Below are 144,179 nucleotides of genomic sequence, written 5' to 3'. Positions count from 1 at the left end.
CAGCCCGAACTGCCAAGCCAGGTCCTCCCTGGACTGGAAACAAGCATCCTAGGACCGGTTTCAGGGTTTCACCCTTCTTCAGCCAGGATAGCTTGATTCCAGTGGCATGGAGAGCATGGGACCAATGTCTGGGAATACCCTTCCCACTCGGGGTAACAAATGCAAAAACAACAGTTGATGGACAGAATGCAGATCAATGTCTTACATTCACCCCAGTACAAAGATCAAGGCCTAAATCCATCGTTTTTTTGCTTACCATGCCGTTCCAGTTTGAAACCAGCCATATGCAAATCAGTCTTGACCCTGGGCCTCATGGGTACAGTTCAGCCCAAACTGCCAAGCCAGGTCCTCCCTCGACTGGAAACTAGGGGTAGGTGGAATTTGCGAAATCCACTTTCGCAAATTATCGCGAACATGTTTAAAATTATCGCAAACAAGCGGAAATATCGCGAAGATGCGGAATTTTTTTCCCCGCATGTTCGCGAGATATTCTGCATGGTTGCGGGTCGCCAACTTACCCATGTGGTTGCTCGCGGGCGCGGCCATGTTGTTTTGAGTTGTCTCGCGGTGCATGATCGCGAGAAGAAAGACGTGATCGCGTGACGCATGATGTCACTGCGGGCGCGAACTGTCACGAGACAGCGCAAATGGCTAAAAACAATCCAACATCTCATGGAGAACGCGACCGGCTCAAGAAAACTTGTCGGCGAACGCAGGGATTCAGGTAAGGCGATCGCGCACAAGCGAGAATGTATTATTTTACAGCGTGAGCAAGAAACAAATTATCGCCAAGCTGCGGAAAGTGGAAATTTTGACATTTTCGCGCTCTCCGCGGAACGCGAAAATGTCAACTTATCGCAATTTCTGCAAACGGAACGAAATTTTTGCCCAGGCCTACTGGAAACAAGCATCCTAGGACCGGTTTCAGGGTTTCACCTCTCTTCAGCCAGGATAGCTTGATTCCAGTGGCATGGAGAGCATGGGACCCACGTCTGGGCATACCCTTCCCACTCGGGGTGACAGATGCAAAAACAGCAGTTGATGGACAGAATGCAGAACAATGTCATACATTCACTCCAGTACAGAGATCTGGGCCTAAATCCATCGTTTTTTGCTCACCATGCTGTTCCAGTATGAACCCAGCCATTTGCAAATCAGTATTTACCCTGTGCCTCATGGATACAGTTTAGCCCGAACTGCCAAGCCAGGTCCTCCCTGGACTGGAAACAAGCATCCTAAGACCGGTTTCAGGGTTTCACCCCTCTTCAGCCAGGATAGCTTGATTCCAGTGGCATGGAGAGCATGGGACCCACATCTGGGCATACCCTTCCCACTCGGGGGTGACAAATGCAAAAACAACAGTTGATGGACAGAATGCAGAACAATGTCATACATTCACACCAGTACAGAGATCTGGGCCTAAATACATTGTTTTTTTGCTCACAATGCCGTTCCAGATTGAACCCAGCCATATGCAAATCAGTCTTGACCCTGTGCCTCATGGGTACAGTCCTCCTCGAACTGCCAAGCAAGGTCCTCCCTGGACTGGAAACAAGCATCCTAGGACCGGTTTCAGAAATTCACCATTCTTCAGCCAGCATACCTTGATTCCAGTGGCATGGAGAGCATGGGACCCATGTCTGGGAATACCCTTCCCACTCGGGGTGACAAATGCAAAAACAACAGTTGATGGAGAGAATGCAGAACAATGTCTTACATTCACCCCAGTACAGAGATCAGGGCCTAAATCCATTGTTTTTTGCTCACCATGCCCTTCCAGTATGAACCCAGCCAGATGCAAATCAGTCTTGAGCCTGTGCCTCATGGGTACAGTTTAGCCCGAACTGCCAAGCCCGGTCCTCCCTAGACTGGAAACAAGCATCCTAACACCGGTTTCAGGGTTTCACCCCTCTTCAGCCAGGATAGCTTGATTCCAGTGGAATGGAGAGCATGGGACCCACGTCTGGGATTACCCTTCCCACTCCGGGTGACAAATGCAAACACAACTGTTGATGGACAGAATGCAGAACAATGTCATACATTCACGCCAGTACAGAGATCTGGGCCTCAATCCATTGATTTTTTGCTCACCATGCCGTTCCAGTTTGAACCCAGCCATATGCAAATCAGTCTTTACCCTGTGCCTCAGGGGTACAGACCAGCCGGAACTAGCAAGCCAGGTCCTCCCTGGACTGGAAATAACCATCCTAGGACCAGTTTCAGGGTTTCACCCCTCTTCAGCCAGGATAGCTTGATTCCAGTGAAATGGAGAGCATGGGACCCACGTCTGGGCTTACCCTTCCCACTCAGGGTGACAAATCCAAACACAACAGTTGATGGACAGAATGCAGAACAATGTCATACATTCACCCCAGTACAGAGATCTTTGCCTAAATCCATTAATTTTTTGCTCACCATGCCATTCCAGTTTGAACCCAGCCATATGCAAATCAGTCTTGACCCTGTGCCTCATGGGTACAGTCCAACCGGAACTAGCAAGCCAGGTCCTCCCTCGACTGGAAACAAGCATCCTAGGACCGGTTTCAGGGTTTCACCCCTCTTCAGCCAGGATAGCTTGATTCCAGTGGCATGGAGAGCATGGGACCCACGTCTGGGCTTACCCTTCCCACTCGGGGTGACAAATGCAAAAACAACAGTTGATGGACTAAATGCAGGACAATGTCATACATTCACCCCAGTACAGAGATCTTGGCCTAAATCCATTGTTTTTATGCTCACCATGCAGTTCCAGTTTGAACCCAGCCATATGCAAATCAGTCTTGACCCTGTGCCTCATGGGTACAGTCCAGCCCGAACTACCAAGCCAGGTCCTCTCTGGATTGGAAACAAGCATCCTAGGACTGGTTTCAGGGGTTCACCCCTCTTCAGCCAAAATAGCTTGATTCCAGTGGCGTGGAGAGCATGGGACCCACGTCTGGGCATACCCTTCCCACTCGGGGTGACAAATGCAAAAAAAACAGTTGATGGACAGAATGCAGAACAATGTCATACATTCACCCCAGTACAGAAATCAGGGCCTAAATCCATTGTTTTTTTGCTCACCATGCCGTTCCAGTTTGAAACCAGCCATATGCAAATCAGTCTTGACCCTGTGCCTCATGGGTACAGTCCAGCCCGAACAGCCAAGCAAGGTCCTCCCTGGACTGGAAACAAGCATCCTAGGACCGGTTTCAGGGTTTCAGCCCTTTTCAGCCAGGATAGCTTGATTCCAGTGGCATGGAGAGCATGGGACCCACGTCTGGGCATACCCTTCCCACTCGGGCTGACCAATTCAAAAACAACAGTTGATGGAGAGAATGCAGAACAATGTCTTACATTCACCCCAGTACAGAGATCAGGGCCTAAATCCATTGTTTTTTGCTCACCATGCCCTTCCAGTATGAACCCAGCCAGATGCAAATCAGTCTTGAGCCTGTGCCTCATGGGTACAGTTTAGCCCGAACTGCCAAGCCCGGTCCTCCCTAGACTGGAAACAAGCATCCTAACACCGGTTTCAGGGTTTCACCCCTCTTCAGCCAGGATAGCTTGATTCCAGTGGAATGGAGAGCATGGGATCCACGTCTGGGATTACCCTTCCCACTCGGGGTGACAAATGCAAACACAACAGTTGATGGACAGAATGCAGAACAATGTCATACATTCACGCCAGTACAGAGATCTGGGCCTCAATCCATTGATTTTTTGCTCACCATGCCGTTCCAGTTTGAACCCAGCCATATGCAAATCAGTCCTTACCCTGTGCCTCATGGGTACAGACCAGCCGGAACTAGCAAGCCAGGTCCTCCCTGGACTGGAAATAACCATCCTAGGACCAGTTTCAGGGTTTCACCCCTCTTCAGCCAGGATAGCTTGATTCCAGTGAAATGGAGAGCATGGGACCCACTTCTGGGCTTACCCTTCCCACTCAGGGTGACAAATCCAAACACAACAGTTGATGGACTGAATGCAGAACAATGTCATACATTCACCCCAGTACAGAGATCTGGGCCTAAATCCATTGATTTTTTGATCACCATGCCATTCCAGTTTGAACCCAGCCATATGCAAATCAGTCTTGACCCTGTGCCTCATGGGTACAGTCCAACCGGAACTAGCAAGCCAGGTCCTCCCTCGACTGGAAACAAGCATCCTAGGACCGGTTTCAGGGTTTCACCCCTCTTCAGCCAGGATAGCTTGATTCCAGTGGCATGGAGAGCATGGGACCCACGTCTGGGCTTACCCTTCCAACTCGGGGTGACAAATGCAAAAACAACAGTTGATGGACAGAATGCAGAACAATGTCATACATTCACCCCAGAACAGAGATCTGGGCCTAAATACATTGTTTTTTTGCTCACCATGCCGTTCCAGATTGAAACCAGCCATTTGCAAATCAGTCTTGACCCTTTGCCTCATGGGTACAGTCCAACCCGGACTGCCAAGCCAGGTCCTCCTTGGAATAGCATCCTAGGACCAGTTTGAGGGTTTCACCCCTCTTCAGCCAGGATAGCTTGATTCCAGTGGCATTGGGAGCATGGGATCCACGTGTGGGTATACCCTTCCCACTCGGGGTGACAAATGCAAAAACAACAGTTGATGGACTGAATGCAGGACAATGTCATACATTCACCCCAGTACAGAGATCTGGGCCTAAATCCATCGTTTTTTTGCTCACCATGCCGTTCCAGTTTGAACCCAGCCATATGCAAATCAGTCTTGACCCTGTGCCTCATGGGTACAGTCCAGCCCGAACTACCAAGCCAGGTCCTCCCTGGATTGGAAACTAGCATCCTAGGACTGGTTTCAGGGGTTCACCCCTCTTCAGCCAGAATAGCTTGATTCCAGTGGCGTGGAGAGCATGGGACCTACGTCTGGGCATACCCTTCCCACTCGGGGTGACAAATGCAAAAAACACAGTTGATGGACAGAATGCAGAACAATGTCATACATTCACCCCAGTACAGAAATCTGGGCATAAATCCATCGTTGTTTTGCTCACAATGCCGTTCCAATTTGAACCCAGCCATATGCAAATCAGTCTTGACCCTGTGCCTCATGGGTACAGTCCAGCCCGAACAGCCAAGCAAGGTCCTCCCTGGACTGGAAACAAGCATCCTAGGACCGGTTTCAGGGTTTCAGCCCTTTTCAGCCAGGATAGCTTGATTCCAGTGGCATGGAGAGCATGGGACCCACGTCTGGGCATACCCTTCCCACTCGGGGTGATAAAAGCAAAAACAACAGTTGATGGACAGAATGCAGAACAATGTCTTACATTCACCCCAGTAAAAAGATCAGGGCCTAAATCCATTGTTTTTTTGCTCACCATGCCGTTCCAGTTTGAAACCAGCCATATGCAAATCAGTCTTGACCCTGTGCCTCATGGGTACAGTCCACCGCGAACTGCCAAACAAGGTCCTCCCTGGACTGGAAACAAGCATCCTAGGACCGGTTTCAGGGTTCCACCATTCTTCAGCCAGCATACCTTGATTTCAGTGGCATGGAGATCATGGGATCCACGTCTGGGCTTACCCTTCCCACTCGGGGTGACAAAAGCAAAAACAACAGTTGATGGACAGAATGCAGAACAATGTCTTACATTCACCCCAGTACAGAGATCAGGGCCTAAATCCATCTTTTTTTTGCTCACCATGCCCTTCCAGTTTGAGCCCTTCCAGTTTGAACCCATCCATATGCAAATCAGTCTTGATCCTGTGCCTTATGGGTTCAGTCCAGCCCGAACTGCCAAGCCAGGTTCTGCCTGGACTGGAAACAAGCATCCTAGGACCGGTTTCAGGGTTTTACCCCTCTTCACCAGCATAGCTTGATTCCAGTGGCATGGAGAGCATGGGACCCACGTCTGGGCATACCCTTCCCACTCGGGGTGACAAATGCAAAAACAACAGTTGATGGACAGAATGCAGAACAACAATGTCATACATTCACCCCAGTACAGAGATCTGGGCCTAAATCCATCGCTTTTTGCTCACCATGCTGTTCCAGTTTGAACCCAGCCATATGCAAATCAGTCTTGACCCAGTGCCTCATGGGTACAGTCCAGCCCGAACTGCCAAGCTAGGTCCTCCCTGGACGGGAAACAAGCATCCTAGGGCCGGTTTCAGGCTTTCACCCCTCTTCCGCCAGGATAGCTTGATTCCAGTGGCATGGAGAGCATGGGACCCACGTCTGGGCATTCTCTTCCCACTCGGTATGACAAATGCAAAAACGACAGTTGATGGACAGTATGCAGAACAATGTCATACATTCACCCCAGTACAGAGATCTGGGACTAAATCCATAGTTTTCTTGCTCACCATGCCGTTCCAGTTTGAACCCAGCAATATGCAAATAAGTCTTGACCCTGTGCCTCATGGGTACAGTCCAGCCCGAACTACAAAGCCAGGTCCTCCCTGGATTGGAAACAAGCATCCTAGGACTGGTTTCAGGGGTTCACCCCTCTTCAGCCAGAATAGCTTGATTCCATTGGCGTGAAGAGCATGGGACCCACGTCTGGGCATACTGTTCCCACTCGGGGTGACAAATGCAAAAAAAACAGTTGATGGACAGAATGCAGAACAATGTCATACATTCACCCCAGTACAGAAATCTGGGCCTAAATCCATCGTTTTTTTGCTCACAATGCCGTTCCAATTTGAACCCAGCCATATGCAAATCAGTCTTGACCCTGTGCCTCATGGGTACAGTCCAGCCCGAACAGCCAAGCAAGGTCCTCCCTGGACTGGAAACAAGCATCCTAGGACCGGTTTCAGGGTTTCAGCCCTTTTCAGCCAGGATAGCTTGATTCCAGTGGCATGGAGAGCATGGGACCCACGTCTGGGCATACCCTTCCCACTCGGGGTGATGAAAGCAAAAACAACAGTTGATGGACAGAATGCAGAACAATGTCTTACATTCACCCCAGTAAAAAGATCAGGGCCTAAATCCATTGTTTTTTTGCTCACCATGCCGTTCCAGTTTGAAACCAGCCATATGCAAATCAGTCTTGACCCTGTGCCTCATGGGTACAGTCCAGCCCGAACAGCCAAGCAAGGTCCTCCCTGGACTGGAAACAAGCATCCTACGACCGGTTTCAGGGTTTCAGCCCTTTTCAGCCAGGATAGCTTGATTCCAGTGCCATGGAGAGCATGGGACCCACGTCTGGGCATACCCTTCCCACTCGGGGTGATAAAAGTAAAAACAACAGTTGATGAACTGAATGCAGAACAATGTCATACATTCACCCCAGTACAGAGATCTGGGCCTAAATCCATAGATTTTTTGATCACCATGCCATTCCAGTTTGAACCCAGCCATATGCAAACCAGTCTTGACCCTGTGCCTCATGGGTACAGTCCAACCGGAACTAGCAAGCCAGGTCCTCCTTCGAATGGAAACAAGCTTCCTAGGACCGGTTTCAGGGTTTCACCCCTCTTCAGCCAGGATAGCTTGATTCCAGTGGCATGGAGAGCATGGGACCCACGTCTGGGCTTACCCTTCCCACTCGGGGTGACAAATGCAAAAACAACAGTTGATGGACTAAATGCAGGACAATGTCATACATTCACCCCAGTACAGAGATATTGGCCTAAATCCATTGTTTTTATGCTCACCATGCCGTTCCAGTTTGAAACCAGCCATTTGCAAATCAGTCTTGACCCTTTGCCTCATGGGTACAGTCCAACCCGGACTGCCAAGCCAGGTCCTCCTTGGAATAGCATCCTAGGACCAGTTTGAGGGTTTCACCCCTCTTCAGCCAGGATAGCTTGATTCCAGTGCCATTGGGAGCATGGGATCCACGTGTGGGTATACCCTTCCCACTCGGGGTGACAAATGCAAAAACAACAGTTGATGGACTGAATGCAGGACAATGTCATACATTCACCCCAGTACAGAGATCTGGGCCTAAATCCATCGTTTTTTTGCTCACCATGCCGTTCCAGTTTGAACCCAGCCATATGCAAATCAGTCTTGACCCTGTGCCTCATGGGTACAGTCCAGCCCGAACTACCAAGCCAGGTCCTCCCTGGATTGGAAACAAGCATCCTAGGACTGGTTTCAGGGGTTCACCCCTCTTCAGCCAGAATAGCTTGATTCCAGTGGCGTGGAGAGCATGGGACCCACGTCTGGGCATACCCTTCCCACTCGGGGTGACAAATGCAAAAAAAACAGTTGATGGACAGAATGCAGAACAATGTCATACATTCACCCCAGTACAGAAATCTGGGCATAAATCCATCGTTTTTTTGCTCACAATGCCGTTCCAATTTGAACCCAGCCATATGCAAATCAGTCTTGACCCTGTGCCTCATGGGTACAGTCCAGCCCGAACAGCCAAGCAAGGTCCTCCCTGGACTGGAAACAAGCATCCTAGGACCGGTTTCAGGGTTTCAGCCCTTTTCAGCCAGGAGAGCTTGATTCCAGTGGCATGGAGAGCATGGGACCCACGTCTGGGCATACCCTTCCCACTCGGGGTGATAAAAGCAAAAACAACAGTTGATGGACAGAATGCAGAACAATGTCTTACATTCACCCCAGTAAAAAGATCAGGGACTAAATCCATTGTTTTTTTGCTCACCATGCCGTTCCAGTTTGAAACCAGCCATATGCAAATCAGTCTTGACCCTGTGCCTCATGGGTACAGTCCACCCCGAACTGCCAAACAAGGTCCTCCCTGGACTGGAAACAAGCATCCTAGGACCGGTTTCAGGGTTCCACCATTCTTCAGCCAGCATACCTTGATTTCAGTGGCATGGAGATCATGGGATCCACGTCTGGGCTTACCCTTCCCACTCGGGGTGACAAAAGCAAAAACAACAGTTGATGGACAGAATGCAGAACAATGTCTTACATTCACCCCAGTACAGAGATCAGGGCCTAAATCCATCGTTTTTTTGATCACCATGCCCTTCCAGTTTGAACCTAGCCATATGCAAATCAGTCTTGATCCTGTGCCTTATGGGTTCAGTCCAGCCCGAACTGCCAAGCCAGGTTCTGCCTGGACTGGAAACAAGCATCCTAGGACCGGTTTTAGGGTTTTACCCCTCTTCAGCCAGCATAGCTTGATTCCAGTGGCATGGAGAGCATGGGACCCACGTCTGGGCATACCCTTCCCACTCGGGGTGACAAATGCAAAAACAACAGTTGATGGACAGAATGCAGAACAACAATGTCATACATTCACCCCAGTACAGAGATCTGGGCCTAAATCCATCGCTTTTTGCTCACCATGCAGTTCCAGTTTGAACCCAGCCATATGCAAATCAGTCTTGACCCAGTGCCTCATGGGTACAGTCCAGCCCGAACTGCCAAGCCAGGTCCTCCCTGGACTGGAAACAAGCATCCTAGGGCCGGTTTCAGGCTTTCACCCCTCTTCCGCCAGGATAGCTTGATTCCAGTGGCATGGAGAGCATGGGACCCACGTCTGGGCATTCTCTTCCCACTCGGTATGACAAATGCAAAAACGACAGTTGATGGACAGTATGCAGAACAATGTCATACATTCACCCCAGTACAGAGAACTGGGACTAAATCCATAGTTTTCTTGCTCACCATGCCGTTCCAGTTTGAAGCCAGCAATATGCAAATAAGTCTTGACCCTGTGCCTCATGGGTACAGTCCAGCCCGAACTACCAAGCCAGGTCCTCCCTGGATTGGAAACAAGCATCCTAGGACTGGTTTCAGGGGTTCACCCCTCTTCAGCCAGAATAGCTTGATTCCAGTGGCGTGGAGAGCATGGGACCCACGTCTGGGCATACTGTTCCCACTCGGGGTGACAAATGCAAAAAAAACAGTTGATGGACAGAATGCAGAACAATGTCATACATTCACCCCAGTACAGAAATCTGGGCCTAAATCCATCGTTTTTTTGCTCACAATGCCGTTCCAATTTGAACCCAGCCATATGCAAATCAGTCTTGACCCTGTGCCTCATGGGTACAGTCCAGCCCGAACAGCAAAGCAAGGTCCTCCCTGGACTGGAAACAAGCATCCTAGGACTGGATTCAGGGTTTCAGCCCTCTTCAGCCAGGATAGCTTGATTCCAGTGGCATGGAGAGCATGGGACCCACGTCTGAGAATACCCTTCCCGATCGGGGTGATAAAAGCAAAAACAACAGTTGATGGACAAAATGCAGAACAATGTCTTACATTCACCTCAGTAAAAAGATCAGGGCCTAAATCCATTGTTTTTTTGCTCACCATGCCGTTCCAGTTTGAAACCAGCCATATGGAAATCAGTCTTGACCCTGTGCCTCATGGGTACAGTCCAGCCCGAACAGCCAAGCAAGGTCCTCCCTGGACTGGAAACAAGCATCCTAGGACCGGTTTCAGGGTTTCAGCCCTTTTCAGCCAGGATAGCTTGATTCCAGTGGCATGGAGAGCATGGGACCCACGTCTGGGCATACCCTTCCCACTCGGGGTGATAAAAGCAAAAACAACAGTTGATGGACTGAATGCAGTACAATGTCATACATTCACCCCAGTACAGAGATCTTGGCCTAAATCCATTGTTTTTATGCTCACCATGCCGTTCCAGTTTGAAACCAGCCATTTGCAAATCAGTCTTGACCCTTTGCCTCATGGGTACAGTCCAACCCGGACTGCCAAGCCAGGTCCTCCTTGGAATAGCATCCTAGGACCAGTTTGAGGGTTTCACCCCTCTTCAGCCAGGATAGCTTGATTCCAGTGGCATTGGGAGCATGGGATCCACGTGTGGGTATACCCTTCCCACTCGGGGTGACAAATGCAAAAACAAAAGTTGATGGACTGAATGCAGGACAATGTCATACATTCACCCCAGTACAGAGATCTGGGCCTAAATCCATCGTTTTTTTGCTCACCATGCCGTTCCAGTTTGAACCCAGCCATATGCAAATCAGTCTTGACCCTGTGCCTCATGGGTACAGTCCAGCCCGAACTACCAAGCCAGGTCCTCCCTGGATTGGAAACAAGCATCCTAGGACTGGTTTCAGGGGTTCACCCCTCTTCAGCCAGAATAGCTTGATTCCAGTGGCGTGGAGAGCATGGGACCCACGTCTGGGCATACTGTTCCCACTCGGGGTGACAAATGCAAAAAAAACAGTTGATGGACAGAATGCAGAACAATGTCATACATTCACCCCAGTACAGAAATCTGGGCCTAAATCCATCGTTTTTTTGCTCACAATGCCGTTCCAATTTGAACCCAGCCATATGCAAATCAGTCTTGACCCTGTTCCTCATGGGTACAGTCCAGCCCGAACAGCCAAGCAAGGTCCTCCCTGGACTGGAAACAAGCATCCTAGGACCGGTTTCAGGGTTTCAGCCCTTTTCAGCCAGGTTAGCTTGATTCCAGTGGCATGGAGAGCATGGGACCCACGTCTGGGCATACCCTTCCCACTCGGGGTGATAAAAGCAAAAACAACAGTTGATGGACAGAATGCAGAACAATGTCTTACATTCACCCAAGAAAAAAGATTAGGGCCTAAATCCATTTTTTTTTGCTCACCATGCCGTTCCAGTTTGAAACCAGCCATATGCAAATCAGTCTTGACCCTGTGCCTTATGGGTTCAGTCCAGCCCGAACTGACAAGCCAGGTTCTGCCTGGACTGGAAACAAGCATCCTAGGACCGGTTTCAGGGTTTTACCCCTCTTCAGCCAGGATAGCTTGATTCCAGTGGCATGGAGAGCATGGGACCCACGTCTGGGCATACCCTTCCCACTCGGGGTGACAAATGCAAAAACAGCAGTTGATGGACAGAATGCAGAACAATGTCATACATTCACCCCAGTACAGAAATCTGGGCCTAAATCCATCGTTTTTTTGCTCACAATGCCGTTCCAATTTGAACCCAGCCATATGCAAATCAGTCTTGACCCTGTTCCTCATGGGTACAGTCCAGCCCGAACAGCCAAGCAAGGTCCTCCCTGGACTGGAAACAAGCATCCTAGGACCGGTTTCAGGGTTTCAGCCCTTTTCAGCCAGGTTAGCTTGATTCCAGTGGCATGGAGAGCATGGGACCCACGTCTGGGCATACCCTTCCCACTCGGGGTGATAAAAGCAAAAACAACAGTTGATGGACAGAATGCAGAACAATGTCTTACATTCACCCAAGAAAAAAGATCAGGGCCTAAATCCATTTTTTTTTGCTCACCATGCCGTTCCAGTTTGAAACCAGCCATATGCAAATCAGTCTTGACCCTGTGCCTTATGGGTTCAGTCCAGCCCGAACTGACAAGCCAGGTTCTGCCTGGACTGGAAACAAGCATCCTAGGACCGGTTTCAGGGTTTTACCCCTCTTCAGCCAGGATAGCTTGATTCCAGTGGCATGGAGAGCATGGGACCCACGTCTGGGCATACCCTTCCCACTCGGGGTGACAAATGCAAAAACAGCAGTTGATGGACAGAATGCAGAACAATGTCATACATTCACCCCAGTACAGAGATCTGGGCCTAAATACATTGTTTTTTTGCTCACCATGCCGTTCCAGATTGAACCCAGCCATCTGCAAATCAGTCTTGACCCTGTGCCTCATGGGTACAGTCCACCAAGAACTGCCAAGCAAGGTCCTCCCTAGACTGGAAACAAGCATCCTAGGACCGGTTTCAGGGTTTCACCATTCTTCAGCCAGCATTCCTTGATTTCAGTGGCATGGTGATCATGGGATCCACGTCTGGGCTTACCCTTCCCACTCGGGGAGACAAAAGCAAAAACAACAGTTAATGGACAGAATGCAGAACAATGTCTTACATTCACCCCAGTACAGACATCAGGGCCTAAATCCATCGTTTTTTTGCTCACCATGCCCTTCCAGTTTGAACCCAGCCATATGCAAATCAGTCTTGACCCTGTGCCTTATGGGTTCAGTCCAGCCCGAACTGCCAAGCCAGGTTCTGCCTGGACTGGAAACAAGCATCCTAGGACCGGTTTCAGGGTTTTACCCCTCTTCAGCCAGCATAGCTTGATTCCAGTGGCATGGAGAGCATGGGACCCACGTCTGGGCATACCCTTCCCACTCGGGGTGACAAATGCAAAAACAACAGTTGATGGACAGAATGCAGAACAATGTCATACATTCACCCCAGTACAGAAATCTGGGCCTAAATCCATCGCTTTTTGCTCACCATACCGTTCCAGTTTGAACCCAGCAATATGCAAATAAGTCTTGACCCTGTGCCTCATGGGTACAGTACAGCCCGAATTGCCAAGCCAGGGACTCCCTGGACTGGAAACAAGCATCCTAGGACCGGTTTCAGGGTTTCATCCCAATTCAGCCAGGATAGCTCGATTCCAGTGGCATGGAGAGCATGGGACCCACGTCTGGGCATACCCTTCTCACTCGGCGTGACAAATGCAAAAACAACAGTTGATGGACAGAATGCAGAACAATGTCATACTTTCACCCCAGTACAGAAATCTGGGCCTAAATCCATCGGTTTTTTTTGCACACAATGCCGTTCCAATTTGAACCCAGCCAGATGCAAATCAGTCTTGACCCTGTGCCTCATGGGTACAGTCCAGCCCGAACAGCAAAGCAAGGTCCTCCCTGGACTGGAAACAAGCATCCTAGTACCAGATTCAGGGTTTCAGCCCTCTTCAGCCGGGATAGCTTGATTCCAGTGGCATGGAGAGCATGGGACCCACGTCTGGCATACCCTTCCCACTCGGGGTGATAAAAGCAAAAACAACAGTTGATGGACAGAATGCAGAACAATGTCTTATATTCACCCCAGTAAAAAGATCAGGGCCTAAATCCATTGTTTTTTTGCTCACCATGCCGTTCCAGTTTGAAACCAGCCATATGCAAATCAGTCTTGACCCTGTGCCTCATGGGTAGAGTCCACCCCGAACTGCCAAACAAGGTCCTCCCTGGACTGGAAACAAGCATCCTAGGACCGGTTTCAGGGTTTTACCCCTCTTCATCCAGCATACCTTGATTTGAGTGGCATGGAGATCATGGGATCCACGTGTGGGTATACCCTTCCCACTCGGGGTGACAAATGCAAAAACAACAGTTGATGGACTGAATGCAGGACAATGTCATACATTCACCCCAGTACAGAGATCTGGGCCTAAATCCATCGCTTTTTGCTCACCATGCAGTTCCAGTTTGAACCCAGCAATATGCAAATCAGTCTTGACCCAGTGCCTCATGGGTACAGTCCAGTCCGAACTGCCAAGCCAGGTCCTCCCTGGACTGGAAACAAGCATCCTAGGACCGGTTTCAGGGTTTCACCCCTCTTCAGCCAGGATAGCTTGAGTCCAGTGGCATGGAGAGCATGGGACCCACGTCTGGGCATACCCTTCTCACTCGGCGTGACAAATGCAAAAACAACAGTTGATGGACAGAATGCAGAACAATGTCATACATTCACCCCAGTACAGAGAGCTGGGCCTAAATCCATCGTTTTTTTGCTCAACATGCCGTTCCAGTTTGAAACATGCCATATGCAAATCAGTCTTGACCCTGTGCCTCATGGGTACAGTCCTGCCCGAACTGCTAAGCCAGGGACTCCCTGGACTGGAAACAAGCATCATAGCACCGGTTTCAGGGTTTCATCCCTCTTCAGCCAGGATAGCTTGATTCCAGTGGCATGGAGTGCATGGGACCCATGTCTGGGCATACCCTTCCCACTCGGGGTGACAAATTCAAAAACAACAGTTGATGGACAGAATGCAGAACAATGTCATACATTCACCCCAGTACAGAGATCTGGGCCTAAATACATAGTTTTTTTGCTCACCATGCCGTTCCAGTTTGAACCCAGCCATATGCAAATCAGTCTTGACCCTGTGCCTCTTTGGTACAGTCCACCCCGATCTGCCAAGCAAGGTCCTCCCTGGACTGGAAACAAGCATCCTAGGAACGGTTTCAGGGTTTCATCCCAATTCAGCCAGGATAGCTTGATTCCAGTGGCATGGAGAGCATGGGACCCACGTCTGGGCATACCCTTCTCCCTCGGCGTGACAAATGCAAAAACAACAGTTGATGGACAGAATGCAGAACAATGTCATACATTCACCCCAGTACAGAAATCTGGGCCTAAATCCATCGTTTTTTGGCTCACAATGCCGTTCCAATTTGAACCCAGCCATATGCAAATCAGTCTTGACCCTGTACCTCATGGGTACAGTCCACCCCGAACTGCCAAACAACGTCCTCCCTGGACTGGAAACAAGCATCCTAGGACCGGTTTCAGGGTTTCACTATTCTTCAGCCAGCATAGCTTGATTCCAGTGGCATGGAGAGCATGGGACCCACGTCTGGGCATACCCTTCCCACTCGGGGTGACAAATGCAAAAACAACAGTTGATGGACAGAATGCAGAACAATGTCATACATTCACCCCAGTACAGAAATCTGGGCCTAAATCCATCGCTTTTTGCTCACCATACCGTTCCAGTTTGAACCCAGCAATATGCAAATAAGTCTTGACCCTGTGCCTCATGGGTACAGTACAGCCCGAATTGCCAAGCCAGGGACTCTCTGGACTGGAAACAAGCATCCTAGGACCGGTTTCAGGGTTTCATCCCAATTCAGCCAGGATAGCTCGATTCCAGTGGCATGGAGAGCATGGGACCCACGTCTGGGCATACCCTTCTCACTCGGCGTGACAAATGCAAAAACAACAGTTGATGGACAGAATGCAGAACAATGTCATACTTTCACCCCAGTACAGAAATCTGGGCCTAAATCCATCGGTTTTTTTTGCACACAATGCCGTTCCAATTTGAACCCAGCCAGATGCAAATCAGTCTTGACCCTGTGCCTCATGGGTACAGTCCAGCCCGAACAGCAAAGCAAGGTCCTCCCTGGACTGGAAACAAGCATCCTAGTACCAGATTCAGGGTTTCAGCCCTCTTCAGCCGGGATAGCTTGATTCCAGTGGCATGGAGAGCATGGGACCCACGTCTGGCATACCCTTCCCACTCGGGGTGATAAAAGCAAAAACAACAGTTGATGGACAGAATGCAGAACAATGTCTTATATTCACCCCAGTAAAAAGATCAGGGCCTAAATCCATTGTTTTTTTGCTCACCATGCCGTTCCAGTTTGAAACCAGCCATATGCAAATCAGTCTTGACCCTGTGCCTCATGGGTACAGTCCACCCCGAACTGCCAAACAAGGTCCTCCCTGGACTGGAAACAAGCATCCTAGGACCGGTTTCAGGGTTTTACCCCTCTTCATCCAGCATACCTTGATTTGAGTGGCATGGAGATCATGGGATCCACGTGTGGGTATACCCTTCCCACTCGGGGTGACAAATGCAAAAACAACAGTTGATGGACTGAATGCAGGACAATGTCATACATTCACCCCAGTACAGAGATCTGGGCCTAAATCCATCGCTTTTTGCTCACCATGCAGTTCCAGTTTGAACCCAGCAATATGCAAATCAGTCTTGACCCAGTGCCTCATGGGTACAGTCCAGTCCGAACTGCCAAGCCAGGTCCTCCCTGGACTGGAAACAAGCATCCTAGGACCGGTTTCAGGGTTTCACCCCTCTTCAGCCAGGATAGCTTGAGTCCAGTGGCATGGAGAGCATGGGACCCACGTCTGGGCATACCCTTCTCACTCGGCGTGACAAATGCAAAAACAACAGTTGATGGACAGAATGCAGAACAATGTCATACATTCACCCCAGTACAGAGAGCTGGGCCTAAATCCATCGTTTTTTTGCTCAACATGCCGTTCCAGTTTGAAACATGCCATATGCAAATCAGTCTTGACCCTGTGCCTCATGGGTACAGTCCTGCCCGAACTGCTAAGCCAGGGACTCCCTGGACTGGAAACAAGCATCATAGCACCGGTTTCAGGGTTTCATCCCTCTTCAGCCAGGATAGCTTGATTCCAGTGGCATGGAGTGCATGGGACCCATGTCTGGGCATACCCTTCCCACTCAGGGTGACAAATTCAAAAACAACAGTTGATGGACAGAATGCAGAACAATGTCATACATTCACCCCAGTACAGAGATCTGGGCCTAAATACATAGTTTTTTTGCTCACCATGCCGTTCCAGTTTGAACCCAGCCATATGCAAATCAGTCTTGACCCTGTGCCTCTTTGGTACAGTCCACCCCGATCTGCCAAGCAAGGTCCTCCCTGGACTGGAAACAAGCATCCTAGGAACGGTTTCAGGGTTTCATCCCAATTCAGCCAGGATAGCTTGATTCCAGTGGCATGGAGAGCATGGGACCCACGTCTGGGCATACCCTTCTCCCTCGGCGTGACAAATGCAAAAACAACAGTTGATGGACAGAATGCAGAACAATGTCATACATTCACCCCAGTACAGAAATCTGGGCCTAAATCCATCGTTTTTTGGCTCACAATGCCGTTCCAATTTGAACCCAGCCATATGCAAATCAGTCTTGACCCTGTACCTCATGGGTACAGTCCACCCCGAACTGCCAAACAACGTCCTCCCTGGACTGGAAACAAGCATCCTAGGACCGGTTTCAGGGTTTCACTATTCTTCAGCCAGCATACCTTGATTTCAGTGGCATGGTGATCATGGGATCCACGTCTGGGCTTACCCTTCCCACTCGGGGTGACAAAAGCAAAAACAACAGTTGATGGACAGAATGCAGGACAATGTCTTACATTCACCCCAGTACAGAGATCAGGGCCTAAATCCATCGTTTTTTTGCTCACCATGCCCTTCCAGTTTGAACTCGGCCATATGTAAATCAGTCTTGACCCTGTGCCTTATGGGTTCAGTCCAACCCGAACTGACAAGCCAGGTTCTGCCTGGACTGGAAACAAGCATGCTAGGACCGGTTTCAGAGTTTTACCCCTCTTCAGCCAGGATAGCTTGATTCCAGTGGCATGGAGAGCATGGGACCCACATCTGGGCATACCCTTCCCACTCGGGGTGACAAATGCAAAAACAGCAGTTAATGGACAGAATGCAGAACAATGTCACACATTCACCCCAGAACAGAGATCTGGGCCTAAATACATTGTTTTTTTGCTCACCATGCCGTTCCAGATTGAACCCAGCCATCTGCAAATCAGTCTTGACCCTGTGCCTCAATGGTACAGTCCACCAAGAACTGCCAAGCAAGGTCCTCCCTGGACTGGAAACAAGCATCCTACGACCCTTTTCAGGGTTTCAGCCCTTTTCAGCCAGGATAGCTTGATTCCAGTGCCATGGAGAGCATGGGACCCACGTCTGGGCATACCCTTCCCACTCGGGGTGATAAAAGTAAAAACAACAGTTGATGGACTGAATGCAGAACAATGTCATACATTCACCCCAGTACAGAGATCTGGGCCTAAATCCATTGATTTTTTGATCACCATGCCATTCCAGTTTGAACCCAGCCATATGCAAACCAGTCTTGACCCTGTGCCTCATGGGTACAGTCCAACCGGAACTAGCAAGCCAGGTCCTCCTTCGAATGGAAACAAGCATCCTAGGACCGGTTTCAGGGTTTCACCCCTCTTCAGCCAGGATAGCTTGATTCCAGTGGCATGGAGAGCATGGGACCCACGTCTGGGCTTACCCTTCCCACTCGGGGTGACAAATGCAAAAACAACAGTTGATGGACTAAATGCAGGACAATGTCATACATTCACCCCAGTGCAGAGATATTGGCCTAAATCCATTGTTTTTATGCTCACCATGCCGTTCCAGTTTGAAACCAGCCATTTGCAAATCAGTCTTGACCCTTTGCCTCATGGGTACAGTCCAACCCGGACTGCCAAGCCAGGTCCTCCTTGGAATAGCATCCTAGGACCAGTTTGAGGGTTTCACCCCTCTTCAGCCAGGATAGCTTGATTCCAGTGGCATTGGGAGCATGGGATCCACGTGTGGGTATACCCTTCCCACTCGGGGTGACAAATGCAAAAACAACAGTTGATGGACTGAATGCAGGACAATGTCATACATTCACCCCAGTACAGAGATCTGGGCCTAAATCCATCATTTTTTTGCTCACCATGCCGTTCCAGTTTGAACCCAGCCATATGCAAATCAGTCTTGACCCTGTGCCTCATGGGTACAGTCCAGCCCGAACTACCAAGCCAGGTCCTCCCTGGATTGGAAACAAGCATCCTAGGACTGGTTTCAGGGGTTCACCCCTCTTCAGCCAGAATAGCTTGATTCCAGTGGCGTGGAGAGCATGGGACCCACGTCTGGGCATACCCTTCCCACTCGTGGTGACAAATGCAAAAAAAACAGTTGATGGACAGAATGCAGAACAATGTCATACATTCACCCCAGTACAGAAATCTGGGCATAAATCCATCGTTTTTTTGCTCACAATGCCGTTCCAATTTGAACCCAGCCATATGCAAATCAGTCTTGACCCTGTGCCTCATGGGTACAGTCCAGCCCGAACAGCCAAGCAAGGTCCTCCCTGGACTGGAAACAAGCATCCTAGGACCGGTTTCAGGGTTTCAGCCCTTTTCAGCCAGGAGAGCTTGATTCCAGTGGCATGGAGAGCATGGGACCCACGTCTGGGCATACCCTTCCCACTCGGGGTGATAAAAGCAAAAACAACAGTTGATGGACAGAATGCAGAACAATGTCTTACATTCACCCCAGTAAAAAGATCAGGGACTAAATCCATTGTTTTTTTGCTCACCATGCCGTTCCAGTTTGAAACCAGCCATATGCAAATCAGTCTTGACCCTGTGCCTCATGGGTACAGTCCACCCCGAACTGCCAAACAAGGTCCTCCCTGGACTGGAAACAAGCATCCTAGGACCGGTTTCAGGGTTCCACCATTCTTCAGCCAGCATACCTTGATTTCAGTGGCATGGAGATCATGGGATCCACGTCTGGGCTTACCCTTCCCACTCGGGGTGACAAAAGCAAAAACAACAGTTGATGGACAGAATGCAGAACAATGTCTTACATTCACCCCAGTACAGAGATCAGGGCCTAAATCCATCGTTTTTTTGCTCACCATGCCCTTCCAGTTTGAACCTAGCCATATGCAAATCAGTCTTGATCCTGTGCCTTATGGGTTCAGTCCAGCCCGAACTGCCAAGCCAGGTTCTGCCTGGACTGGAAACAAGCATCCTAGGACCGGTTTTAGGGTTTTACCCCTCTTCAGCCAGCATAGCTTGATTCCAGTGGCATGGAGAGCATGGGACCCACGTCTGGGCATACCCTTCCCACTCGGGGTGACAAATGCAAAAACAACAGTTGATGGACAGAATGCAGAACAACAATGTCATACATTCACCCCAGTACAGAGATCTGGGCCTAAATCCATCGCTTTTTGCTCACCATGCCGTTCCAGTTTGAACCCAGCCATATGCAAATCAGTCTTGACCCAGTGCCTCATGGGTACAGTCCAGCCCGAACTGCCAAGCCAGGTCCTCCCTGGACTGGAAACAAGCATCCTAGGGCCGGTTTCAGGCTTTCACCCCTCTTCCGCCAGGATAGCTTGATTCCAGTGGCATGGAGAGCATGGGACCCACGTCTGGGCATTCTCTTCCCACTCGGTATGACAAATGCAAAAACGACAGTTGATGGACAGTATGCAGAACAATGTCATACATTCACCCCAGTACAGAGAACTGGGACTAAATCCATAGTTTTCTTGCTCACCATGCCGTTCCAGTTTGAAGCCAGCAATATGCAAATAAGTCTTGACCCAGTGCCTCATGGGTACAGTCCAGCCCGAACTACCAAGCCAGGTCCTCCCTGGATTGGAAACAAGCATCCTAGGACTGGTTTCAGGGGTTCACCCCTCTTCAGCCAGAATAGCTTGATTCCAGTGGCGTGGAGAGCATGGGACCCACGTCTGGGCATACTGTTCCCACTCGGGGTGACAAATGCAAAAACAACAGTTGATGGACTGAATGCAGGACAATGTCATACATTCACCCCAGTACAGAGATCTGGGCCTAAATCCATCGCTTTTTGCTCACCATGCAGTTCCAGTTTGAACCCAGCAATATGCAAATCAGTCTTGACCCAGTGCCTCATGGGTACAGTCCAGTCCGAACTGCCAAGCCAGGTCCTCCCTGGACTGGAAACAAGCATCCTAGGACCGGTTTCAGGGTTTCACCCCTCTTCAGCCAGGATAGCTTGATTCCAGTGGCATGGAGAGCATGGGACCCACGTCTGGGCATAACCTTCTCACTCGGCGTGACAAATGCAAAAACAACAGTTGATGGACTGAATGCAGAACAATGTCATACATTCACCCCAGTACAGAGAGCTGGGCCTAAATCCATCGTTTTTTTGCTCAACATGCCGTTCCAGTTTGAAACATGCCATATGCAAATCAGTCTTGACCCTGTGCCTCATGGGTACAGTCCTGCCCGAACTGCTTAGCCAGGGACTCCCTGGACTGGAAACAAGCATCATAGCACCGGTTTCAGGGTTTCATCCCTCTTCAGCCAGGATAGCTTGATTCCAGTGGCATGGAGTGCATGGGACCCATGTCTGGGCATACCCTTCCCACTCGGGGTGACAAATTCAAAAACAACAGTTGATGGACAGAATGCAGAACAATGTCATACATTCACCCCAGTACAGAGATCAGGGCCTAAATCCATCGTTTTTTTGCTCACCATGCCCTTCCAGTTTGAACTCGGCCATATGCAAATCAGTCTTGACCCTGTGCCTTATGGGTACAGTCCAACCCGATCTGACAAGCCAGGTTCTGCCTGGACTGGAAACAAGCATCCTAGGACCGGTTTCAGAGTTTTACCCCTCTTCAGCCAGGATAGCTTGATCCCAGTGGCATGGAGAGCATGGGACCCACATCTGGCATACCCTTCCCACTCGGGGTGACAAATGCAAAAACAGCAGTTGATGGACAGAATGCAGAACAATATCATACATTCACCCCAGTACAGAGATCTGGGCCTAAATACATTGTTTTTTTGCTCTCTATGCCGTTTCAGATTGAACCCAGCCATCTGCAAATCAGTCTTGACCCTGTGCCTCATGGGTACAGTCCACCAAGAACTGCCAAGCAAGGTCCTCCCTAGACTGGAAACAAGCATCCTAGGACCGGTTTCAGGGTTTCACCATTCTTCAGCCAGCATACCTTGATTTCAGTGGCATGGTGATCATGGGATCTACGTCTGGGCTTACCCTTCCCACTCGGGGTGACAAAAGCAAAAACAACAGTTGATGGACAGAATGCAGAACAATGTCTTACATTCACCCCAGTACAGAGATCAGGGCCTAAATCCATAGTTTTTTTGCTCACCATGCCCTTCCTGTTTGAACCCAGCCATATGCAAATCAGTCTTGACCCTGTGCCTTATGGGTTCAGTCCAGCCCGAACTGCCAAGCTGGGTTCTGCCTGGACTGGAAACAAGCATCCTAGGACCGGTTTCAGGGTTTTACCCCTCTTCAGCCAGGATAGCTTGATTCCAGTGGCGTGGAGAGCATGGGACCCACGTCTGGGCCTACCCTTCCCACTTGCGGTGACAAATGCAAAAACAGCAGTTGATAGACAGAATGCAGAACAATGTCATACATTCACCCCAGTACAGAGATCTGGGTCTAAATACTTTGTTTTTTTGCTCACCATGCCGTTCCAGATTGAACCCAGCCATATGCAAATCAGTCTTGACCCTGCGCCTCATGGGTACAGTCCACCCCAAACTGCCAAGCAAGGTCCTCCTTAGACTGGAAACAAGCATCCTAGGACCGGTTTCAGTATTTCACCATTTTTCAGCCAGCATACCTTGATTCCAGTGGCATGGAGAGCATGGGACCCATGTCTGGGAATACCCTTCCCACTCGGGGTGACAAATGCAAAAACAACAGTTGATGGACAGAATGCAGAACAATGTCATACATTCACCCCAGTACAGAGATCTGGGCATAAATACATCGTTTTTTTGCTCACCATGCCGTTCCAGTTTTAACCCAGCCATATGCAAATCAGTTTTGACCCTGTCCCTCATGGGTATAGTCTAGCCCGAACTGCCAAGCAAGGTCCTCCATGGACTGGAAACAAGCATCCTAGGACCGGTTTCAGGGATTCACCCCTCTTCAGCCAGGATACCTTGATTCCATTGGCATGGAGAGCATGGGACACATGTCTGGGCATACCCTTCCCACTCGGGTGACACATGCAAAAACAACAGTTGATGGCCAGAATGCAGAAAAATGTCATACATTCACCCCAGTACAGAGATCTGGGCCTAAATCCATTGTTTTTTTGCTCACAATGCTGTTCCAGTTTGATCCCAGCCATATGCAAATCAGTATTGACCCTGAGCCTCATGGGTACAGTCCAGCCTGAACTGCCAAGCCAGGTCCTCCCTGCACTGGAAACAAGCATCCTAGGACCGGTTTCAGGGTGTCACCCCTCTGCAGCCACGATAACTTGATTCCAGTGGCATGGAGAGCATGGGACCCACATCTGGGAATATCCTTCCCACTCGGGGTGACAAATGCAAAAACAACAGTTGATGGACAGAATGCAGAACAATGTCATACAATCAAACCCGTGCAGAGATCTGGGCTTAAATCCATCGTTTTCTTGCTCACCATGCCGTTCCAGTTTGAACCCAGCCATATGCAAATCAGTCTTAACCCTGTGCCTCATTGGCACAGTCCAGCCCGAACTGCCAAGCAAGGTCCTCCCTGGACTGGAAACAAGCATCCTAGGACCGGGTTCAGGGTTTCACCCCTCTTCAGCCAGGATAACTTGATTCCAGTGGCATGGAGAGCATGGGACCCATATCTGGGCATACCCTTCCCACTCGGGGTGACAAATGCAAAAACAACAGTTGATGGACAGAATGCAGAACAATGTCATACATTCACCCCAGTACAGAGATCTGGGCCTATATACTTTGTTTTTTTGCTCATCATGCCGTTCCACATTGAACCCAGCCATATGCAAATCAGTTTTGACCCTGTGCCTAATGGGTACAGTCCAGCCCGAACTGCCAAGCCAGGTCCTCCCTGGACTGGAAACAAGCATCCGAGGACCGGTTTCAGGGTTTCACCCCTCTTCAGCCAGGATAGCTTGATTCCAGTGGCATGGAGAGCATGGGACCAATGTCTGGGCATACCCTTCCCACTCGGGGTAACAAATGCAAAAACAACAGTTGATGGACAGAATGCAGATCAATGTCTTACATTCACCCCAGTACAAAGATCAAGGCTCTAAATCCATCGTTTTTTTGCTCACCATGCCGTTCCAGTTTGAAACCAGCCATATGCAAATCAGTGTTGACCCTGGGCCTCATGGGTACAGTTCAGCCTAAACTGCCAAGCCAGGTCCTCCCTCGACTGGAAACTAGGGGTAGGCGGAATTTGCGAAATCCACTTTCGCAAATTATCGCGAAAATGTTTAAAATTATCGCAAACAAGCGTAAATTTCGCGAAGATGCGGAATTTTTTTTCCCGCATGTTCGCGAGATTTTCTGCATGGTTGCGGGTCGCCAACTTACCCATGTGGTTGCTCGCGGTCTGGGCATACTGTTCCCACTCGGGGTGACAAATGCAAAAAAAACAGTTGATGGACAGAATGCAGAACAATGTCATACATTCACCCCAGTACAGAAATCTGGGCCTAAATCCATCGTTTTTTGGCTCACAATGCCGTTCCAATTTGAACCCAGCCATATGCAAATCAGTCTTGACCCTGTACCTCATGGGTACAGTCCACCCCGAACTGCCAAACAACGTCCTCCCTGGACTGGAAACAAGCATCCTAGGACCGGTTTCAGGGTTTCACTATTCTTCAGCCAGCATACCTTGATTTCAGTGGCATGGTGATCATGGGATCCACGTCTGGGCTTACCCTTCCCACTCGGGGTGACAAAAGCAAAAACAACAGTTGATGGACAGAATGCAGGACAATGTCTTACATTCACCCCAGTACAGAGATCAGGGCCTAAATCCATCGTTTTTTTGCTCACCATGCCCTTCCAGTTTGAACTCGGCCATATGTAAATCAGTCTTGACCCTGTGCCTTATGGGTACAGTCCAACCCGAACTGACAAGCCAGGTTCTGCCTGGACTGGAAACAAGCATGCTAGGACCGGTTTCAGAGTTTTACCCCTCTTCAGCCAGGATAGCTTGATTCCAGTGGCATGGAGAGCATGGGACCCACATCTGGGCATACCCTTCCCACTCGGGGTGACAAATGCAAAAACAGCAGTTAATGGACAGAATGCAGAACAATGTCATACATTCACCCCAGAACAGAGATCTGGGCCTAAATACATTGTTTTTTTGCTCACCATGCCTTTCCAGATTGAACCCAGCCATCTGCAAATCAGTCTTGACCCTGTGCCTCAATGGTACAGTCCACCAAGAACTGCCAAGCAAGGTCTTCCCTAGACTGGAAACAAGCATCCTAGGACCGGTTTTAGGGTTTCACCATTCTTCAGCCAGCATACCTTGATTTCAGTGGCATGGTGATCATGGGATCCACGTCTGGGCTTACCCTTCCCACTCGGGGTGACAAAAGCAAAAACAACAGTTGATGGACAGAATGCAGAACAATGTCTTACATTCACCCCAGTACAGAGATCAGGGCCTAAATCCATCGTTTTTTTGCTCACCATGCTGTTGCAGTTTGAACCCAGCCATATGCAAATCAGTCTTGACCCTGTGCCTCAGGGGTACAGTACAGCCCGAACTACCAAGCCAGGTCCTCCCTGGACTGGAAACAAGCATCTTAGGACCGGTTTCAAGGTTTCACTCCTCTTCAGCCAGGATAGCTTGATTCCAGTGGCATGGAGAACATGAGACCCACGTCTGGGCGTACCCTTCCCTCTCGGGGTGACAAATGCAAAAACAACAGTTGATGGACTGAATGCAGAACAATGTCATACATTCACCCCAGTACAGAGAGCTGGGCCTAAATCCATAGTTTTTTTGCTCAACATGCCGTTCCAGTTTGAACACAGCCATATGCAAATCAGTCTTGACCCTGTGCCTCATGGGTACAGTCCTGCCCGAACTGCTACGCCAGGGACTCCCTGGACTGGAAACAAGCATCATAGCACCGGTTTCAGGGTTTCATCCCTCTTCAGCCAGGATAGCTTGATTCCAGTGGCATGGAGTGCATGGGACCCATGTCTGGGCATACCCTTCCCACTCGGGGTGACAAATTCAAAAACAACAGTTGATGGACAGAATGCAGAACAATGTCATACATTCACCCCAGTACAGAGATCTGGGCCTAAATACATAGTTTTTTTGCTCACCATGCCGTTCCAGTTTGAACCCAGCCATATGCAAATCAGTCTTGACCCTGTGCCTCATGGGTACAGTCCACCCCGATCTGCCAAGCAAGGTCCTCCCTGGACTGGAAACAAGCATCCTAGGACCGGTTTCAGGGTTTCATCCCAATTCAGCCAGGATAGCTCGATTCCAGTGGCATGGAGAGCATGGGACCCACGTCTGGGCATACCCTTCTCCCTCGGCGTGACAAATGCAAAAACAACAGTTGATGGACAGAATGCAGAACAATGTCATACATTCACCCCAGTCCAGAAATCTGGGCCTAAATCCATCGTTTTTTTGCTCACCATGCCGTTCCAGTTTGAATCCAGCCATATGCAAATCAGTCTTGACCCTGTGCCTCATGGGTACAGTCCAGCCCGAACTACCAAGCCAGGTCCTTCCTGGATTGGAAACAAGCATCCTAGGACTGGTTTCAGGGGTTCACCCCTCTTCAGCCAGAATAGCTTGATTCCAGTGGCGTGGAGAGCATGGGACCCACGTCTGGGCATACTGTTCCCACTCGGGGTGACAAATGCAAAAAAAACAGTTGATGGACAGAATGCAGAACAATGTCATACATTCACCCCAGTACAGAAATCTGGGCCTAAATCCATCGTTTTTTGGCTCACAATGCCGTTCCAATTTGAACCCAGCCATATGCAAATCAGGCTTGACCTCTACCTCATGGGTACAGTCCACCCCGAACTGCCAAACAAGGTCCTCCCTGGACTGGAAACAAGCATCCTAGGACCGGTTTCAGGGTTTCACCATTCTTCAGCCAGCATACCTTGATTTCAGTGGCATGGTGATCATGGGATCCACGTCTGGGCTTACCCTTCCCACTCGGGGTGACAAAAGCAAAAACAACAGTTGATGGACAGAATGCAGGACAATTTCTTACATTCACCCCAGTACAGAGATCAGGGGCTAAATCCATCGTTTTTTTGCTCACCATGCCCTTCCAGTTTCAACTCGGCCATATGCAAATCAGTCTTGACCCTGTGCCTTATGGGTACAGTCCAACCCGATCTGACAAGCCAGGTTCTGCCTGGACTGGAAACAAGCATCCTAGGACCGGTTTCAGGGTTTTACCCCTCTTCAGCCAGGATAGCTTGATTCCAGTGGCGTGGAGAGCATGGGACCCACGTCTGGGCATACCCTTCCCACTTGCGGTGACAAATGCAAAAACAGCAGTTGATAGACAGAATGCAGAACAATGTCATACATTCACCCCAGTACAGAGATCTGGGTCTAAATACTTTGTTTTTTTGCTCACCATGCCGTTCCAGATTGAACCCAGCCATATGCAAATCAGTCTTGACCCTGCGCCTCATGGGTACAGTCCACCCCAAACTGCCAAGCAAGGTCCTCCTTATACTGGAAACAAGCATCCTAGGACCGGTTTCAGTATTTCACCATTTTTCAGCCAGCATACCTTGATTCCAGTGGCATGGAGAGCATGGGACCCATGTCTGGGAATACCCTTCCCACTCGGGTGACACATGCAAAAACAACAGTTGATGGACAGAATGCAGAAAAATGTCATACATTCACCCCAGTACAGAGATCTGGGCCTAAATCCATTGTTTTTTTGCTCACAATGCTGTTCCAGTTTGATCCCAGCCATATGCAAATCAGTATTGACCCTGAGCCTCATGGGTACAGTCCAGCCTGAACTGCCAAGCCAGGTCCTCCCTGCACTGGAAACAAGCATCCTAGGACCGGTTTCAGGGTGTCACCCCTCTGCAGCCACGATAACTTGATTCCAGTGGCATGGAGAGCATGGGACCCACATCTGGGAATATCCTTCCCACTCGGGGTGACAAATGCAAAAACAACAGTTGATGGACAGAATGCAGAACAATGTCATACAATCAAACCCGTGCAGAGATCTGGGCTTAAATCCATCGTTTTCTTGCTCACCATGCCGTTCCAGTTTGAACCCAGCCATATGCAAATCAGTCTTAACCCTGTGCCTCATTGGCACAGTCCAGCCCGAACTGCCAAGCAAGGTCCTCCCTGGACTGTAAACAAGCATCCTAGGACCGGGTTCAGGGTTTCACCCCTCTTCAGCCAGGATAACTTGATTCCAGTGGCATGGAGAGCATGGGACCCATATCTGGGCATACCCTTCCCACTCGGGGTGACAAATGCAAAAACAACAGTTGATGGACAGAATGCAGAACAATGTCATATATTTACCCCAGTACAGAGATCTGCGAATAAATCCATTGTTTTTTTGCTCACCATGCTGTTCCAGTTTGAACCCAGCCATATGCAAATGAGCCTTGACCCTGTGCCTCATGGGTACAGTCCAGCCCGAACTGCCAAGCCAGGTTCTCCCTGGACTGGAAACAAGTATCCTAGGACCGGTTTCAGGGTTTCACCCCTCTTCAGCCAGGATAGCTTGATTCCAGTGGCATGGAGAGCATGGGACCCATATCTGGGCATACCCTTCCCACTCGAGGTGACACATGCAAAAACAACAGTTGATGGACAGAATGCAGAACAATGTCATACATTCACCCCAGTACAGAGATCTGGGCCTATATACTTTGTTTTTTTGCTCATCATGCCGTTCCACATTGAACCCAGCCATATGCAAACCAGTTTTGACCCTGTGCCTAATGGGTACAGTCCAGCCCGAACTGCCAAGCCAGGTCCTCCCTGGACTGGAAACAAGCATCCTAGGACCGGTTTCAGGGTTTCACCCCTCTTCAGCCAGGATAGCTTGATTCCAGTGGCATGGAGAGCATGGGACCAATGTCTGGGCATACCCTTCCCACTCGGGGTAACAAATGCAAAAACAACAGTTGATGGACAGAATGCAGATCAATGTCTTACATTCACCCCAGTACAAAGATCAAGGCTCTAAATCCATCGTTTTTTTGCTCACCATGCCGTTCCAGTTTGAAACCAGCCATATGCAAATCAGTGTTGACCCTGGGCCTCATGGGTACAGTTCAGCCTAAACTGCCAAGCCAGGTCCTCCCTCGACTGGAAACTAGGGGTAGGCGGAATTTGCGAAATCCACTTTCGCAAATTATCGCGAAAATGTTTAAAATTATCGCAAACAAGCGTAAATTTCGCGAAGATGCGGAATTTTTTTTCCCGCATGTTCGCGAGATTTTCTGCATGGTTGCGGGTCGCCAACTTACCCATGTGGTTGCTCGCGGTCTGGGCATACTGATCCCACTCGGGGTGACAAATGCAAAAAAAACAGTTGATGGACAGAATGCAGAACAATGTCATACATTCACCCCAGTACAGAAATCTGGGCCTAAATCCATCGTTTTTTGGCTCACAATGCCGTTCCAATTTGAACCCAGCCATATGCAAATCAGTCTTGACCCTGTACCTCATGGGTACAGTCCACCCCGAACTGCCAAACAACGTCCTCCCTGGACTGGAAACAAGCATCCTAGGACCGGTTTCAGGGTTTCACTATTCTTCAGCCAGCATACCTTTATTTCAGTGGCATGGTGATCATGGGATCCACGTCTGGGCTTACCCTTCCCACTCGAGGTGACAAAAGCAAAAACAACAGTTGATGGACAGAATGCAGGACAATGTCTTACATTCACCCCAGTACAGAGATCAGGGCCTAAATCCATCGTTTTTTTGCTCACCATGCCCTTCCAGTTTGAACTCGGCCATATGTAAATCAGTCTTGACCCTGTGCCTTATGGGTACAGTCCAACCCGAACTGACAAGCCAGGTTCTGCCTGGACTGGAAACAAGCATGCTAGGACCGGTTTCAGAGTTTTACCCCTCTTCAGCCAGGATAGCTTGATTCCAGTGGCATGGAGAGCATGGGACCCACATCTGGGCATACCCTTCCTACTCGGGGTGACAAATGCAAAAACAGCAGTTAATGGACAGAATGCAGAACAATGTCATACATTCACCCCAGAACAGAGATCTGGGCCTAAATACATTGTTTTTTTGCTCACCATGCCGTTCCAGATTGAACCCAGCCATCTGCAAATCAGTCTTGACCCTGTGCCTCAATGGTACAGTCCACCAAGAACTGCCAAGCAAGGTCCTCCCTAGACTGGAAACAAGCATCCTAGGACCGGTTTTAGGGTTTCACCATTCTTCAGCCAGCATACCTTGATTTCAGTGGCATGGTGATCATGGGATCCACGTCTGGGCTTACCCTTCCCACTCGGGGTGACAAAAGCAAAAACAACAGTTGATGGACAGAATGCAGAACAATGTCTTACATTCACCCCAGTACAGAGATCAGGGCCTAAATCCATCGTTTTTTTGCTCACCATGCTGTTGCAGTTTGAACCCAGCCATATGCAAATCAGTCTTGACCCTGTGCCTCAGGGGTACAGTACAGCCCGAACTACCAAGCCAGGTCCTCCCTGGACTGGAAACAAGCATCTTAGGACCGGTTTCAAGGTTTCACTCCTCTTCAGCCAGGATAGCTTGATTCCAGTGGCATGGAGAACATGAGACCCACGTCTGGGCGTACCCTTCCCTCTCGGGGTGACAAATGCAAAAACAACAGTTGATGGACTGAATGCAGAACAATGTCATACATTCACCCCAGTACAGAGAGCTGGGCCTAAATCCATCGTTTTTTTGCTCAACATGCCGTTCCAGTTTGAAACCTGCCATATGCAAATCAGTCTTGACCCTGTGCCTCATGGGTACAGTCCTGCCCGAACTGCTATGCCAGGGACTCCCTGGACTGGAAACAAGCATCATAGCACCGGTTTCAGGGTTTCATCCCTCTTCAGCCAGGATAGCTTGATTCCAGTGGCATGGAGAGCATGGGACCAATGTCTGGGCATACCCTTCCCACTCGGGGTAACAAATGCAAAAACAACAGTTGATGGACAGAATGCAGATCAATGTCTTACATTCACCCCAGTACAAAGATCAAGGCTCTAAATCCATCGTTTTTTTGCTCACCATGCCGTTCCAGTTTGAAACCAGCCATATGCAAATCAGTGTTGACCCTGGGCCTCATGGGTACAGTTCAGCCTAAACTGCCAAGCCAGGTCCTCCCTCGACTGGAAACTAGGGGTAGGCGGAATTTGCGAAATCCACTTTCGCAAATTATCGCGAAAATGTTTAAAATTATCGCAAACAAGCGTAAATTTCGCGAAGATGCGGAATTTTTTTTCCCGCATGTTCGCGAGATTTTCTGCATGGTTGCGGGTCGCCAACTTACCCATGTGGTTGCTCGCGGTCTGGGCATACTGATCCCACTCGGGGTGACAAATGCAAAAAAAACAGTTGATGGACAGAATGCAGAACAATGTCATACATTCACCCCAGTACAGAAATCTGGGCCTAAATCCATCGTTTTTTGGCTCACAATGCCGTTCCAATTTGAACCCAGCCATATGCAAATCAGTCTTGACCCTGTACCTCATGGGTACAGTCCACCCCGAACTGCCAAACAACGTCCTCCCTGGACTGGAAACAAGCATCCTAGGACCGGTTTCAGGGTTTCACTATTCTTCAGCCAGCATACCTTTATTTCAGTGGCATGGTGATCATGGGATCCACGTCTGGGCTTACCCTTCCCACTCGAGGTGACAAAAGCAAAAACAACAGTTGATGGACAGAATGCAGGACAATGTCTTACATTCACCCCAGTACAGAGATCAGGGCCTAAATCCATCGTTTTTTTGCTCACCATGCCCTTCCAGTTTGAACTCGGCCATATGTAAATCAGTCTTGACCCTGTGCCTTATGGGTACAGTCCAACCCGAACTGACAAGCCAGGTTCTGCCTGGACTGGAAACAAGCATGCTAGGACCGGTTTCAGAGTTTTACCCCTCTTCAGCCAGGATAGCTTGATTCCAGTGGCATGGAGAGCATGGGACCCACATCTGGGCATACCCTTCCTACTCGGGGTGACAAATGCAAAAACAGCAGTTAATGGACAGAATGCAGAACAATGTCATACATTCACCCCAGAACAGAGATCTGGGCCTAAATACATTGTTTTTTTGCTCACCATGCCGTTCCAGATTGAACCCAGCCATCTGCAAATCAGTCTTGACCCTGTGCCTCAATGGTACAGTCCACCAAGAACTGCCAAGCAAGGTCCTCCCTAGACTGGAAACAAGCATCCTAGGACCGGTTTTAGGGTTTCACCATTCTTCAGCCAGCATACCTTGATTTCAGTGGCATGGTGATCATGGGATCCACGTCTGGGCTTACCCTTCCCACTCGGGGTGACAAAAGCAAAAACAACAGTTGATGGACAGAATGCAGAACAATGTCTTACATTCACCCCAGTACAGAGATCAGGGCCTAAATCCATCGTTTTTTTGCTCACCATGCTGTTGCAGTTTGAACCCAGCCATATGCAAATCAGTCTTGACCCTGTGCCTCAGGGGTACAGTACAGCCCGAACTACCAAGCCAGGTCCTCCCTGGACTGGAAACAAGCATCTTAGGACCGGTTTCAAGGTTTCACTCCTCTTCAGCCAGGATAGCTTGATTCCAGTGGCATGGAGAACATGAGACCCACGTCTGGGCGTACCCTTCCCTCTCGGGGTGACAAATGCAAAAACAACAGTTGATGGACTGAATGCAGAACAATGTCATACATTCACCCCAGTACAGAGAGCTGGGCCTAAATCCATCGTTTTTTTGCTCAACATGCCGTTCCAGTTTGAAACCTGCCATATGCAAATCAGTCTTGACCCTGTGCCTCATGGGTACAGTCCTGCCCGAACTGCTATGCCAGGGACTCCCTGGACTGGAAACAAGCATCATAGCACCGGTTTCAGGGTTTCATCCCTCTTCAGCCAGGATAGCTTGATTCCAGTGGCATGGAGTGCATGGGACCCATGTCTGGGCATACCCTTCCCACTCGGGGTGACAAATTCAAAAACAACAGTTGATGGACAGAATGCAGAACAATGTCATACATTCACCCCAGTACAGAGATCTGGGCCTAAATACATAGTTTTTTTGCTCACCATGCCGTTCCAGTTTGAACCCAGCCATATGCAAATCAGTCTTGACCCTGTGCCTCATGGGTACAGTCCAGCCCGAACTACCAAGCCAGGTCCTTCCTGGATTGGAAACAAGCATCCTAGGACTGGTTTCAGGGGTTCACCCCTCTTCAGCCAGAATAGCTTGATTCCAGTGGCGTGGAGAGCATGGGACCCACGTCTGGGCATACTGTTCCCACTCGGGGTGACAAATGCAAAAAAAACAGTTGATGGACAGAATGCAGAACAATGTCATACATTCACCCCAGTACAGAAATCTGGGCCTAAATCCATCGTTTTTTGGCTCACAATGCCGTTCCAATTTGAACCCAGCCATATGCAAATCAGGCTTGACCTCTACCTCATGGGTACAGTCCACCCCGAACTGCCAAACAAGGTCCTCCCTGGACTGGAAACAAGCATCCTAGGACCGGTTTCAGGGTTTCACCATTCTTCAGCCAGCATACCTTGATTTCAGTGGCATGGTGATCATGGGATCCACGTCTGGGCTTTCCCTTCCCACTCGGGGTGACAAAAGCAAAAACAACAGTTGATGGACAGAATGCAGGACAATGTCTTACATTCACCCCAGTACAGAGATCAGGGCCTAAATCCATCGTTTTTTTGCTCACCATGCCCTTCCAGTTTGAACTCGGCCATATGCAAATCAGTCTTGACCCTGTGCCTTATGGGTACAGTCCAACCCGATCTGACAAGCCAGGTTCTGCCTGGACTGGAAACAAGCATCCTAGGACCGGTTTCAGAGTTTTACCCCTCTTCAGCCAGGATAGCTTGATCCCAGTGGCATGGAGAGCATGGGACCCACATCTGGCATACCCTTCCCACTCGGGGTGACAAATGCAAAAACAGCAGTTGATGGACAGAATGCAGAACAATATCATACATTCACCCCAGTACAGAGATCTGGGCCTAAATACATTGTTTTTTTGCTCTCTATGCCGTTTCAGATTGAACCCAGCCATCTGCAAACCAGTCTTGACCCTGTGCCTCATGGGTACAGTCCACCAAGAACTGCCAAGCAAGGTCCTCCCTAGACTGGAAACAAGCATCCTAGGACCGGTTTCAGGGTTTCACCATTCTTCAGCCAGCATACCTTGATTTCAGTGGCATGGTGATCATGGGATCCACGTCTGGGCTTACCCTTCCCACTCGGGGTGACAAAAGCAAAAACAACAGTTGATGGACAGAATGCAGAACAATGTCTTACATTCACCCCAGTACAGAGATCAGGGCCTAAATCCATCGTTTTTTTGCTCACCATGCCCTTCCTGTTTGAACCCAGCCATATGCAAATCAGTCTTGACCCTGTGCCTTATGGGTTCAGTCCAGCCCGAACTGCCAAGCCGGGTTCTGCCTGGACTGGAAACAAGCATCCTAGGACCGGTTTCAGGGTTTTACCCCTCTTCAGCCAGGATAGCTTGATTCCAGTGGCGTGGAGAGCATGGGACCCACGTCTGGGCATACCCTTCCCACTTGCGGTGACAAATGCAAAAACAGCAGTTGATAGACAGAATGCAGAACAATGTCATACATTCACCCCAGTACAGAGATCTGGGTCTAAATACTTTGTTTTTTTGCTCACCATGCCGTTCCAGATTGAACCCAGCCATATGCAAATCAGTCTTGACCCTGCGCCTCATGGGTACAGTCCACCCCAAACTGCCAAGCAAGGTCCTCCTTAGACTGGAAACAAGCATCCTAGGACCGGTTTCAGTATTTCACCATTTTTCAGCCAGCATACCTTGATTCCAGTGGCATGGAGAGCATGGGACCCATGTCTGGGAATACCCTTCCCACTCGGGGTGACAAATGCAAAAACAACAGTTGATGGACAGAATGCAGAACAATGTCATACATTCACCCCAGTACAGAGATCTGGGCATAAATACATCGTTTTTTTGCTCACCATGCCGTTCCAGTTTTAACCCAGCCATATGCAAATCAGTTTTGACCCTGTCCCTCATGGGTATAGTCTAGCCCGAACTGCCAAGCAAGGTCCTCCATGGACTGGAAACAAGCATCCTAGGACCGGTTTCAGGGATTCACCCCTCTTCAGCCAGGATACCTTGATTCCATTGGCATGGAGAGCATGGGACACATGTCTGGGCATACCCTTCCCACTCGGGTGACACATGCAAAAACAACAGTTGATGGACAGAATGCAGAAAAATGTCATACATTCACCCCAGTACAGAGATCTGGGCCTAAATCCATTGTTTTTTTGCTCACAATGCTGTTCCAGTTTGATCCCAGCCATATGCAAATCAGTATTGACCCTGAGCCTCATGGGTACAGTCCAGCCTGAACTGCCAAGCCAGGTCCTCCCTGCACTGGAAACAAGCATCCTAGGACCGGTTTCAGGGTGTCACCCCTCTGCAGCCACGATAACTTGATTCCAGTGGCATGGAGAGCATGGGACCCACATCTGGGAATATCCTTCCCACTCGGGGTGACAAATGCAAAAACAACAGTTGATGGACAGAATGCAGAACAATGTCATACAATCAAACCCGTGCAGAGATCTGGGCTTAAATCCATCGTTTTCTTGCTCACCATGCCGTTCCAGTTTGAACCCAGCCATATGCAAATCAGTCTTAACCCTGTGCCTCATTGGCACAGTCCAGCCCGAACTGCCAAGCAAGGTCCTCCCTGGACTGGAAACAAGCATCCTAGGACCGGGTTCAGGGTTTCACCCCTCTTCAGCCAGGATAACTTGATTCCAGTGGCATGGAGAGCATGGGACCCATATCTGGGCATACCCTTCCCACTCGGGGTGACAAATGCAAAAACAACAGTTGATGGACAGAATGCAGAACAATGTCATATATTTACCCCAGTACAGAGATCTGCGAATAAATCCATTGTTTTTTTGCTCACCATGCTGTTCCAGTTTGAACCCAGCCATATGCAAATGAGCCTTGACCCTGTGCCTCATGGGTACAGTCCAGCCCGAACTGCCAAGCCAGGTTCTCCCTGGACTGGAAACAAGTATCCTAGGACCGGTTTCAGGGTTTCACCCCTCTTCAGCCAGGATAGCTTGATTCCAGTGGCATGGAGAGCATGGGACCCATATCTGGGCATACCCTTCCCACTCGAGGTGACACACGCAAAAACAACAGTTGATGGACAGAATGCAGAACAATGTCATACATTCACCCCAGTACAGAGATCTGGGCCTATATACTTTGTTTTTTTGCTCATCATGCAGTTCCACATTGAACCCAGCCATATGCAAATCAGTTTTGACCCTGTGCCTAATGGGTACAGTCCAGCCCGAACTGCCAAGCCAGGTCCTCCCTGGACTGGAAACAAGCATCCTAGGACCGGTTTTAGGGTTTCACCCCTCTTCAGCCAGGATAGCTTGATTCCAGTGGCATGGAGAGCATGGGACCAATGTCTGGGCATACCCTTCCCACTCGGGGTAACAAATGCAAAAACAACAGTTGATGGACAGAATGCAGATCAATGTCTTACATTCACCCCAGTACAAAGATCAAGGCTCTAAATCCATCGTTTTTTTGCTCACCATGCCGTTCCAGTTTGAAACCAGCCATATGCAAATCAGTGTTGACCCTGGGCCTCATGGGTACAGTTCAGCCTAAACTGCCAAGCCAGGTCCTCCCTCGACTGGAAACTAGGGGTAGGCGGAATTTGCGAAATCCACTTTCGCAAATTATCGCGAAAATGTTTAAAATTATCGCAAACAAGCGTAAATTTCGCGAAGATGCGGAATTTTTTTTCCCGCATGTTCGCGAGATTTTCTGCATGGTTGCGGGTCGCCACCTTACCCATGTGGTTGCTCGCGGTCTGGGCATACTGTTCCCACTCGGGGTGACAAATGCAAAAAAAACAGTTGATGGACAGAATGCAGAACAATGTCATACATTCACCCCAGTACAGAAATCTGGGCCTAAATCCATCGTTTTTTGGCTCACAATGCCGTTCCAATTTGAACCCAGCCATATGCAAATCAGTCTTGACCCTGTACCTCATGGGTACAGTCCACCCCGAACTGCCAAACAACGTCCTCCCTGGACTGGAAACAAGCATCCTAGGACCGGTTTCAGGGTTTCACTATTCTTCAGCCAGCATACCTTGATTTCAGTGGCATGGTGATCATGGGATCCACGTCTGGGCTTACCCTTCCCACTCGGGGTGACAAAAGCAAAAACAACAGTTGATGGACAGAATGCAGGACAATGTCTTACATTCACCCCAGTACAGAGATCAGGGCCTAAATCCATCGTTTTTTTGCTCACCATGCCCTTCCAGTTTGAACTCGGCCATATGTAAATCAGTCTTGACCCTGTGCCTTATGGGTACAGTCCAACCCGAACTGACAAGCCAGGTTCTGCCTGGACTGGAAACAAGCATGCTAGGACCGGTTTCAGAGTTTTACCCCTCTTCAGCCAGGATAGCTTGATTCCAGTGGCATGGAGAGCATGGGACCCACATCTGGGCATACACTTCCCACTCGGGGTGACAAATGCAAAAACAGCAGTTAATGGACAGAATGCAGAACAATGTCATACATTCACCCCAGAACAGAGATCTGGGCCTAAATACATTGTTTTTTTGCTCACCATGCCGTTCCAGATTGAACCCAGCCATCTGCAAATCAGTCTTGACCCTGTGCCTCAATGGTACAGTCCACCAAGAACTGCCAAGCAAGGTCCTCCCTAGACTGGAAACAAGCATCCTAGGACCGGTTTTAGGGTTTCACCATTCTTCAGCCAGCATACCTTGATTTCAGTGGCATGGTGATCATGGGATCCACGTCTGGGCTTACCCTTCCCACTCGGGGTGACAAATGCAAAAACAACAGGTGATGGACAGAATGCAGAACAATGTCATACATTCACCCCAGTACAGAGATCTGGGCCTAAATCCATTGTTTTCTTGATCACCATGCCATTCCAGTTTGAACCCAGCCATATGCAAATCAGTCTCAACCCTGTGCCTCATTGGTAGAGACCAGCCCGAACTGTCAAGCCATGTCCTCCCTGGACTGGAAACAAGCATCCTATGACCGGTTTCAGATTTTCACCCCTCTTCAGCCAGGATACCTTGATTCCAGTGACATGGAGAGCATGGGACCCACGTCTGGGCATACCCTTCCCACTCGGGGTGACAAATGCAAAAACAACAGTTGATGGCCAGAATGCAGAACAATGTCATACATTCACCCCAGTACAGAGATCTGGGCCTAAATCCATTGTTTTTTTGCTCACCATGCCATTCCAGTTTGAACCCAGCCATAAGCAAACCAGTCTTGACCCTGTGCCTCATGGGTATAGTCCAGCCCGAACTACCACGCCAGGTCCTCCCTGGACTGGAAACAAGCATTCTAGGACCGGTTTCAGGGTTTCATCCCTCTTCAGCCAGGATAGCTTGATTCTAGTGGCATGGAGAACATAGGACCCACGTCTGGGCATACCCTTCCCACTCGGGGTGACAAATGCAAAAAAACAGTTGATGGACACAATACAGAACAATGTCATACATTCACCCCAATACAGAGATCTGGGCCCAAATCCATTGTTTCTTTGCTCACCATGCCGTTCCAGTTTGAACCCAGCCATATGCAAATCAGTCTTGACCCTGTGCCTCATGGGTACAGTCTAGCCCTGACTGCCAAGCCAGGTCCTCCCTGGAATGGCATCCTAGGACCGGTTTGAGTGTTTCACCCCTCTTCAACCAGGATAGCTTCATTCCAGTGGCATGGAGAACATGGGACCCAAGTCTGGGCATACCCTTCCCACTCGGGGAGACAAATGCAAAAACAACAGTTGATGGACAGAATGCAGAACAATGTTATACATTCACCCCAGTACTGAGATCTGAGCCTAAATCCATTGTTTTTTTTGCTCAGCATGCCGTTCCAGTTTGAACCCAGCCATATGCAAATCAGTCTTGACCCTGTGCCTCATGGGTACAGTCCAGCCCGAACTGCCGAGCCAAGTCGTCCCTGGACTAGAAACAAGCATCCTAAGACCGGTTTCAGGGTTTCACCCCTCTTCAGCCAGGATAGCTTGATTCCAGTGACATGGAGAGCATGGGACCCACGTCTGCGCATACCCTTCCAACTCGGGGTGACAAATGCAAAAAAAACAGTTGATGGACAGAATGCAGAACAATGTCATACATTCACCCCAGTACAGAGATCTGGGCCGAAATCCATCGTTTTTTTCTCACCATGCCGTTCCAGTTTGAACCCAGCCATATGCAAATCAGTCTTGACCCTGTGCCTCATGGGTACAGTCCAGCCCGAACTGCAGAGCCAAGTCGTCCCTGGACTGGAAACAAGCATCCTAGGACCGGTTTCAGGGTTTCACCCCTCTTCAGCCAGGATAGATTGATTCCAGTGGCATGGAGAGCATGGGACCCACGTCTGCGCATACCCTTCCCACTCGGGGTGACAAATGCAAAAAAAAACAGTTGATGGACAAAATGCAGAACAATGTCATACATTCACCCCAGTACAGAGATCTGGGCCTAAATACATTGTTTTTTTTGCTCACCATGCCGTTCCAGTTTTAACCCAGCCATATGCAAATCAGTCTTGACTCTGTGCCTCATGGGTACAGTCCAGCCCGAACTGCCGAGCCAAGTCGTCCCTGGACTAGAAACAAGCATCCTAAGACTGGTTTCAGGGTTTCACCCCTCTTCAGCCAGGATAGCTTGATTCCAGTGACATGGAGAGCATGGGACCCACGTCTGCGCATACCCTTCCAACTCGGGGTGACAAATGCAAAAAAAACAGTTGATGGACAGAATGCAGAACAATGTCATACATTCACCCCAGTACAGAGATCTGCGAATAAATCCATTGTTTTTTTGCTCACCATGCTGTTCCAGTTTGAACCCAGCCATATGCAAATGAGCCTTGACCCTGTGCCTCATGGGTACAGTCCAGCCCGAACTGCCAAGCCAGGTTCTCCCTGGACTGGAAACAAGTATCCTAGGACCGGTTTCAGGGTTTCACCCCTCTTCAGCCAGGATAGCTTGATTCCAGTGGCATGGAGAGCATGGGACCCACGTCTGCGCATACCCTTCCCACTCGGGGTGACAAATGCAAAAAAAACAGTTGATGGACAAAATGCAGAACAATGTCATACATTCACCCCAGTACAGAGATCTGGGCCTAAATACATTGTTTTTTTTGCTCACCATGCCGTTCCAGTTTTAACCCAGCCATATGCAAATCAGTCTTGACCCTGTGCCTCATGGATACAGTCCAGCCCGCACTGCCAAGCCAGGTCCTCCCAGGACTGGAAACAAGCATCCTAGGACCGGTTTCAGGGTTTCACCCCTCTTCAGCCAGGATAGCTTGATTCCAGTGGAATGGAGAGCATGGGACCCACGTCTGCGCATACCCTTCCCACTCGGGGTGACAAATGCAAAAAAAACAGTTGATGGACAGAATGCAGAACAATGTCATACATTCACCCCACTACAGAGATCTGGGCCTAAATACATTGTTTTTTTTGCTCACCATGCCGTTCCAGTTTTAACCCAGCCATATGCAAATCAGCATTGACCCTGTGCCTCATGGGTACAGACCAGCCCGAACTGCCAAGCCAGGTCCTCCCTGGACTGGAAACAAGCATCCTAGGACCGGTTTCATGGTTTCACCCCTCTTCAGCCAGGATAGCTTGTTTCCAGTGGCATGGAGAGCATGGGACCCATGTCTGGGCATACACTTCCCACTCGGGGTGACAAATGCAAAAACAACAGTTGATGGACAGTATGCAGAACAATGTCATACATTCACCCCAGTACAGAGATCTGGGCCTAAATCCATCGTTTTTTTGCCCACCATGCCGTTCCAATTTTAACCCAGTCATATGCTAATCAGTCTTGACCCCATGCCTCATGCGTACAGTCCAGCCCGAACTGCCAAGCGAGGTCCTCCCTGGACTGGAAACAAGCATACTAGGACCGGTTTCAGAGTTTCCCCCTCTTCAGCCAGGATAGCTTGATTCCAGTGACATGGAGAGCTTAGGACCCACATCTGGGTATAACCTTCCACTCGGGGTGACAAATGCAAAAACAACCGTTGATGGACAGAATGCAAAACAATGTCATACATTCACCCCAGTACAGAGATCTTGACCTAAATCCATCGTTTTTTTGCTCACCATCCCCTTCCAGTTTGAACCCAGCCATATGCAAATCAGTCTTGACCCTGTGCCTCATGGGTACAGTCCAGCCCAAACTGCCAAGCCAGGTCCTCCCTGGACTGCAAACAAGCATCCTAGGACCGGTTTCAGGGTTTCACCCCTCTTCAGCCAGGATAGCTGGATTCCAGTGGCATGGAGAGCATGGGACCCACGTCTGCGCATACCCTTCCCACTCGGGGTGACAAATGCAAAAAAAACAGTTGATGGACAGAATGCAGAACAATGTCATACATTCACCCCAGTACAGAGATCTTGGCCTAAATCCATTGTTTTCTTGTTCACCATGCCGTTCCAGTTTGAACCCAGCCATATGCAAATCAGCCTTGAGCCCGTGCCTCATGGGTACAGTCCAGCCTGAACTGCCAAGCCAGGTCCTCCCTGGACTGGAAACAAGCATCCTAGGACCGGTTTCAGGGTTTCACCCCTCTTCAGCCAGGATAGCTTGTTTCCAGTGGCATGGAGAGCATGGGACCCATGTCTGGGCATACACTTCCCACTCGGGGTGACAAATGCAAAAACAACAGTTGATGGACACAATACAGAACAATGTCATACATTCACCCCAATACAGAGATCTGGGCCCAAATCCATTGTTTCTTTGCTCACCATGCCATTCCAGTTTGAACCCAGCCATATGCAAATCAGTCTTGACCCTGTGCCTCATGGGTACAGTCTAGCCCGGACTGCCAAGCCAGGTCCTCCCTGGAATAGCATCCTAGGACCGGTTTGAGTGTTTCACCCCTCTTCAACCAGGATAGCTTCATTCCACAGTGGCATGGAGAACATGGGACCCAAGTCTGGGCATACCCTTCCCACTCGGGGAGACAAATGCAAAAACAACAGTTGATGGACAGAATGCAGAACAATGTTATACATTCACCCCAGTACTGAGATCTGAGCCTAAATCCATCGTTTTTTTTGCTCACCATGCCGTTCCAGTTTGAACCCAGCCATATGCAAATCAGTCTTGACCCTGGGCCTCATGGGTACAGTCCAGCCCGAACTGCTGAGCCAAGTCGTCCCTGGACTGGAAACAAGCATCCTTAGACCGGTTTCAGGGTTTCACCCCTCTTCAGCCAGGATAGCTTGATTCCAGTGACATGGAGAGCATGGGACCCACGTCTGCGCATACCCTTCCAACTCGGGGTGACAAATGCAAAAAAAACAGTTGATGGACAGAATGCAGAACAATGTCATACATTCACCCCAGTACAGAGATCTGGGCCTAAATCCATCGTTTTTTTCTCACCATGCCGTTCCAGTTTAAACCCAGCCATATGCAAATCAGTCTTGACCCTGTGCCTCATGGGTACAGTCCAGCCCGAACTGCAGAGCCAAGTCGTCCCTGGACTGGAAACAAGCATCCTAGGACCGGTTTCAGCGTTTCACCCCTCTTCAGCCAGGATAGCTTGATTCCAGTGGCATGGAGAGCATGGGACCCACGTCTGCGCATACCCTTCCCACTCGGGGTGACAAATGCAAAAACAACAGTTGATGGACAGTATGCAGAACAATGTCATACATTCACCCCAGTACAGAGGTCTGGGCCTAAATCCATCGTTTTTTTGCTCACCATGCCATTCCAGTGTGAACCCAGCCATATGCAAATCAGTCTTGACCCTGTGCCTCATTGGTACAGTCCAGCCCGAACTGCCAAGCCAGGTCCTCCCTGGACTGGAAATAAGCATCCTAGGACAGGTTTCATCCCTCTTCAGCCAGGATAGCTTGATTCCAGTGGCATGGAGAGCATGGGACTCACGTCTGGGCATACCCTTGCCACTCGGGGTGACAAATGCAAAAACAACAGTTGATGGACAGTATGCAGAACAATGTCATACATTCACACCAGTACAGAGATCTGTGTCAAAATCCATTGTTTTTATGCTCACCATGCCGTTCCAGTTTGAACCCAGCCATATGCAAATCAGTCTTGACCCTGTTCCTCATGGGTACAGTCCAGCCAGGACTGCCAATCCAGGTCCTCCCTGGAATAGCATCCTAGTTCCGGTTTGAGGGATTCACCCCTCTTCAGCCAGGATAGCTTGATTCCAGTGGCATTGGGAGCATGGGATCCACGTCTGGGCATACCCTTCCCACTCGTGGTGACAAATGCAAAATCAACATTTGATGGACTGAATTCAGAACAATGTTATACATTCACCCCAGTACAGAGATCTGGGCCTAAATCCATTGTTTTTTTGCTCACCATGCCGTTCCAGTTTGAAGCCAGCCATAAGCAAACCAGTCTTGACCCTGTGCCTCATGGGTACAGTCCAGCCCGAACTGCCAAGCCAGGTCCTGCCTGGATTGGAAACAAGCATCCTAGGACCGGTTTCAGGGTTTCACCCCTCTTCAGCCAGGATAGCTTGATTCCAGTGACATGGAGAGCATGGGACCCACGTCTGCGCATACCCTTCCAACTCGGGGTGACAAATGCAAAAAAAACAGTTGATGGACAGAATGCAGAACAATGTCATACTTTCACCCCAGTACAGAGATCTGGGCCTAAATCCATCGTTTTTTTCTCACCATGCCATTCCACAGCCATATGCAAATCAGTCTTGACCCTGTGCCTCATGCGTACAGTCCAGCCCGAACTGCCAAGGCAGGTCCTCCCTGAACTGGAGACAATATCCTAGGACCAGTTTCAGGGTTTCACCCCTCTTCAGCCAGGATAGCTTGATTCCAGTGGCATGGAGAACATAGGACCCACATCTGGGCATACCATTCCCACTCAGGGTGACAAATGCAAAAAAAACAGTTGATGGACAGAATGCAGAACAATGTCATACATTCACCCCAGTACAGAGATCTGGGCCTAAATCCATTGTTTCTTTGCTCACCATGCCGTTCCAGTTTGAACCCAGCCATATGCAAATCAGTTATGACCCTGTGCCTCATGAGTACAGTCTAGCCCGGACTGCCAAGCCAGGTCCTCCCTGGAATAGCATCCTAGGACCGGTTTGAGTGTTTCACCCCTCTTCAGCCAGGATAGCTTCATTCCAGTGGCATGGAGAACATGGGACCCACGTCTGGGCATTCCCTTCCCACTCAGGGTGACAAATGCAAAAACAACAGTTGATGGACAGAATGCAGAACAATGGTATACATTCACCCCAGTACTGAGATCTGTGCCTAAATCCATCGTTGTTTTGCTCACCATGCCGTTCCAGTTTGAACCCAGACATATGCAAATCAGTCTTGACCCTGTGCCTCATGGGTACAGTCCAGCCCGAACTGCCAAGCCAGGTCCTCCCTGGACTGGAAACAAGCATCCTAGGACCAGTTTTAGGGTTTCACCCCTCTTCAGCCAGGATAGCTTGATTCCAGTGGCATGGAGAGCATGGGACCCACGTCTGCGCATACCCTTCCCACTCAGGGTGATAAGTGCAAAAAAACAGTTGATGGATAGAATGCAGAACAATGTCCTACACTCACCCCAGTACAGAGATCTGGGCCTAAATCCATCGTTTTTTTCTCACCATGCCGTTCCAGTTTGAACCCAGCCATATGCAAATCAGTCTTGACCCTGTGCCTCATGGGTACAGTCTAGCCCGGACTGCCAAGCCAGGTCCTCCCTGGAATAGCATCCTAGGACCGGTTTGAGTGTTTCACCCCTCTTCAGCCAGGATAGCTTTATTCCAGTGGCATGGAGAACATAGGACCCACGTCTGGGCATCCCCTTCCCACTCAGGGTGATAAATGCAAAAAAACAGTTGATGGACAGAATGCAGAACAATGTCCTACATTCACCCCAGTACAGAGATCTGGGCCTAAATCCATCGTTTTTTTCTCACCATGCCGTTCCAGTTTGAACCCAGCCATATGCAAATCAGTCTTGACCCTGTGCCTCATGCGTACAGTCCACCCCGAACTGCCAAGCCAGGTCCTCCCTGGAATAGCATCCTAGGACCGGTTTCAGGGTTTCACCCCTCTTCAGCCAGGACAGCTTGATTCCAGTGGCATGGAGAGCATGGAACCCACGTCTGTTCTTACCCTTCCCACTCGGGGTGACAAATGCAAATACAACAGTTGAGGGACTGAATGCAGAACAATGTCATACAGTCACCCCAATACAGAGATCTGGGCCTAAATCCATCGTTTTTTTCTCACCATGCCGTTCCAGTTTGAAACCAGCCATATGCAAATCAGTCTTGACCCTGTGCCTCATGGGTACAGTCCAGCCCGAACTAACAAGCCAGGTCCTCCCTGGACTGGAAACAAGCATCCTAGGACCGGTTTCAGGGTTTCACCCCTCTTCAGCCAGGATAGCTTGATTCCATTGGCATGGAGAGCATGGGACCCACGTCTGGGCGTACCCTTCCCACTCGGGGTGACAAATGCAAAAACAACAGTTGATGGACAGAATGCAGAACAATGTCATACATTCAACCCAGTACAGAGATCTGGGCCTAAATACATTGTTTTTTTGCTCACCATGCCGTTCCAGTTTGAACCCAGCCATATGCAAATCAGTCATGACAATGTGCCTCATGGGTACAGTTCTGCCCGAACTGCCAAGCAAGGTCCTCCCTGGACTGAAAACAAGCATCCTAGGACCGGTTTCAGGGTTTCACCCCTCTTCAGCCAGAATAGCTTGATTCAAGTGGCGTGGAGAGCATGGGACCCATGTCTGGGCAAACCCTTTCCACTCGTCGTGACAAATGCAAAAACAACAGTTGATGGACAGAATGCAGAACAATGTCATACATTCACCCCAGTACCGAGATCTGCGCCTAAATCCATCGTTTTTTTGCTCACAATGCCGTTCCAGTTTGAACCCAGCCATATGCAAATCAGTCTTGACCCTGTTCCTCATGGGTACAGTCCAGCCCGAACTACCAAGCCAGGTCCTCCCTGGACTGGAAACAAGCTTCCTAGGAAAGGTTTCAGGGTTTCACCCCTCTTCAGCCAGGATAGCTTGATTCCAGTGGCATGGAGAGCATGTGACCCACGTCTGGGCATATGCTTCCTACTCGGGGTCACAAATGCAAAAACAACAGTTGATGGACAGAATGCAGAGCAATGTCATACATTCACCCCAGTACAGAGATCTGGGCCTAAATCCATCGTTTTTTTGCTCACCATGCCATTCCAGTTTGAACCCAGCCATATGCAAATCAGTCTTGACCCTGTGCCTCATGCGTACAGTCCAGCCCGAACTGCCAAGCCAGGTCCTCCCTGGACTGGAAACAAGCATCCTATGACGGGTTTCAGGGTTTCACCCCTCTTCAGCCAGGATTGCTTGATTCCAGTGGCATGGAGAGCATGGGACCCATGTCTGGGCATACCCTTCCCACTCGGGGTGACAAATGCAAAAACAACAGTTGATGGACAGAATGCAGAACCATGTCATACATTCACCCCAGTAGAGAGATCTGGGCCTAGATCCATCGTTTTTTTGCTCACAATGCCGTTTCAGTTTGGACCCAGCCATATGCAAATCAGTCTTGACCCTGTGCCTCATGCGTACAGTCCAGCCCGAACTGCCAAGCCAGGTCCTCCCTGGACTGGAAACAAGCATCCTATGACGGGTTTCAGGGTTTCACCCCTCTTCAGCCAGGATAGCATGATTCCAGTGGCATGGAGAGCATGGGACCCACGTCTGGGCATACCCTTCCCACTCGGGGTGACAAATGCAAAAACAACAGTTGATGGACAGAACACAGAACAATGTCATACATTCACCCCAGTACAGAGATCTATGCCTAAATCCATTGTTTTTATGCTCACCATGCTGTTCCAGTTTGAACCCAGCCATATGCAAATCAGTCTTCACCCTGTGCCTCATGAGTATAGTCCAGCCTGAACTACCAAGCCAGGTCCTCCCTGGACTGGAAACTATCATCCTAGGACTGGTTTCAGGGTTTCACCCCTCTTCAGCCAGAATAGCTTGATTCCAGTGGCGTGGAGAGCATGGGACCCACGTCTGGGCATACCCTTCTCACACGAGGTGACACATGCAAAAACAACAGTTGATGGACAGAATGCAGAACAATGTCATACATTCACCCCAGTACAGAGATCTGGGCCTAAAACCAACGTTTTTTTTCTCACCATTCCATTCCAGTTTGAACCCAGCCATATGCAAATCAGTCTTGACCCTGTGCCTCATGGGTACACTCCAGCCCGAACTGCCAAGCCAGGTCCTCCCTGGAATAGCATCCTAGGACGTGTTTGAGGCATTCACCCCTCTTCAGCCAGGATAGCTTGATTCCAGTTGCATGGAGAGCATGGGACCCACGTCTGGGCTTACCCTTCCCACTCGGGGTGACAAATGCAAATACAACAGTTGAGGGACTGAATGCAGAACAATGTCATACAGTCACCCCAATACAGAGATCTGGGCCTAAATCCTTCGTGTTTTTTGCTCACCATGCCATTCCAGTTTGAAACCAGCCATATGCAAATCAGTCTTCACCCTGTACCTCATGGGTACAGTCCAGCCAGGACTGCCAAGCCAGGTCCTCCCTGGAATAGCATCCTAGGACGTGTTTGAGGCTTTCACCCCTCTTCAGCCAGGATAGCTTGATTCCAGTTGCATGGAGAGCATGGGACCCACGTCTGGGCTTACCCTTCCCACTCGGAGTGACAAATGCAAAAACAACAGTTGATGGACAGAACACAGAACAATGTCATACATTCACCCCAGTACAGAGATCTATGCCTAAATCCTTCGTGTTTTTTGCTCACCATGCCGTTCCAGTTTGAAACCAGCCATTTGCAAATCAGTCTTGACCCTGTGCCTCATGAGTATAGTCCAGCCTGAACTACCAAGCCAGGTCCTCCCTGGACTGGAAACAAGCATCCTATGACGGGTTTCAGGGTTTCACCCCTCTTCAGCCAGGATAGCTTGATTCCAGTGGCATGGAGAGCATGGGACCCACGTCTGGGCATGCCCTTCCCACTCGGGGTGACAAATGCAAAAACAACAGTTGATGGACAGAACACAGAACAATGTCATACATTCACCTCAGTACAGAGATCTATGCCTAAATCCATTGTTTTTATGCTCACCATGCTGTTCCAGTTTGAACCCAGCCATATGCAAATCAGTCTTCACCCTGTGCCTCATGGGTACAGTCCAGCCCGGACTGCCAAGCCAGGTCCTCCCTGGAATAGCATCCTAGGACGTGTTTGAGGCTTTCACCCCTCTTCAGCCAGGATAGCTTGATTCCAGTTGCATGGAGAGCATGGGACCCACGTCTGGGCTTACCCTTCCCACTCGGGGTGACAAATGCAAATACAACAGTTGAGGGACTGAATGCAGAACAATGTCATACAGTCACCCCAATACATAGATCTGGGCCTAAATCCTTCGTGTTTTTTGCTCACCATGCCGTTCCAGTTTGAAACCAGCCATATGCAAATCAGTCTTGACCCTGTGCCTCATGGGTACAGTCCAGCCTGAACTAACAAGCCAGGTCCTCCCTACACTGGAAACAAGCATCCTAGGACCGGTTTCAGGGTTTTACCCCTCTTCAGCCAGGATAGCTTGATTCCAGTGGCATGGAGAGCATGGGACCCACGTCTGGGCGTACCCTTCCCACTCGGGGTGACAAATGCAAAAACAACAGTTGATGGACAGAATGCAGAACAATGTCATACATTCAACCCAGTACAGAGATCTGGGCCTAAATACATTGTTTTTTTGCTCACCATGCCGTTCCAGTTTGAACCCAGCCATACGCAAATCAGTCATGACAATGTGCCTCATGGGTACAGTTCTGCCCGAACTGCCAAGCAAGGTCCTCTCTGGACTGGAAACAAGCATCCTAGGACCGTTTTCAGGGTTTCACCCCTCTTCAGCCAGAATATCTTGATTCAAGTGGCGTGGAGAGCATGGGACCCATGTCTGGGCAAACCCTTCCCACTCGGGGTGACAAATGCAAAAACAACAGTTGATGGACAGAATGCAGAACAATGTCATACATTCAACCCAGTACAGAGATCTGGGCCTAAATACATTGTTTTTTTGCTCACCATGCCGTTCCAGTTTGAACCCAGCCATACGCAAATCAGTCATGACAATGTGCCTCATGGGTTCAGTTCTGCCCGAACTGCCAAGCAAGGTCCTCCCTGGACTGGAAACAAGCATCCTAGGGCCGTTTTCAGGGTTTCACCCCTCTTCAGCCAGAATAGCTTGATTCAAGTGGCGTGGAGAGCATGGGACCCATGTCTGGGCAAACCCTTCCCACTCGGAGTGACAAATGCAAAAACAACAGTTGATGGACAGAATGCAGAACAATGTCATACATTCACCCCAGTACAGAGATCTGCGCCTAAATCCATCGTTTTTTTGCTCACCATGCCGTTCCAGTTTGAACCGAGCCATATGCAAATCAGTCTTAACCCTGTGCCTCATGGGTACAGTCCAGCCCGAACTGCCAAGCCAGGTCCTCCCTGGACTGGAAACAAGCATCCTAGGACAGGTTTCAGGGTTTCACCCCTCTTCAGCCAGGATACCTTGATTCTAGTGGCATGGAGAGCATGGGACCCATGTCTGAGCATATGCTTCCCACTCGGGGTGACAAATGCAAAAACATCAGTTGATGGACAGAATGCAGAACAATGTCATACATTCACCCCAGTACAGAGATCTGGGCCTAAATCCATCGTTTTTTTGCTCACAATGCCGTTCCAGTTTGAACCCAGCCATATGCAAATCAGTCTTGACCATGTGCCTCATGGGTACAGTCCAGCCCGAACTGCCAAGCCAGGTCCTCCCTGCACTGGAAACAAGCATCCTAGGACCGGTTTCAGGGTTTCACCCCTCTGTAGCCAGGATAGCTTGTTTCCAGTGGCATGGAGAGCATAGGACCCATGTCTGGGAATACCCTTCCCACTCGGGGTGACAAATGCAAAAACAACAGTTGATGGACAGAATGCAGAACAATGTCATACATTCACCCCAGTACAGAGATCTGGGCCTAAATCCATTGTTTTCTTGATCACCATGCCATTCCAGTTTGAACCCAGCCATATGCAAATCAGTCTTAACCCTGTGCCTCATTGGTACAGTCCAGCCTGAACTACCAAGCCAGGTCCTCCCTGGACTGGAAACAAGCATCCTAGAACAAGTTTCAGGGTTTCTCCCCTCTTCAGCCAGGATAACTTGATTCCAGTGGCATGGAGAGCATGGGACACATGTCGGGGCTTGCCCTTCCCACTCGGGGTGACAAATGCAAAAACAACAGTTGATGGACTGAATGCAGAACAATGTCATACATTCACCCCAGTACAGAGATCTGGGTCAAAATCCATTGTTTTTATGCTCACCATGCCGTTCCAGTTTGAACCCAGCCATATGCAAATCAGTCTTGACCCTGTGCCTCATGGGTACAGTCCAGCCCTCACTTTCAAGCCAGGTCCTCCCTGGACTGGAAACAAGCCTCCTAGGACCGGTTTCAGGGTTTCACCCCTCTTCAGCCAGGATAGCTTGATTCCAGTGGCATGGAGAGCATGGGACGCACGTCTAGGCTTACCCTTCCCACTCGGGGTTACAAATGCAAAAACAACAGTTGATGAACAGAATGCAGAACAATGTTATACATTCACCCCAATACAGATATCTGAACCTAAATCTATCGATTTCTTGCTCAACATGCCGTTCCAGTTTGAACCCAGCCATATGGAAATCAGTCTTGACCCTGTGCCTCATGTGTACAGTCCAGACCAAACTACCAAGCCACGTCCTCCCTGGACTGGAAACAAGCATCCTAGGACCGGTTTCAGGGTATTCACCCCTCTTCAGCCAGGATAACTTGATTCCAGTGGCATGGAGAGCATGGGACCCATGTCTGGGCATACCCTTCCCACTCCGGATGACAATTGCAAAAACAACACTTGATGGACTGAATGCAGAACAATGTCATACATTCACCCCAGTACAGAGATCTGGGCCTAAATCCATCGTTTTTTTGCTCGCAATGCCGTTCCAGTTTGAACCTAGCCATATGCAAATCAGTCTTGACCCTGTGCCTCATGGGCACAGTCCAGTCCAAACTGCCAAGCCAGTCCTCCCTGCACTGAAAACAAGCATCCTAGGACCGGTTTCAGGGTTTCACCCCTCTGCAGCCAGGATAGCTTGATTCCAGTGGCATGGAGAGCAAAGGGACCCCCGTCTGGGAATGCCCTTCCCACTCGGGGTGACAAATGCAAAAACAACAGTTGATGGACAGAATGCAGAACAATGTTATACATTCACCCCAGTACAGATATCTGAACCTAAATCTATCGATTTCTTGCTCAACATGCCGTTCCAGTTTGAACCCAGCCATAAGCAAATCAGTCCTGACCCTGTGCCTCATGGGTACAGTCTAGCCCGAACTGCCAAGCAAGATCCACCCTGGACTGGAAACAAGCATCCTAGGACCGGTTTCAGTGTTTCACCCCTCTTCAGCCAGGATAGCTTGATTCCAGTGGCATGGAGAGCATGGGACGCACTTCTAGGCTTACCCTTCCCACTCAGGGTTACAAATGCAAAAACAACAGTTGATGAACAGAATGCAGAACAATGTTATACATTCACCCCAGTACAGATATCTGAACCTAAATCTATCGATTTCTTGTTCAACATGCCGTTCCAGTTTGAACCCAGCCATATGCAAATCAGTCTTGACCCTGTGCCTCATGTGTACAGTCCAGACCAAACTACCAAGCCACGTCCTCCCTGGACTGGAAACAAGCATCCTAGGACCGGTTTCAGGGTATTCACCCCTCTTCAGCCAGGATAACTTGATTCCAGTGGCATGGAGAGCATGGGACCCATGTCTGGGCATACCCTTCCCACTCGGGATGACAATTGCAAAAACAACACTTGATGGACTGAATGCAGAACAATGTCATACATTCACCCCAGTACAGAGATCTGGCCTAAATCCATCGTTTTTTTGCTCGCAATGCCGTTCCAGTTTGAACCTAGCCATATGCAAATCAGTCTTGACCCTGTGCCTCATGGGCACAGTCCAGTCCAAACTGCCAAGCCAGGTCCTCCCTGCACTGAAAACAAGCATCCTAGGACCGGTTTCAGGGTTTCACCCCTCTGCAGCCAGGATAGCTTGATTCCAGTGGCATGGAGAGCAAAGGGACCCCCATCTGGGAATGCCCTTCCCACTCGGGGTGACAAAAGCAAAAACAACAGTTGATGGACAGAATGCAGAACAATGTCATACCTTCACCCCAGTACAGAGATCTGGGCCTTAATACATTGTTTTTTTGCTCACCATGCCGTTACAGTTTGAAACCAGCCATATTCAAATCAGTCTTGACCCTGTGCCTCATGCGTACAGTCCAGCCCGAACTGCCAAGCCAGGTCCTCCCTGGACTGGAAACAAGCATCCTAGGACGGGTTTCAGGGCTTCACCCCTCTTCAGCCAGGATAGCTTGATTCCAGTGGCATGGAGAGCATGGGACCCACGTCTGGGCATACCCTTCCCACTCGGGGTGACAAATGCAAAAACAACAGTTGATGGACAGAACACAGAACAATGTCATACATTCACCCCAGTACAGAGATCTGGGCCTAAATCCATTGTTTTTATGCTCACCATGCTGTTCCAGTTTGAACCCAGCCATATGCAAATCAGTCTTCACCCTGTGCCTCATGGGTACAGTCCAGCCCGGACTGCCAAGCCAGGTCCTCCCTGGAATAGCATCCTAGGACCGGTTTGATGGTTTCACCCCTCTTCAGCCAGGATAGCTTGATTCCAGTGGCATGGAGAGCATGGGACCCACGTCTGGGCATACCCTTCCCACTCGGGGTGACAAATGCAAAAACAACAGTTGGTGGACAGAATGCAGAACAATGTCATACATTCACCCCAGTACAGAGATCTGGGCCTAAATAAATTGTTTTTTTGCTCACCGTGCCGTTCCAGTTTGAATCCAGCCATATGCAAATCAGTCTTGACCCTGTGCCTCATGGGTACAGTCCAGCCTGAACTACCAAGCCAGGTCCTCCCTGGACTGGAAACAAGCATCCTAGAACCAGTTTCAGGGTTTCTCCCCTCTTCAGCCAGGATAACTTGATTCCAGTGGCATGGAGAGCATGGGACCCATGTCTGGGCTTGCCCTTCCCACTCGGGGTGACAAATGCAAAAACAACAGTTGATGGACTGAATGCAGAACAATGTCATACATTCACCCCAGTTCAGAGATCTGGGCTTAAATCCATCGTTTTTTTTTGCTCACCATGCCGTTCCAGTATGAACCCAGCCAGATGCAAACCAGTCTTGACCCTGTGCCTCATGGGTACAGTCCAGCCCTCACTTTCAAGCCAGGTCCTCCCTGGACTGGAAACAAGCATCCTTGGACCAGTTTCAGGGTTTCACCCCTCTTCAGCCAGGATAGCTTGATTCGAGTGGCATGGAGAGCATGGGACCCATGTCTGGGCATACCCTTCCCACTCGGGGTGACAAATGCAAAAACAACAGTTGATGGACAGAATGCAGAACAATGTCATACATTCACCCCAGTACAGAGATCTGGGCCTACATCCATCATTTTTTGCTCACCATGCTGTTCCAATTTGAACCCAGCCATATGCAAATCAGTCCTGACCCTGTGCCTCATGGGTACAGTCTAGCCCGAACTGCCAAGCAAGATCCACCCTGGACTGGAAACAAGCATCCTAGGACCGGTTTCAGTGTTTCACCCCTCTTCAGCCAGGATAGCTTGATTCTAGTGGCATGGAGAGCCTGGGACCCACGTCTAGGCTTACCCTTCCCACTCGGGGTGACAAATGCAAAAACAACAGTTGATGAACAGAATGCAGAACAATGTTATACATTCACCCCAGTACAGAGATCTGCGCCTAAATCCATCGTTTTTTTGCTCACCATGCCGTTCCAGTTTGAGCACAGCCATATGCAAATCAGTCTTGACCCTGTGCCTCATGGGTACTGTCCAGCCCGAACTGCCAAGCAAGGTCCTCCCTGGACTGGAAACAAGCATCCTATGACTTTTTTCAGGGTTTCACCCCTCTTCAGCCAGGATAGCTTGATTCCAGTGGCATGGAGAACATGGGACCCACGTCTGGGCTTGCCCTTCCCACTCGGGGTGACAAATGCAAAAACAACAGTTGATGGACTGAATGCAAAACAATGTCATACATTTACCCCAGTACAGATATCTGAACCTAAATCTATCGATTTCTTGCTCACCATGCCGTTCCAGTTTGAACCCAGCCATATGCAAATCAGTCTTGACCATGTGCCTCATGGGTACAGTCCAGCCCGAACTGCCAAGCCAGGTCCTCCCTGCACTGGAAACAAGCATCCTAGGACCGGTTTCAGGGTTTCACCCCTCTGTAGCCAGGATAGCTTGATTCCAGTGGCATAGAGAGCATGGGACCCACGTCTGGGCGTACCCTTCCCCTCGGGGTGACAAATGCAAAAACAACAGTTGATGGACAGAATGCAGAACAATGTCATACATTCAACCCAGTACAGAGATCTGGGCCTTAATACATTGTTTTTTTGCTCACCATGCCGTTCCAGTTTGAACCCAGCCATGCGCAAATCAGTCATGACAATGTGCCTCATGGGTACAGTTCTGCCCGAACTGCCAAGCAAGGTCCTCCCTGGACGGGAAACAAGCATCCTAGGACCGGTTTCAGGGTTTCATCCCTCTTCAGCCAGAATAGCTTGATTCAAGTGGCGTGGAGAGCATGGAACGCACGTCTGGGCATACCCTTCCCACTCGGGGTAACAAATGCAAAAACAACAGTTGATGGACAGAATGCAGAACAATGTCATACATTCACAATAGTACAGAGATCTGGGCCTAAATACATAATTTTTTTGCTCACCATGCCGTTCCAGTTTGAACCCAGCCTTATGCAAATCAGTCTTGACCCTGTGCCTCATGGGTACAGTCCAGCCCGAACTACCAAGCCAGGTCTTCCATGCACTGGAAACAAGCATCCTAGGACCGGTTTCAGGGTTGCACCCCTCTGCAGCCAGGATAGATTGATTCCAGTGGCATGGAGAGCATGGGACCCACGTCTGGGCATACCCTTCCCACTCGGGGTGACAAATGCAAAAACAATAGTTGATGGACTGAAGGCAGAACAATGTCATACATTCACCCCACTACAGAGATCTGGGCTTAAATCCTTCATTTTTTTGCTCACCATGCCGATCCAGTATGAACCCAGCCATATGCAAATCAGTCTTGACCCTGTGCCTCATGGGTACAGTTCAACCCGAACTGCCAAGCCAGGTCCTCCCTGGACTGGAAACAAGCATCCTAGAACCATTTTCAGGGTCTCACCCCTCTTCAGCCAGGATAGCTTGATTCCAGTGGCATAGAGAGCATGGGATCCACGTCTGGGCATACCCTTCCCACTCGGGGTGACAAATGCAAAAACAACAGTTGATGGACAGAATGCAGAACAATGTCATACATTCACAATAGTACAGAGATCTGGGTCTAAATACATAATTTTTTTGCTCACCATGCCGTTCTAGTTTGAACACAGCCATATGCAAATCAGTCTTGACCCTGTGCCTCATGGGTACAGTAAAGCCCGAACTGCCAAGCAAGGTCCTCCCTGTACTGGAAACAAGCATCCTAGGACCGGTTTCAGGGTTTCACCCCTCTTCAGCCAGGATACCTTGATTCCAGTGGCATGGAGAGCATGGGACCCATGTCTGGCATACACTTCCCACTCGGGGTGACAAATGCAAAAACAGCAGTTGATGGACAGAATGCAGAACAATTACATACATTCACCCCAGTACAGAGATCTGCACCTAAATCCATCTTTTTTTGCTCACCATGCCGTTCCAGTTTGAACCCAGCCTATGCAAATCAGCCTTGACCCTGTGCCTCATGGGTACAGTCCAGCCCGAACTGCCAAGCCAGGTCCTCCCTGGACTGGAAACAAGCATTCTAGGACCGGTTTCAGGGTTTCACCCCTCTTCAGCCAGGATAGCTTGATTCTAGTGGTATGGAGAGCATGGGACCCACATCTGGGCTTACCCTTCCCACTCGGGTTGACAAATGCAAAAACAACAGTTGATGGACAAAATGCAGAGCAATGTCATACATTCACCCCAGTACAGAGATCTGGGCCTAAATCCATCGATTTTTTGCTCACCATGCCGTTCCAGTTTGAACCCAGCCATATGCAAATCAGTCTTGACCCCGTGCCTCATGGTACAGTCCAGCCCGAACTACCAAGCCAGGTCCTCCCTGGACTGGAAACAAACATCCTACGACCGGTTTCAGGGTTTCACCCCTCTTCAGCCAGGATAGCTTGATTCTAGTGGTATGGAGAGCATGGGACCCACGTGTGGACATACCCTTCCCACTCGGGGTGACAAAAGCAAAAACAACAGTTGATGGACAGAATACAGAACAATGTCTTACATTCACCCCAGTATAGAGATCAGGGCCTAAATCCATCGTTTTTTTGCTCACCATGCCCTTCCAGTTTGAACCCAGCCTTATGCAAATCAGTCTTGACCCTGTGCCTCATGGGTACAGTCCAGCCCGAACTGCCAAGCCAGGTCCTCCCTGGACTGGAAACAAGCATCCTAGGACCGGTTTCAGGGTTTCACCCCTCTTCAGCCAGGATAGCTTGATTCTAGTGGCATGGAGAGCATGGAACCCACGTGTGGACATACCCTTCCCACTCGGGGTGACAAAAGCAAAAACAACAGTTGATGGACAGAATGCAGAACAATGTCTTACATTCACCCCAGTACAGAGATCAGGGCCTCAATCCATCGTTTTTTTGCTCACCATGCCCTTCCAGTTTGAACCCAGCCTTATGGAAATCAGTCTTGACACTGTGCCTCATGGGTACAGTCCAGCCCGAACTGCCAAGCCAGGTCCTCCCTGGACTGGAAACAAGCATCCTAGGACCGTTTTCAGGGTTTCACCCCTCTTCAGCCAAGATAGCTTGATTCCAGTGGCATGGAGAGCTTGGGACCCACATCTGGGCTTAACCTTCCCACTCGGGCTGACAAATGCAAAAATAATAGTTGATGGACAAAATGCAGAACAATGTCATACATTCACCCCAGTACAGAGATCTGGGCCTAAATCCATCGACTTTTTGCTCACCATGCCGTTCCAGTTTGAACCCAGCCATATGCAAATCAGTCTTGACCCTGTGCATCATGGGTACAGTCCAGCCCGAACTACCAAGCCAGGTCCTCCCTGGACTGGAAACAAACATCCTAGGACCGGTTTCAGGGTTTCACCCCTCTTCAGCCAGGATAGCTTGATTCCAGTGGCATGGAGTGCATGGGACCCATGTCTGTGCTTACCCTTCCCACTCGGGGTGACAAATGCAAAAACAACAGTTGATGGACTGAATGCAGAACAATGTCATACATTCACCCCAGTACAGAGATCTGGGCCTAAATCCATCGATTTTTTGCTCACCATGCCGTTCCAGTTTGAACCCAGCCATATGCAAATCAGTCTTAACCCTGTGCCTCATTGGTACAGTCCAGCCCGAACTGCCAAGCTAGGTCCTCCCTTGACTGGAAACAAGCATCCTAGGACCGGTTTCAGGGTTTCAACCCTCTGCAGCCAGGATAGCTTGATTCCAGTAGCATGGAGAGCATGGGACCCACGTCTGGGAATACCCTTCCCACTTGGGGTGACAAATGCAAACAAAAGAGTTGATGGACAGAATGCAGAACAATGTCATACACTCACCCAAGTACAGAGATCTGGGCCTAAATCCATTGTTTTCTTGCTCACCATGCCATTCCAGTTTGAACCCAGCCATATGCAAATCAGCCTTGACCCTGTGCCTCATGGGTACAGTTCAGCCCGAACTGCCAAGCCAGGTCCTCCCTGGACTGGAAACAAGCATTCTAGGACCGGATTCAGGGTTTCACCCCTTTTTAGCCAGGATAGCTTGATTCTAGTGGCATGGAGAGCATGGGACCCACGTGTGGACATACCCTTCCCACTCGGGGTGACAAAAGCAAAAACAACAGTTGATGGACAGAATGCAGAACAATGTCTTACATTCACCCCAGTGCACAGATCAGGGCCTAAATCCATCGTTTTTTTGCTCACCATGCCCTTCCAGTTTGAACCCAGCCATATGCAAATCAGTCTTGACCCTGTGCCTCATGGGTACTGTCCAGCCCGAACTGCCAAGCCAGGTCCTCCCTGGACTGGAAACAAGCATCTTAGGATCGGTTTCAGGGTTTCACCCCTCTTCAGCCAGGATAGCTTGATTCCAGTGATATGGAGAGCATGGGACCCACATCTGGGCTTACCCTTCCCACTTGGGTTGACAAATGCAAAAACAACAGTTGATGGACAAAATGCAGAACAATGTCATACATTCACCCCAGTACAGAGATCTGGGCCTCAATCCATCGATTTTTTGCTCACCATGCCGTTCCAGTTTGAACCCAGCCATATGCAATTCAGTCTTGACCCTGTGCCTCATGGGATCAGTCCAGCCCGAACTACCAAGCCAGGTCCTCCCTGGACTGGAAACAAGCTTCCTAGGACTGGTTTCAGGGTTTTACCCCTCTTCAGCCAGAATAGCTTGGTTCCAGTGGCGTGGAGAACATGGAACCCATGTCTGGGCATACCCTTCCCACTCGGGGTAACAAATGCAAAAACAATAGTTGATGGACTGAAGGCAGAACAATGTCATACATTCACCCCACTACAGAGATTTGGGCTTAAATCCTTCGTTTTTTTGCTCACCATGCCGATCCAGTATGAACCCAGCCATATGCAAATCATTCTTGACCCTGTTCATCATGGGTACAGTTCAGCCCGAACTGCCAAGCCAGGTCCTCCCTGGACTGGAAACAAGCATCCTAGAACCGGTTTCAGGGTCTCACCCCTCTTCAGCCAGGATAGCTTGATTCCAGTGGCATGGAGAGCATGGGATCCACGTCTGGGCATACCCTTCCCACTCGGGGTGACAAATGCAAAAACAACAGTTGATTGACAGAATGCAGAACAATGTCATACATTCACAATAGTACAGAGATCTGGGCCTAAATACATCATTTTTTTGCTCACCATGCCGTTCTAGTTTGAACACAGCCATATGCAAATCAGTCTTGACCCTGTGCCTCATGGGTAGAGTAAAGCCCGAACTGCCAAGCAAGGTCCTCCCTGTACTGGAAACAAGCCTCCTAGGACCGGTTTCAGGGTTTCACCCCTCTTCAGCCAGGATACCTTGATTCCAGTGGCATGGAGAGCATGGGACCCATGTCTGGCATACCCTTCCCACTCGGGGTGACAAATGCAAAAACAACAGTTGATGGACAGAATGCAGAACAATGTCATACATTCACCCCAGTACAGAGATCTGGGCCTAAGTCCATCGTTTTATTGCTCACAATGCCGTTCCAGTTTGAACCCAGCCATATGCAAATCAGTCTTGACTGTGTGCCTCATGGGTACAGTCCAGCCCGAACTGTCAAGCCAGGTCCTCCCTGGACTGGTAACAAGCATCCTAGGACCGGTTTCAGGGTTTCACCCCTCTTCAGCCAGGATAGCTTGATTCTAGTGGCGTGGAGAGCATGTAACGCACGTCTGGGCATACCCTTCCCACTCGGGGTGACAAATGCAAAAACAATAGTTGATGGACTGAAGGCAGAACAATGTCATACATTCACCCCACTACAGAGATCTGGGCTTAAATACATCGTTTTTTTTGCTCACCATGTCGTTCCAGTATGAACCCAGCCATATGCAAATCAGTCTTGACCCTGTGCCTCATCGGTACAGTTCAGCCCAAACTGCCAAGCCAGGTCCTCCCTGGACTGGAAACAAGCATCCTAGGACTGGTTTCAGGGTTTCACCCCTCTGCAGCCAGGATAGCTTGATTCCAGTGGCATGGAGAGCATGGGACCCACGTCTGGGCATACCCTTCCCACTCGGGGTAACAAATGCAAAAACAACAGTTGATGGACAGAATGCAGAACAATGTCATACATTCACAATAGTACAGAGATCTGGGCCTAAATACATAATTTTTTTGCTCACCATGCCGTTCTAGTTTGAACCCAGCCTTATGCAAATCAGTCTTGACCCTGTGCCTCATGGGTACAGTAAAGCCCGAACTGCCAAGCAAGGTCCTCCCTGTACTGGAAACAAGCATCCTAGGACCGGTTTCAGGGTTTCACCCCTCTTCAGCCAGGATACATTGATTCCAGTGGCATGGAGAGCATGGGATCCATGTCTGGGCATACCCTTCCCACTCGGGGTGACAAATGCAAAAACAACAGTTGATGGACAGAATGCAGAACAATGTCATACATTCACCCCAGTACAGAGATCTGGGCCTACATCCATTGTTTTTTTGCTCACAATGCCGTTCCAGTTTGAACCCAGCCATATGCAAATCAGTCTTGACCCTGTGCCTCATGGGTACAGTCCAGCCCGAACTGCCAAGCCAGGTCTTCCATGCACTGGAAACAAGCATCCTAGGACCGGTTTCAGGGTTTCACACCTCTGCAGCCAGGATAGATTGATTCCAGTGGCATGGAGAGCATGGGACCCACGTCTGGGCATACCCTTCCCACTCGGGGTGACAAATGCAAAAACAATAGTTGATGGACTGAAGGCAGAACAATGTCATACATTCACCCCACTACAGAGATCTGGGCTTAAATCCTTCGTTTTTTTGCTCACCATGCCGATCCAGTATGAACCCAGCCATATGCAAATCAGTCTTGACCCTGTGCCTCATGGGTACAGTTCAGCCCGAACTGCCAAGCCAGGTCCTCCCTGGACTGGAAACAAGCATCCTAGAACCAGTTTCAGGGTCTCACCCCTCTTCAGCCAGGATAGCTTGATTCCAGTGGCATGGAGAGCATGGGATCCACGTCTGGGCATACCCTTCCCACTCGGGGTGACAAATGCAAAAACAACAGTTAATGGACATAATGCAGAACAATGTCATACATTCACAATAGTACAGAGATCTTGGCCTAAATACATCATTTTTTTGCTCACCATGCCGTTCTAGTTTGAACACAGCCATATGCAAATCAGTCTTGACCCTGTGCCTCATGAGTACAGTAAAGCCCGAACTGCCAAGCAAGGTCCTCCCTGTACTGGAAACAAGCATCCTAGGACCGTTTTCAGGGTTTCACCCCTCTTCAGCCAGGATATTTTGATTCCAGTGGCATGGAGAGCATGGGACCCATGTCTGGCATACCCTTCCCACTCGGGGTGACAAAAGCAAAAACAACAGTTGATGGACAGAATGCAGAACAATGTCATACATTCACCCAAGTACAGAGATCTGGGCCTAAATCCATTGATTTTTTGCTCACCATGCCGTTCCAGTTTGAACCCAGCCATATGCAAATCAGTCTTGACCACGTGCCTCATGGGTACAGTCCAGCCCGAACTACCAAGCCAGGTCCTCCCTGGACTGGAAACAAACATCCTACGACCGGTTTCAGGGTTTCACCCCTCTTCAGCCAGGATAGCTTGATTCTAGTGGCATGGAGAGCATGGGACCAACGTGTGGACATACCCTTCCCACTCGGGGTGACAAAAGCAAAAACAACAGTTGATGGACAGAATGCAGAACAATGTCATACATTCACCCCAGTACAGAGATCTGGGCCTAAATCCATCGATTTTTTGCTCACCATGCCGTTCCAGTTTGAACCCAGCCATATGCAAATCAGTCTTGACCACGTGCCTCATGGGTACAGTCCAGCCCGAACTACCAAGCCAGGTCCTCCCTGGACTGGAAACAAACATCCTACGACCGGTTTCAGGGTTTCATCCCTCTTCAGCCAGGATAGCTTGAGTCTAGTGGCATGGAGAGCATGGGACCCACGTGTGGACATACCCTTCCCACTCGGGGTGACAAAAGCAAAAACAACAGTTGATGGACACAATGCAGAACAATGTCTTACATTCACCCCAGTACAGAGATCAGGGCCTAAATCCATAGTTTTTTTGCTCACCATGCCCTTCCAGTATGAACCCAGCCATATGCAAATCAGTCTTGACTGTGTACCTCATGGGTACAGTCCAGCCTGAACTACCAAGCCAGGTCCTCCCTGGACTGGAAACAAGCATCCTAGGACTGGTTTCAGGGTTTCACCCCTCTTCAGCCAGAATAGCTTGATTCAAGTGACGTGGAGAGCATGTAACGCACGTCTGGGCATACCCTTCCCACTCGGGGTGACAAATGCAAAAACAATAGTTGATGGACTGAAGGCAGAACAATGTCATACATTCACCCCACTACAGAGATCTGGGCTTAAATACATCGTTTTTTTTGCTCACCATGTCGTTCCAGTATGAACCCAGCCATATGCAAATCAGTCTTGACCCTGTGCCTCATCGGTACAGTTCAGCCCAAACTGCCAAGCCAGGTCCTCCCTGGACTGGAAACAAGCATCCTAGGACTGGTTTCAGGGTTTCACCCCTCTGCAGCCAGGATAGCTTGATTCCAGTGGCATGGAGAGCATGGGACCCACGTCTGGGCATACCCTTCCCACTCGGGGTAACAAATGCAAAAACAACAGTTGATGGACAGAATGCAGAACAATGTCATACATTAACAATAGTACAGAGATCTGGGCCTAAATACATAATTTTTTTGCTCACCATGCCGTTCTAGTTTGAACCCAGCCTTATGCAAATCAGTCTTGACCCTGTGCCTCATGGGTACAGTAAAGCCCGAACTGCCAAGCAAGGTCCTCCCTGTACTGGAAACAAGCATCCTAGGACCGGTTTCAGGGTTTCACCCCTCTTCAGCCAGGATACATTGATTCCAGTGGCATGGAGAGCATGGGATCCATGTCTGGGCATACCCTTCCCACTCGGGGTGACAAATGCAAAAACAACAGTTGATGGACAGAATGCAGAACAATGTCATACATTCACCCCAGTACAGAGATCTGGGCCTACATCCATTGTTTTTTTGCTCATAATGCCTTTCCAGTTTGAACCCAGCCATATGCAAATCAGTCTTGACCCTGTGCCTCATGGGTACAGTCCAGCCCGAACTGCCAAGCCAGGTCTTCCATGCACTGGAAACAAGCATCCTAGGACCGGTTTCAGGGTTTCACCCCTCTGCAGCCAGGATAGATTGATTCCAGTGGCATGGAGAGCATGGGACCCACGTCTGGGCATACCCTTCCCACTCGGGGTGACAAATGCAAAAACAACAGTTGATGGACATAATGCAGAACAATGTCATACATTCACAATAGTACAGAGATCTTGGCCTAAATACATCATTTTTTTGCTCACCATGCCGTTCTAGTTTGAACACAGCCATATGCAAATCAGTCTTGACCCTGTGCCTCATGAGTACAGTAAAGCCCGAACTGCCAAGCAAGGTCCTCCCTGTACTGGAAACAAGCATCCTAGGACCGTTTTCAGGGTTTCACCCCTCTTCAGCCAGGATACTTTGATCCCAGTGGCATGGAGAGCATGGGACCCATGTCTGGCATACCCTTCCCACTCGGGGTGACAAAAGCAAAAACAACAGTTGATGGACAGAATGCAGAACAATGTCATACATTCACCCCAGTACAGAGATCTGGGCCTAAATCCATTGATTTTTTGCTCACCATGCCGTTCCAGTTTGAACCCAGCCATATGCAAATCAGTCTTGACCACGTGCCTCATGGGTACAGTCCAGCCCGAAATACCAAGCCAGGTCCTCCCTGGACTGGTAACAAACATCCTACGACCGGTTTCGGGGTTTCATCCCTCTTCAGCCAGGATAGCTTGAGTCTAGTGGCATGGAGAGCATGGGACCCACGTGTGGACATACCCTTCCCACTCGGGGTGACAAAAGCAAAAACAACAGTTGATGGACACAATGCAGAACAATGTCTTACATTCACCCCAGTACAGAGATCAGGGCCTAAATCCATAGTTTTTTTGCTCACCATGCCCTTCCAGTATGAACCCAGCCATATGCAAATCAGTCTTGACTGTGTGCCTCATGGGTACAGTCCAGCCTGAACTACCAAGCCAGGTCCTCCCTGGACTGGAAACAAGCATCCTAGGACTGGTTTCAGGGTTTCACCCCTCTTCAGCCAGAATAGCTTGATTCAAGTGGCGTGGAGAGCATGTAACGCACGTCTGGGCATACCCTTCCCACTCGGGGTGACAAATGCAAAAACAATAGTTGATGGACTGAAGGCAGAACAATGTCATACATTCACCCCACTACAGAGATCTGGGCTTAAATACATCGTTGTTTTTGCTCACCATGTCGTTCCAGTATGAACCCAGCCATATGCAAATCAGTCTTGACCCTGTGCCTCATGGGTACAGTCCAGCCCGAACTGCCAAGCCAGGTCTTCCATGCACTGGAAACAAGCATCCTAGGACCGGTTTCAGGGTTTCACACCTCTGCAGCCAGGATAGATTGATTCCAGTGGCATGGAGAGCATGGGACCCCCGTCTGGGCATACCCTTCCCACTCGGGGTGACAAATGCAAAAACAATAGTTGATGGACTGAAGGCAGAACAATGTCATACATTCACCCCACTACAGAGATCTGGGCTTAAATCCTTCGTTTTTTTGCTCACCATGCCGATCCAGTATGAACCCAGCCATATGCAAATCAGTCTTGACCCTGTGCCTCATGGGTACAGTTCAGCCCGAACTGCCAAGCCAGGTCCTCCCTGGACTGGAAACAAGCATCCTAGAACCAGTTTCAGGGTCTCACCCCTCTTCAGCCAGGATAGCTTGATTCCAGTGGCATGGAGAGCATGGGATCCACGTCTGGGCATACCCTTCCCACTCGGGGTGACAAATGCAAAAACAACAGTTGATGGACATAATGCAGAACAATGTCATACATTCACAATAGTACAGAGATCTTGGCCTAAATACATCATTTTTTTGCTCACCATGCCGTTCTAGTTTGAACACAGCCATATGCAAATCAGTCTTGACCCTGTGCCTCATGGGTACAGTAAAGCCCGAACTGCCAAGCAAGGTCCTCCCTGGACTGGAAACAAACATCCTACGACCGGTTTCAGGGTTTCACCCCTCTTCAGCCAGGATAGCTTGATTCTAGTGGCATGGAGAGCATGGGACCCACGTGTGGACATACCCTTCCCACTCGGGGTGACAAAAGCAAAAACAACAGTTGATGGACAGAATGCAGAACAATGTCATACATTCACCCCAGTACAGAGATCTGGGCCTAAATCCATCGATTTTTTGCTCACCATGCTGTTCCAGTTTGAACCCAGCCATATGCAAATCAGTCTTGACCACGTGCCTCATGGATACAGTCCAGCCCGAACTACCAAGCCAGGTCCTCCCTGGACTGGAAACAAACATCGTACGACCGGTTTCAGGGTTTCATCCCTCTTCAGCCAGGATAGCTTGATTCTAGTGGCATGGAGAGCATGGGACCCACGTGTGGACATACCCTTCCCACTCGGGGTGACAAAAGCAAAAACAACAGTTGATGGACAGAATACAGAACAATGTCTTACATTCACCCCAGTACAGAGATCAGGGCCTAAATCCATCGTTTTTTTGCTCACCATGCCCTTGCAGTTTGAACCCAGCCATATGCAAATCAGTCTTGACCCTGTGCCTCATGGGTACAGTCCAGCCCGAACTGCCAAGCCAGGTCCTCCCTGGACTGGAAACAAGCATCCTAGGACCGGTTTCAGGGTTTCACCCCTCTTCAACCAGGATAGCTTGATTCTAGTGGCATGGAGAGCATGGAACCCACGTGTGGACATACCCTTCCCACTCGAGGTGACAAAAGCAAAAACAACAGTTGATGGACAGAATGCAGAACAATGTCTTACATTCACCCCAGTACAGAGATCAGGGCCTAAATCCATCGTTTTTTTGCTCACCATGCCGTTCCAGTTTGAACCCAGCCATATGCAAATCAGTCTTGACCCTGTGCCTCATGGGTATAGTCCAGCCCGAACTTCCAAGCCAGGTCCTCCCTGGACTGGAAACAAACATCCTAGGACCGGTTTCAGGGTTTCACCCCTCTTCAGCCAGGATAGCTTGATTCCAGTGGCATGGAGTGCATGGGACCCATGTCTGTGCTTACCCTTCCCACGCGGGGTGACAAATGCAAAAACAACAGTTGATGGACTGAATGCAGAACAATATCATACATTCACCCCAGTACAGAGATCTGGGCCTAAATCCATCGATTTTTTGCTCACCATGAGTTCCAGTTTGAACCCAGCCATATGCAAATCAGTCTTAACCCTGTGCCTCATTGGTACAGTCCAGCCCGAACTGCCAAGCTAGGTCCTCCCTTGACTGGAAACAAGCATCCTAGGACCGGTTTCAGGGTTTCACCCCTCTGCAGCCAGGATAGCTTGATTCCAGTAGCATGGAGAGCATGGGACCCACGTCTGGGAATACCCTTCCCACTTGGGGTGACAAATGCAAACAAAAGAGTTGATGGACAGAATGCAGAACAATGTCATGCATTCACCCCAGTACAGAGATCTGGGCCTAAATCCATTGTTTTCTTGCTCACCATGCCATTCCAGTTTGAACCCAGCCATATGCAAATCAGCCTTGACCCTGTGCCTCATGGGTACAGTTCAGCCCGAACTGCCAAGCCAGGTCCTCCCTGGACTGGAAACAAGCATTCTAGGACCGGATTCAGGGTTTCACCCCTTTTCAGCCAGGATAGCTTGATTCTAGTGGCATGGAGAGCATGGGACCCACGTGTGGACATACCCTTCCCACTCGGGGTGACAAAAGCAAAAACAACAGTTGATGGACAGAATGCAGAACAATGTCTTACATTCACCCCAGTACACAGATCAGGGCCTAAATCCATCGTTTTTTTGCTCACCATGCCCTTCCAGTTTGAACCCAGCCATATGCAAATCAGTCTTGACCCTGTGCCTCATGGGTACTGTCTAGCCCGAACTGCCAAGCCAGGTCCTCCCTGGACTGGAAACAAGCATCTTAGGACCGGTTTCAGGGTTTCACCCCTCTTCAGCCAGGATAGCTTGATTCCAGTGATATGGAGAGCATGGGACCCACATCTGGGCTTACCCTTCCCACTCGGGTTGACAAATGCAAAAACAACAGTTGATGGACAAAATGCAGAACAATGTCATACATTCACCCCAGTACAGAGCTCTGGGCCTAAATCCATTGATTTTTTCCTCACCATGCCGCTCCAGTTTGAACGCAGCCATATGCAAATCAGCCTTGACCCTGTGCCTCATGGGTACAGTTCAGCCCGAACTGCCAAGCCAGGTCCTCCCTGGACTGGAGACAAGCATTCTAGGACCGGATTCAGGGTTTCACCCCTTTTCAGCCAGGATAGCTTGATTCTAGTGGCATGGAGAGAATGGACCCACGTGTGGACATACCCTTCCCACTCGGGGTGACAAAAGCAAAAAAAACAGTTGATGGACAGAATGCAGAACAATGTCTTACATTCACCCCAGTACACAGATCAGGGCCTAAATCCATCGTTTTTTTGCTCACCATGCCCTTCCAGTTTGAACCCAGCCATATGCAAATCAGTCTTGACCCTGTGCCTGATGGGTACTGTCCAGCCCGAACTGCCAAGCTAGGTCCTCCCTGGACTGGAAACAAGCATCTTAGGACCGGTTTCAGGGTTTCACCCCTCTTCAGCCAGGATAGCTTGATTCCAGTGATATGGAGAGCATGGGACCCACATCTGGGCTTACCCTTCCCACTCGGGGTGACAAATGCAAAAACAACAGTTGGTGGACTGAATGCAGAACAATGTAATACATTCACCCCAGTACAGAGATCTGGACCTAAATCCATTGTTTTTTTGCTCACCATGCCGTTCCAGTTTGAAACCAGCCATTTGCAAATCAGTCTTGACCCTGTGCCTCATGAGTATAGTCCAGCCTGAACTACCAAGCCAGGTCCTCCCTGGACTGGAAACTATCATCCTAGGACTGGTTTCAGGGTTTCACCCCTCTTCAGCCAGAATAGCTTGATTCCAGTGGCGTGGAGAGCATGGGACCCACGTCTGGGCATACCCTTCTCACACGAGGTGACACATGCAAAAACAACAGTTGATGGACAGAATGCAGAACAATGTCATACATTCACCCCAGTACAGAGATCTGGGCCTAAAATCAACGTTTTTTTTCTCACCATTCCATTCCAGTTTGAACCCAGCCATATGCAAATCAGTCTTGACCCTGTGCCTCATGGGTACACTCCAGCCCGAACTGCCAAGCCAGGTCTTCCCTGGACTGGAAACAAGCATCCTAGGACCGGTTTCAGGGTTTCACCCCTCTTCAGCCAGGATAGCTTGATTCCAGTGGCATGGAGAGCTTGGGACCCACATCTGGGCTTACCCTTCCCACTCGGGTTGACAAATGCAAAAACAACAGTTGATGGACAAAATGCAGAACAATGTCTTACATTCACCCCAGTACACAGATCAGGGCCTAAATCCATCGTTTTTTTGCTCACCATGCCCTTCCAGTTTGAACCCAGCCATATGCAAATCAGTCTTGACCCTGTGCCTCATGGGTACTGTCTAGCCCGAACTGCCAAGCCAGGTCCTCCCTGGACTGGAAACAAGCATCTTAGGACCGGTTTCAGGGTTTCACCCCTCTTCAGCCAGGATAGCTTGATTCCAGTGATATGGAGAGCATGGGACCCACATCTGGGCTTACCCTTCCCACTCGGGTTGACAAATGCAAAAACAACAGTTGATGGACAAAATGCAGAACAATGTCATACATTCACCCCAGTACAGAGCTCTGGGCCTAAATCCATTGATTTTTTCCTCACCATGCCGCTCCAGTTTGAACCCAGCCATATGCAAATCAGCCTTGACCCTGTGCCTCATGGGTACAGTTCAGCCCGAACTGCCAAGCCAGGTCCTCCCTGGTTTGGAAACAAGCATTCTAGGACCGGATTCAGGGTTTCACCCCTTTTCAGCCAGGATAGCTTGATTCTAGTGGCATGGAGAAAATGGGACCCACGTGTGGACATACCCTTCCCACTCGGGGTGACAAAAGCAAAAAAAACAGTTGATGGACAGAATGCAGAACAATGTCTTACATTCACCCCAGTACACAGATCAGGGCCTAAATCCATCGTTTTTTTGCTCACCATGCCCTTCCAGTTTGAACCCAGCCATATGCAAATCAGTCTTGACCCTGTGCCTGATGGGTACTGTCCAGCCCGAACTGCCAAGCTAGGTCCTCCCTGGACTGGAAACAAGCATCTTAGGACCGGTTTCAGCGTTTCACCCCTCTTCAGCCAGGATAGCTTAATTCCAGTGATATGGAGAGCATGGGACCCACATCTGGGCTTACCCTTCCCACTCGGGGTGACAAATGCAAAAACAACAGTTGGTGGACTGAATGCAGAACAATGTAATACATTCACCCCAGTACAGAGATCTGGACCTAAATCCATTGTTTTTTTGCTCACCATGCCGTTCCAGTTTGAAACCAGCCATTTGCAAATCAGTCTTGACCCTGTGCCTCATGAGTATAGTCCAGCCTGAACTACCAAGCCAGGTCCTCCCTGGACTGGAAACTATCATCCTAGGACTGGTTTCAGGGTTTCACCCCTCTTCAGCCAGGATAGTTTGATTCCAGTGGCATGGAGAGCTTGGGACCCACATCTGGGCTTACCCTTCCCACTCGGGTTGACAAATGCAAAAACAACAGTTGATGGACAAAATGCAGAACAATGTCATGCATTCACCCCAGTACAGAGATCTGGGCCTCAATCCATCGATTTTTTGCTCACCATGCCCTTCCAGTTTGAACCCAGCCATATGCAAATCAGTCTTGACCCTGTGCCTCATGGGTACAGTCCAGCCCGAACTACCTAGCCAGGTCCTCCCTGGACTGGAAACAAACATCCTAGGACCGGTTTAAGGGTTTCACCCCTCTTCAGCCAGGATAGCTTGATTCCAGTGGCATGGAGTGCATGGGACCCATGTCTGGGCTTACCCTTCCCACTCGGGGTGACAAATGCAAAAACAACAGTTGATGGACTGAATGCAGAACAATGTCATACATTCGACCCAGTACAGAGATCTGGGCCTAAATCCATCGATTTTTTGCTCACCATGCCGTTCCAGTTTGAACCCAGCCATATGCAAATCAGTCTTGACCCTGTGCCTCATGGGTACAGTCCAGCCCGAACTACCAAGCCAGGTCCTCCCTGGACTGGAAACAAACATCCTAGGACCGGTTTCAGGGTTTCACCCCTCTTCAGCCAGGATAGCTTGATTCCAGTGGCATGGAGTGCATGGGACCCATGTCTGTGCTTACCCTTCCCCCTTGGGGTGACAAATGCAAAAACAACAGTTGATGGACTGAATGCAGAACAATGTCATACATTCACCCCAGTACAGAGATCTGGGCCTAAATCCATCGATTTTTTGCTCACCATGCCGTTCCAGTTTGAACCCAGCCATATGCAAATCAGTCTGAACCCTGTGCCTCATTGGTACAGTCCAGCCCGAACTGCCAAGCGAGGTCCTTCCTTGACTAGAAACAAGCATCCTAGGACCGGTTTCAGGGTTTCACCCCTCTGCAGCCAGGATAGCTTGATTCCAGTAGCATGGAGAGCATGGGACCCACGTCTGGGAATACCCTTCCCACTTGGGGTGACAAATGCAAACAAAAGAGTTGATGGACAGAATGCAGAACAATGTCATACATTCACCCCAGTACAGAGATCTGGGCCTAAATCCATTGTTTTCTTGCTCACCATGCCATTCCAGTTTGAACCCAGCCATATGCAAATCAGCCTTGACACTGTGCCTCATGGGTACAGTCCAGCCCGAACTGCCAAGCCAGGTCCTCCCTGGACTGGAAACAAGCATCCTAGGACCGTTTTTAGGGGTTCACCCCTCTTCAGCCAAGATAGCTTGATTCCAGTGGCATGGAGAGCTTGGGACCCACATCTGGGCTTACCCTTCCCACTCGGGCTGACAAATGCAAAAACAACAGTTGATGGACAAAATGCAGAACAATGTCATACATTCACCCCAGTACAGAGATCTGGGCCTAAATCCATCGATTTTTTGCTCACCATGCCGTTCCAGTTTGAACCCAGCCATATGCAAATCAGTCTTGACCCTGTGCCTCATGGGTACAGTCCAGCCCGAACTACCAAGCCAGGTCCTCCCTGGACTGGAAACAAACATCCTAGGACCGGTTTCAGGGTTTCACCCCTCTTCAGCCAGGATAGCTTGATTCCAGTGGCATGGAGTGCATGGGACCCATGTCTGTGCTTACCCTTCCCACGCGGGGTGACAAATGCAAAAACAACAGTTGATGGACTGAATGCAGAACAATATCATACATTCACCCCAGTACAGAGATCTAGGCCTAAATCCATCGATTTTTTGCTCACCATGCCGTTCCAGTTTGAACCCAGCCATATGCAAATCAGTCTTAACCCTGTGCCTCATTGGTACAGTCCAGCCCGAACTGCCAAGCTAGGTCCTCCCTTGACTGGAAACAAGCATCCTAGGACCGGTTTCAGGGTTTCACCCCTCTGCAGCCAGGATAGCTTGATTCCAGTAGCATGGAGAGCATGGGACCCACGTCTGGGAATACCCTTCCCACTTGGGGTGACAAATGCAAACAAAAGAGTTGATGGACAGAATGCAGAACAATGTCATACATTCACCCCAGTACAGAGATCTGGGCCTAAATCCATTGTTTTCTTGCTCACCATGCCATTCCAGTTTGAACCCAGCCATATGCAAATCAGCCTTGACCCTGTGCCTCATGGGTACAGTTCAGCCCGAACTGCCAAGCCAGGTCCTCCCTGGACTGGAAACAAGCATTCTAGGACCGGATTCAGGGTTTCACCCCTTTTCAGCCAGGATAGCTTGATTCCAGTGATATGGAGAGCATGGGACCCACATCTGGGCTTACCCTTCCCACTCGGGTTGACAAATGCAAAAACAACAGTTGATGGACAAAATGCAGAACAATGTCATACGTTCACCCCAGTACAGAGCTCTGGGCCTAAATCCATTGATTTTTTCCTCACCATGCCGCTCCAGTTTGAACCCAGCCATATGCAAATCAGCCTTGACCCTGTGCCTCATGGGTACAGTTCAGCCCGAACTGCCAAGCCAGGTCCTCCCTGGACTGGAAACAAGCATTCTAGGACCGGATTCAGGGTTTCACCACTTTTCAGCCAGGATAGCTTGATTCTAGTGGCATGGAGAGAATGGGACCCACGTGTGGACATACCCTTCCCACTCGGGGTGACAAAAGCAAAAAAAACAGTTGATGGACAGAATGCAGAACAATGTCTTACATTCACCCCAGTACACAGATCAGGGCTTAAATCCATCGTTTTTTTGCTCACCATGCCCTTCCAGTTTGAACCCAGCCATATGCAAATCAGTCTTGACCCTGTGCCTGATGGGTACTGTCCAGCCCGAACTGCCAAGCTAGGTCCTCCCTGGACTGGAAACAAGCATCTTAGGACCGGTTTCAGGGTTTCACCCCTCTTCAGCCAGGATAGCTTGATTCCAGTGATATGGAGAGCATGGGACCCACATCTGGGCTTACCCTTCCCACTCGGGGTGACAAATGCAAAAACAACAGTTGGTGGACTGAATGCAGAACAATGTAATATATTCACCCCAGTACAGAGATCTGGACCTAAATCCATTGTTTTTTTGCTCACCATGCCGTTCCAGTTTGAAACCAGCCATTTGCAAATCAGTCTTGACCCTGTGCCTCATGAGTATAGTCCAGCCTGAACTACCAAGCCAGGTCCTCCCTGGACTGGAAACTATCATCCTAGGACTGGTTTCAGGGTTTCACCCCTCTTCAGCCAGAATAGCTTGATTCCAGTGGCGTGGAGAGCATGGGACCCACGTCTGGGCATACCCTTCTCACACGAGGTGACACATGCAAAAACAACAGTTGATGGACAGAATGCAGAACAATGTCATACATTCACCCCAGTACAGAGATCTGGGCCTAAAACCAACGTTTTTTTTCTCACCATTCCATTCCAGTTTGAACCCAGCCATATGCAAATCAGTCTTGACCCTGTGCCTCATGGGTACACTCCAGCCCGAACTGCCAAGCCAGGTCCTCCCTGGACTGGAAACAAGCATCCTAGGACCGGTTTCAGGGTTTCACCCCTCTTCAGCCAGGATAGCTTGATTCCAGTGGCATGGAGAGCTTGGGACCCACATCTGGGCTTACCCTTCCCACTCGGGTTGACAAATGCAAAAACAACAGTTGATGGACAAAATGCAGAACAATGTCATACATTCACCCTAGTACAGAGATCTGGGCCTCAATCCATCGATTTTTTGCTCACCATGCCGTTCCAGTTTGAACCCAGCCATATGCAAATCAGTCTTGACCCTGTGCCTCATGGGTACAGTCCAGCCCGAACTACCAAGCCAGGTCCTCCCTGGACTGGAAACAAACATCCTAGGACCGGTTTAAGGGTTTCACCCCTCTTCAGCCAGGATAGCTTGATTCCAGTGGCATGGAGTGCATGGGACCCATGTCTGGGCTTACCCTTCCCACTCGGGATGACAAATGCAAAAACAACAGTTGATGGACTGAATGCAGAACAATGTCATACATTCACCCCAGTACAGAGATCTGGGCCTAAATCCATCGATTTTTTGCTCACCATGCCGTTCCAGTTTGAACCCAGCCATATGCAAATCAGTCTTGACCCTGTGCCTCATGGGTACAGTCCAGCCCGAACTACCAAGCCAGGTCCTCCCTGGACTGGAAACAAACATTCTAGGACCGGTTTCAGGGTTTCACCCCTCTTCAGCCAGGATAGCTTGATTCCAGTGGCATGGAGTGCATGGGAACCATGTCTGTGCTTACCCTTCCCACTTGGGGTGACAAATGCAAACAAAAGAGTTGATGGACAGAATGCAGCACAATGTCATACATTCACCCCAGTACAGAGATCTGGGCCTAAATCCATTGTTTTCTTGCTCACCATGCCATTCCAGTTTGAACCCAGCCATATGCAAATCAGCCTTGACCCTGTGCCTCATGGGTACAGTTCAGCCCGAACTGCCTAGCCAGGTCCTCCCTGGACTGGAAACGAGCATTCTAGGACCGGATTCAGGGTTTCACCCCTTTTCAGCCAGGATAGCTTGATTCTAGTGGCATGGAGAGCATGGGACCCACGTGTGGACATACCCTTCCCACTCGGGGTGACAAAAGCAAAAACAACAGTTGATGGACAGAATGCATAACAATGTCTTACATTCACCCCAGTACACAGATCAGGGCCTAAATCCATCGTTTTTTTGCTCACCATGCCCTTCCAGTTTGAACCCAGCCATATGCAAATCAGTCTTGACCCTGTGCCTCACGGGTACTGTCCAGCCCGAACTGCCAAGCCAGGTCCTCCCTGGACTGGAAACAAGCATCTTAGGACCGGTTTCAGGGTTTCAACCCTCTTCAGCCAGGATAACTTGATTCCAGTGATATGGAGAGCATGGGACCCACATCTGGGCTTACCCTTCCCACTCGGGTTGAGAAATGCAAAAACAACAGTTGATGGACAAAATGCAGAAAAATGTCATACATTCACCCCAGTACAGAGATCTGGGCCTCAATCCATCGATTTTTTGCTCACCATGCCGTTCCAGTTTGAACCCAGCCATATGCAAATCAGTCTTGACCCTGTGCCTCATAGGAACAGTCCAGCCCGAACTACCAAGCCAGGTCCTCCCTGGACTGGAAACAAGCTTCCTAGGACTGGTTTCAGGGTTTTACCCCTCTTCAGCCAGAATAGCTTGGTTCCAGTGGCGTGGAGAGCATGGGACCCACGTCTGGGCATACCCTTCCCACTCGGGGTAACAAATGCAAAAACAATAGTTGATGGACTGAAGGCAGAACAATGTCATACATTCACCCCACTACAGAGATCTGGGCTTAAATGCTTCGTTTTTTTGCTCACCATGCCGATCCAGTATGAACCCAGCCATATGCAAATCATTCTTGACCCTGTTCATCATGGGTACAGTTCAGCCCGAACTGCCAAGCCAGGTCCTCCCTGGACTGGAAACAAGCATCCTAGAACCGGTTTCAGGGTCTCACCCCTCTTCAGCCTGGATAGCTTGATTCCAGTGGCATGGAGAGCATGGGATCCACGTCTGGGCATACCCTTCCCACTCGGGGTGACAAATGCAAAAACAACAGTTGATGGACAGAATGCAGAACAATGTCATACATTCACAATAGTACAGAGATCTGGGCCTAAATACATCATTTTTTTGCTCACCATGCCGTTCTAGTTTGAACACAGCCATATGCAAATCAGTCTTGACCCTGTGCCTCATGGGTACAGTAAAGCCCGAACTGCCAAGCAAGGTCCTCCCTGTACTGGAAACAAGCCTCCTAGGACCGGTTTCAGGGTTTCACCCCTCTTCAGCCAGGATACCTTGATTCCAGTGGCATGGAGAACATGGGACCCATGTCTGGCATACCCTTCCCACTCGGGGTGACAAATGCAAAAACAACAGTTGATGGACAGAATGCAGAACAATGACATACATTCACCCCAGTACAGAGATCTGCGCCTAAATCCATCTTTTTTTTCTCACCATGCCGTTCCAGTTTGAACCCAGCCTATGCAAATCAGCCTTGACCCTGTGCCTCATGGGTACAGTCCAGCCCGAACTGCCAAGCCAGGTCCTAACTGGACTGGAAACAAGCATTCTAGGACCGGTTTCAGGGTTTCACCCCTCTTCAGCCAGGATAGCTTGATTCTAGTGGCATGGAGAGCATGGGACCCACGTGTGGACATACCCTTCCCACTCGGGGTGACAAAAGCAAAAACAACAGTTGATGGACAGAATGCAGAACAATGTCTTACATTCACCCCAGTACAGAGATCAGGGCCTAAATCCATAGTTTTTTGCTCACCATGCCCTTCCAGTATGAACCCAGCCATATGCAAATCAGTCTTGACTGTGTGCCTCATGGGTACAGTCCAGCCCGAACTACCAAGCCAGGTCCTCCCTGGACTGGAAACAAGCATCCTAGGACTGGTTTCAGGGTTTCACCCCTCTTCAGCCAGAATAGCTTGATTCAAGTGGCGTGGAGAGCATGTAACGCACGTCTGGGCATACCCTTCCCACTCGGGGTGACAAATGCAAAAACAATAGTTGATGGACTGAAGGCAGAACAATGTCATACATTCACCCCACTACAGAGATCTGGGCTTAAATACATCGTTTTTTTTGCTCACCATGTCGTTCCAGTATGAACCCAGCCATATGCAAATCAGTCTTGACCCTGTGCCTCATCGGTACAGTTCAGCCCAAACTGCCAAGCCAGGTCCTCCCTGGACTGGAAACAAACATCCTAGGACCGGTTTCAGGGTTTCACCCCTCTTCAGCCAGGATAGCTTGATTCCAGTGGCATGGAGTGCATGGGACCCATGTCTGTGCTTACCCTTCCCCCTTGGGGTGACAAATGCAAAAACAACAGTTGATGGACTGAATGCAGAACAATGTCATACATTCACCCCAGTACAGAGATCTGGGCCTAAATCCATCGATTTTTTGCTCACCATGCCGTTCCAGTTTGAACCCAGCCATATGCAAATCAGTCTGAACCCTGTGCCTCATTGGTACAGTCCAGCCCGAACTGCCAAGCTAGGTCCTTCCTTGACTAGAAACAAGCATCCTAGGACCGGTTTCAGGGTTTCACCCCTCTGCAGCCAGGATAGCTTGATTCAAGTGGCGTGGAGAGCATGTAACGCACGTCTGGGCATACCCTTCCCACTCGGGGTGACAAATGCAAAAACAATAGTTGATGGACTGAAGGCAGAACAATGTCATACATTCACCCCACTACAGAGATCTGGGCTTAAATCCTTCGTTTTTTTGCTCACCATGCCGATCCAGTATGAACCCAGCCATATGCAAATCAGTCTTGACCCTGTGCCTCATGGGTACAGTTCAGCCCGAACTGCCAAGCCAGGTCCTCCCTGGACTGGAAACAAGCATCCTAGAACCAGTTTCAGGGTCTCACCCCTCTTCAGCCAGGATAGCTTGATTCCAGTGGCATGGAGAGCATGGGATCCACGTCTGGGCATACCCTTCCCACTCGGGGTGACAAATGCAAAAACAACAGTTGATGGACAGAATGCAGAACAATGTCATACATTCACAATAGTACAGAGATCTTGGCCTAAATACATCATTTCTTTGCTCACCATGCCTTTCTAGTTTGAACACAGCCATATGCAAATCAGTCTTGACCCTGTGCCTCATGGGTACAGTAAAGCCCGAACTGCCAAGCAATGTCCTCCCTGTACTGGAAACAAGCATCCTAGGACCGGTTTCAGGGTTTCACCCCTCTTCAGCCAGGATAACTTGATTCCAGTGGCATGGAGAGCATGGGACCCATGTCTGGCATACCCTTCCCACTCGGGGTGACAAATACAAAAACAACAGTTGATGGACAGAATGCAGAACAATGACTTACATTCACCCCAGTACAGAGATCAGGGCCTAAATCCATCGTTTTTTTGCTCACCATGCCCTTCCAGTATGAACCCAGCCATATGCAAATCAGTCTTGACCCTGTGCCTCATGGGTACAGTCCAGCCCGAACTGCCGAGCCAGGTCCTCCCTGGACTGGAAACAAGCATCCTAGGACCGGTTTCAGGGTTTCACCCCTCTTCAGCCAGGATAGCTTGATTCCAGTGGCATGGAGAGCTTGGGACCCACATCTGGGCTTACCCTTCCCACTCGGGTTGACAAATGCAAAAACAACAGTTGATGGACAAAATGCAGAACAATGTCATACATTCACACCAGTACAGAGATCTGGGCCTCAGTCCATCGATTTTTTGCTCACCATGCCGTTCCAGTTTGAACCCAGCCATATGCAAATCAGTCTTGACCCTGTGCCTCATGGGTACAGTCCAGCCCGAACTACCAAGCCAGGTTCTCCCTGGACTGGAAACAAACATCCTAGGACCGGTTTCAGGGTTTCACCCCACTTCAGCCAGGATAGCTTGATTCCAGTGGCATGGAGTGCATGGGACCCATGTCTGGGCTCACCCTTCCCACTCGGGGTGACAAATGCAAAAACAACAGTTGATGGACTGAATGCAGAACAATGTCATACATTCACCCCAGTACAGAGATCTGGGCCTAAATCCATCGTTTTTTTGCTCACCATGTCTTTCCAGTTTGAAACCAGCCATATGCAAATCAGTCTTGACCCTGTGCCTCATGGGTGCAGTCCAGCCCGAACTACCAAGCCAGGTCCTCCCTGGACTGGAAACAAGCTTCCTAGGACTGGTTTCAGGGTTTTACCCCTCTTCAGCCAGAATAGCTTGGTTCCAGTGGCGTGGAGAGCATGGGACCCACGTCTGGGCATACCCTTCCCACTCGGGTGACAAATGCAAAAACAATAGTTGATGGACAGAATGCAGAACAATGTCTTACATTCACCCCAGTACAGAGATCAGGGCCTAAATCCTTTCTTTTTTTGCTCATCATGCCCTTCCAGTTTGAACCCAGCCATGTGCAAATCAGTCTTGACCCTGTGCCTCATGGGTACAGTCCAGCCCGAACTGCCAAGCCAGGTCTTCCCTGGACTTGAAACAAGCATTCTAGGACCGGTTTCAGGGTTTCACACCTCTTCAGCCAGGATAGCTTGATTCCAGTGGCATGGAGAGCATGGGACCCACGTCTGGGCTTACCCTTCCCACTCGGGGTGACAAATGCAAAAACAACAGTTGATGGACAGAATGCAGAACAATGTCATACATTAACCCCAGTACAGAGATCTGGGCATAAATCCATCGATTTTTTGCTCACCATTCCGTTCCAATTTGAACCCAGCCATATGCAAATCAGTCTTGACCCTGTGCCTCATGGGCACAGTCCAGCCCGAACTACCAAGCCAGGTCCTCCCTGTACTGGAAACAAACATCCTAGGACCGGTTTCAGGGTTTCACCCATCTTCAGCCAGGATAGCTTGATTCCAGTGGCATAGAGTGCATAGGACCCATGTCTGGGCTTACCCTTCCCACTCGGGTTGACAAATGAAAAAACAACAGTTGATGGACTGAATGCAGAACAATGTCATAAATTCACCCCAGTACAGAGATCTGTGCCTTAATCCATCATTTTTTACTCACCATGCCGATCCAGTTTGAAACCAGCGATATGCAAATCAGTCTTGACCCTGTGCCTCATGGGTACACTCCAGCCCGAACTGCCAAGCCAGGTCCTCCCTGGACTGGAAACAAGCATCCTAGGACCGGTTTCAGGGTTTCACCCCTCTTCAGCCAGGATAGCTTGATTCCAGTGGCACGGAGAGCTTGGGACCCACATCTGGGCTTACCCTTCCCACTCGGGTTGACAAATGCAAAAACAACAGTTGATGGACAAAATGCAGAACAATGTCATACATTCACCCCAGTACAGAGATCTGGGCCTCAATCCATCGATTTTTTGCTCACCATGCCGTTCCAGTTTGAACCCAGCCATATGCAAATCAGTCTTGACCCTGTGCCTCATGGGTACAGTCCAGCCCGAACTACCAAGCCAGGTCCTCCCTGGACTGGAAACAAACATCCTAGGACCGGTTTCAGGGTTTCACCCCTCTTCAGCCAGGATAGCTTGATTCCAGTGGCATGGAGTGCATGGGACCCATGTCTGGGCTTACCCTTCCCACTCGGGGTGACAAATGCAAAAACAACAGTTGATGGACTGAATGCAGAACAATGTCATACATTCACCCCAGTACAGAGATCTGGGCCTAAATCCATCGTTTTTTTGCTCACCATGTCTTTCCAGTTTGAAACCAGCCATATGCAAATCAGTCTAGACCCTGTGCCTCATGGGTGCAGTCCAGCCCGAACTACCAAGCCAGGTCCTCCCTGGACTGGAAACAAGCTTCCTAGGACTGGTTTCAGGGTTTTACCCCTCTTCAGCCAGAATAGCTTGGTTTCAGTGGCGTGGAGAGCATGGGACCCACGTCTGGGCATACCCTTCCCACTCGGGTGACAAATGCAAAAACAATAGTTGATGGACAGAATGCAGAACAATGTCTTACATTCACCCCAGTACAGAGATCAGGGCCTAAATCCTTTCTTTTTTTGCTCATCATGCCCTTCCAGTTTGAACCCAGCCATATGCAAATCAGTCTTGACCCTGTGCCTCATGGGTACAGTCCAGCCCGAACTGCCAAGCCAGGTCTTGCCTGGACTTGAAACAAGCATTCTAGGACCGGTTTCAGGGTTTCACCCCTCTTCAGCCAGGATAGCTTGATTCCAGTGGCATGGAGAGCATGGGACCCACGTCTGGGCTTACCCTTCCCACTCGGGGTGACAAATGCAAAAACAACAGTTGATGGACAGAATGCAGAACAATGTCATACATTAACCCCAGTACAGAGATCTGGGCATAAATCCATCGATTTTTTGCTCACCATGCCGTTCCAATTTGAACCCAGCCATATGCAAATCAGTCTTGACCCTGTGCCTCATGGGCACAGTCCAGCCCGAACTACCAAGCCAGGTCCTCCCTGGACTGGAAACAAACATCCTAGGACCGGTTTCAGGGTTTCACCCATCTTCAGCCAGGATAGCTTGAATCCAGTGGCATGGAGTGCATAGGACCCATGTCTGGGCTTACCCTTCCCACTCGGGTTGACAAATGAAAAAACAACAGTTGATGGACTGAATGCAGAACAATGTCATAAATTCACCCCAGTACAGAGATCTGGGCCTAAATCCATCATTTTTTACTCACCATGCCGTTCCAGTTTGAAACCAGCAATATGCAAATCAGTCTTGACCTTGTGCCTCATTGGTACAGTCCAGCCCGAACTACCAAGCCAGGTCCTCCCTGGACTGGAAACAAGCATCCTAGGACTGGTTTCAGGGTTTCACCCCTCTTCAGCCAGAATAGCTTGATTCCAGTGGCGTGGAGAGCATGAGACGCACGTCTGGGCATACCCTTCCCACTCGGAGTGACAAATGCAAAAACCACAGTTGATGAACAGAATGCAGAACAATGCCATACATTCACCCCAGTACAGAGATCTGGGCCTAAATCCATTGATGTTTTGCTCACCGTGCTGTTCCAGTTTGAACCCAGCCATATGCAAATCCGTCTTGACCCTGTGCCTCATGGGTACAGTCCAGCCCGAACTACCAAGCCAGGTCCTCCCTAGACTGGAAACAAGCATCCTAGGACCGTGTTCAGGGTTTCACCCCTCTTCAGCCAAGATAGCTTGATTCCAGTGGCATGGAGAGCATAGGACCCACGTCTGGGCTTACCCTTCCCACTAGGGTTGACAAACGCAAAAACAACAGTTGATGGACTGAATGCAGAACAATGCCATACATTCACCCCAGTACAGAGATCTGGGCCTAAATCCATCGTTTTCTTGCTCACAATGCCATTCCAGTTTGAACCCAGCCATATGCAAATCAGCCTTGACGCTGTGCCTCATGGGTACAGTTCAGCCCGAACTGCCAAGCCAGGTCCTCCCTGGACTGGAAACAAGCATTCTAGGACCAGATTCAGGGTTTCACCCCTCTTCAGCCAGGATAGCTTGATTCTAGTGGCAATGAGAGCATGGGACCCACGTGTGGACATACCCTTCCCACTCGGGGTGACAAAAGCAAAAACAACAGTTGATGGACAGAATGCAGAACAATGTCTTACAGTCACCCCAGTACACAGATCAGGGCCTAAATCCATTGTTTTTTTGCTCACCATGCCCTTCCAGTTTGAACCCAGCCATATGCAAATCAGTCTTGACCCTGTGCCTCATGGGTACAGTCCAGCCCGAACTGCCAAGCGAGGTCCTCCCTGGACTGGAAACAAGCATCTTAGGACCGGTTTCAGGGTTTCACCCCTCTTCAGCCAGGATAGCTTGATTCCAGTGATATGGAGAGCATGGGACCCACATCTGGGCTTACCCTTCCCACTCGGGTTGACAAATGCAAAACCAACAGTTGATGGACAAAATGCAGAACAATGTCATACATTCACCCTAGTAAAGAGATCTGGGCCTAAATCCATCTATTTTTTCCTCACCTTGCCGTTCCAGTTTGAACCCAGCCATATGCACATCAGTCTTGACCCTGTGCCTCATGGGTACAGTCCAGCCCGAACTACCAAGCCAGGTCCTCCCTGGACTGGAAACAAACATCCTAGGACCGGTTTCAGGGTTTCACCCATCTTCAGCCAGGATAGCTTGATTCCAGTGGCATGGAGGGCATGGGACCCATGTCTGGGCTTTCCCTTCCCACTCGGGGTGACAAATGCAAAAACAACAGTTGGTGGACTGAATGCAGAACAATGTCATACATTCACCCCAGTACAGAGATCTGGACCTAAATCCATTGTTTTTTTGCTCACCATGCCGTTCAAGTTTGAAACCAGCCATTTGCAAATCAGTCTTGACCCTGTGTCTCATGAGTATAGTCCAGCCTGAACTACCAAGCCAGGTCCTCCCTGGACCGGAAACAAGCATCCTAGGACTGGTTTCAGGGTTTCACCCATCTTCAGCCAGAATAACTTGATTCCATTGGCGTGGAGAGCATGGGACCCACGTCTGGGCATACCCTTCTCACACGAGGTGACAAATGCAAAAACAACAGTTGATGGAAAGAATGCAGAACAATGTCATACATTCACCCCAGTACAGAGATCTGGGCCCAAAACCAACGTTTTTTTGCTCACCATGCCATTCCAGTTTGAACCCAGCCATATGCAAATCAGTCTTGAACCTGTGCCTCATGGGTACAGTCCAGCCCGAACAGCCAAGCAAGGTCCTCCCTGGACTGGAAACAAGCATCCTAGGACTGGTTTCAGGGTTTCACCCCTCTTCAGCCAGGATACCTTGATTCCAGTGGCATTGAGAGCATGGGACCCATGTCTGGGCATATGCTTCCCACTCAGGGTGACAAATGGAAAAACAACTGTTGATGGACATAATGCAGAACAATGTCATACATTCACCCCAGTACAGAAATCTGGGCCTAAATCCATCGTTGTTTTGCTCACAATGCTGTTCCAGTTTGAACCCGGCCATATGCAAATCAGTCTTGACTAGGCCTGGGCTAAATTTCCGTTCCGCTCGCGGAAATTGCGATAACTTGACATTTTCGCGTTCCGCGGAGAGCGCGAAAATGTAAAAATTTCCGCATTCCGCAGTTTAGCGATAATTTGGTTCTTGCTCGCGCTGTAAAATAATACATTCTCGCGCGCGTGCGATCACCTTACCTGAATCCCCGCGTTCGACGACAAGTTTTCCCGATCCGGTCGCGTTCTCCACAAGATATTGGATTGTTGGTAGCCATTTGCGCTGTCTCGCGACAGTTCGCGCCCAGAGTAACGTCATGCGTTGCGCGATCACGTCTTTCTTCTCGCGATCATGCACCGCGAGAAGAGTAAAAACAAGATGGGCCGCGACCGCAAGCAACCGCATGGGTAAGTTGGCGAGCCGCGAACACGCAGAAAATACCGCGAACGGGCGGGAAAAAAACTTTCGCATCTTCGCGATATTTCCGAGTGTTTGCGGAGATTTTAAACATTTTCGCGATAATTTGCGAAAGTCGCTTTCGCAAATTCCGCCCACCCCTAGTCTTGACCCTGTGCCTCATGGGTAGAGTCGAGCCCGAACTGCCAAGCCAGGTCCTCCATGCACTGGAAACAAGCATCCTAGGACCGGTTTCAGGGTTTCGCCCCTCTGCTGCCAGATAGCTTGATTCCAGTGGCATGGAGAGCATGGGACCCACGTCTGGGAATGCCCTTCCACACTCGGGGTGACAAAAGCAAAAACAACAGTTGATGGACAGAATGCAGAACAATGTCATACATTCAACCCAGTACAGAGATCTGGGCATAAATACATCGTTTTTTTGCTCACCATGCCGTTCCAGTTTGAACCCAGCCATATGCAAATCAGTCTTGACCCTGTGCCTCCTGGGTACAGTCCAGCCCGAACTGCCAAGCCAGGTCCTCCCTGGACTGGAAACAAGCATCCTAGGACCGATATCAGCCCTCTTCAGCCAGGAAAGCTTGATTCCAGTGGCATGGAGAGCATGGGAGCCATGACTGGGCATACCCTTCCCACTCGGGTGACAAATGCAAAACCAACAGTTGATGGACAGAATGCAGAACAATGTCATACATTCACCCCAGTACAGAGACCTGGATCTAAATACATTGTTTTTTTGCTCACCATGCCGTTCCAATTAGGCCTGGGCGTAGTTCGCGAAGTAGCACTTCGCGAAGCTACGCAAAGTAAAGTTCGCACTACGCGAGCTACGCATAGCACTTCGCGAACTGCGTAGTACCTTGTTCGCACTGTGCCAGATGTCGTTTTCAATTATTTCACAGTGCGGACAAGCAACCGGCACTGTGCAATCATTGAAAATGGCATCTTGCACAGTGCGAGCTGTAGTTTTCTGCTGCTCGTGTAGATTTTTACTCGAGCTTCAGCTTTCTCAACGCGAACTGGTAGTTTCTCATCGCGAGCGGTCGCGAGCATACGCGACCTCTCGTAATGAGAAACCTCACCTCCTCGCGTTGGGAATCTCGCCGGGAGGTTTATTTTCCATGCTCGCGATCGCCAACTTGAAGTTGCTGATCGCGAAAAAGGAAAAAGTCTCGCCGGGATGTCATTTTGCTTGCTCGCGGTCGCCAACTTGACGTTGAGGACCGTGAGCAAGCAAAAAATGACCGCAGCACTACGCAACACTACGCTACGCGTGTTCGCACTGTGCTACGTGCAGTTCGCGTATTGCGAAGTAGCGCGAACTTCGCGAGCGTAGCGTAGTGCTTTGCCCAGGCTTAGTTCCAATTTGAACCCAGCCATATGCAAATCAGTCTTGACCCTGTGCCTCATGAGTACAGTCCAGCCTGAACTACCAAACCAGGTCCTCGCTGGACTGGAAACAAGCATCCTAGGACTGGTTTCAGGGTTTCACCCCTCTTCAGCCAGAATAGCTTGATTCCAGTGGCGTGGAGAGCATGGGACCCTCGTCTGGGCATACCCTTTCCACTCGCGGTGACAAATGCAAAAACAATAGTTGATGGACTGAAGGCAGAACAATGTCATATTGTGAGAAGTTGGCCTGGTATATGATGCTCACTAGTTAAAGTGATCACCTTGTACCATGCCAAGTAACCCTTATGGTGTGGTTGTAAGTCAACCTTTTCGGACTAGCTGCCCTAGTGGTAGCGTAGGCTAAGCAGTCTTTGAGGCTAAACTCGTGAAGCGTGTTAAGCCAGCTGTTTTACCAAATGCAACCCCCTTTTATACCAATGAAAGGACACCACACAGATATATATTCAAAATATATATGTATTTATTTCTCAAAGTAACCCCTAATCTCTTTATGAGCACAGGAGCACAAATCGTCAAACAAGATTACAGTAGAATACACAGAAGTTGCACTTTATATGGATAGGCCCTGGTGGCCGCTCGAACCATATACTAAAATAGTGGTATAAGTACCACGAACAGAAAAGGGAAAAGGCCTAGGGCCTCTAGAATCGCTGGGCCTACAAGGAGCTAACTTCAGTTAGTGACCAGGAGGTCCACGGGTGGCGTGTGCAGAGCAAATAGTCACACGCGTGCTCCCATAGGTTTCAATGGGTGCGTAAAAAGTACAAAGTTACTGCAAAGAGGATCTTCCGGATGGACTAGGAACTCAAGATTTGGAGCACAGGCACTAGAGATGTAATACTACACTTGGGCACAGGAGTGCCAGCTTTACCTCACCCACAGGAAGCGGGTGCATAGGCCTCGAAGTGCGTCGGGTTTCTTCTATCTGTTCCGTGGAGCCTGAAGACAAAGATGCTGCAGGCGGTCGGTCCGGGAGAGATGCGGTGGATCCAAGAGTGGATCGGAGATGTTGAAGACCTGTAAGCAGAGGGGAAAGTGTTCACAGTCACTAGCCAGTGACCAGCATGGCACCAGGTGGGTACCAGGCAATGTCGGGTGCAAACAGGAAGAAAGGTGTAGCTTGTCTCTGCAGCCACGTGGTCCCTGGAGGTCAACGACGTCCAGGAGTCGGTTCACGAGCTGTCCCATGCAGGCTCTCACTGTCGGCGGTGTCGGCGACTTGATCGAAGCAAACAAGCCTTGGCAAAAGCAATTGTTGTAGGAGATAAAATAAGCTGATGGTTCTGACCAGCAAGGTCAGAAGGACTGCTCCTTTGGAGGGGAGCAAGGGCCAGTCTGGAGCAACCAGACCAGTGGTGTATTTTGTAAAGTTCGTCGCCAAGATGGCTACTAGCCAGCGGGCCAGCAACCGGTTAGGCGCGTCAAGTGGCAAAATGCAGAAGGGCCCCACGCAGATCATGGAGATGCTGGAGGGCTCACCTTTGATGCAGATACTGCTCAAGGGTTGGGCTTCTCAGATCCCAAAGCACAACTTGGAGGGAGCCTCGGTTGTTGCACTTGTCAGCTTGTTGTGGTCGTTTCAAGATGGCTGGCTCCACGTGTCTCGGTGCCTCCACGGGTCTCCTCTTTTCAGGGACTGTGGATCGGGCGGTGAGAGGTCTGGAGGTCCAGGTCTTGTCAGTCTCTGGGCTCGGGCTCCGGCGGGAGGTGGCGGCAAAGCAGACGTTGATTCACTGGATGGTGCTTGCGTTAGCAAGGTGGTCACTCCCTGACCACAGGGGAGATTTCCTTCAGTCTTCTGTGCAGCAGAATGTCGAAGTTCCCGTCTTCTTCTTAGTTTCAAGTTGATTCCAGGATGTCTGAAGTCTTAGGACACAGCTCCTACCTTTAAGCGGATTCTAGGGGCCGGACTACCTGCTAGGTCCCTCCCAATGGGTGGGACCAGGAAGAGGGTAGTTACACCCCCAATCCTTTGTCCAGCTCGCCCCAGGCCCGGGACTGGTGTGCCCCAGGACCGGTTTGAACTGGCATATGCACCGAGGCTCCTTGTGAGCCACAGGCATGTCTGGTTTCTTTCAAGCCCTACCTGACCAATACACAAAATCCTGTCTGGGGTGGTGCATGCACCTCCCCTGGCAGGAAACCCTTTGTCCACACCTCCCAAGCTGGAAGGACTCCCAGCAGCAGGAGGGCAGACTTGTGTCTGTGGTGGCAGCATCCATTTTGTGGAGCTGAGGCTATGTCTGATTTTACCCGGGTTTCAGGTACTGTACATGTCGTGTCCCTCTAGAAGGGTGGAATGCTAACCCCGTCGCCAGAATTGGCAAGGGGTTAGTATTCCAATTTGTATGACACCTTACTCGACATGTTTTGATAAAGCCAAACCAAAGATAGCATTTAACCGCGAGGTTCATAATGCACTTAAGAGTATATGGTATGACGATATCTGGAAACAGTAGAAGGAAGTTGTTCCGACCACTGCAGACAGGCTCAGCTCATGCCAGAGCACCATCTCACATGGAACCAAGCACTCTGCCTTCAGGATTGTTAAGGCCTGCCATAGGAGTGACGTATAGGTTACCAGGTGTCCCATTTAAGGTTAGGTATAGGTATACTACACCTAAGTAAGAGGTGATTACACCAACTTACCCCAGCTGAGTGATCAGCCAGTTGTGTCAGATTGTTAGGCCAAGCCTGGGGTGGCATAATACATGCTTCAGCCCCTGGCAGGCCTTGGGTACACCAATGCCCTGGGTACCTAGTGTACACTGGTACAGGGGCTGACAGGGTGATCCACTTCCAATTGGTTATGCACCTAGGGTGCATAGTGTAAATTTAGTAGAGAGAACAGCAGGCTGGGGGTCTGATTGGCAGGCCCACAGCCTCAATATGTCATAAACCAGTGAAGCAAAAAGCAAAAATTTGGGGTGACCATAGGAGAGCAGACCCTACTCTCCTACACAACCCCCCCCCCCAAACGCTGGGACATTAAACTAGCCTTGACCAGTCTCGTCTTCTTGTCCTAAGTGGAAGTACCTGGAGAGACCATCTGCATTCCCATGGTCATTACCTGGCCGATGCTCCACTGTAAAGTCCATCCCCTGTAGGGAAATGGACCACCTAAGCAGTTTGGGGTTTTCACCCTTCATCTGATTTAGCCACAAGAGGGGCTTATGGTCGGTCTGAATCTTGAAGTGAGTGCCAAACAAGTATGGCCTCAGCTTCTTCAGGGCCCACACCACAGCAAAGGCCTCCCTCTCAATAGCTGACCAATTCTTCTCTCTGGGGGTCAACCTTCTGCTAATAAAAGCAATGGGTTGGTCTTGACCATCTACATTACGTTGTGACAGCAAAGCTCCCACACCCAACTCAGAAGCATCTGTTTGGACAATAAACTCTTTGGAGTAGTCAGGACTTTTCAGGATAGGTGCAGAGCACATGGCCTCCTTCAGGTCATCAAATACCTTTTGACAGCTTACTATCCACTGAACCTTTTTGGGCATCTTCTTGGATGTCAGATCATTAAGAGGAGTCACAATGGACCCATAGTTCTTAACAAACTTCCTGTAGTACCCAGTCAAGCCCAAGAAAGCTCGAACTTGAGTCTGGGTGGTTGGAGGGGACCAGTCCTTGATGGATTGTATCTTACTCTCCAGTGGTTGAACTTGGCCTCCACCTACAAGGTGGCCCAAATATACAACCTTACTCTGCCCTATCTGGCACTTAGTAGCCTTGATAGTGAGGCCTGCCCTTTGCAGAGCCTCAAGAGCCTTCTTCAGGTGGATCAGGTGATCCTCCCAGGTGGAGCTAAAGACAGCAATGTCATCAAGATATGCTGTGCAAAAGTCATCCAACCCAGTAAGGACTTGGTTCACCAGCCTTTGGAAGGTGGCAGGTGTATTCTTCAGACCAAAGGGCATCACCACAAACTGGTAGTGCCCACCTGGGGTTGAGAATGCTGTTTTGGCCTTAGACTCCTCAGCTAATCTGATTTGCCAATAGCCAGCTGTCAAGTCAAATGTGCTCAAAAACTTTGCAGAAGCTAGTTTGTCTATGAGCTCATCTGCCCTTGGAATAGGGTGTGCATCTGTCCTGGTGACAGCATTGAGTCCTCTGTAATCCACACAGAACCTCATCTCTCTCTTGCCATCTTTGGTGTGAGGTTTGGGGACCAGAACCACTGGGCTAGCCCAGGGGCTCTCTGAGGGTTCAATGACACCTAATTCCAGCATTTTATGTACCTCAGCCTTTATACAGTCCCTGACGTGGTCAGGTTGTCTGTAAAGCTTGTTCTTTACAGGCAGACTGTCACCAGTGTCCACCACATGGGTACACCAGTCAGTTTGACTAGGTATCAAGGAAAACATATGTGAAAATGATTGTAGAACCTGTCTGCTGATGGGCAGTGAGGTTGCCTCCAAGGGTCACTCCTTCAACTGAGCCATCTTCAGGGTTCTGAGACAACAGGTCTGGGAGAGGGTCACTCTCTTCCTCCTGTCCCTCATCTGTAGCCATGAGCAAGCCCAGGTCTGCCCTGTCAACATATGCTTTAAGCCTGTTAACATGGAGTACCCTGTGGGGACTCCTGGGAGTTCCTAGGTCTACCAAGTAGGTGACCTCTCCCTTCTTTTCCAGGATTGTATGGGGTCCAGACCATTTGTCTTGGAGTGCCGCTGGGGCCACTGGCTCCAGCACCCATACCTTCTGTCCTGGCTGAAACTCAACCAAGACAGCCTTTTGGTCATGCCAAGCTTTCTGTAAGGCCTGGCTTGCCTCAAGGTTTTTGGATGCCTTCTCCATATACTCAGCCATCCGGGAGCGGAGACCAAGTACATAGTCCACTATGTCTTGCTTAGGCTTTTTGAGAGGTAACTCCCATCCTTCCTTCACTAAACACAGTGGGCCTCTTACAGGGTGCCCAAACAACAATTCAAAGGGGCTGTAGCCAACTCCTTTTTGTGGGACCTCTCTGTAAGCAAACAGAAGGCAGGGTAGAAGGATGTCCCATCTTCGCCTGAGCTTTTCAGGTAATCCTTTGATCATACCCTTTAGGGTCTTGTTGAATCTCTCAACAAGCCCATTGCATTGTGGGTGATAAGGAGTGGTGAACTTGTAGTTGACACCACATTCCTTCCACATAGCTGTCAAGTATCCTGACATGAAGTTGGTACCTCTGTCAGAAACTACCTCCTTAGGAAACCCCACTCTGGAGAATACTCCCAGCAGGGCCCTGGCCACAACAGGTGCTGTAGTGGTCCTAAGGGGAATTGCCTCTGGATACCTGGTGGCATGATCCACTACCACCAGTATAAATCTGTGCCCAGATGCAGTGGGAGGATCCATGGGACCCACTATATCTATTCCCACTCTTTCAAAGGGGACCCCCACCACAGGTAGTGGTATTAGGGGGGCCTTTGTTGTGCCACCTGATTTGCCACTGGCTTGGCAGGTCACACAGGAGCGACAAAACTCCTTGGTATCTTCATTCATGTGAGGCCAGTGAAAGTGAGGGACAAGCCTGTCCCAAGTCTTGTTCTGGCCTAAGTGTCCTGCTAAAGGAATATCATGGGCTAAGGTAAGAAGGAAGCCCCTAAATTGCAGAGGTATAACCAACCTCCTGGTAGCACCAGGCTTGGGGTCTCTAGCCTCTGAATAAAGGAGCCCTTCATCCCAATACACTTTATGGGTACCTTGAGCATTCCCAGCAGCCTCAGCAGCAGCCAGCTGTCTGAGGGGTTCAAGAGAGGGACAGGATAACTGAACCTGTCTCAAGTCAGCCCTTGAAGGTCCCCCTGTCCCCAGAAACTCAACCTGATCAGGTTCAAGCTCTTCAGGGACAGTTCCTTCAGGGTCCTCTAGATCAGCTTCCTGGGAAGGCTGATCATCACTCTGAGGCAGGGGGGAAGGCACAGCCTTGACCCTCCTGTTCTTCTTCTTGGTAGGTGCTTGGTCCATTGTTCCAGGATCCAAGACCTGAGGTTCAGTGAGGCACTTTTTGGCCTGTGACCTGGTCACAGCAAGGACATGTGATGATATACCTAACATTTCTTCATGAGTCCTGTACTCCACTTCTGACCATAGAGAACTCTCTAGGTCATTGCCCAACAAACATTCTACTGGGAGGTCTGCACTAACCACAATCCTTTTGAGGCCAGTTACCCCTCCCCATGAGAAGTTAACAACTGCCACACTATGTGAAGTAGTGGCATTGCTGGCATTGGTCACCAGGTAATTCTCACCTGGTATGTACTGTCCAGGGTCCACAAAGCCTGGTGTCACCATAGTGACACTGGCACATGTGTCCCTGTAGGCTTGAGCCACTTTTTCATTAATTAAAGGAGTCTGTCTGTACTTGCCAGGTTACTGGGGCTCACAGTCAGGGACAAATCAATGTCCCCATCACAGATCAAGACTGCCTGTGTCAGGGTTCTGTCTAAGTCAGAATCTCCTTCAGTTCCCATAGTGATTCCCACTACACCCTTTGTCTGGGGACCAAAACTGCTAACAGTAGTACTGGGAGCAGGTGCCTTAGGGGCAACAGTGTTGGGGGCTCCACCCTTTTTACAATCACTAGTCCAGTGAGTTGTATTCTTGCAATGATTGCACCAGGGTTTCTTTTGACCTTCTTTCTTCTTTCCCTTGGATTGTTGTTGGGACCCACCCTCCTTAGCAGTAGTTTGGGCCCCTGTTGAAGACTTCTGGTCTTTAGATTTCTGATCTCCACCCTTTTGGTCTGTTTTCTTCTGATCACCCCCTTGGCCCTGGTTCTGGTTCTTTTGCTTAACCCTGGTTCTGACCCATTTGTCTGCCTTCTTTCCCAATTCTTGGGGAGAGGTCAGATCAGAGTCAACCAAGTGTTGATGCAGTTGCTGGTTTTGACAGTTATTTAAAATCTGTTCTCTCATCATCAAATTATACAATCCTGTAAAATCAGATACCTTACTTCCCAGCAACCAACCCTCCAAAGCCTTAGTGGCACATTCAACATATTCAGACCAGTCCTGAGTCTGTGTCTTTTGGGTGTCTCTGAACATTAACCTGTACTGTTCAGTGGTTAAGCCTAACCCATCAACCAGAACACTCTTCAGGACTCTGTAGTTTCGGACATCCTCTTCTCTAACAGTGAGGAGTCTGTCTCTGCCTCTTCCTTCAAAGGAGAGCCAGAGGATTGCTGCCCACTGGTCTTCAGGAACCTGCTGTACTTTGCAGGCTCTCTCAAGAGCAGTTATCCATTTGTGGATGTCATCCCCACTTTTGTAGGGGGGCACAACCTTAGACAGGTTCCTATTATCAAAGACCCTATCTTTGTCCTTAGGGACAATGCTGCCACCAGTGGGTATAGACCCACTCTCTCTAGGTTGCCTAGCCTTGTTCAGTTTTTCTTCCATCAGGGCTACTTCTAGCTCCTGCTTCCTGATCCTCAGCTGGGCTTCCTGCATTCTGGCCTCATGTTCCCTCCTCTGAGGGGTGGTCATCCTTTTCCTGGAGTGACCTTGAGAGCCTCTAGAGGCATGAGAAGCATTAGAGTCACCTGAGCGATTCCTTTGCCTCCCAAGCCCCTGGTTAAGTCCACTGGGGAGATCCAATGGGATGATCCCATTGTCAGTCCCCAATAGCCTTAGTTTAGCTGGGCCAAGTATAACACTTGGCACTGGGCTAGTTCTCCCTTCATCATCACTACTCTCTGTATCAGTACCTTTATCACTCTCATCCTCTGTGGTATTATTGCCATCTAAGGGGTGACTATTGGAACTGGGTACCTCTGTAGCATCTTCAGAAGGGGGGCCTCCTGTTCCTGACCCTAAGGGGGCTAACTGGGAAGCTTTCTTGAGCTCTCTCTGATTTTCATCATTTTGCAAGAGTTCTCTGAGCTCAGCAGAGGTAGGGTTCTTGGGCTGTTTAAGGCCTCTAAGAGTTGCCAAATGCCTGAGCTCATTCTGATTAAGGGTAGCAAAGATGGATGGTGCCCTCTGGGGGTCACTCTCAACAGAGATGGGTACAGTGGACCCCTCTGCCCCAGCCATTGCTCTTAAGTGTGGGTGGATGTGTTGCAATCTACCTACACTTGGGTTTACCTACTAAACCTATCTAGCAGTTGTAGTCAGGGTGTGCTACTCCCTTTGCTCTACAACAACTAAGTTCAGCAGAACTTATGTATATCTAATCTTGTTTTATATGTACCTACAGGTACCTATGTGATCTTTCAATTGGTAACCAAGAGATTACAATGGTAAAACACAGCAAGCTCAAATCCCACCGCTGCCACCAATGTGAGAAGTTGGCCTGGTATATGATGCTCACTAGTTAAAGTGATCACCTTGTACCATGCCAAGCAACCCTTATGGTGTGGTTGTAAGTCAACCTTTTCGGACTAGCTGCCCTAGTGGTAGCGTAGGCTAAGCAGTCTTTGAGGCTAAACTCGTGAAGCGTGTTAAGCCAGCTGTTTTACCAAATGCAACCGCCTTTTATACCAATGAAAGGACACCACACAGATATATATTCAAAATATATATGTATTTATTTCTCAAAGTAACCCCTAATCTCTTTATGAGCACAGGAGCACAAATCGTCAAACAAGATTACAGTAGAATACACAGAAGTTGCACTTTATATGGATAGGCCCTGGTGGCCGCTCGAACCATATACTAAAATAGTGGTATAAGTACCACGAACAGAAAAGGGAAAAGGCCTAGGGCCTCTAGAATCGCTGGGCCTACAAGGAGCTAACTTCAGTTAGTGACCAGGAGGTCCACGGGTGGCGTGTGCAGAGCAAATAGTCACACGCGTGCTCCCATAGGTTTCAATGGGTGCGTAAAAAGTACAAAGTTACTGCAAATAGGATCTTCCGAATGGACTAGGAACTCAAGATTTGGAACACAGGCACTAGAGATGTAATACTACACTTGGGCACAGGAGTGCCAGCTTTACCTCACCCACAGGAAGCGGGTGCATAGGCCTCGAAGTGCGTCGGGTTTCTTCTATCTGTTCCGTGGAGCCTGAAGACAAAGATGCTGCAGGCGGTCGGTCCGGGAGAGATGCGGTGGATCCAAGAGTGGATCGGAGATGTTGAAGACCTGTAAGCAGAGGGGACAGTGTTCACAGTCACTAGCCAGTGACCAGCGTGGCACCAGGTGGGTACCAGGCAAAGTCGGGTGCAAACAGGAAGAAAGGTGTAGCTTGTCTCTGCAGCCACGTGGTCCCTGGAGGTCGACGATGTCCAGGAGTCGGTTCACGAGCTGTCCCATGCAGGCTCTCGCTGTCGGCGGTGTCGGCGACTTGATCGAAGCAAACAAGCCTTGGCAAAAGCAATTATTGTAGGAGATGAAATAAGCTGATGGTTCTGACCAGCAAGGTCAGAAGGACTGCTCCTTTGGAGGGGAGCAAGGGCCAGTCTGGAGCAACCAGACCAGTGGTGTATTTTGTAAAGTTCGTCGCCAAGATGGCTACTAGCCAGCGGGCCAACAACCGGTTAGGCGCATCGAGTGGCAAAATGCAGAAGGGCCCCACGCAGATCGTGGAGATGCTGGAGGGCTCACCTTTGGTGCAGATGCTGCTCGAGGGTTGGGCTTCTCAGATCCCAAAGCACAACTTGGAGGGAGCCTCGGTTGTTGCACTTGTCAGCTTGTCGTGGTCGTTTCAAGATGGCTGGCTCCACGTGTCTCGGTGCCTCCACGGGTCTCCTCTTTTCAGGGACTGTGGATCGGGCGGTGAGAGGTATGGAGGTCCAGGTCTTGTCAGTCTCTGGGCTCAGGCTCTGGCGGGAGGCGGCGGCAAAGCAGACGTTGATTCGCTGGATGGTGCTTGCGTTAGCAAGGTGGTCACTCCCTGACCACAGGGGAGATTTCCTTCAGTATTCTGTGCAGCAGAATGTCGAAGTTCCCGTCTTCTTCTTAGTTTCAAGTTGATTCCAGGATGTCTGAAGTCTTAGGACACAGCTCCTACCTTTAAGCGGATTCTAGGGGCCGGACTACCTGCTAGGTCCCTCCCTATGGGTGGGACCAGGAAGGGGGGTGGTTACACCCCCAATCCTTTGTCCAGCTCGCCCCAGGCCCGGGACTGGTGTGCCCCAGGACCGGTTTGAACTGGCATATGCACCGAGGCTCCTTGTGAGCCACAGGCATGTCTGGTTTCTTTCAAGCCCTACCTGACCAATACACAAAATCCTGTCTGGGGTGGTGCATGCACCTCCCCTGGCAGGAAACCCTTTGTCCACACCTCCCAAGCTGGAAGGACTCCCAGCAGCAGGAGGGCAGACTTGTGTCTGTGGTGGCAGCATCCATTTTGTGGAGCTGAGGCTATGTCTGATTTTACCCGGGTTTCAGGTACTGTACATGTCGTGTCCCTCTAGAAGGGTGGAATGCTAACCCCGTCGCCAGAATTGGCGAGGGGTTAGTATTCCAATTCGTATGACACCTTACTCGACATGTTTTGATAAAGCCAAACCAAAGATAGCATTTAACCGCGAGGTTCATAATGCACTTAAGAGTATATGGTATGACGATATCTGGAAACAGTAGAAGGAAGTTGTTCCGACCACTGCAGACAGGCTCAGCTCATGCCAGAGCACCATCTCACATGGAACCAAGCACTCTGCCTTCAGGATTGTTAAGGCCTGCCATAGGAGTGACTTATAGGTTACCAGGTGTCCCATTTAAGGTTAGGTATAGGTATACTACACCTAAGTAAGAGGTGATTACACCAACTTACCCCAGCTGAGTGATCAGCCAGTTGTGTCAGATTGTTAGGCCAAGCCTGGGGTGGCATAATACATGCTTCAGCCCCTGGCAGGCCTTGGGTACACCAATGCCCTGGGTACCTAGTGTACACTGGTACAGGGGCTGACAGGGTGATCCACTTCCAATTGGTTATGCACTTAGGGTGCATAGTGTAAGTTTAGTAGAGAGAACAGCAGGCTGGGGGTCTGATTGGCAGGCCCACAGCCTCAATATGTCAAAAACCAGTGAAGCAAAAAGCAAAAATTTGGGGTGACCATAGGATAGCAGACCCTACTCTCCTACACATATATTCACCCCACTACGGAGATCTGGGCTTAAATCCATCGTTTTTTTGCTCACCATGCTGTTCCAGTATGAACCCAGCCATATGCAAATCAGTCTTGACCCTGTGCCTCATGGGTATAGTAAAGCCGGAACTGCCAAGCAAGGTCCTCCCTGTACTGGAAACAAGAATCCTAGGACCGGTTTCAGGGTTTCACCCCTCTTCAGCCAGGATACCTTGATCCCAGTGGCATGGAGAGCATGGGACCCATGTCTGGGCATACCCTTCCCACTCGGGGTGACAAATGCAAAAACAACAATTGATGGGCAGAATGCAGAACAATGTCATACATTCACCCCAGTACAGAGATCTGGGCCTAAATCCATTGTTTTTTTGCTCACAATGCCGTTCCAGTTTGAACCCAGCGATATGCAAATCAGTCTTGACCGTGTGCCTCATGGGTACAGTCCAGCCCGAACTGCCAAGCCCGGTCTTCCATGCACTGGAAACAAGCATCCTAGGACTGGTTTCAGGGTTTCACCCCTCTGCAGCCAGGATAGATTGATTCCAGTGGCATGGAGAGCATGGGACCCACGTCTGGGCATACCCTTCCCACTCGGGGTGACAAATGCAAAAACAATAGTTGATGGACTGAAGGCAGAACAATGTCATATATTCACCCCACTACAGAGTTCTGGGCTTATATCCTTCGTTTTTTTGCTAACCATCCCGATCCAGTATGAACCCAGCCATATGCAAGTCAGTCTTGACCCTGTGCCTCATGGGTACAGTTCAGCCCGAACTGCCAAGCCAGGTCCTCCCTGGACTGGAAACAAGCATCCTGGGACCGGTTTCAGGGTTTCACCCCTCTCCAGCCAGGATAGCTTGATTCCAGTGGCATGGAGAGCATGGGACCCACGTCTGGGCATACCCTTCCCACTCGGGGTGACAAATGCAAAAACAACAGTTGATGAACAGAATGCAGAACAATGTCATACATTCACAATAGTACAGAGATTTGGGCCTAAATACATCGTTTTTTTGCTCACAATGCCGTTCCAGTTTGAACCCAGCCATATGCAAATCAGTCTTGACCCTGTGTCTCATGGGTACAGTCCAGCCCGAACTACAAGCCAGGTCCTCCCTGGACTGGAAACATGCATCCTAGGACCGGTTTCAGGGTTTTACACCTCTTCAGCCAGGATACCTTGATCCCAGTGGCATAGAGAGCATGGGACCCATGTCTGGGAAAAACCTTCCCACTCGGGGTGACAAATGCAAAAACAACAGTTGATGGGCAGAATGCAGAACAATGTCATAAATTCACCCCAGTACAGAGATCTGGGCCTAAATCCATTGTTTTTTTGCTCACAATGCCGTTCCAGTTTGAACCCAGCCATATGCAAATCAGTCTTGACCGTGTGCCTCATGGGTACAGTCCAGCCCGAACTGCCAAGCCAGGTCTTCCATGCACTGGAAACAAGCATCCTAGGACCGGTTTCAGGGTTTCACCTCTCTGCAGCCAGGATAGATTGATTCCAGTGGCATGGAGAGCATGGGACCCGCGTCTGGGCATACCCTTCCCACTCGGGGTGACAAATGCAAAAACAATAGTTGATGGACTGAAGGCAGAACAATGTCATACATTCACCCCACTACAGAGTTCTGGGCTTAAATCCTTCGTTTTTTTGCTAACCATGCCGATCTAGTTTGAACCCAGCCATATGCAAATCAGTCTTGATCCTGTGCCTCATGGGTATAGTAAAGCCCGAACTGCCAAGCAAGGTCCTCCCTGTACTGGAAACAAGCATCCTAGGACCGGTTTCAGGGTTTCACCCCTCTTCAGCCAGGATACCTTGATCCCAGTGGCATGGAGAGCATGGGACCCATGTCTGGGCATACCCTTCCCACTCGGGGTGACAAATGCAAAAACAACAATTGATGGGCAGAATGCAGAACAATGTCATACATTCACCCGAGTACAGAGATCTGGGCCTAAATCCATTGTTTTTTTGCTCACAATGCCGTTCCAGTTTGAACCCAGCCATATGCAAATCAGTCTTGACCGTGTGCCTCATGGGTACAGTCCAGCCCGAACTGCCAAGCCAGGTCTTCCATGCACTGGAAACAAGCATCCTAGGACCGGTTTCAGGGTATCACCCCTCTGCAGCCAGGATAGATTGATTCCAGTGGCATGGAGAGCATGGGACCCACGTCTGGGCATACCCTTCCCACTCTGGGTGACACATGCAAAAACAATAGTTGATGGACTGAAGGCAGAACAATGTCATACATTCACCCCACTACAGAGTTCTGGGCTTAAATCCTTCGTTTTTTTGCTAACCGTGCCGATCCAGTATGAACCCAGCCATATGCAAGTCAGTCTTGACCCTGTGCCTCATGGGTACAGTTCAGCCCGAACTGCCAAGCCAGGTCTTCCCTGGACTGGAAACAAGCATCCTAGGACCGGTTTCAGGGTTTCACCCCTCTTCAGCCAGGATAGCTTGATTCCAGTGGCATGGAGAGCATGGGACCCACGTCTAGGGATACCCTTCCCACTCGGGGTGACAAATGCAAAAACAACAGTTGATGAACAGAATGCAGAACAATGTCATACATTCACAATAGTACAGAGATTTGGGCCTAAATACATCGTTTTTTTTTACTCACAATGCCGTTCCAGTTTGAACCCAGCCATATGCAAATCAGTCTTGACCCTGTGTCTCATGGGTACAGTCCAGCCCAAACTGCAAGCCAGGTCCTCCCTGGACTGGAAACAAGCATCCTAGGACCGGTTTCAGGGTTTCACACCTCTTCAGCCAGGATACCTTGATCCCAGTGGCATGGAGAGCATGGGACCCATGTCTGGGCATACCCTTCCCACTCGGGGTGACAAATGCAAAAACAACAGTTGATGGACAAAATGCAGAACAATGTCATACATTCACCCCAGTACAGAGATCTGGGCCTAAATACATAGTTTTTTGCTCACCATGCCGTTCCAGTTTGAACCCGGCCATATGCAAATCAATCTTGACCCTATGCCTCATGGGCACAGTCCATCCCGAACTGCCAAGCCAGGTCCTCCCTGCACTGGAAACAAGCATCCTAGGACCGGTTTCAGGGTTTCACCCCTCTGCAGCCAGGATACCTTGATTCCAGTGGCATGGAGAGCATGGGACCCATGTCTGGGCATATGCTTCCCACTCGGGGTGACAAATGCAAAAACAACAGTTGATGGACTGAATGCAGAACAATGTCATACATTCACCCCAGTACAGAGATCTGGGCCTAAATCCATTGTTTTCTTGATCACCATGCCATTCCAGTTTGAACCCAGCCATATGCAAATCAGTCTTAACCCTGTGCCTCATTGGTACAGACCAGCCCGAACTGTGAAGCCAGGTCCTCCATGGACTGAAAACAAGCATCCTAGGACCGGTGTCAGATTTTCACCCCTCTTCAGCCAGGATACCTTGATTCCAGTGACATGGAGAGCATGGGACCCATGTCTGGGCATATGCTTCCCACTCAGGGTGACAAATGCAAAAACAACAGTTGATGGACAGAATGCAGAACAATGTCATACATTCACCCCAGTACAGAGATCTGGGCCTAAATCCATTGTTTTTTTGCTCACACTGCTGTTCCAGTTTGAACCCGGCCATATGCAAATAAGTCTTGACCCTGTGCCTCATGGGTACAGTCCAGCCCGAACTGCCAAGCCAGGTCCTCCCTGCACAGGAAACAAGCATCCTAGGACCAGTTGCAGGGTTTCACCCCTCTGCTGCCAGGATAGCTTGATTCCAGTGGCATGGAGAGCATGGGACCCACATCTGGGAATACCCTTCCCACTCGGGGTGACAAATTTAAAAAACAACAGTTGATAGACAGAATGCAGAACAATGTCATACATTCACCCCAGTACAGAGATCTGGGCCTAAATCCATCGTTTTCTTGCTCACCATGCCGTGCCAGTTTGAACCCAGCCATATGCAAATCAGTCTTAACCCTGAGCCTCATTGGTACAGACCAGCGCGAACTGTCAAGCCAGGTCCTCCCTGGACTGGAAACAAGCATCCTAGGACCGGTTTCAGGGTTTCACCCCTATTCAGCCAGGATAGCTTGATTCCAGTGGCATGGAGAGCAGGGGACCCACGTCTGGGCTTACCCTTCCCACTCGGTGTGACAAATGCAAAAACAACAGTTGATGGACTGAATGCAGAACAATGTCATATATTCACCCCAGTACAGAGATCTGGGCCTAAATCCATTGTTTTTTTGCTCACAATGCCGTTCCAGTTTGAACCCAGCCATATGCAAATCAGTCTTGACCCTGTGTCTCATGGGTACAGTCCAGCCCAAACTGCAAGCCAGGTCCTCCCTGGACTGGAAACAAGCATCCTAGGACCGGTTTCAGGGTTTCACACCTCTTCAGCCAGGATACCTTGATCCCAGTGGCATGGAGAGCATGGGACCCATGTCTGGGCATACCCTTCCCACTCGGGGTGACAAATGCAAAAACAACAGTTGATGGACAAAATGCAGAACAATGTCATACATTCACCCCAGTACAGAGATCTGGGCCTAAATACATAGTTTTTTGCTCACCATGCCGTTCCAGTTTGAACCCGGCCATATGCAAATCAATCTTGACCCTATGCCTCATGGGCACAGTCCATCCCGAACTGCCAAGCCAGGTCCTCCCTGCACTGGAAACAAGCATCCTAGGACCGGTTTCAGGGTTTCACCCCTCTGCAGCCAGGATACCTTGATTCCAGTGGCATGGAGAGCATGGGACCCATGTCTGGGCATATGCTTCCCACTCGGGGTAACAAATGCAAAAACAACAGTTGATGGACTGAATGCAGAACAATGTCATACATTCACCCCAGTACAGAGATCTGGGCCTAAATCCATTGTTTTCTTGATCACCATGCCATTCCAGTTTGAACCCAGCCATATGCAAATCAGTCTTAACCCTGTGCCTCATTGGTACAGACCAGCCCGAACTGTGAAGCCAGGTCCTCCATGGACTGAAAACAAGCATCCTAGGACCGGTTTCAGATTTTCACCCCTCTTCAGCCAGGATACCTTGATTCCAGTGACATGGAGAGCATGGGACCCATGTCTGGGCATATGCTTCCCACTCAGGGTGACAAATGCAAAAACAACAGTTGATGGACAGAATGCAGAACAATGTCATACATTCACCCCAGTACAGAGATCTGGGCCTAAATCCATTGTTTTTTTGCTCACACTGCTGTTCCAGTTTGAACCCGGCCATATGCAAATAAGTCTTGACCCTGTGCCTCATGGGTACAGTCCAGCCCGAACTGCCAAGCCAGGTCCTCCCTGCACAGGAAACAAGCATCCTAGGACCAGTTGCAGGGTTTCACCCCTCTGCTGCCAGGATAGCTTGATTCCAGTGGCATGGAGAGCATGGGACCCACATCTGGGAATACCCTTCCCACTCGGGGTGACAAATTTAAAAAACAACAGTTGATAGACAGAATGCAGAACAATGTCATACATTCACCCCAGTACAGAGATCTGGGCCTAAATCCATCGTTTTCTTGCTCACCATGCCGTGCCAGTTTGAACCCAGCCATATGCAAATCAGTCTTAACCCTGAGCCTCATTGGTACAGACCAGCGCGAACTGTCAAGCCAGGTCCTCCCTGGACTGGAAACAAGCATCCTAGGACCGGTTTCAGGGTTTCACCCCTATTCAGCCAGGATAGCTTGATTCCAGTGGCATGGAGAGCAGGGGACCCACGTCTGGGCTTACCCTTCCCACTCGGTGTGACAAATGCAAAAACAACAGTTGATGGACTGAATGCAGAACAATGTCATATATTCACCCCAGTACAGAGATCTGGGCCTAAATCCATTGTTTTTTTGCTCACAATGCCGTTCCAGTTTGAACCCAGCCATATGCAAATCAGTCTTGACCCTGTTCCTCATGGGTACAGTCCAGCCCGAACTACCAAGCCAGGTCCTCCCTGGACTGGAAACAAGCATCCTAGGAACGGTTTCAGGGTTTCACCCCTCTTCAGCCAGGATAGCTTGATTCCAGTGGCATGGAGAGCATGGACCCACGTCTGGGCATATGCTTCCCACTCGGGGTCACAAATGCAAAAACAACAGTTGATGGACAGAATGCAGAACAATGTCATACATTCACCCCAGTACAGAGATCTGGGCCTAAATCCATAGTTTTTTTGCTCACCATGCCATTCCAGTTTGAACCCAGCCATATGCAAATCAGTCTTGACCCTGTGCCTCATGCGTACAGTCCAGCCTGAACTGCCAAGCCAGATCCTCCCTGGACTGGAAACAAGCATCCTATGACGGGTTTCAGGGTTTCACCCCTCTTCAGTCAGGATAGCTTGATTCCAGTGGCATGGAGAGCATGGGACCCATGTCTGGGCATACCCTTCCCACTCGGGTTGACAAATGCAAAAACAACAGTTGATGGACAGAATGCAAAACAGTGTCATACATTCACCCCAGTAGAGAGATCTGGGCCTAGATCCATCGTTTTTTTGCTCACAATGCCGTTTCAGTTTGAACCCAGCCTTATGCAAATCAGTCTTGACCCTGTGCCTCATGCGTACAGTCCAGCCCGAACTGCCAAGCCAGGTCCTCCCTGGACTGGAAACAAGCATCCTATGATGGGTTTCAGGGTTTCACCCCTCTTCAGCCAGGATAGCTTGATTCCAGTGGCATGGAGAGCATGGGACCCACGTCTGGGCATACCCTTCCCACTCGGGGTGACAAATGCAAAAACAACAGTTGATGGACAGAATGCAGAACAATGTCATACATTCACCCCAGTACAGAGATCTGGGCCTAAATCCATTGTTTTTATGCTCACCATGCTGTTCCAGTTTGAACCCAGCCATATGGAAATCAGTCTTCACCCTGTGCCTCATGGGTGCAGTCCAGCCCGGACTGCCAAGCCAGGTCCTCCCTGGAATAGCATCCTAGGACCGGTTTGAGGGTTTCACCCCTCTTCAGCCAGGATAGCTTGATTCCAGTGGCATGGAGAGCATGGAACCCACGTCTGGGCTTACCCTTCCCACTCGGGGTGACAAATGCAAATACAACAGTTGAGGGACTGAATGCAGAACAATGTCATACAGTCACCCCAATACAGAGATCTGGGCCTAAATCCTTCGTGTTTTTTGCTCACCATGCCATTCCAGTTTGAACCCAGCCATATGCAAATCAGTCTTGACCCTGTGCCTCATGCGTACAGTCCAGCCTGAACTGCCAAGCCAGGTCCTCCCTGGACTGGAAACAAGCATCCTATGATGGGTTTCAGGATTTCACCCCTCTTCAGCCAGGATAGCTTGATTCCAGTGGCATGGAGAGCATGGGACCCATGTCTGGGCATACCCTTCCCACTCGGGTTGACAAATGCAAAAACAACAGTTGATGGACAGAATGCAGAACAATGTCATACATTCACCCCAGTAGAGAGATCTGGGCCTAGATCCATCGTTTTTTTGCTCACAATGCCGTTTCAGTTTGAACCCAGCCATATGCAAATCAGTCTTGACCCTGTGCCTCATGCGTACAGTCCAGCCCGAACTGCCAAGCCAGGTCCTCCCTGGACTCGAAACAAGCATCCTATGATGGGTTTCAGGGTTTCACCCCTCTTCAGCCAGGATAGCTTGATTCCAGTGGCATGGAGAGCATGGGACCCACGTCTGGGCATACCCTTCCCACTCGGGGTGACAAATGCAAAAACAACAGTTGATGGACAGAATGCAGAACAATGTCATACATTCACCCCAGTACAGAGATCTGGGCCTAAATCCTTTGTTTTTATGCTCACCATGCTGTTCCAGTTTGGAACCAGCCATATGCAAATCAGTCTTGACCCTGTGCCTCATGCGTACAGTCCAGCCCGGACTGCCAAGCCAGGTCCTCCCTGGAATAGCATCCTAGGACCGGTTTGAGGGTTTCACCCCTCTTCAGCCAGGATAGCTTGATTCCAGTGGCATGGAGAGCATGGGATCCACGTCTGGGCTTACCCTTCCCACTTGGGGTGACAAATGCAAATACAACAGTTGAGGGACTGAATGCAGAACAATGTCATACAGTCACCCCAATACAGAGATCTGGGCCTAAATCCTTCGTGTTTTTTGCTCACCATGCCGTTCCAGTTTGGAACCAGCCATATGCAAATCAGTCTTGACCCTGTGCCTCATGCGTACAGTCCAGCCCGAACTGCGAAGCCAGGTCCTCCCTGGACTGGAAAGAAGCATCCCATGACGGGTTTCAGGGTTTCACCCCTCTTCAGCCAGGATAGCTTGATTCCAGTGGCATGGAGAGCATGGGACCCACGTCTGGGCATACCCTTCCCACTCGGGGTGACAAATGCAAAATCAACAGTTGATGGACAGAATGCAGAACAATGTCATACATTCACCCCAGTACAGAGATCTGGGCCTAAATCCATTGTTTTTATGCTCACCATGCTGTTCCAGTTTGAACCCAGCCATATGCAAATCAGTCTTCACCCTGTGCCTCATGGGTACAGTCCAGCCCGGACTGCCAAGCCAGGTCCTCCCTGGAATAGCATCCTAGGACCGGTTTGAGGGTTTCACCCCTCTTCAGCCAGGATAGCTTGATTCCAGTGGCATGGAGAGCATGGGATCCACGTCTGGGCTTACCCTTCCCACTCGGGGTGACAAATGCAAATACAACAGTTGAGGGACTGAATGCAGAACAATGTCATACAGTCACCCCAATACAGAGATCTGGGCCTAAATCCTTCGTGTTTTTTTCTTACCATGCCGTTCCAGTTTGAAACCAGCCATATGCAAATCAGTCTTGACCCTGTGCCTCATGGGTACAGTCCAGCCCGAACTAACAAGCCAGGTCCTCCCTGGACTGGAAACAAGCATCCTAGGACCGGTTTCAGGGTTTCACCCCTCTTCAGCCAGGATAGCTTGATTCCAGTGGCATGGAGAGCATGGGACCCACGTCTGGGCGTACCCTTCCCACTCGGGGTGACAAATGCAAAAACAACAGTTGATGGACAGAATGCAGAACAATGTCATACATTCAACCCAGTGCAGAGATGTGGGCCTAAATACATTGTTTTTTTGCTCACCATGCCGTTCCAGTTTGAACCCAGCCATATGCAAATCAGTCAAGACAATGTGCCTCATGGGTACAGTTCTGCCCAAACTGCCAAGCAAGGTCCTCCCTGGACTGGAAACAAGCATCCTAGGACCGGTTTCAGGGTTTCACCCCTCTTCAGCCAGAATAGCTTGATTCAAGTGGCGTGGAGATCATGGGACCCATGTCTGGGCAAACCCTTCCCTCTCGGAGTGACAAATGCAAAAACAACAGTTGATGGACAGAATGCAGAACAATGTCATACATTCACCCCAGTACAGAGATCTGGGCCTAAATCCATTGTTTTTATGCTCACCATGCTGTTCCAGTTTGAACCCAGCCATATGCAAATCAGTCTTGACCCTGTGCCTCATGCGTACAGTCCAGCCCGAACTGCCAAGCCAGGTCCTCCCTGGACTGGAAAGAAGCATCCCATGACGGGTTTCAGGGTTTCACCCCTCTTCAGCCAGGATACCTTGATTCTAGTGACATGGAGAGCATGGGACCCACGTCTGGGCATACCCTTCCCACTCGGGGTGACAAATGCAAAAACAACAGTTGATGGACAGAATGCAGAACAATGTCATACATTCACCCCAGTACAGAGATCTGGGCCTAAATCCATTGTTGTTATGCTCACCATGCTGTTCCAGTTTGAACCCAGCCATATGCAAATCAGTCTTCACCCTGTGCCTCATGGGTACAGTCCAGCCCGGACTGCCAAGCCAGGTCCTCCCTGGAATAGCATCCTAGGACCGGTTTGATGGTTTCACCCCTCTTCAGCCAGGATAGCTTGATTCCAGTGGCATGGAGAGCATGGGACCCACATCTGGGCTTACCCTTCCCACTCGGGGTGACAAATGCAAATACAACAGTTGAGGGACTGAATGCAGAACAATGTCATACAGTCACCCCAATACAGAGATCTGGGCCTAAATCCTTCGTGTTTTATGCTCACCATGCCGTTCCAGTTTGAAACCAGCCATATGTAAATCAGTCTTGACCCTGTTCCTCATGGGTACAGTCCAACCCGAACTAACAAGCCAGGTCCTCCCTGGACTGGAAACAAGCATCCTAGGACCGGTTTCAGGGTTTCACCCCTCTTCAGCCAGAATAGCTTGATTCAAGTGGCGTGGAGAGCATGGGACCCATGTCTGGACAAACCCTTCCCACTCGGAGTGACAAATGCAAAAACAACAGTTGATGGACAGAATGCAGAACAATGTCATACATTCACCCCAGTACAGAGATCTGCGCCTAAATCCAACGTTTTTTTGCTCACCATGCGGTTCCAGTTTGAACCGAGCCATATGCAAATCAGTCTTAACCCTGTGCCTCATGGGTACAGTCCAGCCCGAACTGCCAAGCCAGGTCCTCCCTGGACTGGAAACAAGCATCCTAGGACCGGTTTCAGGGTTTCACCCCTCTTCATCCAGTATAGCTTGATTCCGGTGGCATGGAGAGCATGGGACCCACGTCTTGGCATACCCTTCCCACTCGGGGTGACAAATGTAAAAACAACTGTAGATGGACAGAATGCAGAACAATGTCATACATTCACCCCAGTACAGAGATCTGGGTCTAAATACATCGTTTTTTTCATCACCCTGCTGTTCCAGTTTGAACCCAGCCATATGCAAATCGGTCTTGACCCTGTGCCTCATGGGTACAGTCCAGCCCGAACTGCCAAGCAAGATCCTCGCTGGACTGGAAACAAGCATCCTTGGACCAGTTTCAGGGTTTCACCCCTCTTCAACCAGGATACCTTGATTCTAGTGGCATGGAGAGCATGGGACCCATGTCTGAGCATATGCTTCCCACTCGGGGTGACAAATGCAAAAACATCAGTTGATGGACAGAATGCAGAACAATGTCATACATTCACCCCAGTACAGAGATCTGGGCCTAAATCCATCGTTTTTTTGCTCACAATGCCGTTCCAGTTTGAACCCAGCCATATGCAAATCAGTCTTGACCCTGTGCCTCATGGGTACAGTCCAGCCTGAACTGCCAAGCCAGGTCCCCCTGCACTGGAAACAAGCATCCTAGGACCGGTTTCAGGGTTTCACCCCTCTGTAGCCAGGATAGCTTGATTCCAGTGGCATGGAGAGCATGGGACCCATGTCTGGGAATACCCTTCCCACTCGGGGTGACAAATGCAAAAACAACAGTTGATGGACAGAATGCAGAACAATGTCATACATTCACCCCAGTACAGAGATCTGGGCCTAAATCCATTGTTTTCTTGATCACCATGCCATTCCAGTTTGAACCCAGCAATATGCAAATCAGTCTCAACCCTGTGCCTCATTGGTACAGACCAGCCCGAACTGTCAAGCCATGTCCTCCCTGGACTGGAAACAAGCATCCTAGGACCGGTTTCAGATTTTCACCCCTCTTCAGCCAGGATACCTTGATTCTAGTGACATGGAGAGCATGGCACCCACGTCTGGGCATACCCTTCCCACTCGGGGTGACAAATGCAAAAACAACAGTTGATGGACAGAATGCAGAACAATGTCATACATTCACCCCAGTACAGAGATCTGGGCCTAAATCCATTGTTTTTTTGCTCACCATGCCGTTCCAGTTTGAACCCAGCCATAAGCAAACCAGTCTTGACCCTGTGCCTCATGGGTATAGTCCAGCCCGAACTACCACGCCAGGTCCTCCCTGGACTGGAAACAAGCATTCTAGGACCGGTTTCAGGGTTTCATCCCTCTTCAGCCAGGATAGCTTGATTCCAGTGGCATGGAGAACATAGGACCCACGTCTGGGCATACCCTTCCCACTCGGGGTGACAAATGCAAAAACAACAGTTGATGGACACAATACAGAACAATGTCATACATTCACCCCAATACAGAGATCTGGGCCCAAATCCATTGTTTCTTTGCTCACCATGCCGTTCCAGTTTGAACCCAGCCATATGCAAATCAGTCTTGACCCTGTGCCTCATGGGTACAGTCTAGCCCGGACTGCCAAGCCAGGTCCTCCCTGGAATAGCATCCTAGGACCGGTTTGAGTGTTTCACCCCTCTTCAACCAGGATAGCTTCATTCCAGTGGCATGGAGAACATTGGACCCAAGTCTGGGCATACCCTTCCCACTCGGGGAGACAAATGCAAAAACAACAGTTGATGGACAGAATGCAGAACAATGTTATACATTCACCCCAGTACTGAGATCTGAGCCTAAATCCATCGTTTTTTTTGCTCACCATGCCGTTCCAGTTTGAACCCAGCCATATGCAAATCAGTCTTGACCCTGTGCCTCATGGGTACAGTCCAGCCCGAACTGCCGAGCCAAGTCGTCCCTGGACTGGAAACAAGCATCCTAAGACCGGTTTCAGGGTTTCACCCCTCTTCAGCCAGGATAGCTTGATTCCAGTGACATGGAGAGCATGGGACCCACGTCTGCGCATACCCTTCCAACTCGGGGTGACAAATGCAAAAAAAACAGTTGATGGACAGAATGCAGAACAATGTCATACATTCACCCCAGTACAGAGATCTGGGCCTAAATCCATCGTTTTTTTCTCACCATGCCGTTCCAGTTTGAACCCAGCCATATGCAAATCAGTCTTGACCCTGTGCCTCATGGGTACAGTCCAGCCCGAACTGCAGAACCAAGTCGTCCCTGGACTGGAAACAAGCATCCTAGGACCGGTTTCAGGGTTTCACCCCTCTTCAGCCAGGATAGCTTGATTCCAGTGGCATGGAGAGCATGGGACCCACGTCTGCGCATACCCTTCCCACTCGGGGTGACAAATGCAAAAAAAACAGTTGATGGACAAAATGCAGAACAATGTCATACATTCACCCCAGTACAGAGATCTGGGCCTAAATACATTGTTTTTTTTGCTCACCATGCCGTTCCAGTTTTAACCCAGCCATATGCAAATCAGTCTTGACCCTGTGCCTCATGGATACAGTCCAGCCCGCACTGCCAAGCCAGGTCCTCCCTGGACTGGAAACAAGCATCCTAGGACCGGTTTCAGGGTTTCACCCCTCTTCAGCCAGGATAGCTTGATTCCAGTGGAACGGAGAGCATGGGACCCACGTCTGCGCATACCCTTCCCACTCGGGGTGACAAATGCAAAAAAACCAGTTGATGGACAGAATGCAGAACAATGTCATACATTCACCCCACTACAGAGATCTGGGCCTAAATACATTGTTTTTTTTGCTCACCATGCCGTTCCAGTTTTAACCCAGCCATATGCAAATCAGTCTTGACCCTGTGCCTCATGGGTACAGTCCAGCCCGAACTGCCAAGCCAGGTCCTCCCTGGACTGGAAACAAGCATCCTAGGACCGGTTTCAGGGTTTCACCCCTCTTCAGCCAGGATAGCTTGATTCCAGTGACATGGAGAGCATGGGACCCATGTCTGGGCATACACTTCCCACTTGGGGTGACAAATGCAAAAACAACAGTTGATGGACAGTATGCAGAACAATGTCATACATTCACCCCAGTACAGAGATCTGGGCCTAAATCCATCGTTTTCTTGTTCACCATGCCGTTCCAGTTTGAACCCAGCCATATGCAAATCAGCCTTGACCCCGTGCTTCATGGGTACAGTCCAGCCTGAACTGCCAAGCCAGGTCCTCCCTGGACTGGAAACAAGCATCCTAGGACCGGTTTCATGGTTTCACCCCTTTTCAGCCAGGATAGCTTGTTTCCAGTGGCATGGAGAGCATGGGACCCATGTCTGGGCATACACTTCCCACTCGGGGTGACAAATGCAAAAACAACAGTTGATGGACAGAATGTTTCTTTGCTCACCATGCCGTTCCAGTTTGAACCCAGCCATATGCAAATCAGTCTTGACCCTGTGCCTCATGGGTACAGTCTAGCCCGGACTGCCAAGCCAGGTCCTCCCTGGAATAGCATCCTAGGACCGGTTTGAGTGTTTCACCCCTCTTCAACCAGGATAGCTTCATTCCAGTGGCATGGAGAACATGGGACCCAAGTCTGGGCATACCCTTCCCACTCGGGGAGACAAATGCAAAAACAACAGTTGATGGACAGAATGCAGAACAATGTTATACATTCACCCCAGTACTGAGATCTGAGCCTAAATCCATCGGTTTTTTTGCTTACCATGCCGTTCCAGTTTGAACCCAGCCATATGCAAATCAGTCTTGACCCTGTGCCTCATGGGTACAGTCCAGCCCGAACTGCCGAGCCAAGTCGTCCCTGGACTGGAAACAAGCATCCTAAGACCGGTTTTAGGGTTTTACCCCTCTTCAGCCAGGATAGCTTGATTCCAGTGACATGGAGAGCATGGGACCCACGTCTGCGCATACCCTTCCAACTCGGGATGACAAATGCAAAAACAACAGTTGATGGACTGAATGCAGAACAATGTCATACATTCACCCCAGTACAGAGATCTGGGCCTAAATCCATTGTTTTTTTGTTCACCATGCCGTTCCAGTTTGAACCCAGCCATATGCAAATCAGCATTAACCCTGTGCCTCATGCGTACAGACCAGCCCGAACTGCCAAGCCAGGTCCTCCCTGGACTGGAAACAAGCATCCTAGGACCGGTTTCAGGGTTTCACCCCTCTTCAGCCAGGATAGCTTGTTTCCAGTGGCATGGAGAGCATGGGACCCATGTCTGGGCATACCCTTCCCACTCGGGGTGACAAATGCAAAAACAACAGTTGATGGACAGAATGCAGAACAATGTCATACATTCACCCCAGTACAGAGATCTGGGCCTAAATCCATTGTTTTCTTGATCACCATGCCATTCCAGTTTGAACCCAGCCATATGCAAATCAGTCTCAACCCTGTGCCTCATTGGTACAGACCAGCCCGAACTGTCAAGCCATGTCCTCCCTGGACTGGAAACAAGCATCCTAGGACCGGTTTCAGATTTTCACCCCTCTTCAGCCAGGATACCTTGATTCTAGTGACATGGAGAGCATGGGACCCACGTCTGGGCATACCCTTCCCACCCGGGGTGACAAATGCAAAAACAACAGTTGATGGAGAGAATGCAGAACAATGTCATACATTCACCCCAGTACAGAGATCTGGGCCTAAATCCATTGTTTTTTTGCTCACCATGCCGTTCCAGTTTGAACCCAGCCATAAGCAAACCAGTCTTGACCCTGTGCCTCATGGGTATAGTCCAGCCCAAACTACCACGCCAGGTCCTCCCTGGACTGGAAACAAGCATTCTAGGACCGGTTTCAGGGTTTCATCCCTCTTCAGCCAGGATAGCTTGATTCCAGTGGCATGGAGAACATAGGACCCACGTCTGGGCATACCCTTCCCACTCGGGGTGACAAATGCAAAAACAACAGTTGATGGACACAATACAGAACAATGTCATACATTCACCCCAATACAGAGATCTGGGCCCAAATCCATTGTTTCTTTGCTCACCATGTCGTTCCAGTTTGAACCCAGCCATATGCAAATCAGTCTTGACCCTGTGCCTCATGGGTACAGTCTAGCCCGGACTGCCAAGCCAGGTCCTCCCTGGAATAGCATCCTAGGACCGGTTTGAGTGTTTCACCCCTCTTCAACCAGGATAGCTTCATTCCAGTGGCATGGAGAACATGGGACCCAAGTCTGGGCATACCCTTCCCACCCGGGGAGACAAATGCAAAAACAACAGTTGATGGACAGAATGCAGAACAATGTTATACATTCACCCCAGTACTGAGATCTGAGCCTAAATTCATCGTTTTTTTTGCTCACCATGCCGTTCCAGTTTGAACCCAGCCATATGCAAATCAGTCTTGACCCTGTGCCTCATGGGTACAGTCCAGCCCGAACTGCCGAGCCAAGTCGTCCCTGGACTGGAAACAAGCATCCTAAGACCGGTTTCAGGGTTTCACCCCTCTTCAGCCAGGATAACTTGATTCCAGTGACATGGAGAGCATGGGACCCACGTCTGCGCATACCCTTCCAACTCGGGGTGACAAATGCAAAAAAAACAGTTGATGGACAGAATGCAGAACAATGTCATACATTCACCCCAGTACAGAGATCTGGGCCTAAATCCATCGTTTTTTTCTCACCATGCCGTTCCAGTTTGAACCCAGCCATATGCAAATCAGTCTTGACCCTGTGCCTCATGGGTACAGTCCAGCCCGAACTGCAGAGCCAAGTCGTCCCTGGACTGGAAACAAGCATCCTAGGACCGGTTTCAGGGTTTCACCCCTCTTCAGCCAGGATAGCCTGATTCCAGTGGCATGGAGAGCATGGGACCCACGTCTGCGCATACCCTTCCCACTCGGGGTGACAAATGCAAAAAAAACAGTTGATGGACAAAATGCAGAACAATGTCATACATTCACCCCAGTACAGAGATCTGGGCCTAAATACATTGTTTTTTTTGCTCACCATGCCGTTCCAGTTTTAACCCAGCCATATGCAAATCATTCTTGACCCTGTGCCTCATGGATACAGTCCAGCCCGCACTGCCAAGCCAGGTCCTCCCTGGACTGGAAACAAGCATCCTAGGACCGGTTTCAGGGTTTCACCCCTCTTCAGCCAGGATAGCTTGATTCCAGTGGAATGGAGAGCATGGGACCCACGTCTGCGCATACCCTTCCCACTCGGGGTGACAAATGCAAAAAAAACAGTTGATGGACAGAATGCAGAACAATGCCATACATTCACCCCACTACAGAGATCTGGGCCTAAATACATTGTTTTTTTTGCTCACCATGCCGTTCCAGTTTTAACCCAGCCATATGCAAATCAGTCTTGACCCTGTGCCTCATGGGTACAGTCCAGCCCGAACTGCCAAGCCAGGTCCTCCCTGGACTGGAAACAAGCATCCTAGGACCGGTTTCAGGGTTTCACCCCTCTTCATCCAGGATAGCTTGATTCCAGTGACATGGAGAGCATGGGACCCATGTCTCGGCATACACTTCCCACTCGGGGTGACAAATGCAAAAACAACAGTTGATGGACAGTATGCAGAACAATGTCATACATTCACCCCAGTACAGAGATCTGGGCCTAAATCCATCGTTTTCTTGTTCACCATGCCGTTCCAGTTTGAACCCAGCCATATGCAAATCAGCCTTGACCCCGTGCTTCATGGGTACAGTCCAGCCTGAACTGCCTAGCCAGGTCCTCCCTGGACTGGAAACAAGCATCCTAGGACCGGTTTCAGGGTTTCACCCCTCTTCAGCCAGGATAGCTTGTTTCCAGTGGCATGGAGAGCATGGGACCCATGTCTGGGCATACACTTCCCACTCGGGGTGACAAATGCAAAAACAACAGTTGATGGACACAATACAGAACAATGTCATACATTCACCCCAATACAGAGATCTGGGCCCAAATCCATTGTTTCTTTGCTCACCATGCCGTTCCAGTTTGAACCCAGCCATATGCAAATCAGTCTTGACCCTGTGCCTCATGGGTACAGTCTAGCCCGGACTGCCAAGCCAGGTCCTCCCTGGAATAGCATCCTAGGACCGGTTTGAGTGTTTCACCCCTCTTCAACCAGGATAGCTTCATTCCAGTGGCATGGAGAACATGGGACCCAAGTCTGGGCATACCCTTCCCACTCGGGGAGACAAATGCAAAAACAACAGTTGATGGACAGAATGCAGAACAATGTTATACATTCACCCCAGTACTGAGATCTGAGCCTAAATCCATCGTTTTTTTTGCTTACCATGCCGTTCCAGTTTGAACCCAGCCATATGCAAATCAGTCTTGACCCTGTGCCTCATGGGTACAGTCCAGCCCGAACTGCCAAGCCAGGTCCTCCCTGGACTGGAAACAAGCATCCTAGGACCGGTTTCATGGTTTCACCCCTCTTCAGCCAGGATAGCTTGTTTCCAGTGGCATGGAGAGCATGGGACCCATGTCTGGGCATACACTTCCCACTCGGGGTGACAAATGCAAAAACAACAGTTGATGGACAGTATGCAGAACAATGTCATACATTCACCCCAGTACAGAGATCTGGGCCTAAATCCATCGTTTTTTTGCCCACCATGCCGTTCCAATTTTAACCCAGTCATATGCTAATCAGTCTTGACCCCATGCCTCATGCGTACAGTCCAGCCTGAACTGCCAAGCGAGGTCCTCCCTGGACTGGAAACAAGCATCCTAGGACCGGTTTCAGAGTTTCCCCCTCTTCAGCCAGGATAGCTTGATTCCAGTGACATGGAGAGCTTAGGACCCACGTCTGGGTATAACCTTCCACTCGGGGTGACAAATGCAAAAACAACCGTTGATGGACAGAATGCAAAACAATGTCATACATTCACCCCATACAGAGATCTGGGCCTAAATCCATCGTTTTTTTGCTCACCATCCCCTTCCAGTTTGAACCCAGCCATATGCAAATCAGTCTTGACCCTGTGCCTCATGGGTACAGTCCAGCCCAAACTGCCAAGCCAGGTCCTCCCTGGACTGCAAACAAGCATCCTAGGACCGGTTTCAGGGTTTCACCCCTCTTCAGCCAGGATAGCTTGATTCCAGTGGCATGGAGAGCATGGGACCCACGTCTGCGCATACCCTTCCCACTCGGGGTGACAAGTGCAAAAAAAACAGTTGATGGACAGAATGCAGAACAATGTCATACATTCACCCCAGTACAGAGATCTTGGCCTAAATCCATTGTTTTCTTGTTCACCATGCCGTTCCAGTTTGAACCCATCCATATGCAAATCAGCCTTGACCCCGTGCCTCATGGGTACAGTCCAGCCTGAACTGCCAAGCCAGGTCCTCCCTGGACTGGAAACAAGCATCTTAGGACCGGTTTTAGGGTTTCACCCCTCTTCAGCCAGGATAGCTTGTTTCCAGTGGCATGGAGAGCATGGGTCCCATGTCTGGGCATGCACTTCCCACTCGGGGTGACAAATGCAAAAACAACAGTTGATGGACAGTATGCAGAACAATGTCATACATTCACCCCAGTACAGAGATCTGGGCCTAAATCCATCGTTTTTTTGCTCACCATGCCGTTCCAGTTTGAACCCAGCAATATGCAAATCAGTCTTGACCCTGTGCCTCATTGGTACAGTCCAGCCCGAACTGCCAAGCCAGGTCCTCCCTGGACTGGAAATAAGCATCCTAGGACAGGTTTCATCCCTCTTCAGCCAGGATAGCTTGATTCCAGTGGCATGGAGAGCATGGGACTCACGTCTGGGCATACCCTTCGCACTCGGGGTGACAAATGCAAAAACAACAGTTGATGGACAGTATGCAGAACAATGTCATACATTCACACCAGTACAGAGATCTGTGTCAAAATCCATTGTTTTTATGCTCACCATGCCGTTCCATTTTGAACCCAGCCATATGCAAATCAGTCTTGACCCTGTTCCTCATGGGTACAGTCCAGCCAGGACTGCCAATCCAGGTCCTTCCTGGAATAGCATCCTAGTTCCGGTTTGAGGGATTCACCCCTCTTCAGCCAGGATAGCTTGATTCCAGTGGCATTGGGAGCATGGGATCCACGTCTGGGCATACCCTTCCCACTCGTGGTGACAAATGCAAAATCAACATTTGATGGACTGAATTCAGAACAATGTTATACATTCACCCCAGTACAGAGATCTGGGCCTAAATCCATTGTTTTTTTGCTCACCATGCCGTTCCAGTTTGAAGCCAGCCATAAGCAAACCAGTCTTGACCCTGTGCCTCATGGGTACAGTCCAGCCCGAACTGCCAAGCCAGGTCCTCCCTGGATTGGAAACAAGCATCCTAGGACCGGTTTCAGGGTTTCACCCCTCTTCAGCCAGGATAGCTTGATTCCAGTGACATAGAGAGCATGGGACCCACGTCTGCGCATACCCTTCCAATTCGGGGTGACAAGTGCAAAAAAAACAGTTGATGGACAGAATGCAGAACAATGTCATACTTTCACCCCAGTACAGAGATCTGGGCCTAAATCCATAGTTTTTTTCTCACCATGCCGTTCCAGTTTGAACCCAGCCATATGCAAATCAGTCTTGACCCTGTGCCTCATGCGTACAGTCCAGCCCGAACTGCCAAGGCAGGTCCTCCCTGAACTGGAGACAATATCCTAGGACCAGTTTCAGGGTTTCATCCCTCTTCAGCCAGGATAGCTTGATTCCAGTGGCATGGAGAACATAGGACCCACATCTGGGCATACCCTTCCCACTCGGGGTGACAAATGCAAAAAAAACAGTTGATGGACAGAATGCAGAACAATGTCATACATTCACCCCAGTACAGAGATCTGGGCCTAAATCCATTGTTTCTTTGCTCACCACGCCGTTCCAGTTTGAACCCAGCCATATGCAAATCAGTCATGACCCTGTGCCTCATGAGTACAGTCTAGCCCGGACTGCCAAGCCAGGTCTTCCCTGGAATAGCATCCTAGGACCGGTTTGAGTGTTTCACCCCTCTTCAGCCAGGATAGCTTCATTCCAGGGGCATGGAGAACATGGGACCCACGTCTGGGCATTCCCTTCCCACTCAGGGTGACAAATGCAAAAACAACAGTTGATGGACAGAATGCAGAACAATGTTATACATTCACCCCAGTACTGAGATCTGTGCCTAAATCCATCGTTTTTTTGCTCACCATGCCGTTCCAGTTTGAACCCAGACACATGCAAATCAGTCTTGACCCTGTGCCTCATGGGTACAGTCCAGCCCGAACTGCCAAGCCAGGTCCTCCCTGGACTGGAAACAAGCATCCTAGGACCAGTTTTAGGGTTTCACCCCTCTTCAGCCAGGATAGCTTGATTCCAGTGGCATGGAGAGCATGGGACCCACGTCTGCGCATACGCTTCCCACTCAGGGTGATAAATGCAAAAAAACAGTTGATGGACAGAATGCAGAACAATGTCCTACATTCACCCCAGTACAGAGATCTGGGCCTAAATCCATCGTTTTTTTCTCACCATGCCGTTCCAGTTTGAACACAGCCATATGCAAATCAGTCTTGACCCTGTGCCTCATGGGTACAGTCTAGCGCGGACTGCCAAGCCAGGTCCTCCCTGGAATAGCATCCTAGGACCGGTTTGAGTGTTTCACCCCTCTTCAGCCAGGAAAGCTTTATTCCAGTGGCATGGAGAACATAGGACCCACGTCTGGGCATACCCTTCCCACTCAGGGTGATAAATGCAAAAAAACAGTTGATGGACAGAATGCAGAACAATGTCCTACATTCACCCCAGTACAGAGATCTGGGCCAAAATCCATCGTTTTTTTCTCACCATGCCGTTCCAGTTTGAACCCAGCCATATGCAAATCAGTCTTGACCCTGTGCCTCATGCGTACAATCCACCCCGAACTGCCAAGCCAGGTCCTCCCTGGAGTAGCATCCTAGGACCGGTTTGAGGGTTTCACCCCTCTTCAGCCAGGATAGCTTGATTCCAGTGGCATGGAGATCATGGAACCCACGTCTGGTCTTACCCTTCCCACTCGGGGTGACAAATGCAAATACAACAGTTGAGGGACTGAATGCAGAACAATGTCATACAGTCACCCCAATACAGAGATCTGGGCCTAAATCCATCGTTTTTTTCTCACCATGCCATTCCAGTTTGAAACCAGCCATATGCAAATCAGTCTTGACCCTGTGCCTCATGGGTACAGTCCAGCCCGAACTAACAAGCCAGGTCCTCCTTGGACTGGAAACAAGCATCCTAGGACCGGTTTCAGGGTTTCACCCCTCTTCAGCCAGGATAGCTTGATTCCATTGGCATGGAGAGCATGGGACCCACGTCTGGGCGTACCCTTCCCACTCGGGGTGACAAATGCAAAAACAACAGTTGATGGACAGAATGCAGAACAATGTCATACATTCAACCCAGTACAGAGATCTGGGCCTAAATACATTGTTTTTTTGCTCACCATGCCGTTCCAGTTTGAACCCAGCCATATGCAAATCAGTCATGACAATGTGCCTCATGGGTACAGTTCTGCCCGAACTGCCAAGCAAGCTCCTCCCTGGACTGGAAACAAGCATCCTAGGACCGGTTTCAGGGTTTCACCCCTCTTCAGCCAGAATAGCTTGATTCAAGTGGCGTGGAGAGCATGGGACCCATGTCTGGGCAAACCCTTTCCACTCGTCGTGACAAATGCAATAACAACAGTTGATGGACAGAATGCAGAACAATGTCATACATTCACCCCAGTACAGAGATCTGCGCCTAAATCCATCGTTTTTTTGCTCACCATGCCGTTCCAGTTTGAACCGAGCCATATGCAAATCAGTCTTAACCCTGTGCCTCATGGGTACAGTCCAGCCCGAACTGCCAAGCCAGGTCCTCCCTGGACTGGAAACAAGCATCCAGGACCGGTTTCAGATTTTTACCCCTCTTCAGCCAGGATACCTTGATTCCAGTGACATGGAGAGCATGGGACCCTTGTCTGGGCATACCCTTCCCACTCGGGGTGACAAATGCAAAAACAACAGTTGATGGACTGAATGCAGAACAATGTCATATATTCACCCCAGTACAGAGATCTGGGCCTAAATCCATTGTTTTTTTGCTCACAATGCCGTTCCAGTTTGAACACAGCCATATGCAAATCAGTCTTGACCCTGTTCCTCATGGGTACAGTCCAGCCCGAACTACCAAGCCAGGTCCTCCCTGGACTGGAAACAAGCATCCTAGGAACGGTTTCAGGGTTTCACCCCTCTTCAGCCAGGCTAGCTTGATTCCAGTGGCATGGAGAGCATGTGACCCACGTCTGCGCATACCCTTCCCACTCGGGGTGACAAATGCAAAAAAAACAGTTGGTGGACAGAATGCAGAACAATGTCATACATTCACCCCAGTACATAGATCTGGGCCTAAATCCATCGTTTTTTTCTCACCAGGCCGTTCCAGTTTGAACCCAGCCATATGCAAATCAGTCTTGACCCTGTGCCTCATGCGTACAGTCCAGCCCGAACTGCCAAGGCAGGTCCTCCCTGGACTGGAGACAATATCCTAGGACCAGTTTCAGGGTTTCACCTCTCTTCAGCCAGGATAGCTTGATTCCAGTGGCATGGAGAACATAGGACCCACATCTGGGCATACCCTTCCCACTCGGGGTGACAAATGCAAAAAAACAGTTGATTGACAGAATGCAGAACAATGTCATACATTCACCCCAGGACAGAGATCTGGGCCTAAATCCATTGTTTCTTTGCTCACCATGCCGTTCCAGTTTGAACCCAGCCATATGCAAATCAGTCTTGACCCTGTGCCTCATGAGTACAGTCTAGCGCGGACTGCCAAGCCAGGTCCTCCCTGGAATAGCATCCTAGGACCAGTTTGAGTGTTTCACCCCTCTTCAGCCAGGATAGCTTCATTCCAGTGGCATGGAGAACATGGGACCCACGTCTGGGCATACCCTTCCCACTCAGGGTGACAAATGCAAAAACAACAGTTGATGGACAGAATGCAGAACAATGTTATACATTCACCCCAGTACTGAGATCTGTGCCTAAATCCATCGTTTTTTCGCTCACCATGCCGTTCCAGTTTGAACCCAGCCATATGCAAATCAGTCTTGACCCTGTGCCTCATGGGTACAGTCCAGCCCGAACTGCCAAGCCAGGTCCTCCCTGGACTGGAAACAAGCATCCTAGGACCAGTTTCAGGGTTTCACCCCTCTTCAGCCAGGATAGCTTGATTCCAGTGGCATGGAGAGCATGGGACCCACGTCTGCGCATACCCTTCCCACTCGGGGTGATAAATGCAAAAAAACAGTTGATGGACAGAATGCAGAACAATGTCCTACATTCACCCCAGTACAGAGATCTGGGCCTAAATCCATCGTTTTTTTCTCACCATGCCGTTCAAGTTTGAACCCAGCCATATGCAAATCAGTCTTGACCCTGTGCCTCATGAGTACAGTCTAGCACGGACTGCCAAGCCAGGTCCTCCCTGGAATAGCATTCTAGGACCGGTTTGAGTGTTTCACCCCTCTTCAGCCAGGATAGCTTGATTCCAGTGGCATGGAGAGCATGGAACCCACGTCTGGTCTTACCCTTCCCACTCTGGGTGACAAATGCAAATACAACAGTTGAGGGACTTAATGCAGAACAATGTCATACAGTCACCCCAATACAGAGATCTGGGCCTAAATCCTTCGTGTTTTTTGCTCACCATGCCGTTCCAGTTTGAAACCAGCCATATGCAAATCAGTCTTGACCCTGTGCCTCATGGGTACAGTCCAGCCCGAACTAACAAGCCAAGTCCTCCCTGGACTGGAAACATGCATCCTAGGACCGGTTTCAGGGTTTCACCCCTCTTCAGCCAGGATAGCTTGATTCCAGTGGCATGGAGAGCATGGGACGCACGTCTAGGCTTACCCTTCCCACTTGGGGTTACAAATGCAAAAACAACAGTTGATGAACAGAATGCATAACAATGTCATACATTCACCCCAGTACAGAGATCTGCGCCTAAATCCATCGTTTTTTTTCTCACCATGCCGTTCCAGTTTGAACCGAGCCATATGCAAATCAGTCTTAACCCTGTGCCTCATGGGTACAGTCCAGCCCGAACTGCCAAGCCAGGTCCTCCCTGGACTGGAAACAAGCATCCTAGGACCGGTTTCAGGGTTTCACCCCTCTTCAGCCAGGGTAGCTTGATTCCAGTGGCATGGAGAGCAGGGGACCCACGTCTGGGCATCCCCTTCCCACTAGGGGTGACAAATGCAAAAACAACAGTTGATGGACAGAATGCAGAACAATGTCATACATTCACCCCAGTACAGAGATCTGGGCCTGAATCCATTGCTTTCTTGATCACCATGCCATTCCAGTTTGAACCCAGCCATATGCAAATCAGTCTTAACCCTGTGCCTCATTGGTACAGACCAGCCCGAACTGTCAAGCCAGGTCCTCCCTGGACTGGAAACAAGCATCCTATGACCGGTTTCAGGGTTTCACCCCTCTTCAGCCAGGATAGCTTGATTCCAGTGGCATGGAGAGCATGGGACCCACATCTGGGCATACCCTTCCCACTCGGTGTGACAAATGCAAAAACAACAGTTGATGGACAGAATGCACAACAATGTCATACATTCACCCCAGTACAGAGATCTGGGCCTAAATCCATTGTTTTTATGCTCACCATGCTGTTCCAGTTTGAACCCAGCCATATGCAAATCAGTCTTCACCCTGTGCCTCATGGGTACAGTCCAGCCTGGACTGCCAAGCCAGGTCCTCCCTGGAATAGCATCCTAGCACCGGTTTGAGGGTTCCACCCCTCTTCAGCCAGGATAGCTTGATTCCAGTGGCATGGAGAGCATGGGACCCACGTCTGGGCTTACCCTTCCCACTCGGGGTGACAAATGCAAATACAACAGTTGAGGGACTGAATGCAGAACAATGTCATACAGTCACCCCAATACAGAGATCTGGGCCTAAATCCTTTGTGTTTTTTGCTCACCATGCCGTTCCAGTTTGAAACCAGCCATATGCAAATCAGTCTTGACCCTGTGCCTCATGGGTACAGTCCAGCCCAAACTAACAAGCCAGGTCCTCCCTGGACTGGAAACAAGCATCCTAGGACCGGTTTCAGGGTTTCACCCCTCTTCAGCCAGAATAGCTTGATTCAAGTGGCGTGGAGAGCATGGGACCCATGTCTGGGCAAACCCTTCCCACTCGGAGTGACAAATGCAAAAACAACAGTTGATGGACAGAATGCACAACAATGTCATACATTCACCCCAGTACAGAGATCTGGGCCTAAATCCATTGTTTTTATGCTCACCATGCTGTTCCAGTTTGAACCCAGCCATATGCAAATCAGTCTTCACCCTGTGCCTCATGGGTACAGTCCAGCCTGGACTGCCAAGCCAGGTCCTCCCTGGAATAGCATCCTAGCACCGGTTTGAGGGTTCCACCCCTCTTCAGCCAGGATAGCTTGATTCCAGTGGCATGGAGAGCAGGGGACCCACGTCTGGGCTTACCCTTCCCACTCGGGGTGACAAATGCAAATACAACAGTTGAGGGACTGAATGCGGAACAATGTCATACAGTCACCCCAATACAGAGATCTGGGCCTAAATCCTTCGTGTTTTTTGCTCACCATGCCGTTCCAGTTTGAAACTAGCCATATGCAAATCAGTCTTGACCCTGTGCCTCATGGGTACAGTCCAGCCCGAACTAACAAGCCAGGTCCTCCCTGGACTGGAAACAAGCATCCTAGGACCGGTTTCAGGGTTTCACCCCTCTTCAGCCAGAATAGCTTGATTCAAGTGGCGTGGAGAGCATGGGACCCATGTCTGGGCAAACCCTTCCCACTCGGAGTGACAAATGCAAAAACAACAGTTGATGGACAGAATGCAGAACAATGTCATACATTCACCCCAGTACAGAGATCTGGGCCTAAATCCATCGTTTTTTTGCTCACAATGCCGTTCCAGTTTGAGCCCAGCCATATGCAAATCAGTCTTGACCATGTGCCTCATGGGTACAGTCCAGCCCGAACTGCCAAGCCAGGTCCTCCCTGCACTGGAAACAAGCATCCTAGGACCGGTTTCAGGGTTTCACCCCTCTGTAGCCAGGATAGCTTGTTTCCAGTGGCATGGAGAGCATGGGACCCATGTCTGGGAATACCCTTCCCACCCGGGGTGACAAATGCAAAAACGACAGTTGATGGACAGAATGCAGAACAATGTCATACATTCACCCCAGTACAGAGATCTGGGCCTAAATCCATCGTTTTATTGCTCACAATGCCGTTCCAGTTTGAACCCAGCCATATGCAAATCAGTCTTGACCATGTGCCTCATGGGTACAGTCCAGCCCGAACTGCCAAGCCAGGTCCTCCCTGCACTGGAAACAAGCATCCTAGGACCGGTTTCAGGGTTTCACCCCTCTGTAGCCAGGATAGCTTGTTTCCAGTGGCATGGAGAGCATGGGACCCATGTCTGGGAATACCCTTCCCACTCGGGGTGACAAATGCAAAAACAACAGTTGATGGACTGAATGCAGAACAATGTCATATATTCACCCCAGTACAGAGATCTGGGCCTAAATCCATTGTTTTTTTGCACACAATGCTGTTCCAGTTTGAACACAGGCACATGCAAATCAGTCTTGACCCTGTTCCTCATGGCTACAGTCCAGCCCGAACTACCAAGCCAGGTCCTCCCTGGACTGGAAACAAGGTTCCTAGGAACGGTTTCAGGGTTTCACCCCTCTTCAGCCAGGATAGCTTGATTCCAGTGGCATGGAGAGCATGTGACCCACGTCTGGGCAAATGCTTCCCACTCGGGGTCACAAATGCAAAAACAACAGTTGATGGACAGAATGCAGAGCAATGTCATACATTCACCCCAGTACAGAGATCTGGGCCTAAATCCATCGTTTTTTCGCTCACCATGCCATTCCAGTTTGAACCCAGCCATATGCAAATCAGTCTTGACCCTGTGCCTCATGCGTACAGTCCAGCCCGAACTGTCAAGCCAGGTCCTCCCTGGATTGGAAACAAGCATCCTATGACGGGTTTCAGGGTTTCACCCCTCTTCAGCCAGGATTGCTTGTTTCCAGTGGCATGGAGAGCATAGGACCCATGTCTGGGAATACCCTTCCCACTCGGGGTGACAAATGCAAAAACAACAGTTGATGGACAGAATGCAGAACAATGTCATACATTCACCCCAGTACAGAGATCTGGGCCTGAATCCATTGTTTTCTTGATCACCATGCCATTCCAGTTTGAACCCAGCCATATGCAAATCAGTCTTAACCCTGTGCCTCATTGGTACAGACCAGCCCGAACTGTCAAGCCAGGTCCTCCCTGGACTGGAAACAAGCATCCAGGACCGGTTTCAGATTTTCACCCCTCTTCAGCCAGGATACCTTGATTCCAGTGACATGGAGAGCATGGGACCCACGTCTGGGCATACCCTTCCCACTCGGGGTGACAAATGCAAAAACAACAGTTGATGGACAGAATGCAGAACAATGTCATACATTCATCCCAGTACAGAGATCTGGGCCTAAATCAATTGCTTTTTTGCTCACCGTGCCGTTCCAGTTTGAATCCAGCCATATGCAAATCAGTCTTGACCCTGTGCCTCATGGGTACAGTCCAGCCTGAACTACCAAGCCAGGTCCTCCCTGGACTGGAAACAAGCATCCTAGAACAAGTTTCAGGGTTTCTCCCCTCTTCAGCCAGTATAACTTGATTCCAGTGGCATGGAGAGCATGGGACACATGTCGGGGCTTGCCCTTCCCACTCGGGGTGACAAATGCAAAAAAAACAGTTGATAAACTGAATGCAGAACAATGTCATACATTCACCCCAGTACAGAGATCTGGGTCAAAATCCATTGTTTTTATGCTCACCATGCCGTTCCAGTTTGAACCCAGCCATATGCAAATCAGTCTTGACCCTGTGCCTCATGGGTACAGTCCAGCCCTCACTTTCAAGCCAGGTCCTCCCTGGACTGGAAACAAGCCTCCTAGGACCGGTTTCAGGGTTTCACCCCTCTTCAGCCAGGATAGCTTGATCCCAGTGGCATGGAGAGCATGGGACCCACGTCTGGGCATACCCTTCCCACTCGGGGTGACAATTGCAAAAAACAACAGTTGATGGACAGAATACAGAACAATGTCATATATTCACCCCAGTAGAGAGATCTGGGCCTACATCCATCATTTTTTTGCTCACCATGCCGTTCCAATTTGAACCCAGCCATATGCAAATCAGTCCTGACCCTGTGCCTCATGGGTACAGTCTAGCCCGAACTGCCAACCAAGATCCACCCTGGACTGGAAACAAGCATCCTAGGACCGCTTTCAGTGTTTCACCCCTCTTCAGCCAGGATAGCTTGATTCCAGTGGCATGGAGAGCATGGGACGCACGTCTAGGCTTACCCTTCCCACTTGGGGTTACAAATGCAAAAACAACAGTTGATGAACAGAATGCATAACAATGTCATACATTCACCCCAGTACAGAGATCTGCGCCTAAATCCATCGTTTTTTTTCTCACCATGCCGTTCCAGTTTGAACCGAGCCATATGCAAATCAGTCTTAACCCTGTGCCTCAGGGGTACAGTCCAGCCCGAACTGCCAAGCCAGGTCCTCCCTGGACTGGAAACAAGCATCCTAGGACCGGTTTCAGGGTTTCACCCCTCTTCAGCCAGGGTAGCTTGATTCCAGTGGCATGGAGAGCAGGGGACCCACGTCTGGGCATCCCCTTCCCACTAGGGGTGACAAATGCAAAAACAACAGTTGATGGACAGAATGCAGAACAATGTCATACATTCACCCCAGTACAGAGATCTGGGCCTGAATCCATTGTTTTCTTGATCACCATGCCATTCCAGTTTGAACCCAGCCATATGCAAATCAGTCTTAACCCTGTGCCTCATTGGTACAGACCAGCCCGAACTGTCAAGCCAGGTCCTCCCTGGACTGGAAACAAGCATCCTATGACCGGTTTCAGGGTTTCACCCCTCTTCAGCCAGGATAGCTTGATTCCAGTGGCATGGAGAGCATGGGACCCACGTCTGGGCATACCCTTCCCACTCGGTGTGACAAATGCAAAAACAACAGTTGATGGACAGAATGCACAACAATGTCATACATTCACCCCAGTACAGAGATCTGGGCCTAAATCCATTGTTTTTATGCTCACCATGCTGTTCCAGTTTGAACCCAGCCATATGCAAATCTGTCTTCACCCTGTGCCTCATGGGTACAGTCCAGCCTGGACTGCCAAGCCAGGTCCTCCCTGGAACAGCATCCTAGCACCGGTTTGAGGGTTCCACCCCTCTTCAGCCAGGATAGCTTGATTCCAGTGGCATGGAGAGCATGGGACCCACGTCTGGGCTTACCCTTCCCACTCGGGGTGACAAATGCAAATACAACAGTTGAGGGACTGAATGCAGAACAATGTCATACAGTCACCCCAATACAGAGATCTGGGCCTAAATCCTTCGTGTTTTTTGCTCACCATGCCGTTCCAGTTTGAAACCAGCCATATGCAAATCAGTCTTGACCCTGTGCCTCATGGGTACAGTCCAGCCCAAACTAACAAGCCAGGTCCTCCCTGGACTGGAAACAAGCATCCTAGGACCGGTTTCAGGGTTTCACCCCTCTTCAGCCAGAATAGCTTGATTCAAGTGGCGTGGAGAGCATGGGACCCATGTCTGGGCAAACCCTTCCCACTCGGAGTGACAAATGCAAAAACAACAGTTGATGGACAGAATGCACAACAATGTCATACATTCACCCCAGTACAGAGATCTGGGCCTAAATCCATTGTTTTTATGCTCACCATGCTGTTCCAGTTTGAACCCAGCCATATGCAAATCAGTCTTCACCCTGTGCCTCATGGATACAGTCCAGCCTGGACTGCCAAGCCAGGTCCTCCCTGGAATAGCATCCTAGCACCGGTTTGAGGGTTCCACCCCTCTTCAGCCAGGATAGCTTGATTCCAGTGGCATGGAGAGCAGGGGACCCACGTCTGGGCTTACCCTTCCCACTCGGGGTGACAAATGCAAATACAACAGTTGAGGGACTGAATGCGGAACAATGTCATACAGTCACCCCAATACAGAGATCTGGGCCTAAATCCTTCGTGTTTTTTGCTCACCATGCCGTTCCAGTTTGAAACCAGCCATATGCAAATCAGTCTTGACCCTGTGCCTCATGGGTACAGTCCAGCCCGAACTAACAAGCCAGGTCCTCCCTGGACTGGAAACAAGCATCCTAGGACCGGTTTCAGGGTTTCACCCCTCTTCAGCCAGAATAGCTTGATTCAAGTGGCGTGGAGAGCATGGGACCCATGTCTGGGCAAACCCTTCCCACTCGGAGTGACAAATGCAAAAACAACAGTTGATGGACAGAATGCAGAACAATGTCATACATTCACCCCAGTACAGAGATCTGGGCCTAAATCCATCGTTTTTTTGCTCACAATGCCGTTCCAGTTTGAGCCCAGCCATATGCAAATCAGTCTTGACCCTGTGCCTCATGGGTACAGTCCAGCCCGAACTGCCAAGCCAGGTCCTCCCTGCACTGGAAACAAGCATCCTAGGACCGGTTTCAGGGTTTCACCCCTCTGTAGCCAGGATAGCTTGTTTCCAGTGGCATGGAGAGCATGGGACCCATGTCTGGGAATACCCTTCCCACCCGGGGTGACAAATGCAAAAACGACAGTTGATGGACAGAATGCAGAACAATGTCATACATTCACCCCAGTACAGAGATCTGGGCCTGAATCCATTGTTTTCTTGATCACCATGCCATTCCAGTTTGAACCCAGCCATATGCAAATCAGTCTTAACCCTGTGCCTCATTGGTACAGACCAGCCCGAACTGTCAAGCCAGGTCCTCCCTGGACTGGTAACAAGCATCCTAGGACCGGTTTCAGGGTTTCACCCCTCTTCAGCCAGAATAGCTTGATTCAAGTGGCGTGGAGAGCATGGGACCCATGTCTGGGCAAACCCTTCCCACTCCGAGTGACAAATGCAAAAACAACAGTTGATGGACAGAATGCAGAACAATGTCATACATTCACCCCAGTACAGAGATCTGGGCCTAAATCCATCGTTTTATTGCTCACAATGCCGTTCCAGTTTGAACCCAGCCATATGCAAATCAGTCTTGACCATGTGCCTCATGGGTACAGTCCAGCCCGAACTGCCAAGCCAGGTCCTCCCTGCACTGGAAACAAGCATCCTAGGACCGGTTTCAGGGTTTCACCCCTCTGTAGCCAGGATAGCTTGTTTCCAGTGGCATGGAGAGCATGGGACCCATGTCTGGGAATACCCTTCCCACTCGGGGTGACAAATGCAAAAACAACAGTTGATGGACTGAATGCAGAACAATGTCATATATTCACCCCAGTACAGAGATCTGGGCCTAAATCCATTGTTTTTTTGCACACAATGCTGTTCCAGTTTGAACACAGGCATATGCAAATCAGTCTTGACCCTGTTCCTCATGGCTACAGTCCAGCCCGAACTACCAAGCCAGGTCCTCCCTGGACTGGAAACAAGGTTCCTAGGAACGGTTTCAGGGTTTCACCCCTCTTCAGCCAGGATAGCTTGATTCCAGTGGCATGGAGAGCATGTGACCCACGTCTGGGCATATGCTTCCCACTCGGGGTCACAAATGCAAAAACAACAGTTGATGGACAGAATGCAGAGCAATGTCATACATTTACCCCAGTACAGAGATCTGGGCCTAAATCCATCGTTTTTTCGCTCACCATGCCATTCCAGTTTGAACCCAGCCATATGCAAATCAGTCTTGACCCTGTGCCTCATGCGTACAGTCCAGCCCGAACTGTCAAGCCAGGTCCTCCCTGGATTGGAAACAAGCATCCTATGACGGGTTTCAGGGTTTCACCCCTCTTCAGCCAGGATTGCTTGATTCCAGTGGCATGGAGAGCATGGGACCCATGTCTGGGCATACCCTTCCCACTCGGGGTGACAAATGCAAAAACAACAGTTGATGGACAGAATGCAGAACCATGTCATACATTCACCCCAGTAGAGAGATCTGGGCCTAGATCCATCGTTTTTTTGCTCACAATGCCGTTTCAGTTTGAACCCAGCCATATGCAAATCAGTCTTGACCCTGTGCCTCATGCGTACAGTCCAGCCCGAACTGCCAAGCCAGGTCCTCCCTGGACTGGCAACAAGCATCCTATGACGGGTTTCAGGGTTTCACCCCTCTTCAGCCAGGATAGCTTGATTCCAGTTGCATGGAGAGCATGGGACCCACGTCTGGGCTTACCCTTCCCACTCGGGGTGACAAATGCAAATACAACAGTTGAGGGACTGAATGCAGAACAATGTCATACAGTCACCCCAATACAGAGATCTGGGCCTAAATCCTTCGTGTTTTTTGCTCACCATGCTGTTCCAGTTTGAAACCAGCCATATTCAAATCAGTCTTGACCCTGTGCCTCATGGGTACAGTCCAGCCTGAACTAACAAGCCAGGTCCTCCCTACACTGGAAACAAGCATCCTAGGACCGGTTTCAGGGTTTCACCCCTCTTCAGCCAGGATAGCTTGATTCCAGTGGCATGGAGAGCATGGGACCCACGTCTGGGCGTACCCTTCCCACTTGGGGTGACAAATGCAAAAACAACAGTTGATGGACAGAATGCAATACAATGTCATACATTCAACCCAGTACAGAGATCTGGGCCTAAATACATTGTTTTTTTGCTCACCATGCCGTTCCAGTTTGAACCCAGCCATACGCAAATCAGTCATGACAATGTGCCTCATGAGTACAGTTCTGCCCGAACTGCCAAGCAAGGTCCTCCCTGGACTGGAAACAAGCATCCTAGGACCGGTTTCAGGGTCTCACCCCTCTTCAGCCAGAATAGCTTGATTCAAGTGGCGTGGAGAGCATGGGACCCATGTCTGGGAAACCCTTCCCACTCGGAGTGACAAATGCAAAAACAACAGTTGATGGACAGAATGCAGAACAATGTCATACATTCACCCCAGTACAGAGATCTGCGCCTAAATCCATCGTTTTTTTTGCTCACCATGCCGTTCCAGTTTGAACCGAGCCATATGCAAATCAGTCTTAACCCTGTGCCTCATGGGTACAGTCCAGCCCGAACTGCCAAGCCAGGTCCTCCCTGGACTGGAAACAAGCATCCTAGGACAGGTTTCAGGGTTTCACCCCTCTTCAGCCAGGATACCTTGATTCTAGTGGCATGGAGAGCATGGGACCCATGTCTGAGCATATGCTTCCCAATCGGGGTGACAAATGCAAAAACATCAGTTGATGGACAGAATGCAGAACAATGTCATACATTCACCCCAGTACAGAGATCTGGGCCTAAATCCATCGTTTTTTTGCTCACAATGCCGTTCCAGTTTGAACCCAGCCATATGCAAATCAGTCTTGACCATGTGCCTCATGGGTACAGTCCAGCCCGAACTGCCAAGCCAGGTCCTCCCTGCACTGGAAACAAGCATCCTAGGACCGGTTTCAGGGTTTCACCCCTCTGTAGCCAGGATAGCTTGTTTCCAGTGGCATGGAGAGCATAGGACCCATGTCTGGGAATACCCTTCCCACTCGGGGTGACAAATGCAAAAACAACAGTTGATGGACAGAATGCAGAACAATGTCATACATTCACCCCAGTACAGAGATCTGGGCCTGAATCCATTGTTTTCTTGATCACCATGCCATTCCAGTTTGAACCCAGCCATATGCAAATCAGTCTTAACCCTGTGCCTCATTGGTACAGACCAGCCCGAACTGTCAAGCCAGGTACTCCCTGGACTGGAAACAAGCATCCAGGACCGGTTTCAGATTTTCACCCCTCTTCAGCCAGGATACCTTGATTCCAGTGACATGGAGAGCATGGGACCCACGTCTGGGCATACCCTTCCCACTCGGGGTGACAAATGCAAAAACAACAGTTGATGGACAGAATGCAGAACAATGTCATACATTCATCCCAGTACAGAGATCTGGGCCTAAATCAATTGCTTTTTTGCTCACCGTGCCGTTCCAGTTTGAATCCAGCCATATGCAAATCAGTCTTGACCCTGTGCCTCATGGGTACAGTCCAGCCTGAACTACCAAGCCAGGTCCTCCCTGGACTGGAAACAAGCATCCTAGAACAAGTTTCAGGGTTTCTCCCCTCTTCAGCCAGTATAACTTGATTCCAGTGGCATGGAGAGCATGGGACACATGTCGGGGCTTGCCCTTCCCACTCGGGGTGACAAATGCAAAAAAAAACAGTTGATAAACTGAATGCAGAACAATGTCATACATTCACCCCAGTACAGAGATCTGGGTCAAAATCCATTGTTTTTATGCTCACCATGCCGTTCCAGTTTGAACCCAGCCATATGCAAATCAGTCTTGACCCTGTGCCTCATGGGTACAGTCCAGCCCTCACTTTCAAGCCAGGTCCTCCCTGGACCGGAAACAAGCATCCTTGGACCGGTTTCAGGGTTTCACCCCTCTTCAGCCAGGATAGCTTGATTCCAGTGGCATGGAGAGCATGGGACCCATGTCTGGGCATACCCTTCCCACTCGGGGTGACAAATGCAAAAACAACAGTTGATGGACAGAATGCAGAACAATGTCATACATTCACCCCAGTACAGAGATCTGGGCCTACATCCATCATTTTTTTGCTCACCATGCCGTTCCATTTTGAACCCAGCCATATGCAAATCAGTCCTGACCCTGTGCCTCATGGGTACAGTCTAGCCCGAACTGCCAAGCAAGATCCACCCTGGACTGGAAACAAGCATCCTAGGACCGGTTTCAGTGTTTCACCCCTCTTCAGCCAGGATAGCTTGATTCCAGTGTCATGGAGAGCATGGGACCCACGTCTAGGCTTACCCTTCCCACTCGGGTTGACAAATGCAAAAACAAGAGTTGATGAACAGAATGTAGAACAATGTTATACATTCACCCCAGTACAGAGATCTGCACATAAATCCATCGTTTTTTGCTCACCATGCCATTCCAGTTTGAACACAGCCATATGCAAATCAGTCTTGACCCTGTGCCTCATGGGTACAGTCCAGCCCGAACTGCCAAGCAAGGTCCTCCCTGGACTGGAAACAAGCATCCTATGACTTTTTTCAGGGTTTCACCCCTCTTCAGCCAGGATAGCTTGATTCCAGTGGCATGGAGAACATGGGACCCACGTCTGGGCTTACCCTTCCCACTCGGGGTGACAAATGCAAAAACAACAGTTGATGGACTGAATGTAAAACAATGTCATACATTCACCCCAGTACAGATATCTGAACCTAAATCTATCGATTTCTTGCTCACCATGCCGTTCCAGTTTGAACCCAGCCATATGCAAATCAGTCTTGACCATGTGCCTCATGGGTACAGTCCAGCCCGAACTGCCAAGCCAGGTCCTCCCTGCACTGGAAACAAGCATCCTAGGACCGGTTTCAGGGTTTCACCCCTCTGTAGCCAGGATAGCTTGATTTCAGTGGCATGGAGAGCATGGGACCCACGTCTGGGCGTACCCTTCCCACTCGGGGTGAGAAATGCGAAAACAACAGTTGATGGACAGAATGCAGAACAATGTCATACATTCAACCCAGTACAGAGATCTGGGCCTAAATGCATTGTTTTTTTGCTCACCATGCCGTTCCAGTTTGAACCCAGCCATGCGCAAATCAGTCATGACAATGTGCCTCATGGGAACAGTTCTGCCCGAACTGCCAAGCAAGGACCTCCCTGGACTGGAAACAAGCAACCTAGGACCGGTTTCAGGGTTTCACCCCTCTTCAGCCAGAATAGCTTGATTCAAGTGGCGTGGAGAGCATGGGACCCATGTCTGGGCAAACCCTTCCCACTCGGAGTGACAAATGCAAAAACAGCAGTTGATGGACAGAATGCAGAACAATGTCATACATTCAGCCCAGTACAGAGAACTGGGCCTAAATCCATCGTTTTTTTGCTCACAATGCCATTCCAGTTTGAACCCAGCCATATGCAAATCAGTCTTGACAATGTGCCTCATGGGTACAGTCCAGCCCAAACTAACAAGCCAGGTCCTCCCTGCACTGGAAACAAGCATCCTAGGACCGGTTTCAGGGTTTCACCCCTCTTCAGCCAGGATAGCTTGATTCCAGTGGCATGGAGAGCATGGGACCCACGTCTGGGCGTACCCTTCCCACTCGGGGTGACAAATGCAAAAACAACAGTTGATGGACAGAATGCAGAACAATGTCATACATTCACCCCAGTACAGAGATCTGGGCCTAAATATATTGTTTTTTTGCTCACCATGTTGTTCCAGTTTGAACCCAGCCATATGCAAATCATTCATGACAATGTGCCTCATGGGTACAGTTCTGCCCGAACTGCCAAGCAAGGTCCTCCCTGAACTGGAAAAAAGCATCCTAGGACCGGTTTCAGGGTTTCACCCCTCTTTAGCCAGAACAGCTTAATTAAAGTGGCGTGGAGAGCATGGGACCCATGTCTTGGCAAACCCTTCCCACTCGGAGTGACAAATGCAAAAACAACAGTTGATGGACAGAATGCAGAACAATGTCATACATTCACCCCAGTACAGAGATCTGCGCCTAAATCCATCGTTTTTTTGCTCACCATGCCGTTCCAGTTTGAACCGAGCCATATGCAAATCAGTCTTAACCCTGTGCCTCATGGGTACAGTCCAGCCCGAACTGCCAAGCCAGGTCCTCCCTGGACTGGAAACAAGCATCCTAGGACCGGTTTCAGGGTTTCACCCCTCTTCAGCCAGTATAGCTTGATTCCAGTGGCATGGAGAGCATAGGACCCACGTCTGGGCATACCCTTCCCACTCGGGGTGACAAATGTAAAAACAACAGTAGATGGACAGAATGCAGAACAATGTCATACATTCACCCCAGTACAGAGATCTGGGTCTAAATACATCGTTTTTTTGCTCACCATGCTGTTCCAGTTTGAACCCAGCCATATGCAAATTGGTCTTGACCCTGTGCCTCATGGGTACAGTCCAGCCCGAACTGCCAAGCAAGATCCTCGCTGGACTGGAAACAAGCATCCTAGGACCAGTTTCAGGGTTTCACCCCTCTTCAACCAGGATACCTTGATTCTAGTGGCATGGAGAGCATGGGACCCATGTCTGAGCATATGCTTCCCACTTGGGGTGACAAACGCAAAAACATCAGTTGATGGACAAAATGCAGAACAATGTCATACATTCACCCCAGTACAGAGATCTGGGCCTAAATCAATCGTTTTTTTGCTCACAATGCCGTTCCAGTTTGAAACCAGCAATATGCAAATCAGTCTTGACCCTGTGCCTCATGGGTACAGTCCAGCCCGAACTAACAAGCCAGGTCCTCCCTGGACTGGAAACAAGCATCCTAGGACCGGTTTCAGGGTTTCACCCCTCTTCAGCCAGAATAGCTTGATTCAAGTGGCGTGGAGAGCATGGGACCCATGTCTGGGCAAACCCTTCCCACTCGGAGTGACAAATGCAAAAACAACAGTTGATGGACAGAATGCACAACAATGTCATACATTCACCCCAGTACAGAGATCTGGGCCTAAATCCATTGTTTTTATGCTCACCATGCTGTTCCAGTTTGAACCCAGCCATATGCAAATCAGTCTTCACCCTGTGCCTCATGGGTACAGTCCAGCCTGGACTGCCAAGCGAGGTCCTCCCTGGAATAGCATCCTAGCACCGGTTTGAGGGTTCCACCCCTCTTCAGCCAGGATAGCTTGATTCCAGTGGCATGGAGAGCAGGGGACCCACGTCTGGGCTTACCCTTCCCACTCGGGGTGACAAATGCAAATACAACAGTTGAGGGACTGAATGCAGAACAATGTCATACAGTCCCCCCAATACAGAGATCTGGGCCTAAATCCTTCGTGTTTTTTGCTCACCATGCCGTTCCAGTTTGAAACCAGCCATATGCAAATCAGTCTTGACCCTGTGCCTCATGGGTACAGTCCAGCCCGAACTAACAAGCCAGGTCCTCCCTGGACTGGAAACAAGCATCCTAGGACCGGTTTCAGGGTTTCACCCCTCTTCAGCCAGAATAGCTTGATTCAAGTGGCGTGGAGAGCATGGGACCCATGTCTGGGCAAACCCTTCCCACTCGGAGTGACAAATGCAAAAACAACAGTTGATGGACAGAATGCAGAACAATGTCATACATTCACCCCAGTACAGAGATCTGGGCCTAGATCCATCGTTTTTTTGCTCACAATGCCGTTCCAGTTTGAGCCCAGCCATATGCAAATCAGTCTTGACCATGTGCCTCATGGGTACAGTCCAGCCCGAACTGCCAAGCCAGGTCCTCCCTGCACTGGAAACAAGCATCCTAGGACCGGTTTCAGGGTTTCACCCCTCTGTAGCCAGGATAGCTTGTTTCCAGTGGCATGGAGAGCATGGGACCCATGTCTGGGAATACCCTTCCCACTCGGGGTGACAAATGCAAAAACAACAGTTGATGGACAGAATGCAGAACAATGTCATACATTCACCCAAGTACAGAGATCTGGGCCTGAATCCATGTTTTTCTTGATCACCATGCCGTTCCAGTTTGAACCCAGCCATATGCAAATCAGTCTTAACCCTGTGCCTCATTGGTACAGACCAGCCCGAACTGTCAAGCCAGGTCCTCCCTGGACTGGTAACAAGCATCCTAGGACCGGTTTCAGGGTTTCACCCCTCTTCAGCCAGAATAGCTTGATTCAAGTGGCGTGGAGAGCATGGGACCCATGTCTGGGCAAACCCTTCCCACTCCGAGTGACAAATGCAAAAACAACAGTTGATGGACAGAATGCAGAACAATGTCATACATTCACCCCAGTACAGAGATCTGGGCCTAAATCCATCGTTTTATTGCTCACAATGCCGTTCCAGTTTGATCCCAGCCATATGCAAATCAGTCTTGACCATGTGCCTCATGGGTACAGTCCAGCCCGAACTGCCAAGCCAGGTCCTCCCTGGACTGGAAACAAGCATCCTAGGACCGGTTTTAGGGTTTCACCCCACTTCAGCCAGAATAGCTTGATTCAAGTGGCGTGGAGAGCATGGGACCCATGTCTGGGCAAACCCTTTCCACTCGTCGTGACAAATGCAAAAACAACAGTTGATGTACAGAATGCATAACAATGTCATACATTCACCCCAGTACAGAGATCTGCGCCTAAATCCATCGTTTTTTTTCTCACCATGCCGTTCCAGTTTGAACCGAGCCATATGCAAATCAGTCTTAACCCTGTGCCTCATGGGTACAGTCCAGCCCGAACTGCCAAGCCAGGTCCTCCCTGGACTGGAAACAAGCATCCTAGGACCGGTTTCAGGGTTTCACCCCTCTTCAGCCAGGGTAGCTTGATTCCAGTGGCATGGAGAGCAGGGGACCCACGTCTGGGCATACCCTTCCCACTAGGGGTGACAAATGCAAAAACAACAGTTGATGGACAGAATGCAGAACAATGTCATACATTCACCCCAGTACAGAGATCTGGGCCTGAATCCATTGTTTTCTTGATCACCATGCCATTCCAGTTTGAACCCAGCCATATGCAAATCAGTCTTAACCCTGTGCCTCATTGGTACAGACCAGCCCGAACTGTCAAGCCAGGTCCTCCCTGGACTGGAAACAAGCATCCTATGACCGGTTTCAGGGTTTCACCCCTCTTCAGCCAGGATAGCTTGATTCCAGTGGCATGGAGAGCATGGGACCCACGTCTGGGCATACCCTTCCCACTCGGTGTGACAAATGCAAAAACAACAGTTGATGGACAGAATGCACAACAATGGCATACATTCACCCCAGTACAGAGATCTGGGCCTAAATCCATTGTTTTTATGCTCACCATGCTGTTCCAGTTTGAACCCAGCCATATGCAAATCAGTCTTCACCCTGTGCCTCATGGGTACAGTCCAGCCTGGACTGCCAAGCCAGGTCCTCCCTGGAAAGCATCCTAGCACCGGTTTGAGGGTTCCACCCCTCTTCAGCCAGGATAGCTTGATTCCAGTGGCATGGAGAGCATGGGACCCACGTCTGGGCTTACCCTTCCCACTCGGGGTGACAAATGCAAATACAACAGTTGAGGGACTGAATGCAGAACAATGTCATACAGTCACCCCAATACAGAGATCTGGGCCTAAATCCTTCGTGTTTTTTGCTCACCATGCCGTTCCAGTTTGAAACCAGCCATATGCAAATCAGTCTTGACCCTGTGCCTCATGGGTACAGTCCAGCCCGAACTAACAAGCCAGGTCCTCCCTGGACTGGAAACAAGCATCCTAGGACCGGTTTCATGGTTTCACCCCTCTTCAGCCAGAATAGCTTGATTCAAGTGACGTGGAGAGCATGGGACCCATGTCTGGGCATACCCTTCCCACTCGGAGTGACAAATGCAAAAACAACAGTTGATGGACAGAATGCACAACAATGTCATACATTCACCCCAGTACAGAGATCTGGGCCTAAATCCATTGTTTTTATGCTCACCATGCTGTTCCAGTTTGAACCCAGCCATATGCAAATCAGTCTTCACCCTGTGCCTCATGGGTACAGTCCAGCCTGGACTGCCAAGCCAGGTCCTCCCTGGAATAGCATCCTAGCACCGGTTTGAGGGTTCCACCCCTCTTCAGCCAGGATAGCTTGATTCCAGTGGCATGGAGAGCAGGGGACCCACGTCTGGGCTTACCCTTCCCACTCGGGGTGACAAATGCAAATACAACAGTTGAGGGACTGAATGCAGAACAATGTCATACAGTCACCCCAATACAGAGATCTGGGCCTAAATCCTTCGTGTTTTTTGCTCACCATGCCGTTCCAGTTTGAAACCAGCCATATGCAAATCAGTCTTGACCCTGTGCCTCATGGGTACAGTCCAGCCCGAACTAACAAGCCAGGTCCTCCCTGGACTGGAAACAAGCATCCTAGGACCGGTTTCAGGGTTTCACCCCTCTTCAGCCAGAATAGCTTGATTCAAGTGGCGTGGAGAGCATGGGACCCATGTCTGGGCAAACCCTTCCCACTCGGAGTGACAAATGCAAAAACAACAGTTGATGGACAGAATGCAGAACAATGTCATACATTCACCCCAGTACAGAGATCTATGCCTAAATCCATTGTTTTTATGCTCACCATGCTGTTCCAGTTTGAACCCAGCCATATGCAAATCAGTCTTCACCCTGTGCCTCATGGGTACAGTCCAGCCCGGACTGCCAAGCCAGGTCCTCCCTGGAATAGCATCCTAGGACATGTTTGAGGCTTTCACCCCTCTTCAGCCAGGATAGCTTGATTCCAGTTGCATGGAGAGCATGGGACCCACGTCTGGGCTTACCCTTCCCACTCGGGGTGACAAATGCAAATACAACAGTTGAGGGACTGAATGCAGAACAATGTCATACAGTCACCCCAATACAGAGATCTGGGCCTAAATCCTTCGTGTTTTTTGCTCACCATGCCGTTCCAGTTTGAAACCAGCCATATTCAAATCAGTCTTGACCCTGTGCCTCATGGGTACAGTCCAGCCTGAACTAACAAGCCAGGTCCTCCCTACACTGGAAACAAGCATCCTGACCGGTTTCAGGGTTTCACCCCTCTTCAGCCAGGATAGCTTGATTCCAGTGGCATGGAGAGCATGGGACCCACGTCTGGGCGTACCCTTCCCACTTGGGTTGACAAATGCAAAAACAACAGTTGATGGACAGAATGCAGAACAATGTCATACATTCAACCCAGTACAGAGATCTGGGCCTAAATACATTGTTTTTTTGCTCACCATGCCGTTCCAGTTTGAACCCAGCCATACGCAAATCAGTCATGACAATGTGCCTCATGGGTACAGTTCTGCCCGAACTGCCAAGCAAGGTCCTCCCTGGACTGGAAACAAGCATCCTAGGACCGGTTTCAGGGTCTCACCCCTCTTCAGCCAGAATAGCTTGATTCAAGTGGCGTGGAGAGCATGGGACCCATGTCTGGGAAACCCTTCCCACTCGGAGTGACAAATGCAAAAACAACAGTTGATGGACAGAATGCAGAACAATGTCATACATTCACCCCAGTACAGAGATCTGCGCCTAAATCCATCGTTTTTTTGCTCACCATGCCGTTCCAGTTTGAACCGAGCCATATGCAAATCAGTCTTAACCCTGTGCCTCATGGGTACAGTCCAGCCCGAACTGCCAAGCCAGGTCCTCCCTGGACTGGAAACAAGCATCCTAGGACAGGTTTCAGGGTTTCACCCCTCTTCAGCCAGGATACCTTGATTCTAGTGGCATGGAGAGCATGGGACCCATGTCTGAGCATATGCTTCCCAATCGGGGTGACAAATACAAAAACATCAGTTGATGGACAGAATGCAGAACAATGTCATACATTCACCCCAGTACAGAGATCTGGGCCTAAATCCATCGTTTTTTTGCTCACAATGCCGTTCCAGTTTGAACCCAGCCATATGCAAATCAGTCTTGACCATGTGCCTCATGGGTACAGTCCAGCCCGAACTGCCAAGCCAGGTCCTCCCTGCACTGGAAACAAGCATCCTAGGACCGGTTTCAGGGTTTCACCCCTCTGTAGCCAGGATAGCTTGTTTCCAGTGGCATGGAGAGCATAGGACCCATGTCTGGGAATACCCTTCCCACTCGGGGTGACAAATGCAAAAACAACAGTTGATGGACAGAATGCAGAACAATGTCATACATTCACCCCAGTACAGAGATCTGGGCCTGAATCCATTGTTTTCTTGATCACCATGCCATTCCAGTTTGAACCCAGCCATATGCAAATCAGTCTTAACCCTGTGCCTCATTGGTACAGACCAGCCCGAACTGTCAAGACAGGTCCTCCCTGGACTGGAAACAAGCATCCAGGACCGGTTTCAGATTTTCACCCCTCTTCAGCCAGGATACCTTGATTCCAGTGACATGGAGAGCATGGGACCCACGTCTGGGCATACCCTTCCCACTCGGGGTGACAAATGCAAAAACAACAGTTGATGGACAGAATGCAGAACAATGTCATACATTCATCCCAGTACAGAGATCTGGGCCTAAATCAATTGCTTTTTTGCTCACCGTGCCGTTCCAGTTTGAATCCAGCCATATGCAAATCAGTCTTGACCCTGTGCCTCATGGGTACAGTCCAGCCTGAACTACCAAGCCAGGTCCTCCCTGGACTGGAAACAAGCATCCTAGAACAAGTTTCAGGGTTTCTCCCCTCTTCAGCCAGTATAACTTGATTCCAGTGGCATGGAGAGCATGGGACACATGTCGGGGCTTGCCCTTCCCACTCGGGGTGACAAATGCAAAAAAAACAGTTGATAAACTGAATGCAGAACAATGTCATACATTCACCCCAGTACAGAGATCTGGGTCAAAATCCATTGTTTTTATGCTCACCATGCCGTTCCAGTTTGAACCCAGCCATATGCAAATCAGTCTTGACCCTGTGCCTCATGGGTACAGTCCAGCCCTCACTTTCAAGCCAGGTCCTCCCTGGACTGGAAACAAGCCTCCTAGGACCGGTTTCAGGGTTTCACCCCTCTTCAGCCAGGATAGCTTGATCCCAGTGGCATGGAGAGCATGGGACCCACGTCTGGGCATACCCTTCCCACTCGGGGTGACAATTGCAAAAAACAACAGTTGATGGACAGAATACAGAACAATGTCATATATTCACCCCAGTAGAGAGATCTGGGCCTACATCCATCATTTTTTTGCTCACCATGCCGTTCCAATTTGAACCCAGCCATATGCAAATCAGTCCTGACCCTGTGCCTCATGGGTACAGTCTAGCCCGAACTGCCAACCAAGATCCACCCTGGACTGGAAACAAGCATCCTAGGACCGCTTTCAGTGTTTCACCCCTCTTCAGCCAGGATAGCTTGATTCCAGTGGCATGGAGAGCATGGGACGCACGTCTAGGCTTACCCTTCCCACTTGGGGTTACAAATGCAAAAACAACAGTTGATGAACAGAATGCATAACAATGTCATACATTCACCCCAGTACAGAGATCTGCGCCTAAATCCATCGTTTTTTTTCACACCATGCCGTTCCAGTTTGAACCGAGCCATATGCAAATCAGTCTTAACCCTGTGCCTCAGGGGTACAGTCCAGCCCGAACTGCCAAGCCAGGTCCTCCCTGGACTGGAAACAAGCATCCTAGGACCGGTTTCAGGGTTTCACCCCTCTTCAGCCAGGGTAGCTTGATTCCAGTGGCATGGAGAGCAGGGGACCCACGTCTGGGCATCCCCTTCCCACTAGGGGTGACAAATGCAAAAACAACAGTTGATGGACAGAATGCAGAACAATGTCATACATTCACCCCAGTACAGAGATCTGGGCCTGAATCCATTGTTTTCTTGATCACCATGCCATTCCAGTTTGAACCCAGCCATATGCAAATCAGTCTTGACCATGTGCCTCATGGGTACAGTCCAGCCCGAACTGCCAAGCCAGGTCCTCCCTGCACTGGAAACAAGCATCCTAGGACCGGTTTCAGGGTTTCACCCCTCTGTAGCCAGGATAGCTTGTTTCCAGTGGCATGGAGAGCATGGGACCCATGTCTGGGAATACCCTTCCCACTCGGGGTGACAAATGCAAAAACAACAGTTGATGGACAGAATGCAGAACAATGTCATACATTCACCCAAGTACAGAGATCTGGGCCTGAATCCATGTTTTTCTTGATCACCATGCCGTTCCAGTTTGAACCCAGCCATATGCAAATCAGTCTTAACCCTGTGCCTCATTGGTGCAGACCAGCCTGAACTGTCAAGCCAGGTCCTCCCTGGACTGGTAACAAGCATCCTAGGACCGGTTTCAGGGTTTCACCCCTCTTCAGCCAGAATAGCTTGATTCAAGTGGCGTGGAGAGCATGGGACCCATGTCTGGGCAAACCCTTCCCACTCCGAGTGACAAATGCAAAAACAACAGTTGATGGACAGAATGCAGAACAATGTCATACATTCACCCCAGTACAGAGATCTGGGCCTAAATCCATCGTTTTATTGCTCACAATGCCGTTCCAGTTTGATCCCAGCCATATGCAAATCAGTCTTGACCATGTGCCTCATGGGTACAGTCCAGCCCGAACTGCCAAGCCAGGTCCTCCCTGGACTGGAAACAAGCATCCTAGGACCGGTTTTAGGGTTTCACCCCACTTCAGCCAGAATAGCTTGATTCAAGTGGCGTGGAGAGCATGGGACCCATGTCTGGGCAAACCCTTTCCACTCGTCGTGACAAATGCAAAAACAACAGTTGATGTACAGAATGCATAACAATGTCATACATTCACCCCAGTACAGAGATCTGCGCCTAAATCCATCGTTTTTTTTCTCACCATGCCGTTCCAGTTTGAACCGAGCCATATGCAAATCAGTCTTAACCCTGTGCCTCATGGGTACAGTCCAGCCCGAACTGCCAAGCCAGGTCCTCCCTGGACTGGAAACAAGCATCCTAGGACCGGTTTCAGGGTTTCACCCCTCTTCAGCCAGGGTAGCTTGATTCCAGTGGCATGGAGAGCAGGGGACCCACGTCTGGGCATACCCTTCCCACTAGGGGTGACAAATGCAAAAACAACAGTTGATGGACAGAATGCAGAACAATGTCATACATTCACCCCAGTACAGAGATCTGGGCCTGAATCCATTGTTTTCTTGATCACCATGCCATTCCAGTTTGAACCCAGCCATATGCAAATCAGTCTTAACCCTGTGCCTCATTGGTACAGACCAGCCCGAACTGTCAAGCCAGGTCCTCCCTGGACTGGAAACAAGCATCCTATGACCGGTTTCAGGGTTTCACCCCTCTTCAGCCAGGATAGCTTGATTCCAGTGGCATGGAGAGCATGGGACCCACGTCTGGGCATACCCTTCCCACTCGGTGTGACAAATGCAAAAACAACAGTTGATGGACAGAATGCACAACAATGTCATACATTCACCCCAGTACAGAGATCTGGGCCTAAATCCATTGTTTTTATGCTCACCATGCTGTTCCAGTTTGAACCCAGCCATATGCAAATCAGTCTTCACCCTGTGCCTCATGGGTACAGTCCAGCCTGGACTGCCAAGCCAGGTCCTCCCTGGAAAGCATCCTAGCACCGGTTTGAGGGTTCCACCCCTCTTCAGCCAGGATAGCTTGATTCCAGTGGCATGGAGAGCATGGGACCCACGTCTGGGCTTACCCTTCCCACTCGGGGTGACAAATGCAAATACAACAGTTGAGGGACTGAATGCAGAACAATGTCATACAGTCACCCCAATACAGAGATCTGGGCCTAAATCCTTCGTGTTTTTTGCTCACCATGCCGTTCCAGTTTGAAACCAGCCATATGCAAATCAGTCTTGACCCTGTGCCTCATGGGTACAGTCCAGCCCGAACTAACAAGCCAGGTCCTCCCTGGACTGGAAACAAGCATCCTAGGACCGGTTTCATGGTTTCACCCCTCTTCAGCCAGAATAGCTTGATTCAAGTGACGTGGAGAGCATGGGACCCATGTCTGGGCATACCCTTCCCACTCGGAGTGACAAATGCAAAAACAACAGTTGATGGACAGAATGCACAACAATGTCATACATTCACCCCAGTACAGAGATCTGGGCCTAAATCCATTGTTTTTATGCTCACCATGCTGTTCCAGTTTGAACCCAGCCATATGCAAATCAGTCTTCACCCTGTGCCTCATGGGTACAGTCCAGCCTGGACTGCCAAGCCAGGTCCTCCCTGGAATAGCATCCTAGCACCGGTTTGAGAGGTTCCACCCCTCTTCAGCCAGGATAGCTTGATTCCAGTGGCATGGAGAGCAGGGGACCCACGTCTGGGCTTACCCTTCCCACTCGGGGTGACAAATGCAAATACAACAGTTGAGGGACTGAATGCAGAACAATGTCATACAGTCACCCCAATACAGAGATCTGGGCCTAAATCCTTCGTGTTTTTTGCTCACCATGCCGTTCCAGTTTGAAACCAGCCATATGCAAATCAGTCTTGACCCTGTGCCTCATGGGTACAGTCCAGCCCGAACTAACAAGCCAGGTCCTCCCTGGACTGGAAACAAGCATCCTAGGACCGGTTTCAGGGTTTCACCCCTCTTCAGCCAGAATAGCTTGATTCAAGTGGCGTGGAGAGCATGGGACCCATGTCTGGGCAAACCCTTCCCACTCGGAGTGACAAATGCAAAAACAACAGTTGATGGACAGAATGCAGAACAATGTCATACATTCACCCCAGTACAGAGATCTATGCCTAAATCCATTGTTTTTATGCTCACCATGCTGTTCCAGTTTGAACCCAGCCATATGCAAATCAGTCTTTACCCTGTGCCTCATGGGTACAGTCCAGCCCGGACTGCCAAGCCAGGTCCTCCCTGGAATAGCATCCTAGGACATGTTTGAGGCTTTCACCCCTCTTCAGCCAGGATAGCTTGATTCCAGTTGCATGGAGAGCATGGGACCCACGTCTGGGCTTACCCTTCCCACTCCGGGTGACAAA

The sequence above is a fragment of the Triturus cristatus genome, chromosome 1_1 (genome assembly GCF_964204655.1).
Source record: "Triturus cristatus chromosome 1_1, aTriCri1.1, whole genome shotgun sequence".
Taxonomy (NCBI): Eukaryota; Metazoa; Chordata; class Amphibia; order Caudata; family Salamandridae; genus Triturus; species Triturus cristatus.
This window is presented reverse-complemented; position numbering follows the sequence as displayed.